This window comes from Balearica regulorum, chromosome 3 (assembly GCF_011004875.1).
Source record: "Balearica regulorum gibbericeps isolate bBalReg1 chromosome 3, bBalReg1.pri, whole genome shotgun sequence".
Lineage (NCBI taxonomy): Eukaryota > Metazoa > Chordata > Aves > Gruiformes > Gruidae > Balearica > Balearica regulorum.
In genome coordinates this window covers 81,074,789-81,176,468 of record NC_046186.1, presented here as the reverse complement: position 1 = coordinate 81,176,468, position 101,680 = coordinate 81,074,789, and the positions used below count along the sequence as shown (strand labels likewise).

Sequence of the window (101,680 nt, the reverse complement as noted above, 5' to 3'; positions counted from 1 at the left end):
ATTAATTGCAGATTAGATAAACATTTTAAGCTTTCCCAGCACTAGACACCTTACCTATTGCCAATAAAGTTTTCCAGCAACAAGTTTTCCTAGCATAGATGAGAGTTTTAATGTGACCTGGAAAGCTTCTAGCTTTTTCAAATTATCTTGTGGGGTTTTGCATCTTTAGAAAGTCTACAGAGATTCTATTGGAAGAGATTCTTAAAATTAGAAACAGGAAGCCTGCTCTTTGCTGCCAAATCTACCCTCCTGCAGTGATTCAAATTAGTGCAATGCTATTATTTTACCAGTTCTCCTTGAGAAGGTAGTTTACTAGTTGTCCCTAATAAGGCAGTTAGGCAAAACCTGGGATTTCCATGAATGAAATTTTAAGTAACAATAAGAAAACCCTTACATATGCCTTATAAAAGGACAAAAAAACTTACATATACAAGACTCTGTTCTTTTGGACATCATCTTAGAAGGGAAGTGAAACTAAAGAATTGGAAAAATGGAGATGGGAAGAAAATACATGCACATTTTATACTTTCATAGGCTGATTTAATATACTAATATATGGATGCACTTCCTTTGTCATTATGTAAAGTCAGTTAGGGTTTTTGTTTGGTTGCTTTTTTGTTAGGTTTTTTGTTTTTTAAAGAACTTTCCTCCAACTCATCCCTCCATATTCTCTAAAATGTTTTCTTATATGTAATTCTCTACAGTAACTGTAGATGGTGATCAAAATCAACCTTCACATTTCAGAACAAATGGTAACTGAAAGAACAGTGCAGTGAAAGTCAGAACTTTCAGACTACATTAATTCAGCATTTTAAGACTACTGACAAGCACAGAAAGCAAAAGTTCCTTGAAAAGGAAAGAGACAATGATGTGAAAATAAGATTGTCATTTAATTACCTTTGAAATACTGAACGTACTTGAGAACACAGCACATCATCATACAATGCATTATAGCAAACAAGATTCTAAATGGTCTCAATTACCATAACACAAAGCAGAAAAATCTATACACTGAAATTCTCTCAATGTGATAGACATTTTAAAAAGTTGCAATAATTATTAAAAAGCTTTCAATAAAAAGTTTAAACATTTAAGTTTCAAAAGAATATTTTGTACATTTTGGAAAAATATAACATTTACTTTACATCACTGAAACATAAGTTATATTCTTTGTAGTTTGTAAGCTTCCACTATTCATACATTCTCTCATACATTTTCTTTTAATACATCCTTTTCTCTAGATTGTAAATCTAAGGCGAAAGTATCACTGTTCTGAAGAAAAGCTTGTTTCTGCATTAATTTCCTGAAAAGTCCGTTTGGATTTGCAAGTAGTTCTTCATGTTTTCCACATTCAAGAATTTTACCCTGGCCAAGGACTGCAACAAAATCAGCATTCTGAATAGTAGACAGACGATGAGCAATAATTAGGACTGTCCTCCCTTCCATCAGCCGGTCCAGAGCTTCTTGCACTAGGTACTCATTTTCAGCATCCAAAGCACTAGTAAGAAATAGGAAGCAGGGAAGATATTTGTTATTTTAAGACAGGTTAGTTTCATATGCATTAGGCTTATTTTGCTAAAACTGCAAACCCTTGCTATCATTGGTGAAGAACCACCAATGGAACTGCAGGAAAGTTTCGTGACTGCATAGTGCACACATGCAAGTTACAGGCATTACATATTCTCATATGCAAAAATATGCATGGAGAAATAACATTAAATTAATTCAGTGAAAAAAATTAAGTTATACTGCAGTATAACTGCACTTTAAGATCTTTATTTAAACTAAAGATACAAAAAAGCTTTAAGTAGATGTTTCAAAATCAATTTACATATTACAAATTTAACTCCATGAAAAATTACAACACAGTGTACCAGCTATCCTTTCTACTTTGCATAAACAGCTTCTCACAGGTCTCCTAACCAATTCACACATTCTAGAAAGCACATTCTTGTTGTGATTCAGAAAAATAAGGGGCTAGATAATTTGTGCACAGGCATGCAGAGAAAGAAGAGAGAGCACCTCACATATCTGAGTTTTAGAGACAAATAATTTCTAAGTTTCTATTTGTTTTCTTTCTTACCTTGTTGCTTCATCTAAGAGAAGAATTTTAGGATTCTGAAGAAGAAAGTAAAATTGGTTATAATAACAATTAGACAAGATCTGAATATTTCTATCAATAGAGAACAGGATTCGTACAGCTTAAAACTCTAAGTAAGTGTGCTTATTTCATCAAAAGAACTGTCATTCAACGCATTACTTTTAAAAAGTCTAAATGCTAAGAGGACAAAACAGAAACAACACCCCTCCATCTTCAAATTTTGCAAAATAAAGAACACTATTACCAGATCACTATTTGAAAGATACAAACTACAGGTGGGAAATGATTTTTAAGGAATACTTGGCAGCACTGTGGTCGAAAGTTCAATTTTCTATTTACTGCTTTTACGTGGATCTTTCAAAGAGGCTGAGCTACCCTCTGCTTGCAGTCAGTCTGCTATATATAACTGTCCAGTAACAAAAAAATAACAAAAAACTACCAACAAGCAGTATTTTACCCACAGATGAAATACCTAGTACCTAAGAACGAGCATTTAAGAACCCTTCCCAATTAAATAAAAAAAATAAAAAATAAATCAGGAGCACTTAAATCCCTAAGAAGCTTTTTCTGAATTACAGTACATAATCCAAACTTGCTTGATGAAGTTGACAGTAAAAGCTTCAGACTTTATCTGGAAGAGCAGGGACTCCACTGCACCCCCAATCACATATATATATCAACTACTCATTTCCTTTTTAAAACTTCCCCCCCGCAAATAAAGTCTCTACTCCCATGAACTGTACTTGACATGCATCACAATCAGCTTTTCAGCATTTGTAGTAAAAGAGAACTGGTATAATAAAAAATTCCTAGGAATCTAGCAGATCTGGGCATGCTAGGATGCTATAGTGACAGGTGCAGCCTAACGTGAATGTAAGCTGGGTTCAGGAGGGCTCAAAACTTCCAGCTGAGCGTCAGCCCCAAACTGCCACCCTGTGAGGGCCCGTGGCCGTCCCTGAACCAAACTCCTCATGTCCTTCTGATACTCAGAAGCCTCCTCAAATTTGTGCAGCACAGAGCCTGCCCTAAAGCTAGACCCATGCCAACCCTTGAAGAAAAAAAAATGACACAACACTGTGCCTGAAATAGTAACTTGTCCCAAATCCAGACCAGCCAAAAGTCAAAGCCAAGGCATGGCATCTATAGTGTTGGTAAGCTGCAACCCAGAAAAAAATCAATGCATGAGTGATAAAGATGTGAACAGAGAAACAGAAGCGTCATGTACGAGTTTACTAGCACCACATTCTTAAAGTCTTCCTTGGTCCTTGACCTGGTCTTATGAAAGTGAGCCATTATACAATAATTTACCATCAATCTTGGCAATAATTATCAAAAAACATGACTGAAAGAGGAAGAACTTACAGAAGTAAATTGTCTTTAGTTAAACTACTCAGCCCTCTCAAACTTCCTCATTAATATAAAAGATATAATTTTCTTTTTAAAAATATTTTTCCACCTCTCCCATTGAAAGGCCTCCTCCTTTTTAACCCTTCCTGCCTCCCCACAAAGTAATTAAATAGCTATTTGGGTGCTGGCTTACCTTGAGCAGAGCTCGAGCAATCGCAATTCGTTGCTTCTGTCCACCTGGGGGGAAAAACTCAGAAATTGAAACAGGAAAACAGATGTGAAGTAATTTTAACTGAATGCCTGGGCTGAGCAGAATTAGGAATGGATACTTTATAGTGGGAGGGCGGGGGGGGGATGGAGATGAAGGAGGGATTTTTTTTAATACTTATGGCAGGCTATGACTTTGAGAAAAAACTGGTGACAAAAACTAACAGAATAGTATTGAGATTTTTAAAATAACCAATATAAAGATGTACCTGAAAGCAGAATGCCTTTTTCTCCAACTACAGTGTCAAATCCTTTTGGAAAACCTCTAATAAAGCTAGCAGCATTAGCTATTTCTGCAACTTTCTGAATCTCCTCTGCAGTCACAGTAGAAGGATCCTCTGCACCATAGGCAATATTTTCAGCGATAGAACAGGAGAACAGAATGGGTTCCTGATAAATTCAAAAACATAACTAATATGGTAGCTCTGCAATTACATGCATCTAATATAACATAAATAACATAAATCCCACTTAGAAGATCCAGCATTAATTTCTTGTACATACATACAAAAGAATACCTAAGCTAGAGTAAATTGAATTAAAAACAAACAGAAAAAAACCCTCTCCTAACACCAAAATGGGCAGTCAAAACCAATTAAAAAATAAGTTGCTTTTTTAAACGACCTAACCCTCAATTCGTAATATTTGAGGAAGAGTGCAGAAAGAGCTATTCATCCAAACATCAGAACACCTCCCCTTTGTACTTTACTACATATTATTTGCAACAATGATTCTTCTCTTAAAAATGTCTACACAGATTTCATGACATTTTGTGCATTTAATTTATATTAAAGCTTAAATCAGAGAAGAGGACTGACAGGTCAAGTAATGTACAATGGGATAATGTCTGAAGGTAAGTCTGCTCTGTTTATAAAATAAAGGAGAGACATGCTACAGTACGAATACCAGTATGAATCTCCTACTGGTAACTCAAGTAGAATACATACATTCAAAAAAAAAATGCTAATGTGCCCACAGGAAAATAATTTTTGCTTTTAATCAGAACATCAGCCTAACGGGTAATTGCACCATGAAGCATCTGGGGAGATGAGGGAAGGAACATACATAGTTTAATCAGTCAAATAGTTTCTTTTTTAAATACCATTGAACATCTCTCTGTACTTTCAGAGTCTAGGGGTTGCTAAGGATAGGGCACTACAGGAGTAAGCCTGGAAACAACACAGAGCACAGAAGGTCAGTTTTCAAGTGGTCGTGTAAAATATGATTGTGTAACTGCCATTAATACAAAATGTGATTAAATGTTAAGCTTTGTGTTATTTTCTTCAACAAATCATAGCACACATCAAGATGGTCATACATACACAATTTGCAACAAGGTACTTTCCAGTCTCCACATGCACACTTTTCTTTCAAGCTAACACTTTGAATCTCTATGATTATGTAAAAACAGACTACAGAATAACAGTATTAGCTCTGAATACTTATTTTTAGAATAAAGCATGCACAACAGCAGTTAGTTAGTTAAAAAGATGAAAAGCAAAGCACAGCTGGTTGATTACACAAAATTATTTCATTCACTTAGAAATATTTTTTCTTCCTACCTGACTCACTGTTCCAATCTTTGTCCTGAACCACAGTGGATTTAACTGACGGATATCAAAGCCATCAACAGTGATAGTACCTGAAAATAAGAAACAGTAGAGTCAAGTGTGTTTGATAAGTACTGAAAAGAGGCAGAAAGAACAGTAGAGAACAACGACCCCTGAGGAATCACATACTGGTGGATCAGAAACATGAAGCTATGTGGGCACCACCACCAGGTACCCATACGCCTCAGAGGGACGCATGGTGCCTCAGTGGAATAATCACATCAGGACCTCAAGCACTGTTTATAAGGTGTATCTAAGATGTAAAGCATCAACTGTCATGAATGAGAGCAACACACAAAGCGTACCTGAGATAGGATCATACAGCCTCAGCAGAAGGGATACAATAGTCGATTTCCCTGTACCACTAGGGCCAACCAGAGCCATAACAGAGCCAGCTGGAATGGAAAGGCTAAAATCTTTGAAAATGGATGTTTCTGGACGTGTTGGATATGCAAACTGAACGTCCTTGAATTCCAAAGCACCTCTGAACGTGTCTTTGCCTAATGTTATTCCCTCTGTATGACAAAGAATAAAATACAGAAATGTGAACAGAAACAAAAAAATCAGCTCAGCCATCCTAGAACTTGATTTACAGATACTCAACAGAAATATCTATCTCCGTGTTAAATCTAGGGATAGCTGCAAGCCACAATTCAGAATCAGAGGGGTTATATTTCAGCCATGACTGAATCAGTGTGGTACACCACTCATTACTGAATGCAATTTCAGGTTGCTCACCAGCAGCGAACCTGTAGGCTACCTACACCAAGAGAGAGAATTTGCATTTTGCTAAGACCTGACAATGTTCACTTGTAGTATAATTATCTGAATTTTTAAACATATTATAAACAATTTAAGTTTTGTCAATTAGGAGCAATGAAATAATATGGCATTGTTGAAGGCCAAAGTCCCGTTGCCATAGAACAGATGCAAAAAGATAAACATTGCAAATCACTTGGTGCCCTTTCACCAAGCCACAAAAGTCACCTGAAACACCCTCCCTGTTGGACAAAAGCAGTTTCCTCTCTGCTACCTGTTAACTGCGTAGATTTTAAGCAAAGGCTGTCGGTCACTGAAATAAAGCTGCTGCTAGGTTTGTTGCAGTAATGGCCATTTTTTAGATTTTTTTTTTTTTTTTAAGTGGAAAGTATATTTAATAAATTCAGGACAACAGTGTATTCAAAGACCAATCAGAGGCATAATTCTTAGGCAACAGTTCACTGAAACTAAAATTCCCATTTGTGAAATACAACAACAAACCATCATGAATGAATGCCAAAGTTAAATAAACCCAGCTTCTTTCTGGAGTGCAGCATTTGATTTAAACAATTATCTTAAAAGATTGTCAGTACCAGAAAAAGCTTATAAATAGGTAAGACAAAGAAACACAATTTCTTCAAGCCCCGTTAAATCCCAGCGACACATATCCATACAAAGCAAACTAACTGGACAGTGGTGCCACATTCCTGAAGGACAGAGTCTCACTGACGAAGATCCTACCAGTTTTATGAAAACTGGCAGCACCAGAGCAACACCCAAGTAGTGCTTGTTCATGCTAAAGTCATGCAACTCCAACCCCTTAATTCTTTTCAGACACAGCACACGAGTAACACCCAACTAGCCACAGCACACAGTAGCACGTGCCCGTGTTTGGTTAAACAGTAACTGTGGATAGGAAACCCAGACAACCCATCAGTAACAATCAAGATTTCACTAGTCCTGCTGGTCCTAGAGCAAATAATTTGTTTTGCTTTTCTTTTTCCCAGATTCCCTCCCCTTCTCCAGGCTTTCAGTCTAACGGTAATAGGACAGAAACGGCAAAGACAAAAGCGTACAATTTCAGACTCCGTCCTTGACTTTAATCCATGGACACACCTATTGTAACTTGTTTGTTAGGTAAAAGTACAATGGTCTTTCTTTGGGAAAAGAAATGTATTTACTAAATCCTGTGCTAACAGCATAACCCTTACTGTTATGAAAGTAATGGCTTATCTTTATTCACAGTTCCAGTTACAGCACAGTCTATTCCATGGCCAGAAACACTGAAATCTACTGCAATACAGGAAGTCTGGTACCACAAGTCCTTCCTCTATATATTACTGTAAAAATAAATAAAAGCTATATGCAGGATTGTGCTTGTTTCTTCTTTGGATTCTAGATATAGGGGAAAAAAAGACATTATAATTTGTTCCTGAGATATTTGTTGCCACCAACAACAGGAGGAGTTCCATGAAAATAAAACCTAAGTAGCCAAGAGAGTAGATGTTTCAGGTGGGTTTGGACAGTAGAGAAACAGTCTCTTGGTTTTATTGTCTGATGAGCCAGAAATCAACTATAATTGTTTTTTGAGACAAAGGATTATACCCTTGCCTATGTATTTAGTTTATACTGAAAGGAAACTTAAAAGAGGCTTTCTGTAAGTCTATGCTACATAGATATCTGAAACTTTGTCCAGTTTTTGTTCAGTCTATAAAATATTGGTTTCTAGATGTCACTATTGGTGTAATTGAACAATTCAATACCTTCAGTGGGAAAGACAACAACTGCTCCAATACTACTAGCTTACTCTGCACTGGGGCCACTGTAAAGATGAAGACCACTGAAATAATCCAGATTTAAAAAAAAAAAAGAAAAAAAATCACATCCAAATGATGATGAAATCAACAGTTGCACTAGGTCTATGAAGGGCAGAGCAAACTACAGTGTGGCCCTGGATAGTTAGTCATGGCAGAAAGTTTAAGCCAGCTTCACTGCTAAAGACAAGAGTGTGCAGCTATCCCTTCATCAGCTTGGTGGTGGTTACCTTTTGGGCAAATGGCTGCTATTCTAAGTCTGCCGCCATCCATTGGAGACAATATTGTTACTTTTCACTGGCTATGTAAAGTCTATTCACATTGAAAAGCACCCTACAGACAGGCTTGCAGCTGTGAAATGAGACAGAGGCCAGACTGTGACTTGGTGTCCATCAGATTAAGAACTCAGAGAATTCCAGTGCAGAAAGACAAAAGCAGAACAGAAAATTGAAGCACAGCATTTCAAAAGAACCCCTCTGTATCAACCAACTCAAAACTCTATTTCCTAAAGCTACAGCTCAATCAAAAAATCTGTTATGTTGGATGTTCTTTTCTCACTTCCTCTTACAGCAGCCCTTCAAAAGTTTCTAAATTAGAGGACCACACAAAACTTAGAGGGAAACTACAGTGTTGACAGCTCACATTGACTCTGCTGTATTGTATTTCTTAACAATGCACAGAACTGATGAAAACTCAGGTATGACTTTTGCTTAGTGGGATGCAGCTAATAAAACAGCAAGTCACACAGAAAGTATCTTCTACAAGCAGCTCATTGAACTACTTTGATGCAGACAGGCAAATGGTGTTTATACAAAATATATTCAATACTGAAGGGCGTTGTCTAGCTTCCAAACAATAAAGCCGTAAATAAAGTGTCACTGGCAATACATTTTTATTTACTATATTTAAATATAATTAAATATTCTGAATTAATTAAAGGAAAAAAGACCACCACATTTTCAGCTTCTAAAACTTCTGATTAAAGGAAATCATCATCATCCGTTTCACAGTTAGGAAAAGTCGGAAGAATTACAACTGTATCTAGTTTCTTTCAGAAGAATGCAAGTGAGTACTACCTTTAAGTATTACACACTTCCTTCTGAAGTACTGGTGACCAATAAAAGAAAAATCAACCTATGTGCAATAACAAACCAAGGACCTACCATTAAATGGAAGTTGGGGCTTCCTTTCAATAAGTTCCCATAGACGTCCACCAGCACCTAGCCCTTTCATTAGTTCGGAATAAAAGGAACTTAGACCTAAACAAAAAGCAGACCAGTATTATGCATCCATATAGAATGGAAGACATAGAAGACATTAAATTTGCATTATACTTTTCATCACCGGTACTGAAGCATCAGACGTGTAGGGGATCTTTTATTCCAACACACTATCAGATGTTGATTTAAATCCTATCTAGTCTCACTTCAGAGCTACAAGAAACCCTTATTGACCATTCTTATTTATATCTGCAAAACAAATCATTCTGAAGACAAAAATAGAAAAAGTTAATACACGTAAGTTTGCGTAAACTCAAAAGCAAAGCAACTCTTTCATTCATCTGTCAGGAAGAACAGCATCCAACTTTAGAGAAATAGCCTTGCACTCAACCAGCTATATTTTCAAAATCATTCAGTAGAACGGAGCACTCTGAACACCCGCCTTTGTCAGACAGGGTTATAGGACAGCCTGGCTGAGTCAGCCACAGGGGAGGGAAGGCACAAAACTAAGGCTGAACTGATGCTTGAGAAGCTATGAGGAGAATGCACAGCGTAAAGAAATACGTCTCTCAAGTCAGCACCCTTCAAACATTACTGGAGAAAGCAAAAGCTTAGGACAAGGCTTGCACACAGTACTGGGTCCCAGCTCTTAGCAGCTGTGTGAATCATCTTGGAAGCTGGTGTGACTGTAGGGCTTTCCAGCTGAAGTAAACACAGAAACTAACCTAGAACATAGAGTAAGACATAAAATGTCTTATTTCTTCATTTTTTTGTGTGCCTTTCAAAATAGAGTATCCAATCTCAAAATCTCTGAATTCCAACAGAATAATCCACTTCCACCTTAAAATGCATATAGTGTTAAGAGTGATTTCAGGAGGGCAGAAAAAACAAGGTATATTAAAATAGGTTTACTGGTTTATTCTTGCAGAGCAACAAGTCTAGCACAAGGTCATGAATCTAAGTGTAGACAGGGCATTTCATCATGCTGCTGCTGAGGACTACCTGAAAGCTTGCAACACAAGGCACTAGCCATGGTGTCTGCTTGGAAAAAAGAGCCAAAGCATCTACATCCTAGAGCAGGGCACAGGGGAGAAGGCATAAGCCTCACAGAGCACCTTGAAACTGAGACACTGAGGTTTGCAAATCACAACCACTCATAAAAAAAATAATTATATAATATGGACAGCAAATACTATCGAGAAAATGTTTTTAATTTTCATAACCTGTCTTCAGTATTTGGTAGAAAACACAGCAAACTGTTACAACAAAAAGAGGCAAAGTCCCAAATTATGCAGTGAAGTTCACAGTTCATTGCATGAACTCCTGTATGTACAGATGATGACATATACCAAGCTGACTTAGCACTTTGAAGATCTTTATGCTCTGTAGGCATCAAGGAAGGCAGGCTTCTTGTGGCAAGACAGCTTTACTTCAGAGTCCTCATGAGAATGAGCTCTGTGCAGAACTATATTCTTCAATAATGTTAAGTAGAATTTAGAAAGATGTTTTTTATAAAAAAAAGTTCAATGACATTTTATCAATATTTCTAACATGATTTTTAATTTATTTAACATTCATTTGTCCCATGTTTTCGAAGTGCCAGATATCTGTCTGTTGACCAAACTTGAATGATTTACACAGACAAAAAAGGGGTTTGGTAGATGGAATGGACACCAATGCAATTTTGATATCCAAGGAAGCAGGCTTGTGAATTTTGCCCTCAGGCATATCTTTGTGCTTGCCATGATATCAGGCTTAGTCTTAGAAGAGTATAGACGAGCTGCATTGCCCTGCCAGTCTATCAGAAGTAACAGCTTCATTTTAAAGAAGAACCCTTCCAATCAGTTGTCAAACGTCAAAGTACCTTATCTTCATTTTTGCCTGTATGCAGTAGTGAAGACTGCTCTGGCAAAAAGATAAACAGTTTGTTTCTGGGCCAGTAGATTACAGAGTCTGAGCTTCAAGGAGGACTCAGTGAGTAAGGAAAAACAAAAGGTTAGCACCAGAGTGTATTGTCCTGCTGGCACTTGGTTTACTCTTCCACCTCAAGACACTCTATACTGAATTACAGCTAAATTCTACATGCCTTTCTAAAGAGAGTATGTTTAACACAGACCCACATACTTCGTAAAAAAAATGTAATACCAGCATTATTTCTTTACACAATATACAAAGTATCTTAATTTAGACCCAAAGAAAATTAAAATAATATGTATCCCTCACATACACACATTTTAAAAATAACCTCCGTATTCCTTTGGGAAAATAGAAGGCTTATATTAAGGTTAAGTCATAAATTACCATTTTCATTAACTCTTCAGAAAAAAAATTATATATGATTTCTTAGGAAGATCATTTGGAAGAGACTTTTTAAGAAACCCAGATCTTTTAAGAGCTTCTTCCCTCCCACCCCCATACTGACTGTAATGCTTTGAAGTGAAGGAAAATCTAATTCCTCATTCCATACCTCCAATGCTTATTCCAACCCAGAAAGCATACATTAGGAAAGATGAGAGTTCACCAACTGTCATGTAGGCACTGCCCATTAGTAATCCTCCTTTGTATAAGACTGAGAGGACAATTAAGTTTCCAGAAAGGCCAGTCTAAGAAAGAAGAAAAAAAAAGGAAAAGGCAGATTTTGTCACGTACATTGTAAACTTTATCCTCTAAAATGTTGTTTCAGAATTTTCCTTCTAAAAAGAATTCCAATACTATGGTTATCTAGATTTTTAGAAGACTGAGTTAAACTTGAGCAAAACCAATTCTAAAGCAAACCAAGCCAACAGCCAGCCAGACATCAAGTGGCACTGCACTGTGCTATCCAACAAGTGTTCAAAAAGCAAACAACTCTTTTTTTTTTTTTGTTTTGTTTTGTTTTTTTTTTTTTTTCCACCTCATACCCCAAGGTGGAAAGGAACACCAAACATTATTCTCAACCACCATTAAAGGAGACGAGTTAATAAGTCTTCAGTTACGTAGCTGTTTTAGAATACTTAAGCAGACTCACAGCAAGCTGCTATCGAAAAATGCAATCGCACTCTCCCTCCCCCACCTGTGTGCTCCCCAGCTTCCTTTGCATTGATGCTCACCTCATCAGGAAGCCAAACCTGTAAAATGCTAAGGGTGAGGGAAGGCTTCCACTGGTGTAGTTCCCTGAACAGAAGGTATGGGCTCAGATAAATAGTACCAAGCTACAGGGTGTGGGGCAGAGAGAGAGACTTACACTGGCTTTATCACACCACTGTATCTTGAGGCGCAGTTTCACAGCAATTTAGACTGATTTAAGCCCAGACTTCCCACAGTTTCATGTAGGTTCAATTTACACTCAAATCATTTATTTGCAGATTTATAAGTATCCTCATGACTTTTAAAATAATTGACGCTTGGCAGAAAATGGTTGGTTTACTTTCATCAAAATACACTTACTGCTCCAAAGAAGCCTGCCCGAGCTAGTGCCTCTTTTTTAGCCAGCTGTAGCACATAATCAACTTTATTTGTATACTTCTTCATTTCAGACACTTCTTGCCCAAAAGCGCGAACTGTTCTTATGTTTCCAATACGCTCTTCAGCTAACTACATTAAAGCAAGGAACAAAACAAAACACACACAGATACACAATTTGAAATGTTCACATAACAGAAATTTGAAAGTTAAACCAATATCACTACACTTATCTCCAAAAACATTCTTTTGGGTACCACTGGAAAATTTTTCATGCCCTCCTCCCTCCACTCCCACTCCTTTTTTTTATTTAATTCTATTATGTTCAAAGTAAACTGCATGCCCAGGCAGGTTAAAAAGAACTTCAAGATTGCCTTAAGTGTTAGCAGAGAAAGAAAAATATAAAAGTAGGGTTAAAAAAACCAACTTAATTTGATGTGAACAACACACACAGGAAAATTACTGTTCACAATAACTTGCAATAACAACGTGGGAAGGGAAAAAATAAAGAATATTCTATTCTACACTAAAGCATGCAAGAAAGCCTGCAAGAAAGCCTGCAGTTATTTCCTGAAACAATTCCACTCATTTGATCAAAGCAACACTGTGAATTAATTTAGCTCAACTACTCATGTCCCATTTCAAGTAAGTATTTTAACTTCTAAACAGTGAAGTATTAATTCTAAAATTACCTCAATTGTAACCAATTAGACTAAGTTGTTAATAGACACTGTGATGGTCCTACAAAAAACAAGGCCCCCTTTTGTGAGTAAAACTATGATATAAAAATGTAGTAATTCTTCTTCCATCCCCCATTCAACCTGAAAATTTGAATGGAACACTAAAATTGCTTGTTCATCTCAAGTACCGCACCTGGTTTACAAAGACATGAACTTCCCTTTAACACAGGATAAAGAAAATAAACAGAAGAGGGCTAACCTTCCTTCTGCACAGTTCATTTGCGGAAGTCCCACATAGGATATTCCAAGTTTAAAACATCTGACAACTGCGGCTATTTTAACTAGGTCTTTCCTAATTATATCTCTATGAATTTTAATGATGTTTCCCCACCCTCAGCCTGTGAGGAAAAAGGTCACTATACCAATTCTCTGATAGTGCTACAGAATATTTCAGTGCAGTCAGCAAACACAATGAAGACCTCTCTACAACAGCCTCTTTAGAAACAACAGCTTCCTCTACTTCCTCCCAGATAGCTGGGTATCTGTTGAGACACCCAGAAAAGTTTAAAAAAATGCCAAGCCTCATAAACATTAGAGAGCTGACAATAAGGTCAAACGTCAAGGAATCATTGCAGAGAAGGACTTGCTAGCAAAGTTTTCTTAAAAGATGGATCCATCTAGGATGTTTCTGATGGCTTCAAACTCATAACTATAGTCCAAAAAAAGTGTTTTTCAAACCTAGGTACCAAATCACACAGGACTTCATAGGCTGATTTTTTTATGCTCTCACACACCTAAAACCTAACCTCCTTATCCTTTCCTACATTTCCAAATTCTCAAGGCCTGGTACCTCCACAAAATATTGTTATGCACAGCTCTTTACAAAGCAGGGTTGTTTTTTTGAGATCTATAAGTTAAGTGTTACTGACATTTACCTTTCATACTGTTCAGGTGCAAAACTAAAGGCTCAGCATGGCTTAAGGCAATGAACAGTACAATTATCTTCATAAGATCTGTACTTCAGAGATATTAACCTAAATACACTAGGGCAACTTTGAAGTTAACTAGAAAGCGTCTGTTAAAAGATTACCTGTGTTGCTTCTGCAAGAGAATCTTGGGTCATTTTAGTAAGTTTTCGCAAGTATCTTCCATAAATCACAGCCAGGATGGCCAAGGGTGGCACAACGCTCAAAACAAATGCAGCAAGGCTAGGAGACACAAAAAACTAGAAGAAAAAGGTATGCGTCAGGGGTTAGCGTTCAGATTAAAAACAACCCACTGGAGTACTGAAGTGCAACTTCCCTCGCTAGAGTTTTCTAAAACCAGTAGGATTGTAATTTAGTGCTGCTCTGCTTTCATTTATCATGTTTTATTTCTTCTAGGCAAAATATCCATTCCTCCACAGCATTTAGGGAATGTATCCCACAGTTAGAACAAAGGATTATAAGCAAAGGAGTCTGGATTTCATTTCTAGCTTTCTCACTGGTTCGCTGTGTGGTCTTAGACAACCATCTTAACCTGCCAGTAAACAGGCCTACCCAGAAATCTCTTGGGGATGCTGAAAGACGTAAACTATTATATACTTTCTAAAGCGCTTTCACAACTTTTAAATAGATGGTGTAATACAGAAAGTTTGAGTAGAGAAATACCCTACTACTTCTGGGTAACTGAGGAACAGAAGGAGTCACCAGTGCTCCCTAGCACCCACAAATGCTCATAACCTGGAATAATGGATTTAATTTACCGTTGCAAAACTTTATCACTTCTAACAATCATCATCAAAGCTCATAAGTAGGTTCTTTTCATAAGATTTATTGAAATTAGATCTAATGTGTTTTCATTTCATCTTGCTTTCTGTACTGAAAACAGAAAAATCTCCAGAAAAATTCAAAATCGACTTTAATTGACAGGCTTTATAATTATTTCATAATAATCTCTTCTTTCTGGGCAAGCTTTTATAGTCCACCTTTTAACACTGCATAACGGCAGCATTTTTGAGCAGAATGCCTTATATAAAGTTATTCCAGCGAATCTACGGTAAGATAAAACCTTAGACTCTATTTGCTTAGATAAATACAGAAATCCATAATTTTTATCAGTGACAAAGTCACTCAAAGCCTGAAACTCTTAACAGTTTCTAATAACATCGATCTTGGAAGCTTATTTTTATGAGGAGACTTTTTGCTATCTGTTTTTAACTCCAGGTAGACAGTACAAATTATGACACTTTCATTTAAGATAATTGCCACCAATGTATCTTTTCTCAGATAAGCATAAAAAAAATTAATGCCACAAAAAACATCAAAGGAAGTCAGATTTTTATATAAACCAACTGACCACCAAGGAATATTAACTCATGCACTGGATGGAAGCCTTCATTAACACACTCCCTACTTAAATGTATTCTTTACTGACAGACTAAAGCAGAAAGGCCGACACTTGTAAAAATCCTCAGCAATAATTTGATATTCAGTGCTGCCTTTGCTCACCTAGGCCTTAACCAGAATCAACCAACCTCAATGACTTTTACATCAGGCCCTTCACACCCTATTTTACCTGCAGCTATGGGAATGTTATCACTGATTTTAAAATCTTCAGTAAGAACCGAGTTAAGCTATTTGCCTACTACGCTTTGATAAATTCAGGCAGCAACAGCAGCTCATTTCAAACCCTCATTCTCCATATTTTGGGTTTTGAGTAAACGCCAAGTGGCTATATTGCAATGCAGTACATGGATAGCCAATGAAACACACTTGTATCTAAGATCACACAACAGTTTCTGGACTGAATCACATTCACGCATTACCTAACAGAACTGAAACAAACTTCAAACTACAAGAAGTGACAAGCAGGGAAGAGACCACCATACCATCATTCCAACCCCCACAGATGCCTGTGCTCCTGCCCTGAGCCCATCTGAAAGGTTTTCAGTCACTGAACGGCCCAAGAGGGCTGTATCTGAAGATAAGCGGTTTATCAACTCTCCTGTTCTGGTCTTGTCAAAGAAAGCGGTTTCTTGCTTCAGAATAGAGGAGAACATGGTTGTTCTCAAACGTTTCACAATTCTTTGTCCTGTCAGAAACAGAAGTCAGTCAAACATGACACACAAGATTACACAGACACTGACAATATAAAAATCACAGGATTACACAGCACTGAACAAGTCACATTAGAGAGTTTTCATATACTATGAGATAGTGAGCTTTAAGATGTCACGTAACAGTAAATAAAAATGAACAATTATTCCAGCATATTTATCTTTGCACTATTAGTTTACCTTTGATCTGGTAAAAAAAAGCTACTGATTCCAAGAGGATGTCTCACGCAGTGCCAAGAATTTATTTCAGATCATTAGACATCCTGACTCTGTGAAAAAAAGATAACTCTCAGTAGCACTTTTTGCTTCTGTTTTTACCTGCAGTCTGCATGAGGTAGACACGAGTAGCATTAGCAGCAGCACCACATAAAAAGATTCCACTCAGCAAGGCACACAGGCTGGTCAGGCTGTCAGTGAATTCTTCACTGGGATTTGTATAAATAACGTCAATAACTTTACCCAGAAAGAAAGGAGCTGACATGGTAATGACACTGGAAACTGTCAGAAAGCCAACAGCAGCTGCAAATCAACAAGGAAAAGGAAAAGAAAATTAGTCTGAACTTGCAAGATCATTAATATTGCATATGAAATAGTTTTTCACTTGAAATTTCTATTAAGCTTGCAAGTGTCCGCATTAAAGAATTAGCATTCTTTTAGTCCCAGTTCTGAACAGCACATTTCAAGTCACTGCATAAATTAATTTAGGCAAGGAACATTTTAAGATCCTGAAAGCCTCTGTATACAATCACAGTCCTGGAATTGATTCTCTTGTCTCACCTTCCCCACCACCACCCGACAAAGTTAACTCTTCACAGATGTCATCCTTAGAGAGCATTCACAGTTAAGCAAGTCTTCCATAGCTCTCACACAATCCTTCACTCCCGTTTGGTTTGTTTTTTATCATTCATGTTTGCTACCATAATAAAGCTTCCAGCTGTCTACTTCTGAGATAGCAATGGACTGAAGTAAAGATCTGATCCAAGAACTGTCTAAACCATGCAATTTTATTTGGGGGAAAAAAACCAAAACAACCAAACAAAAAAATACATTTGATTTACTCTTGACTGGCAAAATTGATACACATTTGTTTTGTTTTACTCTTTACTATTGCGGATCTAAAGGAAAACTAGCATAAGTTTGAATAGAAGTATGTTTGCTGATGAGCAGAGCTCTTGAATTCCAGTTGCAAGATCACCCATAGAACAACCTGTGTAACTGTTTGAAGCTGTATCGCAGAGTATGAAAGATCGCACTGGACCAAGACTTAGCCTTTTGAACTTTAATCTGCAAAGAAATTTCTTGAGTCAAGAGCACAGCTTCATTCTGAAAAGGCAAGCCAGGCTTGGAAGGCTGAGAACTAGAAAAAAACCCCGCTTAATTGAAAACTGAACAAAGTTAATAAGAAAACCACCGAACCACAACAAACAATACCATTTATACAGTATAATTTTCCAACAGCCAACCCCACGCTTAAAGCAACCATTCATAGGATTGCTACAAAACTACTAGCAGATAATGCCTTTAAAGGCAAAAAGACACTGTGCTGAATATCCTGAAGTTGCCTGAGTTTTAGCTCCATTCCACTGAGCTTCTTCTATCACTTCTGTGATGAAGACAGCAGAGCCCCTCCCAGCAGTACACTGCTGTAAGCAGTATTTCTAACATCTCTCACAGACGGTTTGATGCCTCTTACCACTTCCACACACATGTGGAAAGCTTTGTCTCAGTTTATACTTGAAGTGTAAATACAGCTGTGCATTTATGATGAAGAATTCAAGGTACAAAAAAAATGCATACCTACCACCACCTGAAGCAAACACTTCACTGCAGTGCCCCAGAGCAGTCCTGGGAGAGCTCCACGCACTGCCCAAACAAGCTTTATCCTTGCCGTTGTGTCCAACCTGCTGCCTGCAGTTCTTATTCAAGATCTGTTTGCCATCTTTCCGTTGTGTTACGCTCAAGCCAGCAAGCACGTTAAAGATGAAGGACTTGGATCTTTAACTTGAAGCTATAGAAACTATAAGAAGCCAGAGTAGAAAGGGAAAGACTTCCTGCTGCAAACGTATATGATCCATACCACAGACACATCTCATGAGCACATTATTTACTAGCTAAAACTTCCTATAGAATGAGCGACCTTATTAACAGGCTGGCTGCATTGGTGTATTCAAGCTGTGAGGCAGCTGGAAAAAATCCAACAAAAGCCAGGTCATCTCCTGTCAGGAAAAGCTGATCTATAAGGCAGCTGGAGATGGTCAAAAGCATTGCTTACAAGCACAGCACGGCATGGCAGCTCAGTCTTCACTAGTCCAGACAATTTCTCAGTTATGGATGGAACTGGCCAATTGCATATTCACTGAAGGAAGAGGATTGTATGGCTAAAAATCCCATATGCCTAGCGGTACAGCCTTCCTGGCTTGGATTTACCTTCAGCTCTTCTTCATTCAAACTAGCGTAGGTTTCACTGTAATTACTTCCTACAGCCTTAACTGAACTAAAAGCAAAAACTAGTACATAAAGCAAACGGAAGACTACTAAACTACTTAAACATTAGACAAAGTTTCAATAATATATTGGAACAATGCAATCCTGAAGATGAAAGCTTATATAATCCAGGTGTCAATTTTCCTTTTCCCCTTAAGCAATATACCTGTCTATATTAATTTAACCACAAATCACATGCAAAATAAGATTCCCTAACTGAAACTCTCACTTTGATTACACCAGCAGAACAACTAGAAAATAGCACGGATGCCAGCTGTTGCTCTTTTTTTTGTTTTAAGCTGTTGACTAATTGAAGAAATAGGAATCAGCAAACACTCCTTCTATCTCTTCATTCAAAGAAGAGCTGTCAGTGTGATAACTGACTAAAGGGAGGAGTACGAGGTATTCAGCAACTAGATATGAAGACACTTCAGTGACGCTGAAGGTTGTTGCTGACAGAAAAGAGGTCAGAGTAAACTTTACAGTATTAGTTTCATGTATCTTACTCTGTTACCCAGAAAATTATGTCAAACAAAAGAGTGTAGTTTGGAAGCTTTATTTTTTAGAGTAAATCTGTTCTGTAGGCTATGAGATGAAAATAAAGAAAACATTGAGTTAGATTAACGGGACTTATAAAACCAGGGCTACGTCAAAGTGGCAACAGAACAAGGCAAGCTGGCTCCAGCAGCAGCTGAGCAGTCCTCTTGGAAACGCTAGGCAAACATTTTGCTCGTCTACTTGCACAGAAATCCAGATTGCTGCACAAAGTGATGTCTTTATTGCTATTAAGATCAACCTGTTCTCTGTTAAGGCTACTGTGGGCTTGCTTCTTGACAGCAGAGCTGCAACTTCATTTCAAAGTAGATGTATTCAGGGGCAAGGAATTGCTCACCAGCTGATAAACCAGGACGTTCAGAAGCACTAACTAGGCAGAGCTATTAGAAACCTCTCTTCAGAACATGGATTAAGTCACTCCAAAGAGTCATAAACCAATTTTCCACATGCAAGAACACCACCAAGAGTGTGACAGTTTCTAATTTTGCTGGTTCTTACCAGAGCATCCTTCTCACCTAGTACAGTATGTGAGAAAGTACAAAGCCAAAAAATTGCTTGCAAGCCTGCTGGAGGAAGGGCAGTTTTAAACACAAATACATAAAGATTTGACCTCAGATGAATTAAGATCACTCAAGCCAATCAGGGATAAAGGACAGAAAAATGAGGTAATAATGATGTTTGGCAGTGCATGGTAACACAGCAACAGGACACTGTCTAGTTTTTACTAGTATTTTACCGGCTTTATTTGAAGATCAGGGCTGGCAGGTCAGAAAGCAAGCTCTGGATTTGTCAGAAGTACCCTTCTACCAGTAACCGAGAACGTCTGTCCTTTACCAGTTATCTGTGCAGTTTTATTCTAATACACAGTGACTTTTTTAACTTAACACTGAATTTCCACAAGGGCATTTGGAGTGACAAATAACGTCTACTGCATTCTATCGTGTGCATGCACAGGGATTGGGCTCTTTGGTTGCTCTTTTATGGGAGAAAGATGCATTGATAAATTTTGTATTTATTGGTTAGGTAAAGTCCATTTCTATTTGGTGAACTCTGGCTACAAGGAATTTGTTTTGGATTAATATTGGGAGGTTGAAGGACTGGTATCAACCATGCAAAGAGTCAGTTCTGCAAATATTTATTTCAAGATAGAATCTTCTTCCAGAGTACTTTGTAAGCACTTAAGGATGTTCTGTTTAATTCTTGGTTAGGTATGACTAGTCTGGTTTCCTTTCTGTGTTAAATTCATATATATCTGGACTGCACCTGTTATTATGCAAGAACCACCTTTTAAAATCGCCCTCCTTACCTTATTAAGAACAACTGAAATACTGTAGTCAGAAAAAAAATACAGTTCATATCTGATGGCACGGTTGTATACTGCTCTCCTGGTGCATTTTGGAAAGCTGCTAGCTTTTTGAGTGGAACTGTCTTAACTTGCAGGTATTGTCAATATACTGAATCTTGCAAATTACTACTTCCAGTGATGATCGCAGTTTTTAGAAAATGTTTACAGGAGTATTCTGTAGACAGTTTGACATGGTTATTCAGTCTGTGGTGTTTTTTCTTTTGTTTTGTTATTTTTTGAAGCACAAAAAAGCAGTTTGGGTTTTCAAATGGCAAAGACTGTTTTCTTTGGTACAATAACAATACAGTTGCACAACTTACTGAAAATATCTTCAAGACAGCTCATGAAAAGGCTGGCATACTGTGGGTCATCTGACTGACCAGGATTATACAACAGTTTGGAGAAATTAACAGCTACAGAAAATTGTTGTGGGACAGAATTAAACAAGAGAGATGAACAATACCTTTGAGATAATATCTCAATAACAAGACCAGTGTACAGGGTTTGGAGGGCACAGCAAAATACCAGCTCAGGAGCAAGCTCCAGAATATCGGCTAGTGGCATCCCTCATGCTCAGAACATTTCCATGATGCAACTTACAGAAGAAGCCTATCACCTTGAAGAACGTCTGCTTTTTGAGTCATGAGGTATTCAAGACTGACAGAAATCACCCTCGGTAGCTCCTCAGCAAGGCTCCTATGATCAAACAGGACAGACCTGCCAGGAGTCCTTTGCTATGGAGCAAACAAAATATCAAGGAGCCTTTGCAGAGTAGGCTATTGAGGGTTTGTCGGAAGAGCTTCCAGAGAATATATTTAACAACAGAAGTGACCTTCCAGGCAGAGCAAAACACAGTGATTTGAGGAAGCCCAAGAAAAGGAAGAGCAAATAAGACTGCCACTGTGCACAGGAGAGAAGGAGGAAGAGGTAGCAAGGCACACACAGCCTGACGGAAGGCCTGTGCAGAGCTGTGCAAAACCTCTGCTTGAAAGCAAAGATGGAGGCTTCACTCTGACTGTAAGCAAGTATCTTCACTTTCTCTTAAGATGGTATCTCTATTTTACAATTTGTTATTATCAATACAAACAGCACCACAAGCTAGTCTTTTTAAGACACCCAAAAATAGCTTTGTCACAAACAGGCCTGTTTAAGAACCCATTGATTTTTTTTTTCCACTTTTTCTCCCGCCCCCCCCATTTCGGAAAATATTTGGAGAACTCATCACCCACACACAAAATGTAAAGACAGTTCGGGGGCGGGGGGGGAGTGGCATGGGAGGGAAGGGGAATGCTATAAATTTTATTTCTAAAAGCTTACTATCCTATCGAAATCCACAATAAAAGGATGGCTCATATAGCCAGGCTAGAATCCTCTGAATGTCTTCAGCAGCTTCCCTGGACTACTATTTCAGGACAAAGCACCAGGCTGTAGTTCAGATACAGCACAAGTATAGAGTTCACTCAGAAAACTAGGAAAACACTAGTATTTTCTGTATTTTATCACAACATGTTAAAATAGTATAAACCATTAATTATGCACTCATAGACTTCAGTTGGAGATATTTAAAAAACAGAATTCCTTTCAAAGACAAAGTTTTTTTAAATTTTGATTGTATTTTCTAGCGATACTGATTTTCCTCAGCCATAAAAATCAGCTAGGTTTCTAATCACCAAATGTTGCAAAGTAATAAAATAACTCTAGGTTTGAAGGAGAGTTTTTTTTTTTTTTAAACTGGTGTTTAAAAGCATTACCTTGTTCTTATTTATCTTGCATAGAAAATCTTTATGTCAGAGCAATCTAGCTATTATTCCTTCTATCTTCACAATTTACACAAATAGTGCAGCAAAAATATTCTGCAGAGAAATTAAGTTGTAAGCACCTAACTGATCACAGTAGTCAGCAGCTACCATTTCTGCAATATCTTACCTAAGTAGCTTCATTAACAGTTCAGCACCAATTTAAAATAAGGAACTGTCACCAACTAGCCACAGCAAGCAAACTTTTTGTGATAAAGCTACAAGGCTGCTTGGATCGTTTGTAAGTTTCTACCAAACATCAACAAAATCAGAAGAAAAACTAGGGAGGAAGAAACAACAAAAACCATGTAGCCTCTTTGATTTTTACAAAAAGCACACTGCACATGAGAAAACAATCAGCAAGTTACCCCTGTATATACCATACATATAGGAATTACGATTTTAAAACCACAAGAATTGCCTCCAGAAAATTCAAGTTAAGCATGGTTGTTGAGTTGCTTTTATATGAGCAGAACCACTTAACAATAACTAAATACGGTAAGAAAAAACAGCAGCTACATACGTGGACTTAAGAGGTGAACCCAAATTTTGGCCAGGAATTTCCCAGCTACTGGGAGACAGCACAGAAACGGCAAAATTGACAAGACTGGGGTTCCATCCAGGTTCCAAAGAGAAGCGCGCCTGTAAGCCTGTCCACTGCTCCCACTAGTTTCCTTCCCATTATGCACACTACAAAATTAATTTGACTCACTGTCAAGGTTGGAATGGGTACACAAAAACTAATTTTTCAGAGAGATGCCACTTGTCTGACTTTTAATTAATTTTTAAATGGAGGGGGGAAAGGTAAATCCTTAACAGTGCGTGGATTGCCTGCTGATGTTCAAAGTCATGCTATAAACTTGGAAGAGCAAAAGTTTCAAAATTAAACCATTTAAATGTTACTACAAACTAAATACATATTATCTGCCCAATTTAATTTCCTAAAAATAACTGAAGTTTTCAAAGATACTCCTACTCAAGTACTTGACATAAGAAATGTCAGCTTGTACAAGTATAAATAACTGAAAGGATGACTTTCTAGTAGCAACTCACAGCTGATGTGTTCTACATTTCTATCTGCATCTTGTACAAAATATTACTACCCCAATCATCCCCAATCAAATGAATTATTAAAATAGTTTCTGAACTACATTACAAAGAATAGACCTAAAAAACGTAGGCAGTCTTAGGTACAACAATTTTTTTTAAATTGCCTTTCTTTAAGAATTGTTTTTACAGGCATTTGTTCCTTATTAGAAACCACAAAAGATAAATCTACAGCAATCCAGTATTTCTTGTTCAAGGACAAGAAAGTGCATCACCTGGTGTAACTTAAAAGTACAGAAAAATCAGATTATAATGCGTTCATGGCAAATTTTAACCTACAAGAAAACTGTTATTACAAATTATGTCCAAAATTCTAAAATAAAACTTATGAAATAACATTTCTTGCACATCTCTAGAGATGTGCACCTGTGTATAAAACAAACCTTCTTTCTTTGCGCAGAAATGTTATACCTGGAAAGGGCATACTTTGCTATTTGATTAAAAATTTCAGAGTTCCTTGTGCTTACTTTACAATTCAATAGAACTATTGTTTTCTTCAAGCGTGGTTTGGATAAAGTACAACAGACAGATTCTCACAGTGGGAAACAAGGAGGCAGGAGGAAATAAAAGGGATCATTCTGAAAAGGCATTTTTGTGGCCTTGCACACACAGCAGGATTTAATAATTTAAACAATGGCCCTGTCCTCTTCCATGGGAATTGAATTAAAATGAAGACACAGGTTTACCTGACCTGACTGCGCAGGATAAGCCAAAGAATTGCTAAAACAACTTCCCTCCTGTGTTAAACCTGGGAGGTATTACAGAATTTACAAACTCCTAATTTCACTGCACAAAACCAAAACTGTGGGCACTAACAGAGTGAATTCCCATCATAGCATTTAGCCATCATTTTGCCACTGTTAATAAGAACAGCAAAATTTAGCACACATGTCCTGTTTAAAATGCATTTGCAGCTCTACCCAACTTGAAGTAACTGCAGATGAAATATGGAACATATTACACTGATATTTTTGTTGTTGTTGTTGTTGTGGCAGTAAGATATTTGGTACATTTATTTTCATGCCTCACAGCCTCTGGAGGGTCATAAACTCCTTCTGCAAGGAAAGTACACCACTCCTTCCTGAGCCGACAGATGGCAAAGAGACCCTGCATAAAACAAGATGTGACCGTCTCTTTTGGTGCCAGTCACAATCAGAGCAGATCACCTTCACCTGTTACCTGCACTGCCTCAGCTGACACCGTTTCCCCACCGCACCGAGATGGATGATCCTAGCCTTGCTCAACTTCCTCACAAAGCATCCTCTGCTCCTCAGGCCTCCACCGTCATCGCTGCAACTACTTCATCTTCTGTGACTGTGAATTTCAATGCACAACTGCAATGAGCGGAATATCACGACCCATGCCATGTGGAATCACAGAAAAGGTGCATATCACTTCACTCCACAGTGGTAATGCTATACACCTATGTTACCAACAACAGGTTATATAAAACGCAAAAGATCTGGAAAAGCTCAACTTGCAAAACAAAACTGCACCTGTAAAGCCTCTGAAGAGATCCCACAACATTTGCTTACCATTTATACAGACTTGAAGAGGAAATTAAATGTTTTACCCTAGCTTCATTGTTTCATACAGTGAAACCATTAACCTTCCTCTTTCTTTGAATGCAGGAAAAACAGAGGTACTTGAGTTTTTAAGGACTAGTTTCTCAGTACAAACATGCAACAGGAACAAAATGCAACATATTTAACATATTTTAGATACAATGGGGAGATGTGATTTCCCTACAACCACCTACAAGGCATTTTACCCATATTTGTTATTCCTGCACCTACAATGACCCGAAGTATTTTCCTTGTTAGCTTTTCCATCCTGCCACTTAATTACAACTTAACAACAAAAGTTTTCCCTTAAGTAGGGTGTCAATAAAAGAAGAAAAATTTGACATAAATTCTCTCCTCTCCCAGAACCAAGACCAACAGAACATTGAAAAGCAGTTGATACATTTGTGTATTTTTTCCATCCTCATGATTTGATATTATCAAGTTGTTGTGCTGTGTGGGGTTTTTTTTTTAAACTTTAATTCAGGCCATTTTGTTATCTCAAAAGATAAAACAGCATCTAGCTGATTTTCAGTAACTGTGATAGTCAATTTACTTAGATAAAACCATCAGCTGACTGCACAGATTAAGAATACTCAACCCTATTTTAAAATACAATTACAAACAAGCGTACCGTACCCTGCCTGTGATAAGCAAGCTGACAGCAAGCGCCCAGTAAACTAAATTAAGTTTGCAGTTAGGAGCCTTCGGCTCCTAAAAGCCATCCTTCAAATAACTAATTTGTTTCAATTTCAATGGGAAAAATAAAGTCATTGTAAAATCAGCAGGTAATCGATCTGATCAGATACTCACTTCTTCACCTAAATCTGAAGACTGAACATTAGTTACTGGTAAAAGGCTTTTTACTTTTTAGTCCATAAACCAATGAAGAAAAATAATCCCGAGCAAAACTGAAGCCTTACTGAACATTACACCTTCCCCCCTCTCCATCCAGCCCTGTCCCAACAATTTTCCCCTGCTTTTACTCCGCACAACCAAGATAGTGGTATTAGCTGCATAAAACAGGTGTTCACAGCATAGAAATAGTTCTAATTTTTTATAAAAATTCATTTGGATCCAAGTTATTTTGACTATGTAATCCCAACATGTAATGAAGCTCTGTAACTATCCCCGATGAATAAAATATTGTACAAAGTATTTCATATTTCTCAAAACCACCTCTTTATGTAAGTCTACCTACTTCACCTCTTTTCTCTCGGACACCATTTACCCACGCTATGGGAACTACCCAAGTTTTTGCAAAGGCCTCACACTGCCATGATAGCGTGCATGCTGTTCACCACTAAAGATGGTTTTAAGAAAACCAAACCACATAATTTGGTATTGTTTTCTTACTAGCAACTATTACCCTATTGTCCCCATGAGAAGCAATGTCAAAAAAAGTTTGTTTCTACTCCTTGTAGACAATATCACTCTGTTAAGGGCACAGTTTAATACAACCATGTGTTTGACTTCACCGTATAGACATTGAAAATAAATCATTTTCAAAACAACTTACAAAGTTCTAGGCAAGAAATTCCCAGGAGACAGAACTTTATTTATCTAATACGTTGGGTTTTTTTTTTTTAAATCTGAGGGTTGCCCTTTTTACATCATTCCATATAGTCTCAGGGCCATGTTTATTGCAGTCTGCTTGTGAAGCCAGCATTGCACACGCAGAGAGGCATTAGCCAACACTACTAGCGAACTGAGTGTTCGGCAACTTCCAAAACTCTTGCCTTCCCTTCAAAACAACAAATTAAGAGATGGCAAGGGGGAGGAGAATGCATGTTTTTAGCTTTTTACGCGTATCAAATGCTCACTTAAAGATTTCACGTTGTGCTCTGATGCTACCAGGTGCGCCGGTTCGGGAGGGAAATACGACCTTCTGCACCCCGGCCGCGGGCCGCTCCGGGCTGTGCCCCCCGGGCAGCGGCCCCCACGCCGTGAGCAGGCTGTTGGGCGGCGGGGCAGGACCCCCACCCAGGCTGCGCACCCGGCCCGCCGCGCAGCTCGGTCCCGGGAGCCCCTCCTGCCGGGGCGAGGGGAGCCCCCCGCGGCCGCGGCGCCCCGCCGCTCCCTCCCCGCTCGGACAAAGCCCCAGGGCGGCCCCCGGCGCGGCGGCGGGGCAGCCCCGGGCCGCGGCCGGTACCTGTCAGTCTCCAGCGCTCGGGGTGCGCCATGGCCAGCAGCCTCCGAGCCTCGAAGCGCGGCTGGGCGCTCGCAGCCCCCCGCGGCGGCGCCGGCGGCTCCGCGCCCGCGGCGGCGCTCAGGGAGCGCGGGACACTGCCCGCCGCCGCGGGCGGCAGGAGGAGGAGGCGGCGGCGGCGGCAGCCCAACGGCGGCGGCGGCGGCAACAGGAGCAGCGGCGGGGGGGGGCGTCCCGCACCTGCTGGCCGGACGCGGCGGGGCGCGGAGGCCGGCGGCCCCGCCAGCGGCCCGAGCCCAGGGGGGCGGTGCCGCCCGCCGCAGCAGCGGCAGCAGCCAGGGCAGGCGCGGCGCGTAGCCCGCCATGCGGCCGGCGCGGCGGAGCCGAGGCGGCGGCGCTACTGCTGCTGCAGCCGGTCCCCGCCGTGCGGGTTTGCGGCAGGAGGAGGCGCCTCCGAGCCGCCGCCGCCGCCCATGGGCCGGCAGCCGGGGGCCCGCCGCGGCCCGGGCCCGAGGCGGCCTGCGGCAGCTGATAAGACTGCGGTTGTCGGCTTCTTCCCGGTCCCTGGGCTGAGCCTCGGCCCCCAGCCAGCGCCCTCTGCCGCCGCCGGGCCCGAGGACGGGATGAGGCCGGGGCTGCCGAAATGGCGCCCGAGTCTGCCCTGCCCGGTGACCACAGGGTCCCACCTGGCAGGGGGCCGGGGGCCGAGGCGCCCGACCCCGGGAGAAGGGAAGGGGGACCCTGCCCTGCTCGCCCGTGCGCTGCCTCGGGAGGGAGTTTGCCCCCTTCCCCCGTTCCTGCCTCCCAGGCCTGTGTGGGTCACGCCAGGGGAGGCTGCCTCAGGCTGGCCATCAGGCCTGCGTGGGCGTCCTGCCTCTGTCCGCGGGTCTGGTCCTGGCTTGGACAAGAGAAAATCTCCCGCAGAGGGAAGCGCCGGCCTGTCAGAGACACCGTGTGCCCAACCCCATGCTCAGGCTGGCGCCTACGGGCTCCACATAAACAGGCCTTGCGTGCCCCTGCTCGGACTAGAAGCTACAGGATTCATATGAACAGCCCTTCATTGTTACTGTTTTATTCACGTATTACTGCTCGGGGTACAAGCCATTTTCCAGAGAATCTGCTGCCCCTACCCCTGATTTAGAAAAAAAAAAAAAAAAAAGAAGGTGAGTCACCAGGGATGCAGCTTTCCTGCAGCTGTGCAGTACTGGAAACTGGAGCAGGGGATGGACCCCTGTGTCCCGTTTTTCTCCAATGGGGAGCCTGGTATAGGGATACCTACACTTTTAAAATTTTGAGTCAGGCATCTTTGTGAATTAGTTAACATCAGCTCGTGAGATTTGGTCTGCAACAGCACCACTTGAATAACCATGCTTTAAAGTCTGCAAATGAGTAAAATTGTATTAAAAGATCAGGAGAAAACATGAATACAGTCTTTTGCTACCACAAATGCTATAGTCAAATTTCCAGTATTTAGGGAAATTGAGAGGTTAGCACACCCAGAGAATGTGCTGAGGGATGGAACCTCATCCTGGGAAAATCACCACCTTGGCAGAGCTTTTTCACTTGATATTTGAGTAAATTAGCATAAACCTTCCTTCCAGCCCTCAGGTGATGGCTGAAACATTTTGAGACCCACGCTGTGAGAGCAGCGGCACGGCAGCCTCACCTGAGGTGTTTGGTTTTCCTCCTCTCTCATCCCTGGCCTCCCTGCCCTTTACAATGCCATCCTTCAAGCCTACTTCAGTGCAATCCCATGATCATTTTCCAGTGCTTGAGGTGCCTCACAGAGCCAAGCCCCTGAGCAGCGGGGCACCAAAGCCAGCTTTCAGCTGCTGAGGCCAGCGCCGTGGCGTGAGGTGACGTACGGTGTGACCAGTGTCAGGCCTACGTGGGCCAGCAGGTGCTTAGGCCATCACTGACCCTGCTTCGTGCAAGGCCTCTCGGTGCGGGGCCCGTGTGGGAGCTTACCCTCACCCCTACCCTCTCCACGGGTGCCAGGGAAAAGGCAGCACCGGCTCCCGGCGAGCAACGCCTCGCTTTTAATTAGCGCTTGGCCCAACGCTTCCGTTAAGGACGGGCCGCGGCGGCCCGCCAGGGGGCAGGGCACCGCTTGGCGCCCGCGCAAGGCGGAGCACGAGGCGGTTTTTCACGCCGCTTCCCCGCGCAGAACAGCTGGGGGACCTTTCTGGCGCTCGCGACTTGCCCGAGCTGCCCTCGAAACAGAGGCGTAACCAATCGATCCCTCGGGCGAGGAGCGGCACTGGCGGGACGGGGCGGAGCTGCGAGGGGCCGAGCGGAACGGGCCGCCCGCCCGCCCTGTGCCGGCCCGGCGCGGCCTTAGGGGGAAAGAGCTCGGCCTCGCCCTGCGCGGAGCCGCCCCGCCCGCCGCCCTGTGAGAGAACCCGTCCCCAGTTTTAGGGCGGTTTCAGTGTTTCTGATTAATCCGCTCCCCGTTGGGAGAGGCAGCGCAGCGCGTTGCCGCCTCCCGCGGGCGAGGAGCGGGCCCGGCCAGCGCCCTTCAGGGCCTCGGCCCGACCAAACCCGCGTTTCCTGAACAAAGGGGCTTTTTGGAGCAAAACTATGTGAGATAGTCTGTAAAAGGGGGAAAGACCCAACAAAATAAGATTTTTTTTTTTTTTTTTTTTTTTTTTTAGGGGGGATGGTTGGTTGAGCCTGTTGCGGCCTGCGAGGAGCCGCACGCCATTGCAGGTTGTGTGCCACGGTGCTGCTCCCCGGGGGCCAGTGCCCTCCCTCGTGGCCGTGGGGACACGCCACGTCCCGCACACCAGCCCCGGGCTGGCCACCCCGCGGCTCCAGGGGCTGGGGATTAATTGGGGTCTGGGACACAGTACGGAGAGCAAACCTCGGCCCTGGGTGCGATACCAAGGGCCAGGGCTCTTGCCAAGCCTGCCACAGCCCAGGCCCCCTTCCCCTGCGGGGTGCCGGAAGGTGCGGAGGGGAAACCCGGTGAATGCAGGGGAGGATACAGGTGAAACGGAGGCAGGCGCAAGCACCACGAGAAGGGCACACTCGGGGAAGTTTGCAGAGGCCTGGGTTCCTGTCTCCAGAAAAGCTTCAGCTGCCACAGGCTGTCCTGCCTAGCCTGCGCTGTCCCTGCGTTATATGGTTGGGGGTGTGAAAGCTGGTGGGGTTGCCTGTTGTAGATAAAATGGCAAATGCTAGATTTATGTTCAGTTATTGCATGATGCTGAAATAGTTTTGCAGTCTGATGTGCATCTGCAAGGAGAAACAGCTGGGCACTGCAGGACAAAAGCCTCTGCATCGAGTGAAGCAAGCAGTACAAAAGCAACACAAAGCATTGAAATCCCACAATGCGTGTTCTTTTGCAGTGCCATTTGAAGGAAACATCTCCATCGTGAAATTAAACCTGATTGAAGCGTGCAGTTCCCACTGCCAGGTGCACAGTGCACCTCAGAGGATTGCACGCAGCTCGAGCAGCAAGGTGAGCAGTGTAGGGCTCTGGCATCCCTGCACATAGATGTCACCGAGATGCGTGAGGTGATCTCTCGAGAAAATTTTGCAGATGAGAAGCACCACGGGCTCGCAATAAAATGATCCATACAGATATAAACACTGCTTCAGGAAGGCAGGTTCTCTGCAGTTGTGTGTTTCCTGCGCTGGCTGCAGGATGAGGGCTGTTGGAGAACACAGGATGTTTTCTGTTGAGAGACTTTGGAGAAGTAATAAATAATTATTGGTAAGTAATTAAAAAAAAAAAAAGAGAAAGCCAAGCACCCCCTACCTCCTCCAGGACAAGGAGATCTGACTGGCAAAGATGATGGCAAGTTTAGATGTAGCAGAGCTTTATGTTCCGCTTTGTTTTAGGCTTTGGTTCTGGGGAAAAAAAAATAGTGTAAAAAACACAACAAACCCCAAACTCACAGATGGTTATACAGTCATCCTAAGTGGTCACGAAATATTTGCACTAGTGGAGTTGCCAGGAGGGAGGAGAGTGCCTAAAATTCTGGCTATTTACCAGTTTGTTTACCACATGCAGATTTCTCTGCTATTGCCTTAAGCGAAAATGGCAAAAGCCAACAGCAGTCCAGCACTTAAGTGCTAAGCTGCTCACCAATACAAAAAAAAATGTGAGCAAAAGCTGTGGCAAACACGCCTCGTTTCAACTCCAGCAACGGGTTGAAGTTGTGATGTGTTATTCTAAAATACTACAAAGTTGTGTGTGTGCTCACAACTGCAGACCTTGGGATGCCTGAGCTCATGGTTTGGGCTTGGCTGCTTTCTGGTGTTGAAATACGTGCAGCTCCGGAAGGATCTGCGCTAGTTCTAAAGGGCAAGTTGTCTTTACGTGAGTTTTGCTGTGCTTCTCTGGATGCCAGACAAATGGCTGTCCTCCAGATGCGTTTGGCACTAGTTTGTCTGGGGTTGTCTTACAGCGTGACCCCAGTTTATCACTGCAGCAAGCACATGGCGGTTCCTGCCCTTACTTGCACTGTCCTTTCCCTCTCCGTGAACTGTGAAGCATCGCTAGCTGTTGCAAAGCCAGGTCCAGGGCTGGCCTAAGGCAGACATCAGAGCGGGCAGGTACTATCGCTGCTGTCCAGAGACCCAGAAACTGCTGCTGGCAAGAGCGGTTTGTTATCTAGCGTCCTTGTTCCCCTTCGCGTCCACCTACCTCTCCTCTATCCATCGCTTTTAGGAACTCCCCAAGGCTCACGGGCAAGCCTTGGGATGCTTCAGTGGGAGCATTGCTGTGCCACCGAACGGAGCCATGGCACTCACCATTTCTCTCTAGGTAGCCTGCTTGCCGAAGTCTAAGAGAGTAGAGTCTGATCTGGTGCCTTCCAAATTAGGGGCTGGGGGTTCAGGATAGCCTCTGAATATCCCAAAGTACATCACAAGATCAAAGGCTGCTCGTAGATGGAAACAGGTAGTTCAGCATGCTACAGCCTACCTCTGTTAAACAATTTTAAGGCACAGGAAAACAACAAACAAAAAACCAACAAGAAACCCAAAACAAAACCCAGGCTTGATTAAGGAAATATTTACAGGCCATTTACAAGCAAGGAAGGCAGCTTGATTAGTTTGATGAGCTGCCTGACCAGCCCTGCTACCCTACCGAAACTGCTGGAGTTGGTGGCGTTGTGTGACGTATAGCAGTGTGAACAGAAGCATTGCTACTGGCGGGGGGAGGGGGAAGAAGAGGTAGCAAAGAAATGAAGTGGACACCATCATGATCCTGGTCTCGTGCCCTGGCACTCATAGTTTCTGCGCCACCTCCCATCCCCTTCTCCAGAGCTGGGGTAGCGATACTGGTACACCCCCTCCGTTCGACAGCAAATATTTTTCTTATCGGGCTTGTCATAAACAGAAGATCATGACTTCGCTGAAGATCACAAACCTATGCAAAGAGAAGACAATTTTATCCTAAGTGGAACTGTGAAGATCTGGACTAGGTCGGAAAGCAAGCATGGCTCTGAAGAAATCTTCTTCCTCGTCTAACCCTCAGCTTAATGCAGCTGATCTCCTATTTGAAAACAGGATGCATGTTTTAGTATAGAGTAACACCTACAATATCAAGTTATAGAAATAGCTTCCACAGCTGCCTTGTTCAAGACTTTCACTGTCCAGAGAGAACAATTCTGCAGGATGACAGTGGATAACAACTTGATTTAAACTGGGCACTTTGAGAGAATATACCACCTTCTCTGTACAACTGCTGCTCAGTGCTGTTGTATAGCAGTCTCCAGGAAACAGAAAGCCAGATGCATATGTAAAATTGTTTAAAAAAGATTACCAGTCCAGAGACAAATTTTACCAGTATTTTGTACTTGAAATACACTGAGCATGGTGAGCATTGTTGAGTTATTTCAGTCAGTTTGGGCTCCTATCCAATACTTTAAAAAAACAACTCCATAGCTAACGTGCAGCACGACGGGATAGCCTTTGGCGAGGGACATCCAGGCAGTTAATTTAACTGTCACATCGGTGTCTTGTAATGGTACAGTTTTAGAGCCTGGCTCACCGTGAGCAACTAGACACCACTCAGAAGGAAGGCCATTTCAGGACTTTGTTGAAGATCCCACTGAGCCTGGAGGACTAACAAACAGTCAACCACAGTTGAAACAAGGTTAGCAAAATGCCTTGAAGTCCTTTTTATTTTTCTTGGCTAACCCAAAGGATCTGTTAATGGAAATATCATTTCTGAAAAACGTTTTTAGACTGAAGATACTTGTAAGACACAGCTTTTTCACAGAGGAACCAGAATGGGGAGGAATAGGATGAACTTCACTGTTCGGGATGTTAAGAGGTTTACACTGAACAGCATGGCAGCATGCTGCTCAGGAGATGCCAGTCTTAAAAGTGGGAAGGGCACCTTAAACACAGACCTTTGAATGAGCACAGAAGTTTTTTTATTAGGGCGAATACCCTTTCCTTTCATCACTATTCAGTGACTAAGCATGGAGTTGTACCTCAGCTTTGTCTGTACTGTGGCCTGGACTACCTGACACCTTTTGAAGGGGTGTTTTGCTGTTCATTGCCTTTATCAATTCAAGAGATTAGGGAACAGAACCAAGTATCAGAAAACAGATGTCAAAACTAGGAAATACTTTTGCCCCCTCATAAAATCATTGTATAAAGCTTCTTGCTGCAGCAAACTGCAGAAGCTACAAGTATATAGCTGATAAATAAAAGGGATGAGACAGTTAACGGAACTAAATCCATCAGCAGCTATTGCAGATATACAGCCTGCAGCTCTGGAGGTCTAAAAAAAAAAATTAAAAACCCCAAACCAACAAACAGTAACTGTGAGAAGAAAGGATTGTGTAAACCAGGGCAGGATCGCTGTCTAAATGCCCTCTTTCTCTGAGCATCTCCTGTTAGCCACTGCCCGATACCATGCAAGCGCCTCATGCACTGTGCATCATCCAGGAGAATTTTCTGATAAGATGTTTTAGTAATTTACCAACATGTAAGACAAAAAAAAAAAAAAAGGCAACTGTGAGCTGTCGTCTAAACCCTTAGATCATTTGGATGTTCTCAAAAGAATTCTCTCATGAAAGTCCAGAACATCTGAGGGAAGCTGAAGGGAGTTATTTAATATCAACAGGCTGTCTAGAAGACCTGAGGATTGTGCTTTTGCTCAAAAGAGGCATCTTAGAACGTCAAACCACTAAGTAAAGGTCAGGCAGCACTACAAAATGAGGCCTTCTGGTGCAGTGTCAACCTCCAGGGTACCTAGATCCTCCACATGTTTCAGCTAACCTACAAGTCTGTGTCAATACCCTATGCCATGACCTGCCAAGTCAGCTCTGTGACAATAGGTAAGGGGATATCAAAGCAGCATGCACTGAGTGAGACCACCAGATTCAGCCTCCAAGTGCCAAGCGGCCTCTGGCTTGAGCAGCGTAGGAGAAGCATGCTCCTGCCCTCTCCTTCCAATGCAAGGCAGAGCAAGTTTCCCAGAAAGGGACCAAACCATTTTTATTTTTTTTTTAAACTAAATGCTTTTAATAGAAAACAAAATACAAAATAACTCTTTCCAGAAAGCAGAAATATTTAATCTCTCCAAATGACAAACTAGAACGTGCTTTTTCCGCAGATCCTTGTTGTAAATGCTGATGATTTATCTCACAAAGTGTTCATGAAACTGATATTGCAACATTTTGAGAAAAATCCAACACTGGCAGAGCTGCCTCTGTGTACACACAATAATTTAGTAATACTATTTTTTCCCATGTCACTTTGTGTGTCTCTTTCTCCCCGTCCCCCTCTCCTTAGACTGCCAACTTCCATTTACGGAAATATTTCTGTGAGGTGCAGTGGTGGACTGACATGCCCCATTTCCATTAGAAGTCCAAACTTAGCCACTTCAGTTCTATAGTGCCCTCCCTCCAGACAAGGCAAGTCATTTATTACCACTAAAGCCACCGCTCTACCCCACTGTCCTCCCATCCTCAAAACACAGTGCAACCTGATTCAGAAAGATTCCTAATTAATGGAACATAAATACAAATATCACAGCTAGTACCAGGAACCAAACCCAAATGACAATGCAGAGATGGGCCCCAACTGAGGTCAGATTTCCATCCCCTTACTAAAAAGAAAGATGGTATTTTCTACTTAGCTAGTCCAAAATATTCCAGAAGTGCTATAGGGAGCTGTAATATTTAGGACCACTATCACTGTAGAAAATACATAATGTTCTTTTAATATAAGGGTCTTAAAATGCTGGTCCTCTGCAATACCAGGAAAACAAAAAGAAAACAAAACAAAAAAACACTGGGCCAGTAGTTCTCCACACTCTCAAGCCTCAATTAACAGTAGGTAAGATGTGCCCATCAATCAATGCAGGATATTTAAGTGCAGGTCAGCAGCTTATCTGGTTGGTGGTTTCACTTGTCTGGACCAGGCTTTCAGTTTCCCCAAGCTACTGGATTTCCTCCCCTTTTCCCCATCCCTACAAGATTAGAATGTGTATGTATTTTCATCACTCCTCCTTTTTTCCTTATTCTGTTTAACTGCACAGGCCTTTTTGTAGGCAAGACATTTTAAAGCATTTGCATCACTTTGAACATGCTTTTCAAGGGGGCAGAGGAAGAAAAGTGTTTCACAGTCAGTAATCTCAGCTTGCAACGGACTCTGGCATTCAATACACCCACCCACTTCCCTAAGAAAAAAAAAAAAATTAATGTTCCTGATTTTCTTGTGCAATTCCAGTCACTAGAAGAAGATTACAGGCCATAAACTGTACGCTCAGTACATTATTCATTTGTCCGGTATATACACCAACGAGTTCACTGGAAGACCCATCTGCAGGGGCATTGCAGTAAGTGTTCCGAATGTCCCAGACCCGGACTGAATTGTCCATCGACGCCGAAGCAATTAAACTACTGTCGGGGCTAAAAGTAAGGCTGGTTATGTTGTCCGTGTGCCCCCTCAGTTCTTTGTAAAGAGTTCCTGATGCCAAGTCCCACAGCTTTAGCCGCTGGTCTTCGCCTGCTGATGCCAGGTACTTACCGTTGGGAGAAAACGCAAGCGCTAGCACGGGACCACGATGCCCGGTGAAAAGACGCACCGAGTTGCCTTGCTGAGTGCTCCACAAGCGCACAGTTTTGTCCGTGGAGCCCGTCGCTAAGTAGTTGGAATTGGGGTGGAACTTGACGCAGTCTACATCCGCCAAATGGCCCGCATATATTCGCAGCGGATACGTCCGATCAAATGACCAGAGCCTTGCAGTGCGATCATGGGAACCACTGGCAAAGTACAGGCTGCAGGGACTAATATCCAAATCCCAGACAGGATAGGCATGTCCTTGGTACAACACAGTGTTTGTAAAACTTCCGAGGTCCCAATATCTGATGGACATGTCCTCAGAACAAGATAAGAGTCCTGAACTGTCTGAAAGGAACCTCGTGCTATACACAGGTCCACAGTGTCCTCTCAGGATCTTCATTTCTGTGCCTGCGCTGTCATCCTCTTCCTCCTGGTTGCAGAGGAGAAAAAACAAAGAAGAAAGGAAAGCATGTTTATCTGTTCAACAAATACAGGAACCACCATGGGGAAAACAGGCAGGCATTAATACAGAGGAAGTTATTTTAGACATGGCTCATTTTGTGCAATTCGGACACAAACATTGCTAGTGCATTTGCTACATCTAAGTTAATGCTGCAAGAGATGGGGAGATAAGACTTTATTTATATAAAGGTTTTAGCTTCATTTTTTTTGTAGCCTCATGCTCACTCCAGAAGGCACCTTAACCTGGGACTATATACAAATAGGAGAAAAAAAAAAAAAGTATTTTAGACATTTTTCCACTTGCTAAAAACATATGCTTATTCCCTATCCGTTCTCCACTAAACTTTTGGCTAAGACATTGAAATAGATCTTGGCATCTGCTCTTTCGGTGTGGTCATTACTGGAACCGAATCTCACAGTAGAGAAAAAGAAACCCAGATGTCTTAAACAAAAGAGAGGAGATGGAAAGCCAAAGCATATTTGTCAAGCTGTTTGCTGGACATGCCTTCTTAACCCCACACATGAACAGAAACCGAGTAAGGCTGTAATATCTATTTCTCCACGCAAGCTCCATCAGGATGCTTTCACATCCTCACCCTTCAAGAGCAGCCTTCAAGAACAGCAAATGTATGCAGCTTATTTAGGTCAAAGAATCTATTTTGAGGTAGGAGAAAATGAATAATCACAAACAGGATGGCACTGGAAACCTTTTTATGCTGTAATTCTCCAATTCAAGTACCAAGGCAGATAGTGAAGAAGTAAAGGCTTTCACGTTTGAAGACCGTTCAGTGAGCTGCGCAAAGGAATCTCCCAATGGAGGGTACGTGTCTCAAAGTCTACTCAAGTAGCATCTCTTGACAATCAAAGGCTACAGACTGCACAGTTTTCATCAAATCCCAACTCGAGGGAGTATCCTTGCCTGACAAGCTGGGGTCTCACTGAGAGTGCAAGATAAGCATGGCTTGGGGTGCACCTGTGTAGCAGCTTGAGACCACCCTTCCTCAGGGCTGTTAGGCAGACACTGTTCCTCAGTACTGAATCAGCAACACTCATCCATGGACAACCTCTGCACATCAAATTCAGCACAATGCCCTTTTGTTTGTGAGCAGCCCCTTTAACTTTTATCATCACAAACTGGCCCATTTCCTGCAGAAGGAGCACTTCCTGGCCTGAAAGGAAACCCAATTCCCCAGGGCTGCCGGACTGCTGGCGACCAGCAGAAGTCAGTGCACCGTGAGCGGTTCTCTTGGCTGACACAGTATCTCCCATCCCTCTAACCTCAGGACTCGTGGACGGTTTTGCTTCAGACCTACCAACAGTCCCAAAAGTCCTTCTCCTCCAGTGGTTTCCAATCTCACATAACAGGTGAGCAAACTTTGCGAGCTCACTGCCTTTCTCCAGCTCAGCTGCGTGTTTAGTGGTAGGCAGCAAGCTGGGTTTAGCAATGCTACTTCTCCTCGGAGTAGTCAGCGCCCATGGGAGTTTCATGATGTGGCTGGGAGCCAACTTCATCTCTGCTATGGAGGTGAAGCAGAGAGAAATTACAGGCTCTAGCATGCAAAGCCCCATTCTTATTCAAATTGCTTTTTCTACCTTAGGTAGAGCATCGCTTGCTGGAATCCACAGCATCTCTAGGCTACGTTACCACATTAAAGGAGAGAGGCTGATACCTGCAGCATTTTATACTATTTAATTACAACCATAAGATTCCTGACAAGTTACCAGTGGAAGCCCATTCAAGTTACCTATATTGTACTGTAGTTTTTGTAAATTCTGCAAGTCCAGGTACTTAATTTTATGCCTTCAAATTCATAGAAGGCTACTTGGGTCATCTGCAAGCACATATTCTTTTTTCTTTTCAAGCACCTACTCTTATTCTCTTGTATTACAGTAGCAGATTATTTGAAAATGCCTTCTGAAGCATTCAAAACCACACTCCTATACGGTCACAGGTAGCAAATCTTATCTTTGACTGCTGTTTGACACCCACTTAGCCTAACAACTGCACACTGCTGTTACAGCTCACCAAAACCGGTACACCTATAATGCCTCTGAGTCACTACAATCTTCCGTTTCCTCCCCATCCAAGTTGGTCTGCTGACCAGATTAACAAAGCAGCTGGAAGTGCAGCCACTAAATTACTGCCTTGCAGAACCAAGCTTCATTTCTTTGTCAGATCAAGCACACTCTTCCTTGCATCCCACAGCTACTACCATGTAGGTGACCATTTACAGCAGCTATAGAAAGGTTGCAACCTGCGTTACAAATCAGCAGGGAATCCCTCTTCATAATATATTTTCAGGATTCCCACTTCACACACTGAATATGTTTCCTGAATACAAGGTACCACTGGACGCTACCCAGATATCCATTAACTCCTTCTGAAGTGGTTTGCTGCTGCAGGTTAGCATGAACGATTTGTATTTCCTTGGAATGGACAAGAAATTAAGTTATGCAAGCCTATTTTAATCAATAGCCTACCCACTCCCCCCAAAAAAACCCCCAACCTCCTGCCTTTTATTATTTGTACTATCCATTTGTGAAAAAAAGATCAAAACAGATTTGAAGTAATAGGATAGAACTGGAAAACCTACCAGCACTACTAAAATGAGCTAAAAAAAATAAATTAGTCTTCAGCAGCAAACAGGATCCTGAGCAAGTACAAGACTCCCAAAAATTGTATTATTAAGAAACTGAAAACAACAAAAACGTTGGCATGTTTTATTACACAGGACACCTTCCAAATGATACACCTATGGACAGACTACCCAACTCCTCAGCTATTACTTAAATCAGTATGGATTTTGCATGACAGTCATCTGGACCCAGAAAAATTTACTGCCGGTGTATTTAACCTTGTGAGCAAATGTTATCTAGCTGACAAAAAGTATCTTGATCTTCCACCCAGCATAAGCCTCAAGGGAATGAATGAGCCTCAAAAAGCAACAATGATAACCTCAAAAAACCAAAACAAAAATCTCACCCTGCCCCATCCTCCCCCGCCCCCTTTTTTTTTTTCCTTCTATCTAGTAACAGGTTTCCCTGGGTGTAGTCATCTCTCTTGACCTGCAGTGCTCTTAAGATGTCAAAAAGGAGTATCTCTTACCTGCCTTAGTTAGGGATCCCCTAGCAGGGAAAGATGATGGAGTAGATACTGTGGCTTTCTTTGCAGGACATTCCTTACTGCTCCTTCCAGAATTCCCTCCCACCTGCTATCCACCAAGGTGTCAGCATCATCCCCGCTCACTACCACTTGAAGGACCACTGACACTTAAAAGCAGAATCTCAGAAGCAGAGCTGAATGGGTGAAGTCTTAGTCTTCACAGAATTTAAAGGCCGCCACTCTTGCAGCTTGGAACAGAGAGTATTATTTTCTATTGTTAATTTATGTAGTACCAACAATGAGCACGGCAAAATTGCAGAGATACAAACGATACATCCATTCGCACAGCTGCAAAACTGCATTTTTACACTGGACCTTAGGTAAGAGAGACTATAAAGTGGCATTTGTGAGATGCTACTATAAAGAAAACAGAATTACCTTATGCAAAAATAGTAAGCCTCTCCTATTTCCAAAAAGCAAGACAACACTAGTAAAGTGCACTAGGGCATCACACTGAGCAAAATTCACTAAAATTACACCTAGTAGATGACTTTGACCTTACTGACACAAAGGCTTTACAGACTAGGAAAAAATGTTGTTCTCTAACACTTTTGCCAAGTCTTAACTTCATTTTTATATATACATACAAAAAGAGTTAATAAACAGAATAGTGTAGTTTCAGTGCCACCCTGAACAAGATCCACTGAAACTAGCACAGTTTTAGACTTCTATATTTTCATAAACAGAAAGACCTATCTGCTTGCAGCAAATCAGAAACCAAGCTGAAGATTAATTATTTCAGGCACTACTATTTAAATACAGTATCCAAAGCTAATTACACAATGCAGAAATCGACCAAACCAAACCAAATTTAGAAATCTTACAAAACCCAGCCAAGACTAACATCCTCACTATTCTATAGAACTCACTGAAGTAATGTCAAAGCACATTCGGAATTTTTGTTCTTTGTTGAAGTTTTCGTCAGGTTTATCGCTGTGAATTGTTGCTAATCAGACTGCAGTGACAGTCTGAAACACAGCCCCTGTTCACACTGAGCTGCATTACTGATGACTGCAGCCAGGTCAGGGTGGTCTTGTTTGCTCTTAGTGTCTGTGGCTTCTACTCCCGTGGCACCCAAGCGGGTGCTGGTCTGTTTCCACCTGTGATGCCACGGGTGCCTGTGCATTTTCACTTAGGGCTCCCAGATACTAGAATTGGCTTCCCTTCTAGTCAATAGGCTTTCATGTACATTTGGGACACGTAACCAGCAGTGTGTTCAGGCTGGTATCCTCTCTTAGCTTTGAACTCCTGATCAGGTCGCTATTTGATCAGTGGTGGAAGTTATTCAGGGCAATGATGGCTTTGATCTGTGCTGGTCTTTGACCAGTTTTTGGTTTTAGACCCGTGCACAAATACTGCAGGACACACAAAATATTAGATACCCAACAAAAGCCATTTGTACTCAAGCTTCCACAGCTGTTTCATAATACACGTATGATATGCAAGTATGTGCCCACATGCCAAAAGAAAGCTAATATGCACTCCTGATAACCTGGCAATATCTCACTTTTCTATTGTCTGGAGCCAAAGGAGGTGATCTGCTGATTTACCAGAGAAATTCTCCTCTGTTGCAGGTTATTGACATTTGGTTTCCATGACAGGCAATACACAGTCACATGCCCTGTGAGCTCCCGCAACTTATAATAAAAACAAGCCCATAGTTCCATATTGGGCTAGTCTGGCCCACTTACCTGCTCACTCTGCAGAAAGGGTTAACCTGGCAAGTGCTGAGCATGCCCCTGTGCTATCTCACCTGGATACCTGCCTCTAGTTCTCAAGCTGACTAACAAAGCAATCCCTAACCACAGATCCTGGCCTACAGCAAGCCCTCTGCACTTTTCCAAAATAAACAGAACCGTGCCACTAGGTATTTTTATGAGAAGAAGAAAAAACAGTGAAAATAAGGATGTTTCTCCTGCTAAATGCTCAACACAAGAACAAATGGAGTCTTTTTTTTTTTCCCCCTTCAAGAGGGGAGTGATTAAACAAAGGGAGGGTCACAAATTCTGATCTCTAACCAGATATAAGATGCTACGTGGGCAGCTGTGGCAAGAGGAGAGGAAGGGCGTGACCAGAAGGCAAAAAAATGAGTAAACCAGAAGATGCTATCTAGCCTGGCATGTGAAGGCACACACATCCCTGTCCTTGTCTCTAGCACGCCAGAGTGGGAAGCCTCTGAAGCTTCTATGCTGCAGATTATTTAACAGAGACATTTTGCGTAATTTTTCCATGCTAACTCTTTACCTCTGGTTAAAGTGATTCCTTAAATACTGTTTTGCACTTAGGCATTCCTCCTTTTTACCAAGGCCTCAGACCAGCCTCCTTTGGCTCTTTCCTTACTTTGGCTTTATTTTCCTCTTCCTGCATCTTTCCCCTTCTCTCCACCCTTCTGACTGGTTGCTCTGAGCCAGTTTCCTTGTAGTTTTCATTCACCACAGTGTGTTTTTACTGCTTGCATCTCCTTGTTTCATCTTCCCACCCATAAGAAGGCTCCATGCTCCTCAGGGAAGGGAGCCTTCTCAAATCACTTGTCCTTACTGGGCTGCCTGTGTACTGTCATTTATTCAAGGACAGCTGGAGGAGGGAGATGAGCATCTAGACCTAACAAACTATGACCTGAGCACAAACTCATTGCACCTCAGTGCAGCATTTACAATCACTGCAGGAAAGAACAAGGACAATAGCAGGCTATAAAATTTGTGAGTCAAGACAGACAGGTTGCAGAACAGCCTCACAGTCCCCTAAAGACATTACTAAATACTCCACAACACATGCCCAAAATACCCCAGCAGAAAAGGGGAGGGGGCGAGGGAAGAATATCCAGACCTCCTCATCCAGGATGTCACAAGCCAGGCGGATGCGGGACACATCAACGAGGTGGGGCTCAGATTTTAACTTCCTGGAACGCAGGCTCCACAGCTTCACACATGAATTATCGAACCCAGCAGCGAGCAGCTTGCTATTTGGTGAAATCTCTGCAGTGTTCAGCAACTGCTCCGTGTTATAGAAGGCATAGAAACAGATGGTCGTTAAGGAAGGGGGCCCGTCCTTGACACGTTTAATGCTGTCCTGCAGTAAATCCAGCGCCGCCTCGTTCTGCAGAATGGAAGCTGGCACGTCGCTGGGTTCCAGGCCGTTGCTCTCGTTGCGCGAGGAGCTCCCACCAGCGTAGAGCTGGTAGTCAGTCCTCTTGGCGGGCTGCACATCCAGGTGAATGTGCAAGGTCAGGACTTTGCACAGGGCGTTGTTGTTGTCACTTTGGAGGTAGCGAAGAAGGTAGTTGTAGCTGTCCTCTTGAAGGCGGATGACATACTTGTTGTCCAGAAAAGCCCGGAGCTTCAAGTTGGACAGGATATCTTGAATAGTCATGGTAGTTTGCAACTGCTCAATGATATCCTTCTGGCTGGCATTCTGCAAGAACATGCCATGGAAGCGGCTGTAAAAACTGTCCACTGTGCTTTTTAGGCCATTCTGGACCATGTTCAGATGGAGGTAGACAAAGAGGGGATACAGAAGAGGCATCACTTCATGGCTGTGCTGAGAATCTGAATCTGTATAAAAAAACAGCAACAAACCTTGAATGATTTCTCAATCCACCTTCTACTGGGAATAAAACAGAGCAAGGACAATTACTGCAAAAAGCCTTGACTGTGGTATCAGAGAGCAAGCAAGAGGAGGTTTTTGTTGGTGCATCTAAGTGAACGTCTTCTGTCACCTAAAGGGGATACACAGTACCTACTATGGATTTAAAGAGAGATTTTCAAGTCAGTGAGGTATGTTTTAAGAACAAAATGCAGAGATTTCAAACTCCTTTTTAGGTGTGGGTCAGCTATTAAAATACCCCCTCAAACTACATGACAGCTGAGTTTTCCCCCTATGCATTCAGAAAGAAAAACTATGTCCTCTGTTTATTGCAACAAATGGACTTTAAAATTTAGTCATTATATTTTTTAAAAATACTATTTACTGTGTTTAAGTCAAAATTATTTACCTAGCTTGTGCAGGCCTGAATTTTGGTGGGTTTTTTTCCTCTCAGCTTCAATAAAACTTGCATGTGGTGCTTTGGATGGAACTGATTTGTCTCCAGGGGAAGGAAGCTACAGCTTCCAAAATGTGCTGCAATATGCTGTGCTCTTGTTTTATTTCTGTGCCTGCTCATGTGCACGCTTTCTCTCTCTCTCCCCCTCTTTGTGCCAAGGCAAATCCCAGCAGTAATTCCTAGTACACAGTGTAACAAACTCCCAATTAGGCTGTGCTGTACCTTGCAGAGACTAATCTGTGCAACAGCTCCACCCCTCCTTCACCAGCTTCTTGGGGCTGTTTCCCTCCCACGTTCAGCAAGGAGCTTACCCAGAACACAATGGCAGTGTAAAGGGCCACAACAAGTTACCAGAGGACTAAATCGTCCAAATTATTGGAAGAAAATAGGCACTGCCAGTCTTCAAACAGCATTGCTGCTTTTCAACTTGTTCTTCCCTCCTGCCACTCACCAATGCATATTCTTTTTTCTCCCCCTTTTCATCAGATTATTTTCCCTCTCCTGTTGAGCATCTGCCCAGACTTTCTCTGGTCCATACTGTGCCTCTCCCTCATTTCTATGTGAGTAACTACAGAACATGTGCGTGGTCTGCAGTGTATACATGCATATTTGCATACTTAGGCATCATTCTCCTTTCTGTCCCACTGAAACTGGGCCAAAGCCAGTGAAACCAGTGGTCCGTATGTAGTAAAAGCACCAAGCAGCTAGCAGCTGCTCTTTTCTCTGCGGGTGCTCTAGTCCAGAAATGCAACAGGGGGAAGGACCTCACTCTGCAACAGGGGAAAAAGGGAAGATACGGGAAGTTGGCAGAAACAGGAATGAAGCAAACGTTCCCTGGGAACACATGAAGAGCAGTTACAGAGGCTGGGTCTGTCTAGCCTGGAGACGAACCTCTGCCTTCAGTACCCAGGAAGGCATTATGGAAGAAAAGGAGCCAGCCTCTTCTCAGAGGTGCCAGTGAAAGGACAGGCAAGCTGCTGCTAGGGAAAGTGTCACCAAATTGCTCAGCCCTGCAGCTGGGGCCCAGAGGCACAGAGCAATCTCCACACTCTGATTTTCAAAACCTGGCTGGACAAGGCGCTGAGCAACCTGATCAAACTCCAATCTTGCCCTGCTTTGAGAAGCTGGTTGAACTAGAGACCTCTAGAGTAATTCCTAAATTATTCAGTGGTCCTAGTCCCCTGCCCACTCCCCAGTGCCCTGGGGGCAGACATCACAGAAATGAGGAGTGTCTTGCTGTGCCTTGTGGCTGGCTGGCAAGTTACTCCCTTGCAGAAACAGAAGCAGTTCATGCATGTAAGAAATCAAAACTGAGCAAGAGGGACAAAAAAAGATGAAAATAGTTGACCTGAACACCAAAACCATACCTAGCGCTTCCCCAAGTGATACTTAAGCTACTGAACAGAGCAATCATACTTCTCAAAAATCTAAAAAACTGTAAGGATTTACCTTCACTACTAAAGTACAATGGTGTTGAACTGCTCTAGGTGGCAAGGCTTACACTTCACTATTTCTCCCTCCCTTTCCTTTCAACAACTACCAGGAATTTTAGCCCTAGTGTTATGCACACTGGGATCAAATCCCTACACTGGACAAATGCAGATGTGCCCAAAGGTGGGAGGAGTGGCAACCTCACTTTCCTTGGTACTATTCTCTAAAAATCCTATCTGCTTTCTTCTTCCCACATTTGGGACTCAGAGAAGAAATAAGGACATTCCCAGGAGTACCTTTTTTTTTTTTTTTAAATGTAATTAAAAATTACATAAAAAAAAGAAAAATCATTATTGTCTTCTGCATCACAGTACAGAATGAGAACTTTCTTCCTTTCTGTCACGTACCTGCAGTCTCAAAGCCAGTACAGGTAAATTTAAGGGAACAAATTCTCCCTTAAAAATCCAGACCATCATAAAAATAAGCCAATTATGAATAAAATTAAAACCCCTAGACTAGGAGACAGCAGAGAACTACACTAATTTCTAAGTTACTTGCCTTTCACATAAAACACTCTAATCTTCCTTCTTGTCCTGTGTGTGTATGCTGTTGTCTGGAAGATCTATAAAGGCCAAATGCTTGAACAAGAAAGGGCAAACAGTCAGCTATCTACAAAAGCCAAAGGTACTCAGCACTCAGACAACAACAAAAAAGAAAAATTAAATGTTTCTAATTTTAGTAACAGAAGTCTCAAAACTAGAAATCAAAAGATTGTTAGATATATGATTTTAGATTTTATTATATTGTCCTTCACTCATTGAAATGACAAAAAGAAAATAAAAATCAGCTACTGTCCTCTTCCTTGCTTCCTGATATTTACCTGTGAGAAAATTGCGTAATCGTCCAAATTGTACTTCATATTGCTGTGGCTCCGCCAGGCAGGGAGCTGCAGACACAACATTGGCACAACCAGATTCAGACTGAACTGTGAAATAAAATAAGTAAAAATTAAATAGGGATTTAAGGAGTTCTTCAGGTATCTGGAAACAAAGCTTCTCATAAAATCCAAGGTAACGCAGCCACCAAGATGACATTTCATCTTTCAAACCATCCAGGGATGACATAGTCCGAAGCACCTAAACATGGCATTAACAACCTAGACAGATCATGGATGAGAAAGTATTCTGGAAGCTTAAAAAAGCCAAACCTAAAAAATCTTACAAAGTCACCTGCTCCCCCCCCCCCGAATACATTTTAAGGTTTCAAATATAACCTTAAGTTCCCAAGAAATTCAGAGAAACACCATCACAGATCCCTTAACAGTTTTACTACTTTGCACTCAGAAAAGACGAGGAAAACAATGTACAACTTTCTCCAAAACAAAGTTTCTTTTTCAGGGGGACCCACCACCCATCACAGACAGAAGGTCTGCAGTGACACTACCTCAGAGTCTCAAATTTCTTGTCCCAGTTATTATCATTTACTACAAATGACAATCATTATCATTTACTAGTCTTCCAGACGTGGTGGTGAAAACACACTGAATCTCTAAGCAAACAGTGACTAGTTTTTAATCAAAATGTATCCTCCGCCCTGAGCATTTTAGGTTAAAGGGCAGCTGGTATCTGACCACAGACCCAGTTGTTACGGTCTCCTGAGATGGTGTTAACCTGATTTTCAGAACTTGTATTAACTCTGGTAAAAGCAGTTCTGAACTACTTAGAAAGGAAATTGACTTCTACTTCTCTGGCACCAAACCTTTGCTCTTCTGCTAACCTCTGACAGGGGACTTTGTGCAAGTTTACAGACACCCACCAACATACCCTAAGCATATACAAATATCAGTGATTAGAAACATAGGTTACAATATTTACAAAATTATAGTATGTTTATTTGTCTGCTCTTCTAAGAGGAGCACAAAAGGGCAAGGAGTTTCACTGTTTTCTTTTCCTCATTGTTTTTCAATTCATAACTGTTTTCCCCTCCACAAAACCTGTTTTCATTACTCTTGCTTTCAACTCCTTCAACTTCTTTCAGTCTCCTCTGCCCCCCCACTGCTTTCCATCCTCTCCCTTTGCCTTCCTGCTCCTGATTGATCACTTTTTGCTCCAGCATTTGGCTCACACACAGAGGCACAACTCTGACAGCCCTGGAAGTCTATAAACAACATCATCAAATTTTCACATGCTGAAGAGAGATAGGCCAGCCTCCAGCTCGTCTCAATGCTTCTAATTAGAAAGAGATCAGCACATGGTGTACAGGCAGCCTGTCGCTGTTCTCCCCTCTCTCTCTCTGGTAAGGCACAGGTCTATCTTCCCAGAGCTTAGGGAAATACAGAAGGTATTTTTACCAACTCACCAGGGCAAGCTGAATTCAGCTTTGAAAACAAGAGAGCTGGGCTCTCCTTATCATCCCCTCATGGGAAGAAACAAATACAGATCCCAGCACCAATACCCTATCTGCTCTCAAATCAGTTTCGAAATAAACAAATATAACCTGTTGAAAGGTACAGATACACTGTGCTTTCCACAGCTGGGCTGCTTCGGAAACTCAAAGCCCGTAAGAACTCCAGGCTCACGTCCTGATATTACTTAACAGCTAAAGTAAAAAAACCTCTACCGTTCTTAAATTTTAATATAATCAACATTCAGCATGAGAAAGTAAACTGCATGCACACACATGCAGTAACTCAAAAACACTTAGTGACAGTTTTCAATGTTACCCATGCTACTCATTGTAAAAGCAAAGAAAAACAGAAATACGAAGGCCTGTCTTTTATGCTGTGTCTGAAGGGTCAACTCTTCAGAGTTCTGGTGGCCTCATTTCAATGGGAATGGGAACGACTTGCCACCTTGCGCGGGCCATGCAAGCACAACTTACCGTCCTTGGCTTTATGAAGTGCTCCCTCCATGCCACCTATTTAACTTCCTCTGCGTAAGCAACTTAATTCCAAAATTACGATGTACTTCATGCTTCAGAAAGAGGAATATCATCCTTGGCCACCTATCCTGGAGCAGTCTGACTAGGCAATCATTACACCCTACTGTTTCAGTTGTGATGCTAGAGCTCATTCCCATCAAACACACGGTAAATGAACCCCACAGACCAGACAGTTATAACAAGTTCAAATTCCAATTCTTTTCCTTCCCAAAACTTTACACCAACCAGAACTGCAAAAAGGGATCAAGAGCTCAACTGATTCCAAAACAAGAGAGTAGATTTTCAGGCATATTTTTTTCCTAGGGGAAACAACACACTGGCCATATACTTCTCATACATTAATAAATCTACCGCGGTTTCTTTTCCACCTTCCCCAGTGGTCCTAAGAACATATATTGGAAACATCTGCTCCTGACTTCACTTCCATAATTGCAGCCAGCTATGCGGACCTGATAGCAAATTCAAAGGAACTTGCCTCTAACTCAGGGATACGGACAGAACCCTCCCAGTCTTGTGTGTTGGCTACAAGCAGCATTGCTTCCAGCTAACAAATGCAGGGCTACTGTAAATGCTGTTTTCACAGCAACTGATTCCTCTTTTATGTGAGTGTGATGATGCGTAATTTTACATTATTTCAGGTAGGTGTATGCGTCAATAGTATACTATGGGCGATATTAGAGGAAACTGTTCCTTAGTCACTCATTCTGTCCTCAAATATCATTCTAGTTTTCTACAGAAATACAGGATAGTCACAAGGAAGCTCTGTGCTGTATTTTACTGCAGATGCGATCGGACAGGGTGCTAGACAGTATCATCTGGGTTCCCTTTCCCACGAAAGGCTGGACCAGATGATCTTTCAAGGTCTCTTCCAACCTGGGCTGTTCTATGATTCTGTGAAAACAGAGCTGTACAGATATAGCAAGTATATGAAGCAACGGAGAAGGGTGGAACTAAATAGACTCTGGAAGACAAAAAGAAATGCTGAGGTAAAACTGAGAAACAAAACTATTTAAAACCAAAAACAGAGGACACTTCACAGAAAGAAGAAATCACAGAATTGAAGACAGAAGCAAGCAACTCTCCTGTTTATACAGGCTGGTTAATTTAGAAGTCAAACAGAAGAGCTGAACAGAAAAAGCAAGGTGAGTTTTGTTAAGGAAGGAGCAAAAACATTCAGAAAAAAATATTTGATGGCTTTCCCTGAAATAAAGCAATGCAGGCTTTAGAATCTGGTCAGTTTTTATTCAGTTTGCAAAAGTAAGATGACTGCAGCAGAAAGTATTTTCAGCTTCTGTTGTCAGAATGAATACAAGGTGGGTTTTTCTTTTTTGACAGTCATTCATGGAACTGCAGCATGCTCACTGACACCTTACTACGAGCACATTTGACAAGAAGTAGTAAGCAGCTGAATACATGAGAGCAGACCATTTTCAGTTCTAACGAAAACTGATGACTAAGTTCTGAATCACCAGCCACAAAACCCTTGCACTGGCAAGAGGATACAGACTAATAAGAAGAAATTTAGTAATAACATTTGGTGGAAGATTAGTAAAAAGACAAAACCCAACCATGCCCTCATTCACACCCTTTACTGAAACATTTTTTTTCTGCGTGATGTCATATGCGAATGCAGGGGCTTGTAATCTCAGTTATCTCTTCTACTTCAGATACACTTGTGTCCTCCTGCTATGGATTGGTCCCAAGTTCTAATCCCATTTCAACCCACCTCTCCCGTAAAAATCTCCCATCAAAACCAATTCAGCATTTTACTTTGGTTTCATTCCTTCCCCATCTCCCCCAGTATTATTTCAGGGAATTGCAACAAACCTCCAATAGTTACTCTGAAAACAGCAAGGAAGTGAGAAGTACTAAGAAGATACAAGTCACTTCTAATAATGAGATATTACCCAATTTCCTTCAGGCCCCTGAGAGAGTTAGCCTGGACATTTACCCACAAGTAAATAGTTACATCTTTGGATTGTAACTATGGCAAAATCCTCTAGAGGTGGAAAGAGCTATTTTGGCATCCAGTCATATCTACCTACAAGCACAGAGTTATACAGCAACTACTGTTTTGTCAAATCAAGTTGTATCACGAGTAAATAAGGTCTCCACCGCTCTTAGCCTGGGATGCTGTCACAATCTAAACAGTGTCATCAACAGAAAATATTTCCTCCTTTCATTTTCATCCAAAGGTCAGCCCAGTATTTTCTATTGCTTTTACAAGCAAATTTAATCTTTATAACCTCCACATTGCTTGCATCCTTTCAATATTTGTATGTGCTCAAGCAGTAGCATAATTTGTTGTAACAAAAATAATAATTACAATGAAGACTGTGACAGGCAGGACTTGAGAAGCATGTAGTGTAACAGGATTCAGAAGCCTTTACAAAAGAGGAGAAAGGCCATGCAGGGAAATAAACTGTCTCATCCACTGAAGGGGTTTTTTTTGTTTGTTTGTTTTTTTCCTCCAAGTGACAGAGTGGAGTGTTCACAACCAGAAAGCTGATGAGGCCAAAGAAAGAAACAGCCTGTATCACTTCCATTTCACATGATATAGGTCTCCTGGAGTACAAAAGTACAACAGATTTTCCTGCTTCTACTTAATTCCTCATCTAGGTTCTTCTCACCTCCGTACCAAAGCACCACCGCTCACCAGGCTTCATGCTCTTTGGGATACAACATAAGCATTTTCCACTACCCTGACCTGATATTTCAGGCAGCTGTTTCACTGACTGTGAATCTCACCTTGTTACACTTTCATCCATGTTTTCATTCTTCAGAAGTTCAGAACTCACACCGACTTCACACTGAGAAATCTATTTCAAAAGGACAGCTGTCGACGTGTACAAATTCATGTAGTTACCAATATACATACTCAGACTTGTCACAACTCTGCCAAGAAGCACGCATGGAAAATACGACAGGATTACCTGTGAGATTAGCTGCCATCTCTTCAGCAGTCTGACACAGCCTCAGCCCTTGTTTTAGGGGACCTTCCGAGTCCACATACTGACGGCGCTTGAGGTAGCAGGACACTGCCATCTGAATCTGTTCTGTGCGTACGCGTTTCATGACCTCAAAAGAAAAGATGAGATGATGAGGATCCTCCTGTGTAGGCATATGCTAAGATCAACATACACCATAGCTGTATTAAAACTGATAGAAGACAAGCAGCTCAGTATTTTGGTTGCTGAAGTCAAACAACTTCATTACTCAAGTATGAAACAAAACCTGTAGGCATTTGCCTCTCAGTACTAAGGCCTAACTAGACACTTTGAATCAGACCCCTGAAGATATTTTGCTGCCTAATTCTACTAATTTCACTAGGGAACCAAAAATACTTTTGAGGATTCTGGACTAAAACTGCAGTGGTGAGCTGAAGCATTTGTTTTTGTTAACTCATAAAAAGGGAACATTTCTCCTCCTTGTTTTCTTTACAGTAGCAGTTTGGGTATTCTTCAGTTATTTTATGATTCCTCTGCTTGACCAACCAACAAAACAATTCCAGAAGAGACAAGGGAATGAGAAATTAATACGCAAAGATGGAAATTTCAGAAACATAATGCTTTAAATAGCACATCTGTTTGGGGAGTCCAAGAAACAATGGTTTATTGCCCGAACTTAAAGTTTATAGCCAGGCTTCTGGAACTTCAGTCAGGTAAGTCCCCAGAAAAAAACAACAGGAAAATTAAATCAAAAGCAGTCTCTTTTGCTTTTTTTTCACCTGCCCTCATCTATCTAGACTTCCCTCCTACAAAATTAAAAAAGAATCCTTTGAAGTTTCCTTTCTGTAAGTTTTGAAAGCCATCCTCACAAATACCACTTGGTAACGTCTCAAAACCAAAAGGAGCCCAATGCTAGCTTTTAGCCTACGGCTTGTAATAAATGAACCTCAGTAAGATGAATGCAATAGTTCCCTTGCTATTTGAGTAGTCCCTAACTGCCACCAATCCTTCGCAATAGCCATCAATTTTACACAGAAGTTTAGATAACATAAAGGCTTTAAATAAAGCAGAACTAAGCAACAGTTTTATTCTACCAGAGTAATAGGTAAAGCCTGCCTCAAGATAGTTCTATGCCTTATAGCCTCACTATCAATGACCCGCATTCATTTTACAAGTGCACATGCTTTCCGGTTTGAGTAGCTAAATCTGATGAAACACAACTTCTCAGACAGACAGACAAGGATGCCCTTCCCCCACTTGTAAGAACCGTATTTCTAACAAAATGACAGCTTTAAAAATACGATCATAAATGAGCCTTTTCTAATACCCATGCACGCTTTAGTGCTTATCGCAGCTGTTAGAACAATAAGCGCTCTGTGAAGTTCCAGGAGGATGGGGATGGAAGGTTTCAGCAAAAGTTAAAACAGATATATGGAACTGCAAACCCATATGCTTTGGTGAAAACCTAAAATATATTTCCATGTGTTCTCACAGGTGAAATAATTGTTAAGGGTGGAGAAGGGGCATCAACAGGTGTGGAGTTTTCAAAGCATTTCCAGACAGACCTATTAAAATCAAGAGTTTCAACCACAACTTTTTCCATTCCAAAAGCAAACTTCCTTTTCATCTTCCTTGCAATTAAAGAAATTATATCTGAGACTTACACTGTCTCAAATATAACACTTTTTCTGCTGCGCAAAACTGTAGGAAAGACAGAATTCTAATGAAGACCATGAAGAAAGGTGGACACAGGCATCTTAGCACCTTCCCCCCCCCCCCCCTCCCCCCCCCCAAAAAAAAAGCCCCTTAACCAAGCTTTGCAATATGTTACGTTAGCATTCTGCATTTCAGCAGGCAGCATGGACTCACATACAAGTGACTTGCCCTGGTCTGCATCCAGTCTGCCATACAGCTTAGGTCTGGGTAGCAACTTAATTGTATTCGGGATACTCTGATAGATGCTTATTTCAGGTTTAGAAACCATTTTGGAGAGTTTGCATCTAGATTGTTGTATTTAGCTTATAATCCAAAAGAAACTCACTCCCAAAATGGCACAGAACAGATTCAGCTAAATGTTTCTGAAGTGGTTTAGCTAGTCAAAACTGTGCAAATCAGCTTCAGGTCTGTGGTTCAACTGCAGAGAGAGAGCATCTAGAAATACCCTTGCCCATACTTTTTTACTTCAGTTTGTGCCAGGTTAGATTTGGTGAGAAAACCCTTACTCATTATGGTACAGCATGCACGTACAGATAATTCCTCATAACCTCTTAATGGATCGGAGAAACCGAAAGCTGGTGTATGAAAGATGCAGAACTCCAGAGGACCCTTTGAAATGACAGGGACAAATGAGGAGCACCAAGATCAGCCTTTTCAAGCTGCTGAATGAGCAGATGACCAACAGAGAAAATAGTGAATTTTAAATGGTAGGCAAAAAAAAAAGCAGTACGTTACCTAGTAGTCTCAAATTTTAACATCATGATCAGACATTTTAGCAGAAATATAGAGAAGGGCCTGGGAAAGGAGCAGTTGCTGGCAGCTGATTCAAATCCAAGCTTTGAATTTCAGAGTTTTGGGGTAACAGGGAAGCCCCAGTTTCTTCAGCCAAAATTAGTAAGGTGGCATTTGCAGCTGCTTTATGCAATCAGTACAGTTTTTTTACTCCCTTCACATATACTCCTCCCAGTACTAAGAATAGTGGTTCTTACCAAGCGGTATCCCAAGGAGACCTCTCTCCCTATTCCCAGGTGACAGAACAGGAACTACCTTACAAGAAACGCATCTTCACCAAGAAACACCCATGGGCATCAGACAGACTATCACCCCTACTTTCATTTCAGGTCTTCATGTCTTGGTTGACTTTGCCTTTATACTTCTCCCTCAGCATTACAAAGATCAATGTCACAGGAGCAGGGAAAGCGTTCATGGTGAAAGTGCACGAAAGCATTCATGAAAAGTGCAAGAGCAACAAAACCAACGTTCCTACAAATATTCATTATCAAGCCCTGAAAATTAGAGTATATCATAAAACAAACATAAGAACAGCCTGCCAAAATGTCTTTAACCGAGTTCAAGCTGAGCCACTTCACAACAGGTCAACGATGCAGAATGTGAAGGCAAAAAAAGGACAAGCCTGCCACTTTAACCTCCCATCAATTTTAAGGCTCTAGCTCTCATCGGTAAAGATAATTTCCAACATATGAAACAAACTGAACACATATAGCATTCCCTGCCTGCAGAAAGCTTGAAACAATTGTTCAGAAGTCCCGGCTGCCTCGTTCTTCTCAAATAGCCAGAGAGAACAGTAAATACCAACACCATTAACTATTTTTACTGATAAGCAGGACACATAAGGAAAGAGAGAAAACAGACCACATCGGGAGCCTGCACAGATACAATGCAGCATCTTCTGCAGTGTCACAAATTGGAGTAGGAAAAAAAAGGATATTAGGGTAATTTTTTTTGAGGAACCAAAACCACTTAAGAAACCCAGAGGAGACGCCAATCACACAAAACACATCACTAGTTCCTCTTTCCTAGAAAAATTAGCTATGTACTAAGCATTGGGCCAAGGAAATTAATTTCCTGCCTAAGCTACATCTCAGGTACAGGTTTAGGCAGATCCCGCAGCCGTGAAATATTACCAGTACAGACATACGAAAAAGACTTTTAAAACTTGTGTTGGAAACGCCGCTTTTAAACACTGCGTTCCTGTCCTGATGCTGGGACAGCAGCCTCTTCCTTCCAATAGACCAAGGAAAGCCCTGTGAGTGTTAGAGAAGAACTGAGGACAAGCAATCTTAAAAAAAACCACCACCAAACAACAAATCAAGAAAACAACCCACAAAAGCACATTTTGAATATTCTCTACTGAGAGCAGTGTCTCAGGCCTCAGTTGTGGACAGAGAAGTACCACCTTTTATCTCTTATCACTATGGGTGAAATTTGGGAGTCTACCAACAATACTAAATCGCCTAATTTTTAATTTCATGACATTAAGTTAATCTAAGATTTACAAAATTTCAGAACAAACAAGATAAGGGTAAACTGACAGGCAGATAACCGTGATCCTAGAGCTGAGGGGCTTCACACACGCAGCGGCTGCAATTCAGAAAAACAGGCAAGTAAACACGACAAGTGGACGCGGAGACTCGGCGTGCTACTGCTGCAAAATAGGAAGAGTGCTGCAGACAGCAAGAACTACGGAGAAGGCTTTTGCCTGAGCGTCGGCATTCACGGGAAGAGGCAGAGAGGAAACAGCTGTGATTTTAGAAGAGCCTGCATCCATTTGCACTGGACCTAGATTTGGCTCACCATCCACGGATTACGCTTTGCCAATTCCACAGCGGTTCCCCTCCCCGAACAGATCTCCTCCGCGTTACCTGGGCAGGACACGCTTTGCTCCTGCCCACAACACACCACCTTACGCCTTCAGCCTCCACCACCCAGGCCGTCCTCCTCAGAGCGGAGCCGCCGGACCCAGCGCCGCTACCCCCTGGGCCCCGCCAACAGACACCCCGGCCTGCGACAGCAGCCCCACGCAGCCCCTCGCCCGGGCTTTGCTCACGGGTGGGAAACTGAAGGGCGCTCGCTGAAAGGACGCGAAACCGAAAGTCTTCCCCTATCAGGATTATTAAAAAAAAAAAAAAAAAAAAAAAGAGAGAAGGGAAGAGAAATAATGCGATAAGAAGCAGCTAATTAAACCCACGCACTTTTCAAGGGGAAAAAAGCCTATGATGAGGAAAGCCCACGCCGCGACCTCCGGGCGCAGGGAAGACGCCCGGCCCTGCCCTCACCCGGGGCCGCCCCCGAGGGCCGCGCCCGTGCCCGAGGCCCCCACGGGCCCCGCCGGCCTCCCAGGAGCCGCCTGCCGGGCCGGGCCGGGCCGGGCCTGCGGGCCTCCGCCACGAGGCGGCCCGGCGGGACGCCCGGGGCCCGCCCGCTCCCGCCGCCGGCCGGCCGGCGCCGCTCCCCCCCGCGCTCCCCCACCCCGTCCCTACGCGGGCCTCGGGCCGCAGCCCCGCGCCGGGCCCCGCTCCCCGCCACTCACTGAGCATCGCAGGCGGCGGCGGCTGCGGCGGGAGGCGGGGGCCGGGGGGGGCGCTGTCACTGCGCCCAGCGGCGCCAGGCGCAGCCGGCGGACGCGCCGCCGCTGCCGCCTCCCCTGGGTGCCGCTGGTAGTAGCGCTGGCGCGGCCGGTGCTGCCCGGGGGCCGGCGGCTGCTGGCGGCGGCCGCTCCATGGCTGGCTGACACACGCCGCGGCGGGCGGAGGGGGGGGGGGGGGGGAACGGGGCTGGGGCGGCCCCGCGCGCAGGCGCCCTCCAGCCGCCAATGGGCTCGAGCTCCCCCCCCCCGCACCGCCTCCCGCGATCGGCGATCGGCTGGCGCTGCCTTGGCGGGGACAGAGGTCGGTGGAGGAGGGCGGGTGGAGCGTGCGGCGCGGCCCGGCGGGACGGTGAGGGCCGGGCGGCGGCGGTGCCGGTGGCGGTGCCGGTGCCGGTGGCGGTGCCGGCGCCGGCGGGGAGCGAGGTCCCTGCGAGGGGTCGGGGGCCCGGTGGGGGAGAGGTGGGCGCGGAGGAGGACCGGGGAGCGGGGATGTGTGGGGCCCGGTGTGCCCCGCTGAGGGAGAGGCGGGCGGGGGGGGCGGTTAGGCCCTGAGCGGTGGGTGCGCGGCCGCCTTCCCGTCCTACTGCCTTCTCTCTGGCGTTTCTTTCAGTCGGTTCTCTTCGCCTTTGGAGGCCCTTGTGCTGTCCCCATGGCAGCCATCTACTCTGGGATTTACCTGAAGCTGAAAAGCGCCAAGACTTCTTGGGAGGACAAACTCAAACTCGCCCATTTTGCCTGGATTTCTCACCAGTGCGTTCTTCCTAACAAAGAGCAAGTAAGTACTTTTTAATGGTAAATGGAGAAAAGAAAAATCCCAATTATTAATTGCTGCTGAGGATGAATTGATTCATAAAATCCAGATCTAATTGCTTAAGCTTTTGACCCTAGGTGGTAAGGCAAATATATCTCTGATAGTGAATTGTGGGCGGCTCTTAATTTCTGTGTAGTTATGTTAAATGTTTTCATAACATCATATTTCAAGTAGCTTCAGCAGAAAGATTTGTATTAAGGCAGGAAGAGTCTTTCTTATAGAGAGGGTAGTTTGTGTGTTCTGTCTCCTGGACAGATGAGAAACCGTTGTCTTCAGAGCTGTCACGAGCATTGGTTATTAAGTCCTATACAGGACACTCTAAAGTCTGATGCTTCTGGTCATAGATAAGAGCAAGAACTTCAGGGTGAGAGAGCTTACTGTAGCTACACGTGTGTTTCCTGGTGCTCTGAATTTGTGCACGTGCCAAGAGTGCACTCTGGACTCATGGGCTTCTCCTTGGAAGATGCTTGGGTGTTCTCTGATTGGAACTCATCCTCTCCCCTCAAGTCTTTTGTTTTGATCCTGTTTCTTGAAGGTCTGTTCAGTGTTTCCCCGAGGGAGGGGTGTCTTGTGCTGCTCCTCCAGCCTAGTAGTTTTGTGGGGTCTAGGATTTGCACCATCTGAGATCAATGTTTTGAGCTCCTGTTATTTCAGCTACTTAGAATATTAAATCTAGCCATACACCATAATTTTATTTTGAAATCAATAATTTAAATTAGTAGATTTCAGCCTTTTCCAATTTGCACATATCTAAATCCCTAGGCCTGAATTTCTAGATGGTAAATTTAAACATACCCAGAGGAGGGTGTGAAAGGAATACCAATTGTCAGAAAGTGAAAACCATCTGATTCTTCAAGTTTTGATTTAAAAGATTACATTTGCTAATCAGTATCAACTGTGAGAATTATACCCTGGTGAAAGGGCCTTAGGATGTTGACTTCTGAAAGCTGTCTTGGGAGGGTACAGGGGAGCAAAGCGCCAAAACTGGATTTGGAATTAAAGCTTTTAGGAATTCAGGTCTTGGTTAAAACCTACAAGGGTGGACTTCTCTGCTCGTTCAGAGCCTGTTCTGCTTGGATGTAGAGCAGCTGTCAAGGCACAAGTGCTGTAATTGTGAAGAGATACTACTTCTGTCCTTTACTCGCATGGAGATTATTAAAGATTACTTCTTTTTCCTTTTGTTAACAGGTATTACTTGATTGGGTAAGCCATGTGTTGGTTTCATACTACAATAAGAAACTTGAACTGGAGGATGAAGTTGTTGAGAAACTCTGGGCGTATCTAGATAACGTTATCCATAGTAGAAGACTACAGAATCTCTTAAAGAGTGGGAAGACAATCGGTCTCAGTTTTTCAATTGCACAGGTAACTAAAACTGTGAATATTTTGTAACATGCTGGATAGCAGTGCTTATCTTCTACAGTACCTGACTCCTCACAGCATAGGGTGTTGTGTGAAATACATAATAATTAATCTGATGGCTTTTAGGACCTCTAATAAAAATTTCTCTATTTCTGTTCTGCAATACAGTTTGTATTTGTGCAGCACTAAGGCTGAAAATGGCAGAGCATTGTATTAATCACCTCTAAGTTAATCTTACTTTCTGTCTTTAATGTCTTCGAACTATCAGAGAGTGAACCGGTTTAAGTATTTCGACAGGCAAGTAAAGACTCAGTTCCATATGTTGCTCTTCTGTGTTATTTACTGCTTATATTGCCATTTTGCCTGGAAGTCTTAGGGAGAGAGATATTTTTTCCCTCACTGTGGGGCTCATCAGTGTGTTTTGCTTGAGTACTTGTGCAGTGTGAGGTGCTGTTTAGCAGACCCTGCAGCTTCTTATGATGACTCTTAAGCAGTGATGGCAACAAATCATTATTGATCTTAATCATATCATTATTTTAGCCTCAGCTGAACATGAATGAGGGAGACTTCAGTTACAGTTGAGAACTGAACCAGAAAGTGTAACTTCCTATTCAGCTACCTGGTTACAGAAACAGCAGAATTAGTGGATGGCTGCAAAGGCAGTCAAAATCACTGGAAAAATAACCCACTTGTGATCTGGTTGGAAGGAAGCAAGAGAAAACTGTCTCTACCTGCAGAGATTGATTTGTGAAGTACAGGCAATTGGTTGGATGAAATTTGTGCTTCAGAGATGTTACATAGAAGTGTGCCAAATTGAAACGTGGTCTGGGTGTGAAAACTTGTCTCGCTGAAGATTAGGTGGGAGGTGCAGGCCACAGTACCATAAAGACCAAGGACAGAGGTGGGAAGGAGTCCAGTGGAAAGAATTTAAGGATCTGTTTTAGTTCAGTGGGGCTTGAGCTGAGGAGATGAGCTGTCCACTGCAAGGTGTAAGGAGACAGATGAGATTTTTAACTCTGGAATAGAAGCAGATTTGTAAATTGTTACTGAATTTGCTGACAAGATTATCTGGAGGAGAGAAAAGGGAGCAAACAAAAACAGGATCAAAGGAGAAAACCATAGGGAAATCAACACAAAGTTTGAGAAAAAGAAGGGAAATGCAAGTTCAAGTAAACGTTAATTCTTCGGAATTCTATATCCCTCAAAAAAGAGAGAGAACGGTCCTTCACATTCCAGATACCAGCACAGGAAACTGGCTCTTTTTAAAATATGAAATGATATTTAGTCATGAACATTCTTACTGAATAAGCTTCCTGGATCAAAGGTAGGAGGTGTCTTGTGTGTGTTTTTTTGTTTTTTGGTGGAAACATCATTTTGGGGACCTTGCAAGAACGGAGGAAATTTACCCCTACTCCCTTTCTGCAGCATCAACTGTTAGGATCAAGTATGGATAGTCTTATGCTGTTGCTGGTAGTGCACATACTGAAGGAGGGCTTCCTCACTTATCTTGTGGCGCAAATAAATGCAGGGACACACTTTTGGCCAGAGGAGCTTCTAGTTGGAGACCCATAATACGAGAGGCCCAGCAGCAGGTGTTGGCAGGTCCCTGTTGCTTCCTTCTTGCAGCCAGAGCTCACAGAAGGTGGTGGTGGTTCATTGCAATGAGCTTTATCTTTGTGTGCAAAATTGACTGTGGGTTTGTGTTTTGTTTTTCTTTTTCAATCTTCAGGTCATAAATGAAAGATTATCAGAGACCTGTTCTCAAAAAACACAGCAAAACATTGGCACAGTGCTGAGCTGCTCCAGTGGCATTCTTTCTACTCCTTCACTCTCCATCATTTACACAGCAAAGTGTGAGCTCTTGGTTGATCTCCTCAGCAAGCTGTCCCAGCTGGCATGTCAGCAGCTGGCTTCTGAAGACACTGTGAGCTCCCAGGTGTTCAGCATCCTCCAACTTACCTTTGCTCAGTACCTCCTGATCCAGAGGCAGCAAACCAACCCAAATCGTGTGTTTGGGCAAGTGACAAGTCACTTGCTCCAGCCATGTCTGCTTCTGAGGCACTTGCTGACTGTGAGGAGCTGGACACAAGCAGATGACAACCATGTACGCCAGCACCTGAGCAGGGAAATCCGCAACCAAGTAGAAACTTTGCTGCAGGCTGGGTTATTCCAGCCTGAGCTTTTCTCATCCTACAAAGAGGAGCTGCTGCCAGAACAGGAGAAGAAGAAAGGAGCTTTGAAAAGTCTTTTGCTACCAGTCAACACAGTGCAGACCAAGTTGGGCAGTGCCTTTTGTGAACCTGCCCTCCATGGAGCTGTTGTGGCTGGTTCGGTGTCCCTGCTATATAAGCTCTTTCTGGACTCGTACTGTAAGGCAGAAAACCACCTTCTGTGTTTCCACATGCTCAGCAGACTTTTTGGCTGTCTCAGGCTCTCTGGCCTGCAGCAGGGGGTGAGGGAGGATATGCTCTCTCCTGCAGACTGGAGCACAGAGCTGCTTGCTTTGGAACAGCTGCTGAACTTGGTGCTTAGCAGTGATATCTATAATGTCGCCAGTGACCGTATACGGCACAAGGAGGTGCAGTTTGGGTTTTACCGCAAGCTAGCACAGATGTTGATGAGTCACTCCCAAGCTTCCATCCCTGCTTGGTTCAGGTGTCTTAAACTCTTGATGTCACTAAACCACCTCATAGTAGAGCCAGACTTGGATGACTTAGTGGCCTCGGCTTGGATTGATGCCAGGGTGTCTGAGCCGCGTACGAAGAAGCCCCAGGAGGCTCTCATCAACACCATGTTTCAGACTTACTCCAAGCTGCGACAGTTCCCACGGCTCTTTGAGGAGGTGCTGACAGTCATTTGCTGGCCAGCTGCTGATGAACTGAGGCTGCCTGTCTTCTCTGCTAGCCTGACAGTAAAGCTTCGTGAGTGCCTCCTTGAACTGCCACCCAACCAGATTCTGGACATTTTGTGTCTCTTTGTGGAGAAATGCCAGGCCCTTATCATTCCTGCTGTTGAAGGGTCAGCTGACATGGCCTTGAAGCTGCTGTCAGTGAGCTCTGTGCTGCATGCTTTTCTGTTCAACATGAGGAGCCTGGATGATGTTACTCCTTCATCTGTGGTCCTTCGCACTCAGAGTCTGCTGGCAAAGGTGCAGAAGGGAATAATTCAGCCACTGATGGAGCTGCTTCAGGCTCCTAGAAGAGAGGAGGAGAAGTCAGACCTTTGGCTAAGGAAGGCCAGTGACTCTGCTCTCCTCCTTGTTTACACTTGGGTTGAGGTAGACACTTTGTTTGGTGTTAGCTGCAGTAAATACGTGTCTCCAGCAGCTGAAATTGCTAGTGCTGTTACTACGTCTGCTGCAAGGCATGGTGGCATTTCAGCTTTCCTCCCTGATGTGGAGGAGCAGTGCTGGGAGAGAGTCATGGAACTTGCAAATAGTTTTGCCTCCACCAGTAAATACTGCTTACAACTGCTAATGCTTCAGAAAATGAAGATGATCTTAATGCAGACCGAAGCTGACCTACAGGCCTTGCAGCATGCTGCAGCTTTCATTCTGGAGTCCGGGAGATCCAGCATGAGCAGGGGAGAGTCTGAACCATGGGATGGAGATATCAGCGCAGTAAGTGATCTCACCTACCCCACAGCCCACTGGCACCTCGTCATCTCCAACCTGACTATCCTGTTGCCGTACATTTCCCTGAAAGATGTAGAGTACATTGCAAATGTGCTTCTAGAGACCTTAGCATTGGCCAAAGCTCAGGAAGCTGACACAGACTCGGAGCCTTCTGTCAGCATTGGAAAGATATCTCTTGGTTTGATGCATAGCTCCTTTCTACCAGAAATGAAGGTCCTGCATTGTGCTTTTCTGACCAGTCTTATTCATCAGTTTGCTAGGGTGCTGCCCTCTGCTGCCAGGGATTCAGTAGATCTGCCACTTCAGCAGCTGTCTGCAGGTAATATCCCTTGGCATGAAGAAATCCTGGCTCCTTGCAGACCTGTTGACCCGTTGGAAGCACCATCAGAAAACAAACTGCTGAAGGATGAGCTCAGCTTGTCTTGGAAAACACTGGAGAAAGTTGCCCAGTGTATGGTATTGTTAGCAAAAAACGGCTGCCCTGTCATCCTGAAAGAAAGTCAACTGGAAAGCTGCTTGGATTTGCTAGAAATTGCTTCTTTTCTGAAACTAGACAGTCTTCTTCCCTCTGACTGTACCCGGTGTTTTCTGGTGCTGCTGTCGCTGCTAGCCAATACCAGGGCTAGTGTCTCTTGCAGCAAGCTGTTATTGCTGAAGTTTTTAAGTACCTGCTTCCACCTCCTGAGATGCCTGCAAGCTGGCAGGAATGCCAACTCTATTTTTAAGGTGTTTCATGCCAGTGATGTTCTTGAGGCTGTCATGACCTCCCAGCTCACAGCTTGCAAATTCTTCACTGATGATTTGACGGTTCCTGTTTGGGCACAGTATCTCCAGGAAGTCGAAGCCTTTTTGGAAAACTTTCTTCAGATGATTATTGAAAGAAGGCAAAGTGTGAGGCTCAATTTGGAAAAGTTTATGTCTTTCCTGGTGAGCTGCAAGCCAGATGTTGGTGGAGCCAAAAGCAAAGTTTGGAAAAACTGGAATCCCGCAGCTGGGCAGTTACTGCTCATGGCATTCACCACACTGTGTCATGTCGTCACACTGTACCTTCAGCAGCTGCCAGAAAAGAAGCTGCAGTCTGCGGATGTACTGTCTGCTCTGTTGGAGCCAGTAGTTCTGCAGATGGTCAGAACTGTTGAACATGGTCTTCAGAGTAACACCCAAAACCAGCCTTTGCCTGTAGCATTCATACCAGCTGTCACTACTCTTCTCAAAGCAGATCTGAGCCATACTGTCAAGAAGGGCTGGCAGAAGGAGCACAGTGGGTTTCTGGAGCAACCCCGTGTTAAACTGTACCAAAAGTTTTACTCTCAGATACTGAGAGAGCTGCCCTGCGCCGGAGGTAATCTGCAGTTCCTTCAGTCTGCGTTGCAGTTCCTAACGGTCTTCTGCTCAGTGCCAGATCTGTATCCTGGAAAAGAAACTGCAGTCATGGTTGTTTTTTCTATAAAAAAGCTTCTCACTGGTATGAAAATTCTCTTTCTCCACTTCCTTTTCTAATTTTGCAGTGCAGAGGCGAGTTAAAAGCCATTTAGCAAAACATACAGTTTATTGAAGAATCTGTATCTTTTTACTTGTGTTAAAGCAGTAGGCTATCCTTTTATAAATGCATAACAGGAAAATTTGCAAGGAGGTAGTGTTGTGGTACCTGGACCACAGCCGCTGTCTAGTTTAGTAATGATCTTCTCCTGGAAGATGCAAGCATCCTAATAGAGTTGAGGTCCTCAGTTATTCATCCCCATAGAGCATTTTGACAGTAACTGGAATGTGGTAATAGTTCTAGACGTGGGGCTGAAGGTGCAGTGTCCTTCTAGTCATGTAGTTGGTATAGCAGGCACTACTGAAGCAGTTGATGTGCACCAGGTCAGATCTGATACGTCTTATCTGAGGATCTCAGAGGACCCTACAGTAAAATACTCATCTATTTTTACATCTCATAGGCAAGGTTATAAAACAATGGAAATCACCTAATTGTTAAGGATGCTGAACACTTGTAATTCTGATAAAGTCTGTGGGAGATGGGCAGATCAATCCATTTATCCCCATCAAATAAAGGCCCAGGGCTAGAAATGACATGAAAAACCTCTCTTGCCAGCTGTGTGACCTAGTGGCTCCTTTATATTGCCTCGCTCAGAAAATGAGATGAACTAAACACAGCATAGATATAACTATTCTGTTTAACTTCTCCGAACCGTTGCAATTTGTCAAACTTACTACTAACATGCTCTGATGCAGTGGTCTCCAAACACTTTTGATTGTGCACACCTGCCAATGAAAAAATAAATAATTGAGCATGCGGCCTCAATATATGTTTGTTTATAAATTTTATGCATGCACTACTCTACTAGTATACTACGTACATTACAAAGCATACACAAAAGTTTAAAAAGCATGAGATAAAGATAAAATAAGTGCTACTTTTACATTTTATTTTATTTATTAAAGATATTTTATTTGTAATTCCTGCAGCCCAATGGATTGTCTTGTGCACCCCACTTTGGAGGCTACTGCTCAAGTGTACTACAGTCACAATCTCAATGTTTATAGTGGCATTAGGTAGTTAAGAACAGACCACAGGTCTCCATGGAAAATCTGATCTTGAATTTGCGCAGTTGAGTTTGAGCTAGAACTAAATGTAGATACGGGCTTAGTCTGTCTCTTCCCTGGCCTGCATTTTGATCCTTCAGCGTTGTGGGGTTCAGTAAGGGCACTGAGAGCAAGGATTTTACACGAGAACTAGGGACCATGAGGATGTGTCAATTGCTGCAGTTTTTCTGCTGACTTCTATCTCTCATCCTGTGCCTCACTTCACTAGTCTAAGATTGTTAAAGTGCTTTAGGCTGGAGACATAATTAATCACTGTAAAAAGCTGTAAGAATTTCTGATGAATAAAGTATTCAATAAAATGAAATATGGATTCCTGTTTAAGAAGACTTTTGGCATTGCCACAGATCCTGTAGACACTTGTGGAACTAAAAAACAAACCTTCACAATCAATTAAGATATAAGCTAGTCCAGGACTGTCTTACATAGTAATAATAGAGTAAGTGGGGAGCGTGACATACGATTAGCAGAGAACTGAACTTTAGCAGCTTAATGCTTTTGTGACTTGTGATGGCTCTCTGGCCAGCATTTGTAGTAAAGCCCTGTGGCTTGTTTAGCCTACGCCCTTGGCTTGTGCAGGCAATTTGTTGTAGTATTTCCATATTACTGGAGGCTTTTTATTGATATGATGACTGCTCTGTGAACTCTAGAGGAGGAAGTACTTGAGAACAGGAATTCATTGCACTAGTGGGGACTGAGTTAAAGGGAAAGTGCGGGGCCCTCTGTGCATTTGAGTGTTAAAAAGGTACCCATGGAGCTGTTTGAAGGTTCGATTCACGATGTTCTTACCTGTGGAAGTCCCTGTCTTGGAAATTGATGAAGATATGCTTGTGTCTCTTGAATATGCAGGTCCTGCAGTCACAACCCAGGTGATCCAAAGTATCGAGATGGAGCTGACAGAGGTGCTTGTCCAGCTGCTGGGAAACTGCTCTGTGGAGGAGTTTTATACCATAATGAGGCTGGTGCTGCAGGGACTTGAAATGAGGAATGTTTGGCAACAGAAGACTAAAGTAAGGCATGAGCTTAGTTTATTGTCAACTTCTTTCTTCAGTTTTCTGTAATCTGAAAAAATGATGTTGGCTGAATGACATCTCATAAATAAATATTTCCTCTTCCTGCTTTATGTTCAGTGGTCAGGTCAAATTAATTTACATAGTGAAAGGCTTGGTGACTGTGCTGAGATATGCTCTGGATATAAATTGAGAGAGGTAGAAAGATCATGGAAACCTACTGGAAAAACTTTCTGTCCAGTTTAAGGACTCGGCAGTCTTAATTCCATGTAATGTCAACAGAAATCACACGGCTGTGATGTTACAGGCCATGCTGAGATTTTTTTTCTACTTGCTGATCAGAGCTCTTGCACAACAGATACTAGCAGTCAGTGAGTTTAACCACTGGTTGTCTGTGGCTCTTCTTAACATGGCTAAAGGCACTGTCAGAAATGCTGATGTTTTTAAGTAAAACCAAAACTGCACCTGCTTTTGGTATTTGTCTCTATAAAGACTTTTACTGTGTAATAACCAGATACCATTCAGTAGCTTTTTAAATACTGTGCCTTTCTCCAGAGCAGCTTAAGCAGCAGTGGTGACATATGGAACACTTTGGGCAAAAAAGCCAGCTGTACCCTCCATAGAAAGCTCAGTGACTTGAGAATGAAACTTGGATTAAACTTCGGGGTTTATCTGGTTCTGTCTTATTTGTCAGAAGTAGACATGGATGTGCTGCATCAATTCTTGATATGTCTTTTTGAAAGTGTATCTGGAATTCCTCTACTACACATATAATTCCTGCCACCTGAGTATAGCTTGTAATAGGTTTCTTTTATCAGTCTGTCCTAACAGCCAGCAAGTAAAAAAAAAACAAAACCCTGCAGCAAATGCAGTGTCCTGGTGTCCCTGTATTCCCCCTACTTCGCTCTGTTATCTAGTGGCAGTTGAAGGAGAAGGCTTTTCTTTCTTAAAAAATCACGTAAGCCTTTTTGTACAGTAAATTGATTCTAAAATAAATGTAGCATGCAGTACATTTGGGCCAGTGGTGCTCAGCGTACTGCATTTTTTTTGAGCTGCCGCTTGCTTCACAATTTCCAAAGAGACCTGTTGGTGGGAGGACTTTCATGTGTCAAGGCTCTGGTTATGCTCAAAACTGGCGCTGCCCTTGAAAGAGCTCTTCTGTACTTGAAAGGAACCATTGCATCTTGTACCCCTGAGTGATCATCAATCTGCTTTCTGCAGGAAGTATTGTCAGCTGTTACGCTAACCAGATTGTTGCTCAGCTGCCCATTAAGTGGAGACAAAGAGAAAGCTTTCTGGTTTGCCAGCCCACAGATAATCACAGCTTTAGCTGTAAGTATCTCTTTACTGTAACTTCATTACCTATCCCTTTTATTGGTTGGAGTCTGTAGTGGTTTATATCTAACATGCGCAGAGGCATACAGAAACAGAAAAGTTGTGGATACTCAACAAATCCATACCAGATTCACCTGCACTTTTTTGTCTAGACCCTTTCCTCCTTCCTCAAATAAATTTCCTTCTGTGAGTGCAGTGTGTAGGTCATCCATTTCTTATTAGTAGTAATTTTCTGGGACTGCACTATGTAATCTGGAGTTTGGGAGAAACTTGTTAGGCTGCAGAGAAGAGAGTCTGAGTCTGCTGTCCTTCCTCCTGTCCAAAGGAGAAGGTAACTGTCTGCCACGTGTTGTAGCAGAAGGCAACAGCAGCAAAACAAAAAGAGAAAAGTGCTCATATTAAAAAAAAATAAAAAAAATTCACTGAATTATGAATGAGAAACTTAGCTGCAAGTAGCCAAACCCAGGTTTCCTGTCCTTTGTTTGTACAGCATACAAACCTAGTGATGTAGGTTTGTCTTCTCTTCTCTCATGGTCATGGTGTCTCTAGACCAGAATTTGTCAGAGATTGGCTCTGCAATGCCTGGGAATCGTGAGCATGCAATTTCTGCCTTTTCCGGTAGGTCTGCATGCTTGTGAGGGAGAGAACCACATCAATGCGTTCATGTGAGGGGGTGCGAAGAGGTGCTGGTTGTCAGGGGACTTGGGGAGCAGTTACAATTCCACCCTCACAGCAGTGCTTGCTTGAAATGCATCATACGCAACTCGCCCAGGGTGCAGTTGCATGAAAACGGCTAAAGTGCAGGAGTCTCCCTGCCAGTCCAGCTTGCACCAGTCTAGTTCCATTGGCTCAGGTCAGAGTATTATGGTTCCCTGGAGTGTGAATGCCTGGGATAGGTGGCTAATGCACTCCTCCTTACCTGTTTCCTGTCTTCTTGTAGATGCAAACCAAAGAGGCCTGTCAGGACCAATCACTGATTTCCACCATAGTTGTACCTATTCTAGAGACTGTGGCAGCTCTGCTAAGGCAAGGAGAAGGGGTTCTCTTGAATCCACACCATGTGGCCTTGGCATTCAGCATTCTCCTAACAGTCCCTCTGGATCATCTGAAGACAGAAGACTATCGCAGTGTCTTCCAGGGAGTCCATGAAGTACTCTTCTCTATTGTGCAGTGTCATCCAAAGGTATATCTGTGAGGAGGTGGGAGGAGAGTAGAAAGGTAGAAAGAACCAACACGGAGGCCAGTGATGAGAATTTTTTTTAAATAGTGGTTTTGAAATAATTTGTCCTGATAGTATGAAAGTGCTTTGTACTGCTTGTTATTTGAAAGGCTGAGAATCTCAAAATCACAGCATTTCAGTTGCTCTCCTGCTTTGTTTTATGCCTGCATTGTTGGTCTTTGGCAGCAGATTGCTTATCAACATCTGATGCTAGATTAGAATAAAACTTTCACTTTTTTATGATTGATTTCTACAAGCATAAATGACTCGAGCTGTAGGACCTCATTCTCACTGGAGATCAAGACTCTGCAGTCCTTTGAAAACAGGGCTTAGACATGTTAGAAGTTGGTGACCTTCAAACATTGTATCATCCTGGTGTTCTTGTCAGCCTTCTGACATGGGAAAGTGAAGAAATGCCAGGACTTGCACAGGATTGGAGATACTCCATGGAATATGTAGGCAGAGGTGGAAGAAACAAGGGAAGGGGCCTCGTGCATTTGTATTAGGACTGAGAGTGAAGAAAGTTAAAGATGGGGAAATGGCAAATTCTGAAAGCAAGGCAGTACACACTGGTAAAATGCCCTTACAAAACCCCTGTGGTAGAAAGCTGCCTTTCCAGGCTGTTTTCACACAGTGATCCATAGCGTTACTGGACCTTGTGTTCTGCGAATCTGTTTGGCTACACAGGTTCTCTACCAGCAAGAACAAATTCCCTAGGCATTAGGGTACTAAATCTAATGCTGCTTTGGAGAGATTGAGTAACTCTAATACAATGTTTACTTGTTCTTTATATTTGAATATGGCCAGGACTGCAGCCCTACTCCAGGGTTCTCATGTACTACATACTGTATGGATGCAGAATGAAAAGATAGTCTCTGCTTCTGACAGCTGTATGGGCTATGTAGTTTCCTTCACAGTAATTGACTTCCTGCAGACTGTGGGGTGGTGTACCTCTACCTTCTCCATTCCCTTTACTGCATAGTCTCAGATGGTTTTTTTCATGTTTTTGCAGGTGCTGTTGAAAGCAGCACCGTCTTTTCTGAACAGTTTCCATCGTCTGGTTGTTTCTGTCATGCATGAAGGACGTCAGAAAGGAGACAGAGGTACCGTATCTTTTGCACTATATAAACACGCTGTAATTTGGTATATTCTAGAAGAGGAGATGCAGAACAGGGCAGTCTGACACTAGAAGCAAAATCATCTAAACCTAGCTGTGGCATTGAAACCATTAGCCCTATCTGTCCTTTATGTAAAATTGAGGATGAGCTTTGTAGAATTGTGGGCTTATGAAGGTAGTGGTCCTGTGGAGCTGCATCTGGACAGCACTGCTTTAGGTGAATAAGGTATTCTTCACTGACTGGCAGGCAAGTAGACAGGAGCTGGGAAGGCTTGCTGAGCCCAATTTCTGCTCTTCCTATCAACTTCTGTACCTGAAAGCATGGTGGCTTTCCACTGATGTGCTACAGCTTACCATGTTCAGATTTATCTCAGCTGATATATTGCCCACAACTGTGGGCAAATGTAAGCATATATATGCATCATGGAGGAATATACTAACAAAGGCCCAATGATAGAGGAAAAGGTCTGTTAAACTGGTGCCAAACTTTGAGAATTTGCTCACTTCTATAATACGTTTACATAAGGCAAGGATCACAAGAAACTTAGGGGTACATGGTGTCCTAAAGTTTAAAAACATGCTGTTTATCTTTGCAGGATTGTTTTATTTTCGTAACAGGTAACACGAAAGTAATTTCTACATTTCCCTTCTCTGTTGTTTGTATTAGTTCTCTTCATTCACTGCCTACTGAAAGGGTAAATTCTCAGGTGATCTCTGCAGTCTCACATTTAAATATCTCCAGTGCTGTAGCTTCTGCTACTGTATTCCATGTAATAAATCTCATCAGAAAGGTTTCTTACTATGCTGTTTCTAAGACATGAGTTCTGATTTTCTGTAAGTAGAGAATTTAATTTTCCAGTCTCCTTGTTCTCTCCTCCACGATGCTAGTTGGGAGTGAATCATGGAAGGGACCATAGCTGCTGCTTTTAGCACTTCAGCATATATAACAAATACTTTTTGCTTGCAGTGCACGTGGAGTGGGAATCAGTGTGCTTCTACAAAATAAGCATTGGAAGAGATGCATATGGTGTGTTGTGGGGGTGGGGGCCACCTCTCAGCTGTGGCTTAGTAAGAAAAGAAGATAAAATGGGCAAGCTGATGTTGGCTTCATGTAGTTCAGGAATCATATGGCAGACCGGGTGATTCTCTGGTTTTTTCCTAGCATTTTTAAGCCGTAAATGCCAGACTGCAACTCATTTTCTGTTTTAGGCAACACAGATGAGTTTGAAGTTATACTGAAGTGTGCACACTTGGTGGAACGGATGTATACTCATATTGCTGCAGAAATGGAGGACTTCACTGTGTTTTCTGCTTTCATTGTGGCTCAGTATGTGACTGAATTGCAGAAGGTAACATGTTCTCATCCCTCTTGAAAGTGCCATGTTATTGTACTGGCTTTGGAGTTCTTGTTCCAAAGGCAGCTGTGTTTAAGTTTTGTAAAATCTGTGAAGTTATAAAAGTTGCTGTGTCTTATAGGGGTACAAGTTTGATCCAGACTCTCTGTTATTTTGAGCAAGAGTTCCTGAGAGTCTTTCTTACCCAGCTCCTGAAAGCTTTCTGAAGGTGTGGGCTTTGTTTTTTTAAGGCAAAACAATACAGTGTCTGTTTACAGAACTGCTTTGCTTTTCTGTCATGTTGGGAGAACATGTTTTTTTTTTTTTTTCTTCATGTGTAGTTCTTCTCCCAGCTAGTCTCAGTTGTCCAGGATTGATAGCAGTTAGGGCCCCATCTGGCAAAGTAATGAAGAAAAATTGTCCTGGAAAATGTCTTGTAATCTGGTTTAAATGAGTAAGTGAATGGAGAAAATGTTATCAAGCTGGAGAATTGTTAGCTTTTCAGTAATTCTCCTTCCGTACCAAAGATACCATTCCCATCCTTGCTGAAAACAACTGCTCCTACTATTATGAATGCCAAAGCCAGGTCAGTAGCTTCTCACATCCAGACCTAAGTTCAAACTGTCACTTTCTCCAGCCTAATGGATTTAGATTTCACCCAGGGTTTGAATGCTGCTTGTGTTGCAAGTACCTGCAAATTGATTATTTGTGGCTGTTGCCTGGGCATGGGCTGAAATACAAAAAGGAATGTTAGTATTTGATTTTAGGCTCTCTTACCACCACGAAAATACTGTAACTGGTGCTATGTTTCTGAAGGATTATGGTGTAGCCAGTGCAACTAACCATGAAGGTTGTTATGCAGCTTAAACTCAGCTGCCTTCTCTATTGCCCCACTTTTTTCCAAGGTTTGGGAGCAAAACAAGGGGATATATCAATTTTTAGCCATGTTATTTAGTGTTCCTGGTATTGGTTATTGTTTACTTAATAAACATAGTAGTTCAGCAAATATTGGGGACAAATTACTGTTAAGACTACTTCTGCTCTATTTAACTATCGCCGAACTCTGAAATCTGTTCGTCGCTGAATGTAGAGCTTTTACTCGGAAAACCTGACTTGAATGGTCAAATGACCTTTCCAAGTTAAAAGGACACTTAATCAGTATTAGCAGTATACAAAGTCTCATGAGACTTCAGGAAAGTTTTGTGCAATACTTATCACTGGGAAATGGAAAGTGATGGATGATATCTGAAACCACAGATCAGTAATGTACGTATGGAACCCTTGGGCGTGGAAAAGGGAATCGGTGTAGTGAGCCATCAGACGCTGTGACAAAGGGGTGTTTTCTGTCTGACAGAATAGATAGATCACAAGTAGGTGATGATTTATTTGCTCATTAGACTGGTGAGAATTGATGGATATCAGAGGAAGGGGAGGCCTCAGCATGCACGTACGCATCTTTCATTTTGCTCTGCAGAGGGAGAGAAAAACTCCTTTAACCATTCATCTCTTCTGAGTCCAGATCAGTCGCCTTCAGCCTGTGATCTGAAGACCCTGGGGGTCTGTAAGAAGTAACTGAGAAAAACATGTTGGTGGATTTAAAGCTTTGTATGGGCATCTGCATACTTACTGGAACCCTTTTAAAACTGATGAAAGCTACTGGCCTAAACAGTCACTCTTAAAGTCGTCATGTAACAGTTCCCTCAGTGCTTCCTTTTTATACCAGGAAATAAAATATCCTTGTGAATTATTTTGTGTTACTCTAGAAAGATTTCTTGCTGGAGTGGGTGGCATCTATAGCCTCTTTCATACTGTTGACAGTGCTTTTCCTTAATTCAGCAATAGTGAAATAGCTCTTCACACATTTAATGTCTCCCATCAAGAGCTCTGTAATGCTTGACAAATTGGTTGTGCTAACTATATAGACCGTAAAACACTTAGAAGCATAATTAACTGCCAGCCAGTAGTGGCAGCTGTTTAAATCTTTGGTTCTGCTTCCCATAGTGTTATTGGAAGGTGTTTATAGGAAACTGCACTGCAAAGCAAGAATGGCCCAAATAAAGCATGAGTCCAGATTAGTTTGGGACGTAAGGGATGCAGTTCCATTAACTGCAGCTCTGAGGTATCTGCTTATCCCACGTGTGGGACATCTGGTCCATCTTGACAGTAGCTGTGGGAAACGTCCTCGTTCTCTGCAGTCATTTCTCTGTGCTAGGAAGGGAGAGGCCAGCCCAGCACACTTACTGGGAGTTGTGATGCTCGACTGTTCTGTTACTTTAGTGCTCGATGTAGGGAGAAATAACATCTGTTATAAACCAACCAATAGATCAACTGACATAGAGGGGAAAAATGACCCAATCAGGGTCAGAGATCTAAAGAAAGGCCTATGTGCCTTAATGCCTGCTCTATGTTTTTTCCCAGCTATGTTAGCAGGTCTAATAAAATCTATTAGCTGGTTTACATTTAGGGCAGAAAGAGAGCAGGAGCCTGTCACAGTGATTAGGAGTGCACTTCATTAGTGGAAAGTTTATTAATTGCCTCAGGAAGAAAGAAGTCTGAATTTTAATGACAGCTTTTTATGTAATTTTCATTAGGCCTGGAGTGCAGAGGCTTAGGTCTGGAGGCATAAAGCTAATTTTGGGATTCAGCAAAGATAAGACATAGTTATGCAGCAAAAATAATGTGATTATGCCAGAGGCCAGCACCGCCTCAGGCAGTGAAGTATTTAGCAAATGATTTGTGAGCGCAGGACAAATTTCAGTTAGCCTGGAGCACCAGAGGACTCCAGAGTCAGCGTTGATGTTCCTGGTTGTAGTGGCAGTTCTGCTGGTTCTGGGGTTGAGCCGGAGTTATAATGGCAGAAGCAGAGCACGGAGTCCCGAGTCATTCCTTCTGTTCCTTCAACTTTCTGCGTGACTTCAGGCAAGGTACCTGATTTCTGGTGTTAGATCAAAGAAATGCACATCTCCTGAGCTTTTTGGAGGCTTCTTTTATTAAAGCTTATACGGTGAAGTCGTCAGATACAAATTGTTAGATAAATATCAAGTTGTTAAGTGATAAGTTAAAATTGATTGACTACTTAGTGTAAATGATAGAGTAGCCTAAAGAAAGTGCTCATTTGAAACTGAGACTAATAGGAGCTCTCAGCTGATATGAGACATACAGAATCTACTGAAATATGTAATCCAGGGCAAGTATTTTAGGGTTTTTTTAATTACAGTTTTTCTGCTGAGGAGTGTTCACATGATTCCAAGATGATCAGTGTCTTTGCCGTCACAGCAACGTGTATAGTAGCACTCTTGTGCGTTTTATTGCAAGGGGCATGCTTGTTCTGCAAAACATGTTTGCAAAAATCAGGAAAATATTGCACAAGTCAAAATCTTGGATTTTATCTAATGGGCTGTTCCAGATGGTCTGATGCACTGGAAATGTTGTCAGCATTTAATGTATACTGACTGTGGAAAGGGTGTTTTCTTGCCTTTTAGTCTTCAAGTTTAATGCAGTTTTGTTTTTCTCATAGGTGACTTTGCACCCGGCTGTGAAGAAACATCTCACAGAAGGGATATATCACATCCTTGACCTTTGCATTGAACGGGACATCAAGTTCTTAAATGCGTCACTACCAGCAGGTGTAAGGGAGGTCTTTAAGGATCTGTATAATGACTACAACCACTACCACAAAGCAAAAAAACAGGGGGAGGAAAAGTATACTGCGTAATGAATCCTGCCTGGCGCTGCACAGTCGGTTATGAATTGATCTTGCAGTGCTCAGAGAATGCTCAGTTGCTGTTTGGTTTGGGATGACTAATAAGATCAAATCTGAAGAGGGTCCTCTAAACATGGATCGCACCTATCTATACAGCCAGCCTTCATAATGGGGAAATGAGGAAAAGGGGAACAGGGAGGGAGGATGTGCTGTTAGGTCTGGTCCTGCTGTGTGCCACAAATGGCAGGACTGCTGCACCTGTGCTGGCCCTGGTGAACTCGCTGGGAGCCCTGGGGAGCTCACTGCAGTCAGGCTGCAGATGTCAGGCTTTGGCACATCATGGCGCTTTTCTTTGGAAGCAATAGTCTGGTGTAAAAGCCAGTGAGGTTTATAACTCCTACTCTTGCTTACTTGGTAAGCAGAATTAAAGCAGTTAAAGTGCTTATTTTTGTACTCTGTTATTTTACGTTTTGTTACTGAAGAAATTTGTGGATGTTACACAGCTGTGTGGTAGGCTACTGTGGAAAACTGTGGAAATATATACAGTAAAAAATTTGAAAGTTTTTATCTCTTTGCTCGCTTGGTTTTGCTCGTGTACAGCCCTGGGCAACCTGGTCTGACCTATTGAATTTCCTTCCCAACTGAATTATCCTGCGATCTCACGATAATCAAAAAGACTGACTTCTTAGAGCTCTGGTCAACTTACTGTCATTAAGTAATTACACTTAGTCATCTGAGCTGTGGTTGCTCTCGGTGTACATTTTTATCTTGTGACAAATGCTGAGTACCAAGACCTGTCTGAGATCTCTTTGGTCTAAGCTGAGCCCTGGTGCTTTTTTTTCACTTTAGGTTAAGAGCAAGCCCTGGACTAACTGCAGCTTAGCTGATGGTAATTTAATAAGCTGTGGTAAATTAATCACATTTGAACATGCAAGAAGCTTTATCAAATAGCTCCCTTTCATTAGCTAAACTACAGAAGTTTATTTTGTTGAAAGTGATAGAGACTAAAGATCCAAGCTTTTACGTAAGTGGTAAAACATCATCACACGGGGATGCAGTTAGTAGTAAGAACTCAATACTTTCACATGATTATCTGCTTTAATCTACAGATAGGGGGTGGGCAGAGGAAGGCTGGAATGTGGCTTACCACTTTTACTGGGTCCATTTGCCTCATTGCAAGGTCCAAAAGATGAAGTTTAGCTGGGGCAGGGGACTCCACACGGCGCAGACGAGGGAGGTGAGCAGGGCTGTGGGGGAGCCCAGGCAGGTGGAGCTGGACCTCAGGGCAGGCATGGCAGGGCATGGCAGCTGCTGCCTGACATAGAGCCTGTTCTGCTCCCCCCCACACTGCCCCGCTGGCTGTCGCCCTGGCAGGGCGCTTCTGGCACATGGCAGACCTCCGCTGGTACCATGAGTAGGACGTGGCATCAGGTCCCTGCCCCTGGGGCAGCTACCTCACACCGGTGCCTGCTCACCTCCTTCATCTTTGCCATGTGGAGCCTCCTGTGCTGGCTAAACTTCATCCTTTGGACTGGAGATGATCCTCCTCACGTCCTGGAGAAGCAGCTTGGAGAGAAAGCTTTGATACCATGCAAGTACCGTTTCAGAAGTAGCCACAACAGTGGTATGTTCTCAACGCTGTTCAGCCACAAATGCAAAGCACAGCACCATATGGGCTGCTAGGAAGCAAGTTAACTCTTACCCAAGCTGGAGCCTGTACACCATCGTGCTGTTTCTGTATTTTATTTCAAAGCTGAAAAGCTGATGTGGGCCGGTGTTGGGAGGGGTGGTTACTGCTGCCCCTCCAGGCTGTGCAACACTGAAGTGCCTGGTAGGTCCCAGAAGGGAAACATGCATGAGCTGAGCCAAATGGGCATCAAAGAGAAGACCTCCAGGGTGAAGACAGTGAATACACTAGTGAAATGAAGGAAGGTTATGAATGTAGGGAGAGGATCTGGAAAGAACAGTGAAAAAAGGAGCAGGGGAGGAAGGAAGTGAGGTAGCATCTCTGGCATGTAAATGTCAAAACTCCCCTGATGTAGCCATATGGTTGGAAGCCACACACATAGCTCAAAAGCTTCTGAGTGTAGACCACAGAGTAAATAACATCTTACTCATAGCTTTAAAGGAGGTTGAGCTGATACCAGTATTATTTCGTTAATACTAACTTTTTAAATTTTATCAATTTTAACTTCTTGGCTTGGAAATGAAAATATATAGCTGACTGACATGGTCAGGGGTGAGGAAAATAACTGACTCCTACTATAAAAATACACTACAGTGCTTGCATGAATGAAAAGTTGAAACCCTGCCACAGTTAAATCTTTATTTCAAATATGCTGCACAACTGCCACTTATCCCACAGCCCTCCTCCTTCTCCAGGCTAAGCAGCAGAGTTCTGAAACACAAAGCAGCATTTCTGTGTAGAAGTTACAAAGGGGTTAAAAAGAAGGCTGTATTTCACTTGCTAATCCTAGGTCTTTGTCCAAGAACTACTCGGGGTTTTTTTAGCTAGAATAAATTAAGTCACTGGCAGCGGACCACCTGCTGAGAAAGCAGGCTTTGTTTTATTGAGTACATTTCCACGTGGGTGCAGTGTTCCTCTTTTGTCACACGATGGAGCCATCCTGCCAGGGTGCAAAAGCACCATCTGAAATCACAGCTTTGGAGTCCTTTCTCCTAGGCTGGGTTAGTTTATGAGCTCTGAGCAGCAGGAAGGTAAAGGGTTTGGAAGCAGCACCATCTCGGGGCTAAAGGACAGGATTGCGACCTTTGTTTCACTTGGACGTTAGTCCTTACAGACTTCCGCAACAGTTAATCTTGGCCAGGTTTCGCCCGATGCTGTGCATCCCTTCCCAGGGCACTAACAGAGATACGTCCCGCAGGCAGAGCTCGCAGACTGGGATGTCAGGGTCCCGCTGGCTGTGCCGCAGGCTCAGCCTGGCACGCTGGCTGTGGTGGTCGTTGCTTGTGCCCGGGCAGTGCCTGAGCTCCTGTGCCAAAACTAGCTCAAATATAAAGAGACAGGATGGGCAAAAAGAGCTGTCGTGACCAGCAAAGATCACATTGGTTTTATTTATCCCTTGTTTTTGTGTAGCTGCTGCGAACGCCAGCTGATTTTTCTACTTATCTGGGGGTGGGGCTTGATGCTTGATCTATCTTGCTATTGTGGATAGAAATGCCAAAAAAGATGATGGTGTAAGTTGGTGGAAATTATTTTGTTAGTTTACAAAGAAGGTATTTTTCCTGTTCTTACCTGCTGGGAGGAGACAACATACTGAGTACTTTCCTTTGAGTGTGAAATGCATCAGTAACTTCCTATTTGTTTAGTTCTTAATGTGAGTCTGGGGCTGTTGGATAACAGAAAGCTCCTTCCGCAGCTTGCTTTGTGGGTTAAAACATAATGGCATGAATAAAAGAGTACTTTGAGAGAAACGCATATCATTATTACTGAACCATTAAATGTCTACAGTGATAATAGCTATACTGGGATTCTACAATCGTTGTGTGTTACATACTTGTAAGGAGACTTGCCTTGAAGTGCCACAATCGCTTTTCTGCTTGAAGCAGATTCTAGCCATTCAGGTGGAGAGTGGCATTTGTGTCCTACACAGCGTTTGCAGGAATGGAGAAATATTTTTTTTTTTCCCCAGCAAAATGGCTGCTGATTTTTTTCAGTAAGAAACATACAAAAGTGCCATTGTATCATTCTTGGCAGTGCTGATGTTTGCCACTGTCTGATCAGCGAAGTATTCTGCAAATAGTTAAAGTTTCCAAAAAGGAAGATGCTTCTGTTGTTTTATCTACCCTGTCAGATTTATGTCACAGGCAAGTAGAAGTGAAACCTGACATGCTTATGGAGTAGTACTGATTTGCATTCATGTACTTTTTTTTAAAGTAGGAAAGGGGTTTGGGGGGGACAGGGAGGGTGTGTGGCTTTAAAGCCTGGAAAATTTGTGAAAGAAAGGGTGTCCCTGTGACCTTCTCAGAGCTTGTAGTCTAGGAGAGCCCTCTAGCAAACCCCTTGACAGTTCTTCAAGAGAATTTGGGCAGACTAAATAAAGGTACTCCAAGTACCTAAGCTGTATTGCCATCCCTTTCCTCCTGAAGGAGGACGCTGACTTTTTTATACTTATTTCTAAAGGTGGTAACGAATTAAAATGGCAAAATATATTTTGTCATTTTTAGGTATCTTTTAATGCAAGCATAGTATGGCAAGATGTACAGGCCTGGAAGGACTTTCTAACAGTGGCTCCTTGGTCCTTTCTAGGTATAGAGTCGTTTGTGTCAGAAGAGCCTTACTCTGACACATAGTTCTGGGATTTCTCTTCTAAGGTTGGCTTCTTAGAAGTCTGAGACCAACTTCTGCCCCAAAGCAATTGTCATTGGTATGATTACTTTTTGTAAAATTGCTTCTTGAAGGGAGAAGTTCCACAGATGATCTACTGTGAACCAGACATCTTCTTGCAGAAGCTGCTTCAGAGCCTGGGCCCTCTTTTTCCAGCAGGGAAGCTGTTGTAATGCCTTTTCGGCTCTTCCCCACAGCCAGAGGACAGGGCTATTTCTGCTGATAGCTGTTGGAGAGGATTCCGAAAGTAAGCAAAGAATAAAAGGAGAGGGAAACCGGGGACGTATCCCCTGTTAATTCATTCAGCAGCTGAGTTTTCTGTTAGGTTCGGGCACCTCTGCTTTTATTTCTACAGCTTCCACTTGAGGGATTGGTTCTGCAGGCTTTCACAGAGCTGTGCTGGGGCTTCTCAGGAATGTGCACAAAGCTGAACGTTGCTGTCCTAAGGATAAGGACCATGGGCTGCTTCTGCTCTAGGAAAGGAGAGAACAAAAATAGCAGGAATGGAGGTCTGGGATGCAGTCAGACTATTGCCAGGGCTATTTGCTGATGAGATGACTTTGTTAATGAGCTGATTTTGGGTAGGCATCAGCAGCTTACAAGAAGGAAAGAAGCTCCTGGTAGCTGAAAGCAAAGCAGCTTTGAAAACCAGGCTGTTCCTGGGTTTCAGTGCATCTTAAACATCTGCTGCTTTATTTGGTGTACTATAAGCACCTAGAAACTTCTTTTGGTGGTGGGCCTCCATGTGTGAAGCTGTGTGAAGTATGAGCAGGCACTCGCTGTCCTAACACACTGCCAGGTGTGAGAGACGGTGGGTGGGAGAAGAAACAACATTGCGGGGAGAAGTGATTGATTTGTGTTTAGTTTTTCATGCCGGTTTTAGAGCAGTGCGTGGGAGTTCCCTTCAGTAACCTCAGGGAATAGTATTGTTGGGTTTGGGTTTTGTTAATATCCCAGGAAAAGAAAGGAAAAGCAAATGACCATGTTACAGAAAAATCAAATTTTCACGTTGGGACACAAGCAGACAAATCCATAAAAGACAATTTGTTCAACTACTGCCATTAGTAAATTGCGTGGCCTACGCAAACAAAGCCTCAGCTTTATCGGACAGTGTATTAAGTCATGGAGGAAAGGCTGATTTATTACTCTTCATCCAGCCAGTAATTGTCAGCCCATAATCCCCCAAAGGGAAAGTAGCCATCCGTGCTTATCACTTGAGAAGAAACCCTAGAACAAACAGATGCTGATTTTAGCCTGGCAAAAAGCGTTGCCACTTGAGCACAGCTGCTCTAGCCTAACGCAAGTGGCTGCTCCTCGTTCCTGGTCACGAGGCACAGGGGTGCAGTTGAATCTGAGCACCTGCGGCAGGGAATAAAGCCGGGGGCTTTGGGGTGCCTTTGTTCTTGCATCTGCTGCAGGTCACCTGTGTGCTTTGCTTGCAAGGGCCTCACCTTCTTTGGCCTCTGACACAGACGTGAGTCTTCCCTGTGGGGGATTTGTGAGGTTTGCAGGATGTTGAATGCTCTGTGCATACCTAAATGAACTGAGCTTGGTTTTTTTAATGCTACAGAGGTGAGCTGTACAGCACTATTTCATTTGTTCATGATATTTCAAATGATAACCAGAAAATAAATAGACTGACAGTGTCATTTCTGCCCCTTTTGTCCTCCCACCAGACATATGTGAAACTTGCTATTGTTTCAGTGTGCATTTTACTTTCTTTCCTAGGACTTGTTGAGACTGCTTGGAGTTTTCAGGAGACAGCTATACAAATATGGCCTGCTAGTACCTGATTTCTTCAGACTGACATTTTAAAATATGTTCATTAAAGTTTTCATAACCTAAGCCCATAATAATGAGAGCCTAGAGTATGTGCCTCCTGGTACCACATGCAAAGGAAATGTGTGTCTAAGAAACCTGTTATTAGCAGCTCGTGTTTTGTTTGTGCAGTGACATCTAAGAGACTTTCTAAGCAACTTATTTTCCCTTGCTGTAAAGGCAGATTTCTTACTGCAGCAAAAGGCAAATCTGTTCTTCAGCTCTCAGCCTGTGCTGTATTGTCTGGATGAGGAGAAACCTGGGGAGGAGAAATACTTTTGCTCCTGAGCCATGGAAACTTCAGCTGGAAATCTCCACTGACACATATGCCCTTTCCCTGCAATTAGCTAAGGGATTATCATCTGTCACAGTATTTCTGCCCGTGCCCCTGCCCGAAGCTGCCATTTCTCTAAAAGCATCACCAGACTTGTTGCATCCCCTCTATTAGCAAGGGGACTGTCCCAGCAGCTCCTGTCTGAGGGGAGACTCTCAGCATACTGAGAGTTGGGAAAAACCCGTTAGTGTGGGTGGTAAGAAACGGTAGTGTTTCGTTTCTGAGGTCTGAAGCTTCAATCTGTTCTTTCTAGGTAAGTGTAATGGTGTTATAGCTGGGCCATGTATCCACAGAGCGTGGATCAGCTGCGTTAAATGGTTCCTCCTGGCACTCCTCCGTTCCTGTTTTTGGAGGAGAATATTGTGTTGCCTTAACACAGGCGGTATCTGGAAGATGGGTTAATGTCTCCATGCCGATCCAGGGTGCTGAGGAGTAGTTGTGGTATGTGCATCTTTTTCCCTGCCACACTGTAGTAGCGGTAATGTTTAGAATTAGCTTCTGCAGATGATTCCTAGGGACTTCAGAGGGCAGAAACGTGCCCTTAGAGCTCACGGCACTTTTCATCTTCAAAGTGCATTATAATCATTAATACATTAATTAGGCGTTCTACCCTTCCTTCCTGCTAACAAGGTTTATTAAGCTGAATGTATTTATCTTTGGGCAGCTTCTACAAGCAATTGAATGAATAATTTTCCTAATAACTTTAATAGCAGAGACATGAAAGGGAACAGGGATGATGAGAAGAACAAGAGACCGAGGTAAATAAAGCTGCTCTATGAAAGGAGAGGAGCAATTTCACTCTAGGTGTAACTCCACCAACCCCTGCAACTCCCAGCTGGCAGCTGTGCAGCCTTTGTTGCTTCTGTCTCCCCTAACCTCCATGTAGTTGCATATCTATGCAACACTGACGCGAGTACACACAAATGCAAAAAAAGAGGTCATGGATGACTGGGACCTGCAGGAAAGGAGAACACGAAAATAGTTTGCAATTGCAAGGTGAAGAAAGCCTGTATGAAAGTTTGACTTTTACATATGCTTACACCGTCTTAGGTGTTTTTATGAGAACCAGTAAATCTAGCAGAGTATTTCACAGGGGGTGAGTTGCAGGATCCAGGAGGTGGAGGAAGGTCATGAAAGAATGTTTAAGGCATTGAAAACTTTAATCTAAAGTAAATGAAATTTTCTTTCTTTCTCCATCTTTACCCCTCTAGCATTGTCTGTGCCCTCAAAGTACCCACAAATACATGGTGTATGGATGTTACCACACGTATACTGTTTTGCTCCTACTCTTACAGTAAACATTGGTGGAAGGACATCAAATGTTTGCTTAGAGTAAAGACATGCTTCTAAAAAAGCTCAAAGACTCGGTGACTTAGTGGCTGGGATGCTGCAGTGTGAGTTTAGTGACTTGCATCTTAGGCGATGCTCTGCCGCTTGCTAAGTGATTTCACCTCTGTCTTGTTTATTTAGATTCACAAGCTTAAGACTAGGAGGGACTACTAGATCATCTGGCCAGACCTCTTGCGTAGCACATCACAGTCCATTGAGCTTGATATAGTTGCTGCTGTAGTGAGCCCAATAACCTGTGGGTAGTTGCAACATATCTTCCGCAAAGCCAAATTTTTGACGTTAAGCTTTTCAGGGCAGGAGCTGTGTTCTATCCATACATTAAGTAGAGCTTCTCAGCAGTGCTATTAAACCAGCATCAACAGCAAGAAAAACAACAATGGTAATAACAATAATGTTAATTATAAGTTATTAATATTTTATTGGTTAAACTTGCAAAGATTTTTTTTTTTTAAACTCTGAAGCCAGCCACTGTATACAAACTGTAGCCTTCAGAAAGGGGATTGAGAAGTGGCTGTTCAATTCTGGTAGGCAAATACTTCTGCAGGGCAACAGACTGGGCTTTGGGAGGGCTCTTTAACGCAGTGGAGGAGGTTGTAACAAAAAACCCAACATAGCTAGGAGCTGTTCTCCAGCAAATGCAAATTTGCAGTAAGTTACAAATAGTTATGTTATTGAGCTCCATACAGCAGAAAGGGAGTAAAATGTTACAGCTGATGGCATACAGAATTAATGCTATGAGTCTGAAATGTAGATTTTATGAAACATGGAGAATCAGCCCTGTTCTTGTATCTCTTAATTCCTAATTTAAAGTTCAGGTAGTCTGCCTGTGCCACTTTAATGGAAAATGGCTTGCCAAATGGAGCAAATGTGGGGGTTTTTTGTAAGAATTCTTTCAGCTAATGTGGATTTGACACATCCTCTTTTATTGAAAAAAAATCTAACCTTGCCCAAAACCTTGAAGGAAGAAAACCTTGACTTAAAATAGAAATGTTTGTGATGGGGTCATAGGAATGGAAGGATCCTTCCTAACCACCTGCCTAGTTGTCAGAGGAGCTCATCTCTTCCCTTCGGCATGTTTGGTTGTGTAGAATTTGCCACGGGCTGCCTGCAGGCTGCAAAGGGAGTGGGGAAGATGAGCAAATGCACTGAGAAGTGACCAGAGTGTATTTGCTGTGATAGGAGCGGCACCCACCACCACCACCGCCAGCCCTCGGATGGAGGAGCTGCAGCTGGTTCAACTGAAGCAGTGTAAGGCTTCAGTGTAAGTAATCTCACTGCACCCTCTTGGAGGTCACTTTCCCCACAGCAGCACCAGTGGGACCAGCTGTGGTCTCACCTTGGTCCCTGTGGCTCCGAGCCTGATCCGTTACCCCAAGCCACTGGGGAGGACAGTTTAAAATAAAATACGAAGCTGCGGAGAGGCTACCACGCTTCTGCTCTCTCTGGCCCCTGCTGCGGGGCAGTGGTCTTTGGCACACAGGCAAGACAGACATGGCTGGTGAAACTCAAGGTAGTATCTGTAAGGGACGCAGCTAAGTCTGCCAGAGTTACGCCTGAAGTCCCACGGCACTGCTGGTCCTGTGGCCGCAGGCTCAGGGTGAAGCTCAGCCTTATCCAGAACCTCCCACCGTGCCCAGTGGTGTGGCTGTGCTGCGCGTGGAGGCACCAGCAGGCGAACTAGCTCTCAGCTGGTTTCCCACGGGTGCCAAAGCTCAAAAGTCAGGCTTCAGTCCTGGCAACTAACTACCTTGGGTGGGGGTGCTGTCATCCCTTTAGCCCTTATTACCCTGGCACCTCAACTACGTTGGTTAAAGCTGGCCAAAGCCCAGCCAGCAGCCCTGCAGTCACACCTCTGATGGCAAAGCAGGCATGCCTTGGCTTTAAAGCTTTGCCTTGGGCTTCAGCACAAGAATGGATTAGCTTTCCTACAGCAGCATGGGAGGTGTTCAGACTCTGCAGCAAGAGAGAGAAAGGAGGGAATGAAACTGGACTGGAGCAAAATGAAATTTATGGTTGCACAGCTTGTGATGTAGTTTCCTCTCTGTAGCCAGAACTGAGCTTTCAACCTGGTTCAGTGAAGGAGATGAGCCGCTAAGGCTTCATTACTTTAAGGTGCAGTGATAACACCCTGTTGTCTGGGAACCAAACAGCCTGGGAGTCCGTCCTTTTGGGACAGTCTTAAAAGAAACGTTCATAGGTTCAGATGCAAGTCTGTTTCAGGGTGTTGTTTCAAAGCTAGTAGGAAGTGTTCGCATGGAAAGCATGCAGGAAGACAGCAAAGTAGAAATCCCCAGTGCAACTCAGTTCAAAGCAAGATCTGCCCTGCTGATTCTATTTATAGTACTTCAAGAATGTGTTTATTTTGTTATTCCAAGAGACAGATGGGATGGGAATTGCAGCGTGGGACAGGTTAAGACAAAAAAGCACTGCCGTGGTAGCCCATTCTTCCTTTTCTTTTGGAGGCAATGCAGACTGCAGGTGAGCAAGGCCACAGTGAGACTCATTTCTTGCAGCTGACAGATGTTAGCTCGAGTGGTGGATTTCCAGAGCTTTGAAAAGGACCTTTGAGGACCTGTGTGGCTTGTGTTACAGTGCGGGTAGTTCCATTCTCCTTGCCTTGAGTTCCCACAGGACGTGCTACTCTTCCCTGTCAAGGGGTGTGAGCCTTACCCAACTGTGGCCTGTTAGCAACGGCAGCGCAAGCTGGGAAGTGGTAAGTGTGGGCTCCTTGTGTTGTAGCCTTTATATAAGGTAATGTCTTCCATTGCTCTTTGACTGACCACAGGTTGAGGTACCTGTGGGTACCTTTTGTGGGTACCTAGGCTCACGAGCCTTCATCTTGCCCAGGTTCTAATCCTTGGTGCTGGGCAGGGTCATCTCTCTCAAGCTGCTTATCCTCCTTGCTAAGTGCTGTATCCCAGCATCTGCAGTATTTCACCCCTTCATGCACTTCCTCTGTTTGCATAGTGATTACAGAAATAATTTTTGCTTGCTGTACAACATTTTTTAGGTTCCAGAGATGCAGGCTATTACTGTGATTGTTAAAGAAAAGCAAAGCTGCAGCTCAGTATTGAGTGTGAAGTATTCCCCCAGTCAGACGTGGTAACTATGCCCATAACTCTCAGGCTTCTGAGATGTTAAACTGGTCTGAGAAACGAATGTGGTGTGAAAGACCACTTGATGGGAAGCAAGCCTCTATATCAGACCACTGAGCAGCTGCACCTGCTCTAAATGTTTCAACTTTTTTCAACTCTCATTTTTGATGTGCATCTTCTGAAATGCCTTCTCTTCCTCTGATTCTCATGACAACAGTCTCACTGAATCACAGACTGGTTGGGGTTGGAAGGGACCTTAAAGACCATCTAGTTCCAACCCCTCTGCCATGGGCAGGGACACCCTCCACTAGAGCAGGTTGCCCAAAGCCCCATCCAACCTGGCCTTGAACACTCCCAGGGAGGGGGCCTCCACAACTTCTCTGGGCAACCTGTGCCAGTGCCTCACCACCCTCACAGGGAAGAATTTTTTCCTTCTGTCTAATCTAAATCTACCCTTTTTCAGTTTAAAACCATTAAAAGGGTTTCCAGGGGTCTTCTGCAACAGCATGAAAATCATAAGCCCTGCCATTTGCCAGCCTGATGACCACTTTTCTTTTACGTACCATCTGCATGAAGCCATGCTACTGTGCTCATCCTTTTGCTCCTCCTGTCTTGGATTGGGTATTTCCACAGCTAAGAATTGATCAAATGGGCTAATCTGCATTTTGTGGGCCAAGGAAAGATTCTCAACATCAGCAAGAACCCTGCCATTATGGGGAGGGAGGGGAACTCCAAGATTTTGTTGCCTTTTGTTGCTGTGGCTGATTTGTGGCTTTAATCATTTCCTCTTGGCAGAGGACTACCCAGCACTCTGTGCTCTCTACCAGGAATTGACTCATGGAAATGGGAGTTTTTCCTCAGTGCGCAGAGAGGGCGAATATCTGTGTGTGTTTGAGGAAGCTAGCGAAGTAATGTGCAGATGACGAAGACTTCTAAATGCGGGGGGAAAACCCATATTTGGCTATTTTATATAAAGCTTCTCCTCTTATACATCAGCCAATTGGAGGTTCATCTATTCTAAATCGGAAATTTGCCCGCCTCATTGCTCACAAATTGCAAAGCTGGTGACCTGAATGTTGCTGCTTTACAGAGCTAAGTGATGGCTGGTAGTGGATAGAGCTGATCAGATACCATGGTGATAAGCCTGATATAAAATACAAACCTTGGTCTTGCTGTCATCTCTGTGCAGATCTTGTGTCAGGTGCTGATACAGCATCATGGCCTTAGGCATCATCATCATCTGGGCTTGAATCTGGGATTTGTGGATCTAAAAGCACAATTTACTATGAGCTGGAGGCTCAGGCAGGCAAGTGCACTGTGACCAAACATGAGGTAAAGCGTATTTGTGTAAGCCTCAATGAAAAAGATTTAAGCAAATACATTTCTATCTCACTTTTGTGATAGGCTAAGTGTGTATGCAGTCTGCCACTGCAGCTCGGCAGATAAGCAGTGTCTTCTTGAGCTGTAGCGACTAATCAAGTATCTGAACTGTGAGCTGAGGGGCCGTCTTTGTTATCACTAGACTGAACCGTCTCAGTAGCATTTGTGATCCAGCCCTAAGGAGGAGACAGAGCTGCAGTAGGCAGGGGTTCAGGCTGCGTTTCAGGAAATCCAGTTGATCATACTGCAGCTCTGGGGGATCTCCAGGGATTTGTGTGTTCAGGGACCTCACAGGACGGGTGCCTCTGGTACCTTAGAAGTGTCTTGGCAAACCAAGCTCATTAAATTATATGGTATGTCACCTGTACTGTCAAAAAGTTGGGGTTTTTTCATGCTGTTTGTTTTCTTCTGTCATAGGATTAAGCACTCCAAACAATGGAGCTTTCTCAGTATCCTCGGGAAGTTATTTCCTACCTTTAAAGATTAATGTCATGGAAATTTTTGTTTGATCTCAAGCCTGACTTTCATTGGCTCGGTTTTATCCTCTTATTCCTGGATACAAGGGACAATGGCAGGAGAAGTAGGATTTCTTGCATCAGTGTGCGGTGGCACGGTATCGCTGTTGCCCCAGCTGTGGAGGAGCTGTCGATGGCTGGGCCTCGAAGCAGTGATGCCTTTCCCTTAGGAGCAGGAAACCCGCTGCGTTTTAGCTGTGTTGCCTGCTGACCCACTGACTGATCTTTGATGTTTTTATTTTGAAATGCATCCCACTGTACAAGATATATGCATAGCTACAGCCCTAAAAGATTATCTGTATGCTGTTGCACACGAGCAGGCTGCGCCCAAGGCTAAATCCCGCAGCCTAGCCGGGTATTAGCTGACAAGCAGGTGATACGCAGAGAACAAATGGGGAGCACAGAGGGTGTTTGTTAGGCTCCTGGGGCTGAAGAAATGGGGATCTGTGCTCAGGAACAAAGCCAATTTGCATTTAATTTCTCTGGGCTGCAGTGCTGGCAACAATGGTAGATGTTCATCTGTAGCATTAAACCGCTGCGCGGTCTGGGCTGAATGGCCGTCTTTGTTCAGGGCTGGAGCAGCAGGAGCACTGCAAATCAGGACCAAAGCACTGTGTCGTACAGCATGGCCACAAGCGTGAGGGGGGAGGAGGGAGAGAAACTGGATGCTGGTAAAGCCTACCCCATCTTTCCTCCTGTCCCAGGGATTCAGTGACCCTGGGATGCCCTAAAGGGAAAACAGTGGCGTCCTCAAGTGGCTCCCCTGTGGGTTACGGTCGGTGCCTGTCCATGCTGGCGTTCACCGCTGCTCTGCACTGAGAAGGGGAGGAGGGCCTGGCCGGTGCTCATCCCAGGGGACTATTGCAGAGGGTCAGGCAGGAGCAAGGCAGGCGGTGCCCGAGGTGCGTCCTGCCTCTGCAGCTAGCTGCGGCTCCACACAAGAGATTGAACAGCTCTAAATCTTACCTGGCTAAGTCTTCTGCCTAGGCCTTTGGAAGGTGGTGAGGAGGGTAGGGGTGGAGATAGAGTGTGAAGTGTGGTGCAGAGCCCTATTCCTCTAGCAGACACCTGAGTTCAGCCAGGTGTTACGTGGTGGCTGGGATTCCCCCTTAAGACTTTGTGGGGACAGGTTTAGTGCTGAACCTGTCATTCAGCTTAACAGCCTTTGCAGGGGTCTGAGGCTTGGAAAACCCCTCCCTGGCAGATTCCAGGCACTCACTGGGCTGTGAAAAGCACGTCCCCTCAGACTAGCAGCTAGCAGCCACAGAAAACGTTGCTGTGGCCACCAGCAGCATTATCTTCCCTGCAGTTCGGGACCTCCTTGCTCATGGCAGTAGCTGTATTTCTGGTACAAGTACCAAAGCAGTGGAAGTTGAGACCATCGCCAGGCAGAAGGTGACTGGTGGGGTCTTCTACTGGTCTCTTACCAAGAGTGATTTGCAGTCTGCTGTTGACTGCAACAGCTGGGAGGAAAGTGTGGGAAGTAGGATCCTATTCTCTAGCCCCACAGAGAAGTGGTGTTCAGCTCGGGGATTGACTGTGCCAAACACTGTGATGGAAACCTGAGCTTCTCCTGCCTCACCTACCCTGTTGTACAGTGCTCGCCATACCAGCTAAAGGAGACGTAGTGTTAATTGCACTGTGTGCTCCTAAGCTTCTTTCCATGGCTTTCTGGAGGCTGATTAAGATAGGGAAAGTAAAGTGGGGATTATTGATATCTTGGTGGAGCCTAGGGGAAAAAAAAAAAGGAAATTCCTTGGAGGAAAAAAAAAAAGAGGGATTTGAACAGCTGATGGCAAGCCTCTGCAAACAAACCGGGAGAGTTAGGTAGCAGATGGACTAACACTCCCTGGGCTTGTGCCAATGCATCAGATTGATTTTAAAGATGAAGCACCCACTGCCTGGGAAAGCAAGCCAGTAGCCCTGCGAGTAGGAGCGCTTCCTGGCAGCTGTTCAAACACTAGCTGCTTTATAGTTTGCTTTCGGTGCATCAGGAGTCAGTGAGAAGCACTGGGGGCTTGGGATATGAAATATGACCAGTGGGGACTACGGACCAATAAAGGGATTATTTTTGTAGGGAGGATTGCATGGAAAATAATGTCCAGTTGCTCAGAAACTCACAGTATGTGATTAAAAGACCAGAAGAGCTCAAAAGGCCATCAAGTCAAACTCCGTGCTTCCCAGCATGGTGAGACATGAATCCTTCAAGCAAAAGCGTAAGCTTCTCTGGAGTTCAGTTCCAGAGAGGAATTTTTTTGCTGGGCCTCAGCTGTAGACCTTGCTGTAAATCAGCTTATGTCCTGAGGTATGACTGCTGTCCCGAATGACATTAGCTGTATTAGCTGTATTAGGGACATCTACCATAATGTGTTTGAACTGAACTCACAGGGTACCTCAGTGATGGATTTGGATATGGACACTGACGAACACCTCCTTCTGCCACACCGTCCCTTTCCTTCTACAGAAACGGTATGAGCTGGAATGGTTTATTTTCCCCTCCTGCACTTTTCTCAAAATGAAATGAAACCCCATCCGTTGATGAAATAAAACTACTGAATAATAAAACACGTGAAGACTCTTCAGTGAAATAAGCATTTTCACAGCAGTTCATTCCATTGGATTATATACACATATATATTTAGATGTTATATAGCCTGATGGTCCACCTAATTTATGAAGACTATTCCATGGTTCTTCCTCTTAATTTCCCATTATATATAATTTGGTTCTCTTTTAAGTATGCCATTCACTGTTTTTATGGTATGCATGTCAAAGAGACACAGACTCAGACCCTGAGCCGGTGCCAGCTCCCACATCTTGAATTGCCCCTTGAACATAAGCTTATATAAAGTTAATCAGTTTTTAGGCTGATTGTACATGTGCAGTTGTGATTAGAGTCTGTATTTAAGACTCGGCTGCCAAAAAGACTTCAGCAATGACAAGCTTACAAGTATTTCAGCAAAAGACCGACACAAATGTGGGGTGGGCTGGGAGTGCCACACAATTTACACTCTGCCCTGAGGAAATGCCACCCCCCCCACCCTGGCATGGCACTTTCCTCTGCCTCCGTTGGCGTTGCAGCGAAGGGCGCTTGTGTTTGTCATCCTGCCTCCTCCTCCATTTCAGGGTTTCTGATGCAATAAGACCAGAGTGAGAAAACAAGTATGATGCGGCAGGCCTGGCAAAGCATGGCTGTGGCAAATGGAAAAAGTGCTGGGAGGCTGGCAGCTGGTCTGATATTGGGGGTTTCAAGGGCAGAGATGTGGAAAGGCAAAGAAGCAGCAGCATCAGGTACTAGTTCCCATCGATGAGGAGTTCCGCGTTCTCTTTGCAGTGCTGCGGCTTGTTGGCAGCCAGAGTAGTTTGGAGAAAACCAATATCCAGCTGTCACTCAAAGCTCAGACGGGTTGTGTCTCGATGTTTGCAATAATGTGTCTTGACTTTTGAGTAGCTGGGGTCTTGCTGAAGCCAGAGTACCTGATCAGAGAGGATTTTCAGTCAGATTTTCACCTTTACGTTAAGGCAGACTCTTACCCACGCGGCTAGCTGACAGCCGTGGGTCTGGGGGCTGGTGACTTGGCCTTTCATTGCTGGGGCGTTTGTTCGGCTGTACTCCACGCGAATAGCACGACAGGCTCCCACAGGCTCTACCAGCTGCTCGGCCATTTATGGCCTTGTGTAAAATAGATGTGGTGGTCCCTGGAAAGCCAGCAGGAATTCGGCACAAGGTCCACTGGGCTCAGATGAATATCACTTAAGCGTTCGCTAAATGGGTACGTATCCAGATTTAACCAGTCCAAGGTGACAACACTCTTCTGTTTCCCAAAAATAGCATCCCATTACCTAAAGTCCTCTCTTGGTCTGCTTAACTAAAAAAGAGTGTCATTAAAATACTAAACCAAAAGTTACTTCCTTCTTTGGTATCCCACCAGTTTTATACCACTGACTTCAGTGGAGCGACATTGACATGGAGCTGAAACAGCCTGATGATGAGTTTGGTCCTGCGTTTGCTTTAACAAACTCATTTAATGGATTTCTAGAAGCGGGAATGTCATGGTAACTGATGGGAAATGCATCAGGTAAGAAATGACAGGTTTCTGACTGATAGCCAGGCATGTTAAAGATATGGGTGTTTACTGGCAGGGAGAGTTACTGGAACAAAACATTTTATGATTCATGGAAAATAAATGTAAACATAACATTATTTTGTTTTACTTTCTCCTCTGCCAGTCACTGAGGACACCTGATTTAAAATGTTACCTACCTGCTTAGAGAACAGAAATGTTTTCTGGGCAGATTCTGAGGCCAATAACACCAAAGTTAACCCGGAGTTGTGCCCCAGCGCCGTCCGTGGAGTTCCTCTGCATTTACACCAGTGTCGTGGATGAACTTCTGGCTCATGAGAGCAATCAAAGCTAATCGACGTGGCTAGAATTTGAAATTTCAAATGCTTCCACTGAATGGTTTGTGAGCAATCTACAGGCTAGGAGTTATTTGCGGAAAGTATCCAGCAGTTAATTTCAAATCCCATATACATTTGAGATGTTCATAAGCTACTTGCAGACAATTTGCAAACAGAAAAAGAGGCTAAAATTCATCAGAATAAATGATCTGCCATGAATTATTCATTTGGCTCCCATCAATCATGCCAAATGTCTCCCTTGTTGTTAGTCTCTGCAAAGAGATCAGGGATTGAATTTAGCTTAGAGACAGAAGTACGCTTTCACCCCTAGAGGTGCTTCTTCAAAGCAGACTAGCGGCATGTAGGTGATGAGAATAAGAAAGCTTCAGCGGCACAAGCCGCTCCTGCTCTGTGGATAAACAGCAGATTTTAGCCAGCAGGGCTGTCAGGCAGGCTGCTTCGCAAGGACCATTCTTACAAAAACAAACCCCAACCACCAAAACAAACCCTGAACTTGAAGGGGAGAAGAAAAGAGAGAATTTGGGGTGTTTGCTGTAAACAGGAAAGGTGTCTTTCAGCGCATCCTGGCAGCCGGCTGAGGGTAGCTTTGCTGTTTAAGGTGGGAGTGAAGAGTACGGGTGAAGTGAAGTCTGGGTCACTGAGAAATAAAAGCAGGTATCACAACTGGAGAGTGTTTCAGGCACCAGCATGTCTTCCCTTCCTTGCATACATAATTCATCCCTGGTTATGGGCATGCTCCCATAACCAGCAGAAAGTGGGCAGCCAGAATTAAATGACTTAGTGGTGTCCATGCAACGTCTCGGAGAGAGGGGCTGCAGTGGGAAGGCTCTGTACCACTTGGTTAATATAGTGGAAACCATATCCAGATACAGCTTTTTGGGGAACAAAGCTGGCTAATTAAAGGGAAAGGGCCTCACTCACTGCTGTTTTACTCAGGTTGACAGCAGAGAAATATAGCTGACACCAACTGCATTTTGATAAATGGCAGTGGCATAGTGCAAATAAGAGTGCTAAGAGTAAACAAGCTGTCCTTAAGTTAAAAAAAAAAAAGCTGAATTTGATTCAAAGGCAATACATGTAGCAGCATAAGCCCTCAGCACTCCACGGGCCCTTATATAAGGCTCTCATAACCTGGATTTAGTTGCAGCATGGATGTATTATCCCTGGGTTTTCGATAAAGGTATTGCCATGGCTGCATGCAGAGTGACAAACCAGACCCAACTCTCCAAAGCCTCAGCCCAGTGCCTGAGGTGCTAGGTTACAGCTTTTAGTGTTCAGAAAATGGAAATAAATAGGGCATAATAGAGTTTAGGGAACTGAAATGCCACATAGCTGAAAGAGGGGCATCTAGCAGCAAACCTGATGAGAACGTATGTTGAAGCAATCTCTTTACGCTTCAGTTTATGTCTTAAACTTTGCCTCGAGCCGTTTACTTGAGAACCACTCAGCAACATTTAATTTAGACAAGCGTACCTGTCATCTTTGGCCTGTTGGTTCTAACATTGGTATAACACAGACGGCTTGGTGGTAAGAGCCCGAACAGTTTCTCATTCAAGTCCTAGTTTGGAAAGAAAGGTCTTGTACATCCCCAGGAGAGAGCAGCCAAGGTCTCTTGGACAGGGTCTCTGAAAGAGGTCACGTGGGGGAAATGCTGATTTCTTTTGTAATAATCTCACCTTCCTTGCAATAGATTAGGAACAGGCTCATCAGCCAGGAAGCTGTATTTGAGTTCATTTCCCCTCTATTTTAAGCTTTTATTTCAGTCTGTTTGACCTAAAAAATAATTCTAATTTACCACATACAAAGTAACATGTTTTATTTTACAGTATATTATATGCACACAGCTTCAAGGTCTTAAGAAGCTCTTGTCATCCATCTAAGGCAAGCTAAGGAGAAGGCTCAACAGGGCGCTGGTGAGCAGATGACACCAGTGTAGTGAGAGGGCAGGCAGCTCATGTCTGTAATGGGGTTAGCTTGAGTGCCTGTCCCTGCCTGCCCTGGCATGCCATCCCTTTCCAAAAAGGCTCCCTGGCCCTGGAGGCGAGGTGCAGGCAGCAGTCTGGCTGAGACAGGAGGCAGCAGCAGAAATAGAGGAGCAAACCCCATTACACAGCTCAGCTGGGGCTTCAGTGTGTGTCTAACGTGCTCAATTTTTAAGATTGGCAAAACCATGCAGGAAGGGAGCATTCAAGGGTCACTGTTGTTTCCTGTGCCTTGCCTCGCCTGACGCTGCAGTGAGGGCATCGACAAGAGTAGTTACACAACATGCTGTCCTGGTTTTGGCTGGGATAGAGTTAGTTTTCTTCCTAGTAGCTGGTATAGTGCTGTGTTTTGGATTTAGGATGAGAATAATGTTGATAATACACTGATGTTTTTAGGTGTTGCTAAGTAATGCTTATACTAAGTCAAAGACTTTTCTGCTTCCCGTGCTCTGCCAGTGAGGAAGATGCGTAAGAAGCTGGGAGGGACACAGCCAGGACAGCTGACCCAAACTGGCCAAAGGGATACTTCATACCATATGACGTCATGCTCAGCATATAACTGGGGGTAGTTGGTCAGGGGGCTGTGATTGCTGCTCGGGAATGGGCTGGGCATCGGTCAATGGGTGGGGAGCAATTGCATTGTGCATCACTTGTTTTGTATATACTTTTATCATTATTATTATTATTACTATTATTATTATTTTCTATTCCTTTGCTGTCCTATTAAGCTGTTTTTATCTCAACCCACGAATTTTACTTTTTCTCCCCTGATTGTCTCCCTCATCCCACTGGGGGTGGCTGGGGGAGAGAGTGAGCGAGCGGCTGTGTGGTGTTTGGCTGCCTGCTGCGTTAAACCAGGACATGTGCACAGGACCTGCTGTAAGCCAAGCCCAGACCTCGCTCTTGTCTGTTCCTACAGCCACCTCAGTGCTTTATCTGCCTGAGAAACCCCACCACGAGCATCAGCGCCTTCCCATGATGTCCCAAACCCCACCATGAACATCACTGCCTTCCCACGACATCCCTGGTTTAGCGCTGACTGAGGCAGGCAAACCCCGTCCTGTCCCCTGCCTCCTCTTAAGGTCTGTGCTTCAAAAAGCTTCTGGAAGGGCTTACAGCAGCTCTTTCCCTCTCCTTGGTCCAGCTGACCCCTTTCCTGGTCCCCTCTTCAGATTCACACCTTCCTGCCAAAAACCTCTCATCAGCCAGGAGGCCACCAGTTAGTCCTGAGAGGAGCCCAGGCCCCACTCGAGGCTGGCCCTGTCCTGTGCAGTGGATTGGGACGATGAGGAAGCGGAGCAGACAGCCCAGGCTGAAGCTACTGTGTCAACACCCCCAGTACCCCCGTGCCATTGGGGGCTGTGGGGGCCTCCAGGGTGGTGCTAGGGGGAAGCGGGAGCAGGGCAGGGTGGCCTTTCTCGGCAAGGATCAGCTGCTCTGCTCCCTCGGGCATCCCGTGTCCGGTGGCTGCGCACCCTCAGGGAAGGACAGCCCTGCAACCCAAGCGATGCTCCCCGGCCACGGCTGCTGGTGGGGGGGTGCTACCCCCCAGAGGAGGTCCCTGACACTGAAATCTGGGGCAGTGCTCTCACATTGCGACTGGTGGTGAAGGGGTGGGGGACGCTGGAGACTCAATGCTGCTAAATTGCTTTGCCATTAGTGACACAGACTCTGTTACCTCAGTTACCTCATGTTTCATTTTAAATACATTTGCTTGCAGACAGCAGTTTTGCAGTCTTACTTACATTGCCATAGAAACAATCTTTTGCATTCCTCTATTTGTTGTGCATTTTTGTTAAAGGCTCTTTCTTCTTTACTTATCCACTCCATCTTTTCATTTGCTGCCGCTCTCTTCATTATGTCCTTCCAATTCCCTCGCCTTCTAGCTTGCCGTACTACAGCTAAATATTTGTCTCAGTAAAGATACCCAGCTCACAGCCTCTACCCGTACAGCTATCAAAATCCGCCGGTGATACGCCACACGGATAAGGAAAATGGGCTAAGTGTGTGCGCGCGCCCGTGTGCCTATGCCCGCAGGTGCTGGGATGAGGAGAGGAGAAGGAGGTGAGATAATCTGGGATCAGACTGGTTGCCCTTGACAGTAATGAAACCAATTTTAACTTCTGCTTTATGACCAGGGAATGAGGCTGCCCATCAGATAAGGGGCTGTGGGACTCAAAGGGATTTCTTGCCTGGTTCATTTACACTGGGAAGGAGCGCTGCTTACAACTTCTGGTCTCCGTGTAATTATAAGAAGACAAAAATCTTCTTGGGCATGCTGATTAGACAGAGAGATTTTATGATGAATCACTCTCCCTGGTGGATTGCGTTTGATTGTTTGCTTTTGAAGAGAAAAAGGAAGAAAAAGGAAGATATTTAGGGCTTTTCTGATTGGAAAGGGTGACTTTTTGCTAACACCCAGATTATACCTTGTTTCCCTTCTCCTCTACTCTCCTTGGCAGGAAGTGCCCAAGAAGAAATGAGAGCCATTCATTTTAAAAAAAAAAAAAAAAAAAAAGCAAATATATTCAGTGACTGATCACACATAAACAAATATGTCTTTTTTCCCCCCCATTCCTCATGGGCAGCTGCTCTACTGCTGGCAAAGGGACAGGCAGTGAGGCATCCAGGATCATCTGGCATTGCAAGCCGAGGACAGACTCCCCTCTCCTCGGGCACGGGGCAGGCTCTGCGTGCCAGCCTGGGTGCTTCTCCTGGTCTGGCCCCAGAGTCTCCCAGCAGTGAGCCAGCATCGCTGGCTGTGGGACTTTGGGAACGTTTTGTCCAACCTCTGCTGTGTTGCACGGTGGGTGAAGGAACAGAGGATGTCACCTGGGCCTCTGTATTGCCATTATTTTCCTTTTTTTTAAAAGTTTTGTGTTCGAGAGAAGGGTTAACTGCATTGCATTAACTCTTCAGTGATACTTCGCCTCATTTAAGTTCCCCTTCCTCAGAGACGCAAACATTCTGCATGTCCAGCCCGTGAAACTGTGACGAGTGGCTGTAATAGGAATCCTAAAGTCCTACTTGTCTTGCGTGACAGCAGGATAAGCGAAACCAGAACTTCTCCGCTAAACAGGGCAGGAGAAGAAGCATTAACAGCTGTAAGAGTGTTTGGATTCAACATCAGAAAGCCACACACAGCACAGATTCAGCTCCTTCCTTCCATTGCCTTTAGCAAATCCTTTACGGGCATCAAGTGCAGCGATGACAGGGGTGGATGGCAAGGACAAAAGGGGGAAAGCAGGCCAGGATTTAACTTGATTCTTCCCACCCTTCAAAGTCTTCTGTTGAGGGGAGCGTGCTCAGGAGAGTTTTTAATTCTTGCTTTGTATGGATACGCTGGGCTTCTCTTCGCTTTTTCCCTTGGAGCAGCCGTGCACTGAAATCTGTTTATAGTACACAGTTATTAAGATCAAATGTAACAGTAATAGCACGTGGCAGTCTTCTCCTTTCTGAATCAATTTGTACCATGCATGAGTCTTAGTCCTGTCAGATGAAGTGAACTGTGACAATGTCTATCCATCCATCAGGACAAATCAAGCTATTCATACATTTACTCTGATGACATCTTGCTGCATTTAAGATTTTTTTTCCTGTGGCAGAGTTTCTCTGTTCTGTAATGCCAAATGTAAGAACCATGGTGCCACCAGGTCCTTCAAAATTGTGAGAACTGCATTGGCCATGTTGGTGTCATCTAATCACGTGTATTTCTTGTATTTGGCTTCCCTCCAGTGTTGGTTTCTTTTTCACATTTTTAAAAATTTATTTCATGTACAGGGACCTCCCTTCCTCATGTCATGTATGGGTGTCATGCACAAATCCACAGCTGACCCAAAAAGATGCTCTGAGTGCTATTAGCTAATGGCAGCTATTAGTGCTGCTGGCCTACTGGTGTGGAAGAGCAGGGTTTTTAGGATAGAAATGTGCATTTTTTCAACCTGGTGATGACACAGTGCAAGTTCATTATTTAAAGTGATTTACAGTACAGCAAAAGTGAGAGAGGCCCCAGAACTTTTGCTCGGAGGGTCCCAAACAAGTGCTAGTGCTAGAGCAGAGCACCTTTGCCCTTCCTGGGAGGGTGGGGCCAGCCATGGGCTGCTGCTGCGTGTGGTGGGATTTCAGTATTTCCCTGGCAATGCAGGCCAGTATATCCACAGCAGAACTTGGTATTTCTAAGGATATGTCCAAAGGCTAAACTCCAGAGTATGAATTCCTACCTTTTATGACTCCATTTGAAGCGGCAGTTACCATAATCTGACCCCCAGGTGGTTTTTTTGTGTAAGAAAGAATGTAATTTCTGAACTAGGGAGGCTCATGATACTTGTTCCAGCATCATGAATCCATAAAACTCTTCAGCACCTCAGCTACAGCTATTGATACTTTTCATTTCCTAAGTTATTCTTCTCTCCTATCCCCTCTAGGGACTTAATTACGCAAGAAGCAGCTATATGAAGGATCAATAACCGACTTAGAGCAAGCGATGCTTCCACGCGGCAGCGCAGTGGCTCTCGGTGCTTTCTGACACTCAGACCATTAGAGGAGCGTCCTGACCAACTCCGACCTCCATTTCCATTTGTGCTGGGCTCCTCGAGAGCAGGCTGGCTCTGTCAACAGGTTTATCAATATGGTGAACTACAACTTCCTCCAGCTTTATGCATCCTTCCCACTGTGGCAGCAGTGAGCAGGGCCCTACGATGAGAATAGCCATGCCCTGTAAGATGACCAGTGTCGCTGTAGGAGAGAGTTGTTTCCTGCTAATCATATCCACCCAAAAATGCAAAGAGCTGTCTTTACTCAGCAGCCAAACAAGTTTGGCTGGACAGAAGAGAGCACAATAAATCCCTTTGAGTCCCTGCATGGTGGGTGACGGGTCGTAGTTCAAGTCTTATACCACAGGTTTGGTTTCACACCACTTTGGCCACATTAGGGCAGCCCTAGGGACTTTTTGCTCCTTCAGAGGTAAACAACGTTTTGGTTGCAGAGTAAACAGTCCTTTTGCACCTCCCTGCTGGAGAAGTGGCTCTGCTGGAGAGGGAAGGGATTACCTCAGTTTTTAGCTGAACATTTGGTTGTTTGTTTTTTTTAAGTAAAAGAGGTTCCATTGCTCAGGCCAAAGATGCTACGTGACTCATAGCAAAGATGCTTTCACCAGCGCAGAGACTGCTGAGTGAAGCCTTTGCTTCCCAGAGCAGACTTAGTGGGGCTGTCGTGGACCTCCTGGAAATAGTGACTGTGGTTTGGGTTTGTAACTGGGTAATAACGCAGAGAAGATCACGTGTGCTGTTAAGTACTGTGATGTGTAGAAAGAGACTGTAGGCTCGATCTCTTACTCGCACTTTCTTAAAATGTTCTCCTCGACTCTAACAAAGCAATAAGCTGTGGTAAATCACCCTTTTATACCCTGATGCTTTAGTTAAAATGTTTCGTTAAACAGCTCAAATTGAATGTCTGGAAAAGTTTACACCTCCCACAAATTCTCCTCTGCTAATGGAAAAGTCATGTAAACAAGCATCACTTTATTATATCCATTGTTCCAATAATGCCCCTTCCAAATGGGAAAGACTTGAATCAAAGCAATTTAGTCCTTATCTCAGTGTAGTTTCTCTTCTGGTCAGTTTTATTGGGGGAAAAAAGAAAAGACACCCTGAAAATACATTTGTGTGAAAAATGGTAGCAGCTTGCATGCTGTATGGTCTCAGGAAGCCTTTTGAATGGCTTTTTTAAAAAACCCGTTGCAGAGCACACATTACCTCTCAGGGCTGACGCGGCCGCTGAACTTTCTGCCCTGGTGCCCGTTGTGCCAGCGTGTGGTTGGTACGCTGGCAGCGCAGGGGTCAATCGACACCCCAACGCGATACGAGACAAACAGAATGTGAATCGTCTTCCAGCGGTCGCGGTGCTGCAGCCTCCAGCAGGGTTGTTCCTAATTTACCCTGATTTGTAAGGTGTTTCAGGCTTGTAGTTCGGGTCCATGTATTCAGTGAGAGCCAAAGTTAATCCCATAAGGTGAAAAATAAGGGAGTTTATCTTTGCATGAAAGCTTGTAGAGCAGGTAATATATAGTCACAAAGAATTGCGTCCCCATTACGTTCCTTCTTTTCCGTCATTTCTGGTGGATTTCGGCAGTGGTTCTTCTCTGTTCCTACCCAGTGGGCAAGGCTGGGTGGATCTTCCCAGGACCGGGGACACACTGGCGTGCTGCAGTTCACGGCAGTTGCTTTTAGGGGTTTTGACTGTACTGAGCTCAAATCCTCTCTGACGACTGGCCTGAGCTTTTCACAGCAGAGCTCTCCGGTCCCAGGTGAGGAAAGTCCTCTGGCCCAAATGGTGCTGTTTCACTGATGCTTTTATTCCAGCCTTTGCCTTAGGGTAGCCCTGGTACCAGCTTGTACCTCCAGTGGAGGATGCTTTAGCACATCTCCTGTGAAGCCAGACTGGGAGAGCAGGACCTGTGCCTGGACCAAAGGCACAGATCCTTCGTTGCGTGTCAAGGGAGGGCAAAAGGCTTCAGCGAGCATCACTCTCTCTTGCAGGGAATTTCCTGGTGGGACCTTGCACTCAGAGCTTTAAAACTCTGTCCCCAGCTCTTCTATTTGGTTTTCTCAATGACTTTGCATGAATCACTCAGCTACCTGGGTCCTCAGGTGACCTTACTGTAAGAGCAGCAACAATCTGACCCTGCAAGGATGGTGTCCTGGCACTGCCGCTGGGAGCCTCTGGGGTGCCTCGTCCTACGCACGTACCCCTGTTTCCTATAGATCACTAGGCAAAACTCTTCCATCAGATGGCATGAGCGCCCCTTTCTGTGTCTTTGATCACTGACTCATGTCTGACACAGGATAAGGAGAACCAGGTACTGTATTGTATGGGATACTTTGAATTCCCTAGTCTGTTTTGGGGAGGGAAGGAGGAAAATGAGATCAAGGCAGTTATTGAAGGCAAGCCAGGCTCAGACTATAACTGTACGATGTTTAAAATATTTAATTCCACAGTATGAGTCACTATGACTAGGCTGCTATTGACCTGGGTAACCTGAGTGAATATTGCCTAAAAGGCCCGCTGGTTTTGTCACTATAAATAAAATCTGTGATTATTCATAGTGAATGATGAGTTTCTATTACCATAAGCAGCCTTACAATAGCATTACACTCCAAGATGGTGCTGAGTTTGTAGAGCTTGCGGGTCATCTGGAGCTGCCTTCATGGCTGACTGGCTTGAAAGGGGCAGCGCTTCTGCCCTCGAGCTTTTCTGTCCCTGCCTGGCAGAAGAAGAAGCCTGCACCCATCAAGAACTGAGAACACTGAAAATATTTGACTGTGAAAAAATTGTGCAATGATTGAAAAAACAACAAAAGAAGCTGAGGGAGAGAAAGTGCAAAGAACTAAACATAGGGAAAGGAAAAAAGAAAAGGAAGAGTTAAGGTCTCTCCCTCCCTGCCTCCCCCCAGGCTAATTTTCATTATTGGCTGCTGTTTTATGGCACCATCCCCTCCTGCTCCATGTGTTGTAATTGAGCTGGCACATAGTATACACATCCTAATGGGACACGGTAATTATTTGTTGGATAACCAGAAAGTCTGTGCGAGGATCTGTGTTTGCGATGAGTCCTGCGGTGCCATCTGGCCCTGCCTGTGACCAGTCCCACACCAAACCTACCTGTGATCCCGGCACATCCTACACAACCTGCTCCCTCCTCTGAACAGTATATAAATGCTTAGTGGATGGCACCAGGTGCCTCTGCAGGGGTATGAGTTAGCTGAGCTGCACTCATTGTGTGCTGGAGGGGGAGGTTTCAGTAAGCCCGGCAATGCGGACTCAGGAGCAGCTCTAGGCAGTGAAGGATGACA

At 43.6% G+C, this 101,680-nt stretch overlaps 3 protein-coding genes across 4 annotated transcripts; 1 reads left to right on the top strand and 2 right to left on the bottom strand.

Moving 5' to 3' along the window:
- Nucleotides 1–871: 871 nt before the first annotated feature.
- On the bottom strand, nucleotides 872–27,910 carry ABCB10 (ATP binding cassette subfamily B member 10). Its single transcript, XM_075748673.1, is given in 14 exon segments — nucleotides 872–1,498; nucleotides 2,084–2,118; nucleotides 3,642–3,685; nucleotides 3,925–4,105; nucleotides 5,278–5,357; nucleotides 5,631–5,840; nucleotides 9,062–9,157; nucleotides 11,586–11,721; nucleotides 12,545–12,691; nucleotides 14,330–14,464; nucleotides 16,109–16,311; nucleotides 16,655–16,855; nucleotides 27,338–27,563; nucleotides 27,565–27,910. Coding segments are annotated over 14 exon segments (2,121 nt in total). The 5' UTR covers nucleotides 27,700–27,910; the 3' UTR covers nucleotides 872–1,206.
- A 6,943-nt stretch (nucleotides 27,911–34,853) lies between these two features.
- TAF5L (TATA-box binding protein associated factor 5 like) lies at nucleotides 34,854–56,614 on the bottom strand. The gene is made up of 5 exons (XM_075748672.1): nucleotides 56,401–56,614; nucleotides 51,339–51,483; nucleotides 46,346–46,450; nucleotides 42,822–43,546; nucleotides 34,854–36,800 (listed from the first exon to the last, which is right to left on the bottom strand). Exons 2-5 carry the CDS (start codon nucleotides 51,478–51,480, stop codon nucleotides 36,003–36,005), a joined length of 1,770 nt encoding a protein of 589 aa, XP_075604787.1. The 5' UTR covers nucleotides 51,481–51,483; nucleotides 56,401–56,614; the 3' UTR covers nucleotides 34,854–36,002.
- A 146-nt stretch (nucleotides 56,615–56,760) lies between these two features.
- On the top strand, nucleotides 56,761–75,276 carry URB2 (URB2 ribosome biogenesis homolog). Of its 2 annotated transcripts, none has more exons than XR_012834592.1 (10): nucleotides 56,761–56,806; nucleotides 57,068–57,232; nucleotides 58,457–58,633; nucleotides 60,360–63,729; nucleotides 65,718–65,878; nucleotides 67,100–67,210; nucleotides 68,154–68,396; nucleotides 69,445–69,535; nucleotides 70,146–70,898; nucleotides 74,401–75,276. XR_012834592.1 is itself a non-coding variant. In XM_075748670.1 (10 exons), the coding sequence occupies exons 2-10, from the start codon at nucleotides 57,107–57,109 to the stop codon at nucleotides 74,596–74,598; spliced, it is 4,617 nt and encodes a 1,538-aa protein (XP_075604785.1). In that variant the 5' UTR covers nucleotides 56,764–56,806; nucleotides 57,068–57,106; the 3' UTR covers nucleotides 74,599–75,276. The 2 variants fall into 2 exon arrangements, 1 of the variants encoding a protein (XP_075604785.1); XM_075748670.1 differs by having other exon boundaries at nucleotides 56,764–56,806; nucleotides 70,759–70,898.
- The last annotated feature ends 26,404 nt before the right edge of the window (nucleotides 75,277–101,680 follow it).

Bases quoted from the DNA above. Each gene is read 5' to 3' on its own strand.
- TAF5L (XM_075748672.1), bottom strand. From the start codon at position 51,480: ATGAAACGCGTACGCACAGAACAGATTCAGATGGCAGTGTCCTGCTAC. The intron at 43,547-46,345 runs GTAAATATCAGG...TTTTTTATACAG, and splicing joins ATTACGCAATTTTCTCACAG to ATTCAGATTCTCAGCACAGC. The intron at 36,801-42,821 runs GTCTGGATATTC...CTCTGCAACCAG, and splicing joins GTGACATCCTGGATGAGGAG to GAGGAAGAGGATGACAGCGC.
- URB2 (XM_075748670.1), top strand. From the start codon at position 57,107: ATGGCAGCCATCTACTCTGGGATTTACCTGAAGCTGAAAAGCGCCAAG. The intron at 65,879-67,099 runs GTAAGGCATGAG...TGCTTTCTGCAG, and splicing joins TTTGGCAACAGAAGACTAAA to GAAGTATTGTCAGCTGTTAC. The intron at 67,211-68,153 runs GTAAGTATCTCT...GTCTTCTTGTAG, and splicing joins AGATAATCACAGCTTTAGCT to ATGCAAACCAAAGAGGCCTG.